We start from the raw sequence: 123,270 nt of genomic DNA, 5'->3' as shown, positions 1-123,270 counted from the left end.
TACATTCTTAGTTCATATGAAAGCTACTCTGATGCCTCTTTATACCCAAATCCAATCGTAATGAATCATCATGACTCTAGTAGGAAACTTTCATTAAATAAGCATTTTTGGCAATTTCTTATTTACAATATTTCAACTGTTAGAACCGATAGAAACATAGTACACATGTATACATTAGAGTATAATGATGGTAATAATTAAAACAATCTCAAATATGTATAAACCCTCATAGTTTATTCGGACTGATATTCGTATAAGCTAAGTGTGGGATTTTTTCGTTTACATGATATGATGAATGAATCATAAATAAAGGGTTGTTAAATTAACATGGAGACATACTAACTATAACATCAGTAATGAAAATAAAGGTACACATAAGGACAATATAGTTCCCATTGTCATCTTTGTTCTTGCTCTCATCAAGACTATATATTTATTTGCCCCAATGTGAAAAGGACAGAATATGACCCGGTAGTAAATGAAAGTCATCGTAAGGCCAAAAAATAATTCTTGCATATATGTGTTTGGTGGAGAAATTCTAATCATTATTCCTTTATTACGCTGTGTTGTACAAAATCTTGAATATGTCAGTAGATCCCTATTTATGTTGGTGAGTGTCGATCTCGTACTGTGTCTGTTAAATGATAATACTAAATTTATTGGTTCCAATCTTTACATTATCTGATTAATACTCTAGAAAAAGATGATTGGTTTGATAAACCAAAATAAATGTAAATTTTGTTTCCCAATTATCTATAAGGGAGAGTCAGTCAGTCACAACGCAGAACTTCGTACGTACGTATATCAGTTTGAGTTGCCATACCACATTAGCACAGAGATACAGTTGTCGATTCAAATCCCATGGTGGTAGAGGTAGTAAGAGTATAAGTATTATGTGAAAGATTAGGGTTTGAAGATGTTATTCAAGGAGTATAATCCAGTGAAATAAATTTGGAAAAAGATAGAGACATGAAGAATTCAGATTAGAATTTGGTAGAACACAAAGAGTGGATGCACCTTCGCCATTGCAAACGATTTTGAGCCATGTCATTCAAGGTCTCTAACCATCGATTGCTATCATCTCGTGAATAAAAACCAGGTAGTCTACACCTACCAACATGGCTCAGTTCACTTGTCAGTGACCTCATGGATTTGTGCAACGTTTTGTTCTGACCGCCTCTAGCTTTCTCCCAACCTACTCCTCTATCATAAAACATCGCACATCAGGACAGTCGGTGGTTGATTGGGCATACGCAACACGTGTCCCAGCCATCTCATCTGATGAAGTTTCACTACTTCATCAATCGATTTGCCATCCTTACCTAGTACTCGTTTCCTAACAACTGCATTACTTACTCGGTGGTCCCAGGATATACGAGCAATGCTTCGAAGACACCTTTGATCGAATACCAACAGCCTACGAATATCCTCTACTCTTATCGGCCATGTTCCACTGCCATAAAGTAGGACGGAACGACCCGCTGCACAGTAAACCCGCCCTTTAGTTGTTAGATGGATATCTCGCCTACTCCATAAATGACGCAAGTTGGCGAAAGCTAGACGAGCCTTCTATATCCGTGCTGAGATTTCGTCACACACCAGACCACAAGGGCTGATGAGACTCCCAAGATAAGTGAAGCGGTCAACACGCTCAACTGCTTCACTCTCTATAATTAGTTCAGGTGTCGATGCAACCCAATCCTGAAGTAACATTTTGCACTTCGAGGGGGAGAATCGCATGGTTGCAGAGACTCGTTTTGCTGTTTTAATAACTTTTTAACTAATTATTTCTCTTTACATACTTAACACTGTCCTGATTAGTCCTCTCATTGATAAAGCATATTATCACGAATGAGTTTCAAACAGTAGTAGTTTTCCTATGATTCTCTACAGTGACTACCGGAAAGAATAATATCAATTTGATTGTATTGTTACCTGAATGTGAGCATCGTCGAAATTACCACTGCTGGGGAATAATTCACTGTCAGGGTTAAATTTTAAGTCTATTATTGTCCTCTAGTATGTGAATCAAAAGATAGACTATACTTAATTGTTTCGAAATAATAAAGCTAAAGAATGATTATTAACTAAAAACTTCTGTATTGCGGCGCAATATTACTGTGATACATCAAATACTAACTGATTCAAAGTCATCTCTAGACTTTATCTGAAGGGGTTTTGCGGAGATTTCAGTATTTTCATAGTTGAAATCATTAGTCAATTGAAGCTAGACCACCATGGAAAACCTGGAAGCACTGGACGACCGTTTCATTCTATTATGGGACTCATCAGTAGTGAGCATCCACGATCCCGCACTCGTGAGATTCGAACCCAGACATTAATACCGTTGGATGCCAGCCAGCTCAGTGGTCTATTGGTTAAGGGCTCTGCCTCGAGACTGGTAGGTCCTGGGTTCGAATCTCGCGAGTGCGGGATCGTGGATGCGCACTGCTGAGGAGTACCATAATAGGACGAAACAGCCGTCCAGTGCTTCCAGGTTTTCCCTGGTGATCTATCTTCAATTGACTCATGATTACAACTTTATCTGTCAAACTAAAAAATAAATAAAGGTGCGGAATGTACACATCATTCTTACAACAATATTGATCTAACTTTTATTGATGAGCGTTTTATAATAGATTTTTGTGCGGCCACATATTGATATTTGATATTTGCTTACCTTAAACTCCTCTTATAATCAGCATATTCTATATTGGTATTGTGTAAACAATATAATCACCGATATTATCTATAGTTGTTTCTTAGTTGTTGTTGTCCAAGCACTATTACAAGGTCAAGGACGTACATATGTATATTTATATAAAGTACGCAACATCTAAATGATGATTAGTTTGTTCGGTTTATATAACTATAAAGAACATTTCATTCTTATTGATGAATAAATCTGATTGACTCATGATTTCAACTATGAAACTACTGAAATATCCACAAAACCACTTCTGATCTATAATCATATGCTCACTAGTGACTGGCTGTAAGGAATGTTTCCTTGAGTTCTAGTAGGAAGCAGTGACCAATGGAGTTCAACCAGGTCTGTTGTAGAAATATCAACTCACTGAAGACAATTGGTAAACGGTTGCTCAACTTCGTGGATCAATTGAAGTTAGACATTAACACCGTTGGATGCCAGCCAGCTCAGTGGTCTGTCGGTTAAGGGCTCTGCCTCGAGACTGGTAGGTCCTGGGTTCGAATCTCGCGAGTGCGGGATCGTGGATGCGCACTGCTGAGGAGTACCATAATAGGACGAAACGGCCGTCCAGTGCTTCCAGGTTTTCCATGGTGGTCTAGCTTCAATTGACTCATGATTTCAACTATGAAACTATTGAAATATCCACAAAACCTCTTCAAATCTGATTGAAGTTCTCTGTTAGTGGAGCACATGTATATCTAGAGTGAAGCAATCATCATGCAGTATCTCAAATTGATTGAATTTGGAAATGTGTACCTACCCAGTGACTATAATGGTAATGTTCTTACTGTATAATTATCCCTTCTCTTCAGTAGTACTCCAACTCAGATTAATCCGGGCTAAATAGCTTCTATAGAATACCAATATAAAGACCCATTTTTTCACAAATCGTTTGCTCATATGAATTCATTCAATAACAATGCTAATAGTGTACCATAAATAAATTCGATGGATCATTATAATATCCACAAAACCTCTCTCTGTTTAACAAGTTTCAATATAATTTTCCCTTCTGTTCAATCCAAAATACGTCACTGAATAGAAACTGCATTTATAAAGAATGATATCCTCCCACAAAACATATATATATATATATATATATATATATATATATATATATATATATATATATATATATTTGTTCTTCGTAACCATAAACTAAATTTGTCTTTCTTGGACTTCCTAATAGTTAGAATCTGGATCAAGAGTATTAATGTGGGTATCATATAGCGACTTGAAGCAATCCTCATAGTATGCAAATATACCAACAAGAGACTAATCAATTGCGGTCCTAACACATCGATGGGAAGATTCAAACAAACAATACTGAATGAATTTAAACTTCACCCCATCGCACAAGCAAGTGGTTATCAGGACTCAGTGGCCGAGTGGATAACACGATGGCGTTTGAAGCGAGGGTACTGGGTTCTAGTCTCAGAGTGAACATTAACTCTGAGATGCAGGCACATCCAGCTGACGAGTGCCAAATAGGACGAAACGCGCGTCCTGGATTCCACTGCTAGCCACTATCCATCTCTGCTTACCATGCTTGTGGGTTAGGGAAATGTTTATAGGAAGTTTGTGTACCAGTATCGGTCTTGGAAATCGAGCGCCATAACAGTAACTAACATTATAGTGAATACTTATCTTTATTTAGGTGTTTTAACTGATCAAACAAATATGTTTTATAAGTTCCTCTTTTATTAACATGATCTATTTCAGCAGATAAATAGTAAACTTTTCTAAATATAAATTATTATGGTTTGTAATTTCAATGTTCACATTTATTAACTATTTCCAGTGAGATTACAAGCATACTAGCTTACTTACTTACTAACTTACGTCTGTCACCCCGCGTCAAGGAGCATAGGTCGCCCACCAGCATTTTCCATCCAACCCTATCCTGGGCAAACCTTTCCAGTTCTTTCCAGTTAACATTCATCCCTTTCACATCTGCTTCTATTTCCCGACGTAATGTGTTATTTGGCCTAATTCTCTTCCGCTTCCCTTCACTATTCCAAGTTAGGGTTTGCCTCATGATGCACATTGGTGATTTTCTCAATGTATGTCCGATTCACTTCCATTGCCTCTTCCTAATTTCCTCTTCAGCTGGAAGCTGGTTTGTCCTCTCTCACAGAAGGCTGTTGCTGGTAGTATCCGCCCAGTGAATGTTGAGTATTTTTCGTGGACAACCGTTTATAAATACTTGTACCTTCTTGATGACGGATTAAGTAGTTCTTCAGGTTTCAGCTCCGTACAGTAGGACTGTCTTGATGTTCTTATTGAAGTTTCTCACTTTGAAGTTATTTGACAGTTGTTTTGAGTTCCATATGTTGTTCAATTGTAGAAATGCTCCCCTTACTTTGCCAATTCTTGCCTTCACATCTGCATCCGATCCTCCTTGTTCATCAACGATGCTTCCCAGGTACGTGAAGTGTCTACATCTTCCAGAGTTCCGCCATCAGGTGTGACTGGTTTGATGTTCTTCGTGTTGTATTTGAGAATCTTATTTCGAAGAATGACCTAATATATTTCCTGTTAAATAAAGTTAGTTCTACAATTGACTCTTTCATTAAATAAATAAATATCCATAGACCAATGACAAGGTTAATTTCTAAAAACTTTTCACATTTGAAATGATAATAACAAACGTAATAGTTTGATTTCACATTGTGGTCATCCGTTGATCACTTGTTGGTCTTGTACCATAGTTATACTGAATTTTAATTTCAGATGTTAAGACGTAATTATAAAACTGTAGGATATATCTTCTTTGATGTATAGCCAAAATTTTAAATAACGATCTTTTTAGAATATGAGCTTGTTTGCAGACCTATCAATTATTAGTCTGCTTTACTTGCTTCGACTCATTGACTTCTCGTGGCGGGGGTGTTGTTTGCGAAATTGACAGGATAAAAAGCGAATGTCCGGAGCTTTAACCGGGTTGATGAACACGAAAAGTTCATTTAGGGGATTTGGAAAACCCTGATTCCAAACAAATGGTGCACATGAGCTCCAGTATCCTGAGGGAACAAATGACGTTTGAACCAATCGTTGGTTATCGGCTACCATGGGACTGCATCTCCTTACGATGCTCCACTGTCTTGTGGATCAGAACTTTGGGTCGAAGGCTCCGGGTGTGGCTCCCTAAGAAAACCACCTGCTTCAGTTTGGGCACCTGAGCAGTATCACAGCCCTCGCATAAATCAAGTGAGATTTGTGTGGCGCATATATATCCGGTGCCTCTTTGTACCAATATTTATGTGTTTAAATAATAAATAATAATTACTTGCTTCGGAATTTGCATACAACTCAAATCATAATTTCTTCATTTTCGTTTTAGCTTCATAAAATACACTATTCTTGACTACAAATCTTCCTTTAAAATAAGTATAGATACTTATTCAAAGCTTTTTATTTGAAAATTCTACTTTCTAAAGTTAAACAAGTATGTTAAATACCTTGTGTGCACTTATCTTTAAATATATTGAGTTAATCCTTAAATACGACATTAGCCGTGGCGACAAAGCGATTGACCAAAAGTATGGATTCCTAAAAATCGAAGACTGATATATGGTGTAATCAGAAATTGTATTTCAGTGCTTGTAAGTGAAAGATTAATTTTAAGACCATACACAACCAAGCCGATAGTTAAATGGATGAGTAAAAATGTCCTCAATCGTTCACAGTGTATATAAACAATAAAAATGCACAATTATTAAAATTTCAATACAACACAGATTACGGAGCTACCACAAATACTTGTATTACGAGGATTTTCAATAAAGATTAATTCCGAAATTTGGTTTGTTAGATGTAAAGTCCCAATACAATCTATTTATTTATTTGAACACAAATATTGGTACAAGGGGACACCAGATATATATGCGCCACATAAAACCATGAGAATGGAAAGAGAGTAAAAATGTGATGTGCTTATGAGAAAAAAAAGGAGGACAATAATAACCACAAACTAGAGTATGTTGGTGTAATAATAAGGATAATAATGAGGGAAAAGGGAAGGTACAACTAGAAGAATTCTTTCAGTTAAGGAAGTTACAACCATTTTTATGAAGAAAGTAAAAGAAGGTTACAGCAGGCTCGCCACTGGCTTCTATTCTGGGCCATATCCGATAACGTCTCTACCCACCGTGTTCCACCATCTCTCGGACCCCAATCAGGGAGTCGGGAATGACCGATGGAAGCAAGCCCTTTGCAGCTTTCTTTCACACCACGACACCATGTCATACACTGACCTCCTCTCCGCTTTTTCCATCCAGTCCCAGTGTCGGCAAGTAATGCACGACGTAATGGACGACATTCCTAGAACATGTCCAAGCCACCGAAGTCGGTGTTTCAAGATGGTGACACCAATTGGATTATCGTCTCTGCGCCCGAACACACGATGCCGAACCTCTGCATTACTAACATGGTGTTGCCACTGGATGTCAGCAATCCTTCGGAGACAACGATGATCGAACACAGAGAGTCGTCTAACATCCTCAACTCGGAGAGGCCAGGTTTCACAAGCATAGAGCAAAACCACTCTCACCGACGCGTTGTAGATCCGACCTTTTACAGCCAGACTAACATTACGAAGGCGCCAAAGATGGCCCAGATTGGCATAAGCCGCTCTGACTTTCATTATACGTTAATCGATTTCATCACTCACGTCACCACCAGCACTTATATAGCTACCTAGATACACAAACTTCTCGACTACTTCAATCTTCTCACCACCCAGGGTGAGTACAGGATTAGAATCCTTCCAATCTTATAGATCCGTAATAAAAAATAAAGTTGAAGACTAGATAGCTACTAGTTCAGTCAATATTCATCATTTAGTAATAATCGTATCTATTTTAACGAACAAATTCAACTGAAAATATGTGCACAAGTACCAATGAGAAGCATACATTCCTACCTACTGTACAGCTCGTTTACGTACCACATAAATGCTTTCTCACGATGTTATTTTTTGCAAAAGTACGGCAAAAGTTATGTTTTCCAACATCATGAATACTATTATTTGAGAAGTAGTCATTCCATTTGTTTAGAATCCAAGAAGGAACTCACTATAAAATAGACAATTCTGGCATGCTTTGAAAACGTTTCATTCGAAGTAATACTACGTGTCGAGCAATTACTTTCAAAATGTACGTTCGTTTATTTACATCAAGACTGATTATAAACTAAACATCCCCAAACTTTGAAGTGAGTGTTCATATTCAATGGAATTTACACACATCTTTGCTTTCGATTCTTGAAATCACAATATTCAATTAAAGGTGAATCAAAAATGTTTGGACCGTTGGATATTCCTAAGATAATTAAATAACATATGATAAAGAAATAAACCAATGTCTGTAGTTAATAATAGCTTTGAGAATGTTGAACACATAACCACAGTTTATACGTCAAACGGAAGTTCACAAAATGTAGAATATGAGACAATAACAACCCTGTTGAAAACCTTTCCTGATACCGGTACTAGTGTGATGCTTGTGTAGTTCTCACACACTTGCTCAGATCTCCTTTCTTTGGTACCTTGATGAGGTATCCTTCTTTCCAGTCTGTGGACACTTGTTCTTCCTCCCAAATCTTCCTGAATAGAACGTGGAGCAAACTTGCACTGATATGTTTGACTTCAGCGCTTCAGATGGTATATTGTCTGAACCTTCCGCTTTGCCTATATCGGTTGTCTCTACCAAAGGATAGCCGAGGATGTTGACATTCCGCTGAATCTGCCAAGGGTTCCGTAGACGATGCTGTAGATGAGGTGGTCTGATTCTGAAAGATAACGTTCAGTGGAGTATTTTGGCGGGTCAACGTTCTCCGTAGCAGGTGCTCCCTACTGAGAGTCTCGGTCGGACGTCAGTACTAGTTTTCAAACACTTGATACTAAATGAACCAGTTGTCCACTCAGGACTGTTTTTATTGTTTTAAAGGGAAAAAGCATGAGCGTAAATCTAAGTTTATCTGTATTCATCATTTTTGCTCGATCAACTTGTGAGAATTCGAGTGGACCGTCGCGAGCACCGAAATGGACTAAAGACCCTGTGCAATCCAGTATGGTATATGCCATAGAGAAAATGAAGTAGATCTCTTCATATATACCTGCTACTGCAGAAATATATTATTATTATATGTTTTTTCTCATGACTGGCCCCTTGCGTTCTTGTAGTATGAACTGTTTGTTTTGCAGTTTTCTGTATTTTTACATATTTGTTCTCATTAGGATTGACCGCAATTACTTTTAATTCGGTCTTAACAAACTCTGAATCCCGAATTATTCCTTGATTTTGTTAGATCTTTCGATGTTTATTTGATGATTGTTTTGCTCAAGATTCTTTGTGGCGGTCACCATATCGGGTTCCCATACTTTTGCTGATATTTTGTTAACTGATTGAGACTTCGAAGTGTGTATTTCAATAGTTTCATGAGCGTGTGTTACCAACCATGAATAATCAATTGTATCCCTTATATAATAATTATTCTGTTGTTAAATACTCGTTTTTGAAGTTAATTGAATCGGCCTACATTTTTTCTTTGGTAGTATATTGCTCCCCGACTGATAAGAATATCTTCCTCATTGTGATATTTGGGTCTTATAAATTGTCTGTACCAAGTGGAAAAACAATATTCTAGATACCATATAACTTGTTTTTACCAATACATTTTCTCATAGTCTCCCTTCAGTATATCATTTCTGGGATTAGTAACGTCTATTAAGTTGTTATAAAGAAATTGTTTGCCGATATCGTATTTTATACTGTTGAACTCAAAAGAGTGTACCTGCCAATGTCACTGACACGCTAGATCAGTCTGAATTCCGCATCTAACAGGCTCCTTAGAATGGAAATCCATATATAGTAAAACTGAGTCATTGTTTTCCAGGGCCTGCATATCTGTTGGATCGCCAAGCCGTGAATATCGAACTCTAATAAAATAGAACCTCATAGGAAAATGAGTAAACCTAGGTGAATCTCTACTCTAATCAGCTTATCTAAAATTGCAATGCTATGGAAGACATGGATTAAACTACCTATAAAATCTATGGTGATTCAAACAAGTAATAATAAATCTCATGTACATAATTAGACAACCATGGAATCTTTACTTTTCTTATCAAGAAAGAAAAACTCAAAGTGCTCATAGGCTCAAATGTAAATGAAGGGATGAGTTTGTGATTGTTATGATCATGTAAGGTCTGAGTAGCTCATGCCATCGGTCAACGTTGTACGATGAGATTAAGCGACTACCTCTGAAGTCTCCAAACATCTGCGAAATATTGCCTAAGCAGTCAAATTATGATGTTAATGCTAAGGTATTTCTGTTCCTCTGTTGGTCATCCAAAAGGCTTGTTAATCCCTTCGAATCATTATGCTACATATTACAGACATGCTAAGTGGACATTATTGTACATTCTTTTTAGATTATGATACCTAACCGAGCACGTGACTATCTAACGCATCGATTCAATCCATCTGGTTAACTTGTTATCAGTTTTGTGATGTACTCAAATGACTTATCCGTGAGTCTTTCTCTGTCTAGTTGCAGATCTATCTATCTACTCGTTAGCCATATTCCATTATTATAAGCAAGGATAAATAGTGGATCGCTGTGGAATCCAGGACGCGCGTTTCGTTCTATTTGGTACTCGTGAACTGGGTGTACCTGCACCTCAAATTTGATGTTCACTCTGAGATTCGAACTCAGTACCGTTTGCTTCAAACGGTATCGCGTTATCCACTCAGCTACTGAGTCCTAATAGCCACTTGCTTGTGGAATGGGGTGAAGTTTAAGTTCACTTGATATTGTTTGGTTGAATCTTCCCAATGATGTTTAGGACTGTGATTGATCAGTATCTTATGGGCATACGTGCATACTAAGCGTATTGCCTCGAAGATTCAAACAAACTATACCAAGTGAACTTAAACTTCACTCCATTGCACAGGCAACTGACTATTAGGACTCAGTAGCTGAGTGGATAACGCGATGGCACCTGAAGTAAACGGAGTGAACATCAACTTTAAGATGCAGATATATCCAGTTCACGAGTAACAAATAAAAACGCACGTCGAAGATTCCACTGCTAACCACTATCCATCTTTCCTTATAATGCTTGTGAATTAAGGCTATATCGAGGTAATACGCACAGTATGTACATATGACAATAAGAGACTGATCAATTGCATTCCTGAACATCAATGGGAAGATCCAAATATACAATACCAAGTGAATATTTCACTATTATTTAGATCTATTAACACTTGAGACGTCCTGACTAATTGAACTACAGACATTGTATTCATATTGAAGTAGTCTAATGCAGTCTTGAATTTATTTCTCTACAGCACAACTGCTGTCATTAAAAATCTAATTTAATAGCCAAGAGATATAATTCTGATGTTAATTCAACATCAGTAGTATAACGGAATAGTACTCATCTCAAGAAGCCTAGAACTTTGTAAAGATAAAACTAAGACCTCAGACCTGAAGTACGCAGCATAAAATTGTATCGTATTATCACGATAGACTTAAACAAAACGTAAGAAATTTAACTGTACAGTAAATGTTTTGTTTGTTAACCACATACAATTATTTAAAATCAGCTGTCTCCATTCACCGAATTGTATTTTGACTGTTTATTACCACTGTATGTGCTAACGAATTACTGAACCATATGTTCAGGGACACTTGTATTCTGAACCTACATAATTCATTTGTCTTCGTCCATTGAGTATGGAGATAAGGAAGACAATAGTCATCTCCAATATACAGACCATTGCTTTTTACCATTCCAAATAATTCGTAAACAACCACATGCTGTACCACTAACCTTTCCTTAAGAATAGCTCTTGTCTCGAAGAGTTTTTAAAGACTATGAGAAGTCAAATGCAGCTCTAACACAAAACTATACATTCATGTTGCTTGATAGACCGAAATATTATCGAACATGAAAACTATGACCAGTATCTCAGACAACTAATGATTTTTTCCAGACATTGGCCCTAAGCCAGAATACCCAAAGGCGCATAGTTCCAGTCTTCGACTTAGAAAAATGGGGCCGAATTAACAACTGACTTGAAACTTGTCAATAACGAGCCAGTAAGAAGTCTGTGACTGTCCGAAACGGTCATGATCGTGATCCTTACAGCAAAGATCTCAAATAGAAACACTTTCCCTGGACTTTCTCACGCAAAGACAGCAACCGAACGAACAACCAGGTATTGTTGAAATCTGATAACAGCAACTATAATCTCTATTGTCGTACAATTTAATGATTTTTCGCATTTCGTGATCTGTATGCATTTTATAATGAATAGCCTAAATTAAACAACTTGTTGTGAACAACAATCCATATTTGGACATCTTCTGTTACTGTCTATATATTCAGATACTGTTATCTCAAGTACACTGATTTTCAAGGACTTGGACATATTGGACTTTATGTAAGGTAAATTTTGGTGGTGGATACAGTCCGCGACTATCAAAAGTAGTTTTGTGAGTCATTTTACGGTGAGCGTAGAGTATGTATAAGTTACTGGTATCTTCAAGGCAAACGAACACTTAATCAAAAGTCAAATATAGGTCAGCTTTTTGTAGTGTTCTACCCTGGTAACTTTATTTTACTGATTTCCACTGGTGAATGAATGACCTTTTTCGAGGTTTTGTATTGAATACTCAATACAAACCCCGTTTTACAGTTATATCTTGCCATTAAAATGTTGAAATACGACTCAGTGTTTAGTTATCTGACAATAATCTGGAAAAACAAACATCGCTCAAAGAATTTAAGACAAAAAGGGAACTTATGGATTTTCGACCGTTTGAAAATAGTGTTAATAAACTGTTTAATAGACCTTTTTGCCAAATTTATTCTGTCCTGACAACGTAATAAGCTCATATAACTAGAAATACCAATGTTGCATTCACTAGCATCAGCATCCAGACAAAATGAAATATATTTTCAAAGCATGGGTAAATGCTAATTGTTCTTTTCAATAGATATACCGTTGTAGTAAATATTCATTTTTATATAATATTGACAATCATGAACCGATATTATTCAAATGTATTTCGTGCAACACCGACATTCCTTGTTTTAGTATTTCTTTGTCCAACTGTACTTTATTGTAGCTTAATTCTTTTCACTACAGAAGTATGTATCATTTCTTGCCACAAATCACTGTATCTAGTTCTTATTCATCAATCTACCTTTAGATGTTTCTTTTAAAATCCTTATTCATTATTATTATTGTGTTCTGTATGTTTACAATTTTATTTCCAGGTGATATGGAACAGTCTTTACGGGAGCTCAGAATCGAAAATGGCAGTCGTGAAAGTCATTACGGATACGTTTACGCTGTGTCAGGTCCTGGTGCGTATACTAGTTTTCATAATTCGTTAACATCACTTATCCTTTCGGTTCCCACTGCATTTCTTTCTCCATAAACTGTAGACTCTGCAACTGAGGGAAGTCTGACAGCTCATGGACTTGCAATTAATGACCTCTAGGTAACCAAAAGATATCTTCGTCAATGGACGTGCCTCAAAATTTAACCATTCTAAGTCACCATGTAGCACTAATTATAAGGTTTAAATAAGTATAGAATTCTTTTTTTTCACTAAAATACTTGAAGTCATTAAAATCTAAAATTATTCCATCTAATCTTAATTTTGTCCGTTCGAATTTCATACCTTTGAGTACTGATACGGCCTAGAGTGGGGAGGGCCCACCCTCTCTCTAAATGCTCTCACACGACCACACGTATACAGCCTCTACCAGGGAAGTCCTGCTCACTGCCTTCTCGCACCACGGGTGTTTTTTACGAAATTTAGAGGACGGAAAGAGAATGTCCAGCTCTCTAACCGAGTGGACACGGTGAGTCCACCTAGGTGAGTTGGAAAACACTGATTCCAAACCAATGGTGCACACGGGCTCCAGTATCCTGAAGGAACAAATGGCGTATGAACCAATCGCTGGTCACCGACTACCATCGGACGATGCTCCACTGCCTTGTGGATCAGACCTTTAGGTCAAAGGCTGGGGGTGTGGTCCCCTAAGGAAACTCCCTGTTTCGGTTTGGGCACCCGGGCAGTGTCATAGCCCTCACACAATTAAATGAAATGACAATTTTGTGTGTGGCGCCTCCTTGTAAAATTCTTGTGTTCAAATAAATAAATAAATGATTTTACTGAACATATATTTGGGCTCTTCACTGAGTCCATGTGAAGGCTATCTCTCTGAATGTTATCGGAAACTTGATGAAATGGTCATACTGTTGCTTACAAGTTTTAAAGTAATAGTTGGTTGCCTCTGTGTAGTCATCACAAGCTTTTGTCTAAACATGTTTCTTTTAACACGGAAGTACAATTAAGTAGACATATTGACAGCAAAATATGACATAAAAACATATCTCGTTAGTTTTGAACACTTCTAAAGCACAGAAATAAAGGTTATTATAATAGAAATTGATTTAAGAAGGCAAAAATAAGGATAAAGGTAAATAAACAATAACTAAATATTGTAAATAATGTTTTCAGTATATAAAGATAGATCACATATGCATTTGTATATTCCACTTTGACTGATTTTAAAACTTTCCGTCCATTAGTGTCAGACAGTCTCATTCTAACTGCATAACATACCAGGCAAAGCGTCAAAGTTATGTTAACTATATTTTAAGATGTTTCTGTCATGTTTTTTTTATCGTTTGATACCTTTATACTCATCATGTGTGTTTTCTTTTTCACAGTTGTCACCGCATCATCCATGGCTGGTTCTGCCATGTACGAGTTAGTTCGTGTTGGACATGATGAATTGGTTGGAGAAATTATTCGTTTGGAAGGTGATCTGGCCACTATTCAGGTGTATGAAGAAACATGTATCCTTTTAAAGCCAAGTTTCGTATTACAGCTTCTTTTCTTTTAGTGAATCTTTTAAATAAGTGTATACTCTGATGATACCTAATCACTCGTACATTGTACAAAGCTTAAACGGCGCATTCCAAAGAAATGTTTTCGTAATAAATCATTTCATGAAAACCAACCAGGTCTAATAAGTTGATGTCATTTTAAAAGACGAAAATTTAAGGAGTATGGAACATCTGTTTTATTTCTTGTTCGAACACTTTAAATAAACAAACGGGATAGTTTTTAAGGTCTTGATTAATAATTTCAAGTTGTTTGATAAAATCCATCTTTTTGAATCAATAGATCAAGAAAGTTTGACCATTAGTTCATTTGTACGTATTAAAAAAGATATGACTGTATTCTTTATACTTTTTTAAAATGCAACATTTGATAGAACATATTTCAAAATCCCAACACATGTTACACCCATTTTGAGGTTATTGATGTTCGTAAATTGTGTTAAACAGTCTATTTGTTATCCTCTTTCCCTTAACAATTTCTCCTCTTATAGCTGGTGTAACTGTAGGTGATCCTGTTCTTAGAACTGGTAAACCCTTATCAGTTGAACTTGGACCTGGGATTGTCAACAATATTTTCGACGGTATGTTTATCTGCATTGTTTTTCAAATTTATGTTTTCTTTAATGATAAATTACCAACTTGCTCATGGTTGATTGTGTAATCCAACTAACGGTTACTATTGTTTGTCTTCCACACTTTATTTCTCTGAGCACCATTTTGTTCCAAGAACAAGTTAAAGACAGGATGACTTTGTGACACTGTATTTATCACATGCCAAACATGATACATAGCCTACGTGTAGACAACTTATTGATTGCTATTATTCAAGATTTCATAAACTATTGCTAATTTATTAATAATTTCCTTCCACACTTTATCATTTTATCGTCTTACCCACATGAGGCGAAATAGAAAATTACCGTTTACCACTGTTAAATAGAATAAGTACTGATGAAATAGTCTCAAACTATCGAATTTCAACCATTTAATCACAGTCCCCAAAACCCTCAACCCAGTTGCATTTGGTTTAAATAACCGGTCAGTACTTCTAGTTCTTACATGTGAACCTTGTACAGATGATTTTTTGCTTTAAATGAGTAGATAAAGAGAAACTTACATTGTCTTTGCAAAGGGAATAATGAGTGTTTAGCTTTAACACCTGGTCGTATGCAGCTGGATATGTTTTGTGTGCTTTTCCTAAGCTGGCTAAACAGCAGAGTTACACTTTTCCATCGGTCATATATGGCTGTTAACATACATATTACAGTTTTCTGCATAGTTTCATCCATCTCGTATTCCATTATAAAATAACTCAGTTATAAGGATAAAGTTTGTGCACTACATCATGAATATTATGCTTGCCATGTGATCTCTGCGAGATCGGTTAGATCATGCTGGGTAAAGTTCTATCTTAGCTCTTGATCGAATGATCAATTCAATGAATTACACCTTTATGAACTAAAAACTAAGTTTATTTGGGCTTATTTGTGTATAAGGTTGTTCAGTCACTTTGTTTACGTAATCATAACAAAGATAATAATGCTAAGATAATATTTTGAGATATGTTAGGAGGCATGTTTATTCATAATTTATCCTCAGCTGTTGTATACATTCTCAATCTAGTATAATCAGATCACTCAAGATATCTCATACTAGTGTCATTAATTTGTAAACCACTTTGCTTATTGCCATGTTACGCATATTAAGGTTAGTGTTAAATCGGTCGTAAAAACAGATGTAATATTATACATCTTTATCATAAGATATTTGTCAAATGTTTTTTTATATTCACAAAATAGCACTCATATCTGCATACAAAAGTCTTTTTTCATGACATTTCTGACATGTCTTTCAAGATTAAGTTATTTACTGTCGTTTCTTTTAAAAAAGATAGTTGACTTATTGATTTCACTTGTTTTAGGTATTCAACGCCCTTTAAAAGGCATTTGTGACTTAACTAGTTCGATCTATATTCCAAGGGGTGTAAATGTTCCTGCATTAGATCGTAAAGTTGAATGGGAATTTATTCCGACATCAGGTTTAAAGCCTGGAATGCATATAACTGGTGGAGATATTTATGGTATTGTGCCTGAAAATACTTTAGTTCAACATCGAATCATGCTTTCACCTAAAGCCCAAGGTACAGTAAAATGGATTGCTCCGACTGGGCACTACACATTATCGGCAAGTTGTAAAATTTTTGTGAATATCAGTTATTTTTGCTTGATTAACCTACGTTTTGTTAAAAACGAACGAGTCACCTTAATCTACGAGGATGTCAAAGAATGAAGTTTACTAAAATTTACTACTTCGAAGCTGGTCAAACGTTTGATAGACATTCTAATAAACCACATTATCACTTTCATCTACCCATAGCTTATAGGAGCATATATATATATATATATATATATATATATATATATATATATATATATATATACTTCACGTTATATTCCCTCCTTGTAATTGGAATCTCAATAGAGGTCACGCCTGATTTATCTCTAAACACCTACACATTCCTTATTATGTGATCATCAGTAGTAGCACCACATATTAAATTTCTCAACTGTTAAAGGGTCAAAGCTACAGAATAATCACAAGATTGCGCGGATCTGGTTGTTGGTCGTTGCCATGGGATCGTTCAGTTGAATAATATAACAGTCATCAAGTACATAAATAATGTATTACTCTCGTGCCCTTTTGTCTCCACATGCTCGAAACTTAGATTTAAGGCAAAACTTATTGTCTATTACCTTCAATTACTCAATGTTTATTTACGTTTTACGACTTCTCTTCTATAGTCTGACGTTGATTTCATGTATTTTATCTTTTCGTACATACACAGGATAAAATATTGGAAATAGAATTCGACGGACAAATCAGCCACCATACTATGTTACAAGTATGGCCTGTACGTCAACCTCGTCCAGTAGCTGAAAAATTACCTGGCAATCATCCACTTCTAACTGGCCAACGAATTTTGGATGCTTTATTTCCGTAAGTATAAACGTTAATATTTTCTGAATTTAGAGTTGTTAATACAGATTTATGGATAAAATGAAATCGGCTCAATTGAGTTTGAATTTACGACTGTATGACCTGTGACCTGAGCTCACTGTTCTAAAGCATTTGGAACTTTTTAATCGGATTATACGGTTGTGCTTTGTTAGATTTTTTGGTAAGACTAATTTCTTCCGTTTCAAGTCAAAGTCACACGATATTGAGTGAGTAAAAATATATTTCATGCATTTAGGTGACTACTTTCTATTATTCGATTTTACTTCTAAGCATCTCTACTCCTATTTTCAGTCCTTTTCACTTACTACATGGCACAGATTGCCCATCAGTTCTAGTTGTCATACTTAATACTAGCAAAGCTGTTATGTATTAAGATCTCTGACCAATGTCACGTACAAGTCACCTGTGCGAATCCTTATTCTGATTTGGTATATTCGCGTCTACGATTCCCTCAATGACATAGTGTCCTCAAATTGATCAATTACACTCTCGATCATCACTATGGACCTTAAACCGAAACAACTAATTCCCTACTGGTCCGTTATTCTCAAGCTCCTCTCTATGCACTAACTTCATTACAAAAGTCAGCGACCAGATTCCACTGTATTTGTGCTTCAGGCAGACATGGTTTATGTACAGACATATTGAACTACATCACAACATAAAACCAAAAAATCACAATTTGGATGAACAAGCCAAAAATGGCTGCGAATAAGGAGATTTTAAATAATAGGATGAGAACAAATTAAGAATAGTAAGTCTTATACATTAGTTAATATATGAACCGAAAGCCTATAATAAATGGAATATATGTACGTAGTAGTCTTGTCATTCGGTAATTATACAGCAAAAGTGTGATCAATAATAATTCAAAGAACCAGTTCTACTTTTACAATATTCGTTCCGTTTAGATAGAAAATGTCAAGAAGTCAAGTGAAAAGATACTAATAAATAATTACATTGATCGCACTGCTACTGGTTTCAGATGATAGAGCTCGAAATCCTATGTTTGAAGCTGTTAATTGATTATATGCTGTCATTATACAGGCTTTTTGAAATGTTTTATACAAAGGAATTACGCTTACTATCGTATTACTGACTCAATTGGATAAACCGGATAACATTTGAGATAAATTCCAAAGGGTACATTTTATTATGGATTCAATATATAATACATTTATATCGAACTTCTACACTTGCAGACAGGCTAAAACTTACCAATACCATACTTCAAATTGCAAACCGCCGATGAAGTAGGAATTTTCAAATTTGTATCATTGCTAGTATCCTTCAGAAAAAAAAGTTTGGTTCAGTTTAGTAGATAATTCACTCAGTACATGATGAAGAGATTTTATTTTCTATTTTCAAATTTTAGATGTGTTCAAGGAGGAACTACTGCAATTCCTGGAGCATTTGGTTGTGGTAAAACTGTTATTTCTCAGTCATTATCAAAATACTCTAATTCGGATATTATTGTTTATGTTGGTTGTGGTGAACGTGGTAATGAAATGTCCGAAGTGTTACGCGATTTTCCAGAGGTGATTGATTGTTATTTTTTACTGTTATTGATGTCAGTAGTGTAACCTAATGTGAATTATTATTATTACTATTTTTACTATCATCAGTGTAGGATTGTGGAGATCTTTGATTTTTTATGGAGATCATGGACCGATCAGTGTTAGGTAATCATTGAAAACCTGGAAGTGTGTGGTGTCGTAGATGCCCACTCTTAAGGATTCCCATACTACGATGAAATGCCCATCCAATGTTTCCGGATTTTCACTGGTGATCTAACATTGATCGGTTCATGATCTCAATAAAACCTCAACAATATCCTCAACTCTATACTGATAATTACCATGTGCTCGTTAGTGACTGGCTTGGAGGGGTAATTCCCGGAGTTCCAGTGAGAAGCTGTGACCAGTGGAGTTCAACAGTGTCGGACGTGAAACAGTCAACCACTCAAGACAATGGAATGTGGTCGCGCTATATCGTGGATTGGTTGCAGTCAGACATTAATATCGTTGAACGCCAGCTCAGTGATCTAGAGGTTGAGTGATCGCACTGGAAACCGAGGTTCCTGGGTACGATTTCTGCGTCCCGGATCTTGGATGCGCACTGCTCAGGATTCCCATACTAGGACGAGACGATCGTTCAGCCCCTCCATGGTTCAGTTGTGGTCTAACTGACATCACCTCATGACTCCAATGAAATTATTATTATTATTGTCAATTGAACAATAAGTTTTTCCACAAGAATTTTTTCAATCACTCCGTCTCGTGTTCGAAGTAAATACCTTAGATCATTTCTAACCAACCTTGGTTGAAGAATGACGTGGAGAAATTAGACCAAGCTACGGCATTAATTCCTTGAGTGTTAGTGTGAGTCATGTTGAGAAGTCCAAACCTCTTTGTTAGGACTTGCCCTAGTAATTGTAATCTGTAGTTTAAGGCGTTAATTGGTAAATCACAATTGTACTCACATTCGTTATAATCTTCCATAGCCTAAATTTAGTATTATTCTTAACCTTGTACTCTTCAGTTTCATTTGTTCTTTCTCCAATTATAGCTATCATCTTAAGATTTCCGTCATTATTTATTCTTCTTTGATTCTCGTTTCACCGATTACTTTTCTGTCTCTCTCCCTTTATTCATATGAGTTGTAGGAACTTTCACCGGTATACATCCCTCCCCCGGGTGTTGCGTTGATCATAACTGTCTAACTTATGAATGACTTTATTTTTCATTACTATTGCTAATAGTTTCGCTAGATAACATCTACAATCTATTATTATTACTATTACCCAACTAGTCTAAACTTGTTATTAATAATGTTTACATGATAACAAAATAAAACTGTTCCTTAAATAAATTGTTATATTGAGTAAGGACACATGTCCTCACATCTACGTAGATACGCACACACACACACACACATCTCATCAAAGTTTAAACTGAGAAGTGTGTATAGGTACATAGTTATTATAATGGAAAGCATGAATTTAACTTTGTTATCCATTACACTATGCACCATTGATTTCCTTTTCTTTTTAGATCATTCTAGTCGTATGTGTGCATTTCCATTGACTTTTCATTACTTTGTTGATTAGAGAATTTTAGGGAGAAAAAAGGATATATGTAGATGTATAGACGTTTTAGCTGGTTGTCATGAGTTGTTCTCTTTGGATTTAGTTTGAAAGTACAGAGAGTAATGAAATGTACACATAAGCGTCTTATGTTAATCTTCTGACATTTTTTTCTATATAAGATTGGTTGTGTATTTATGTTTAACTGGAAAACTTACCATTTTATTGGACAATTTTTTTTCTGAGAACTTATATTGGTTTGTAATGTCAAGAACCAAATAGCTTAACTTTAAGAAATATATTATGTCCAACAGAGATATGATTACTACGTTAGAAACTGTTGAAAGGATACTATCTTTCTGTCAATACTCTTTTTGTATAGAAAAAATAGGAGTGGAACTATTTGGAAGTTTTGATCGCAATTTATTTGAAAATGTTCACTCCACTTATTTAATCGTTTACATAGAAGACTAATATCTTTCTTGAAAAGCGAATGTTCAAAGTCCAAGTCAGCTAATCCGATGTTATCTCATTATTGACTTAGTATTGCTTGTTTGAATCTTCCCATTAATGTTTAAGGACTGCAACTGGTCAGTCTCTAATTGGCGTATGTGCATACTGTGTGTATTGCTTCGATATAGCCTTATTTCACAAGCATTGTAAGCAAAGATGGATAGTGGCTAGCTACTGAGTTCTGGTCAGGTCTCAGTAGCTGAGTGGATAACGCGATGGCGTTTGAAGCGAAAGGCACTGAGTTCGAGTCCCAGAGTGAACATCAACTCCGAGATGCAGGTACATCCAGCTGACGAGTGCCAAATAGGACGAAACGCGCGTCGAGGATTCCACTGCTAGCCACTATCCATCTTTGCTTATCTCATTATTGTTTTTATCATACTAGAAATAATTAAATCATTTTAAGGCAATCAGTCCCTTTGATAAATTTCGATAGTGTAATAATACGAAGATTATCAGAACAATGTGATGTATTAGCGTAATACATTTCGAACAGTCTGACCACACATGTACTTGTTAAAAACATTTATATATAAAAGTAAAAGGTCAACTAGACTTATCTGCTCTTGCCCCCCCAATCTACGAGGATGATGGGATGCCAATCACTAACATCTCCCGACGTCTTGGACGATGGGCGGAATTTTTCGAAGGGCAGTTCAACTGGCCTGCTGCTCCGGCAACATCAACCAGCTTGTCCTGCCCCCCATGGCCGGTGACGACTGTTCCACCAAACGAGGCGGAAGTCCGCAAGGAACTCCAACTCTTGAAACGTTACAAATCACCTGGCCCAGACGACTTACCTCCGGCTCTTTTTAAAGATGGTGGCGACTTTCTGACTAAGGAATTGACTGTGTTGTTTGGAAAGGTTTGGGAGCAAGAAAGTGTTCCAACATCATGGAATGAGTCAATAGTCGTCCCTATCTTTAAAAAGGGTTCACGTTGTTCCTGCAATAACTATCGGGGGATAAGTCTACTTTCGATTGCGTCCAAACTATTGGCTTCTATCATTCTTCGTAGGTTGTTTAAAACCCGAGAACGATTGACTCGCGAGGAGCAGGCTGGTTTTCGTTCTGGTCGAGGATGCATTGATCACATCTTCACCCTCCGCCAAATGTTAGAACACCGTCATACTTATCGCAGGCCAACAATCGTGGTGTTTCTTGATATCAGGGCGGCCTTCGATTCGTTGGACAGGACTGTTCTCTGGGATTGTCTATTGAAGAAGGGTGTGCCTGAGAAGTTCATTAACATTTTAAAGGCCCTGTATACGAACACCTCAGGCAGAGTGAGGGCATACAACCACCTTTCTCCCTTGTTCCATTCGAGCAGTGGGGTTAGGCAGGGTTGCCCGATCTCACCATTCCTCTTCAACTTTGCTATCGACGACATCCTGGAAACAGCTCTGGTGGATGTAAGTAATGGCGGTGTGGATGTGTTGCCTGGAGAACGACTTCTCGACCTTGAGTATGCGGATGATATTGTCTTACTGTGCGATAATGCCCAAGGCATGCAATCCGCACTTAATCAGTTGGCAATCAGTGTCCGCAGGTACGGCATGTGCTTTGCACCCTCCAAGTGCAAAGTACTCCTACAAGACTGGCAGGATTCTAATCCTGTACTCACCCTGGATGGTGAGGAGATCGAAGTAGTTGAGAAGTTCGTGTATCTAGGTAGCTATATAAGTGCTGGTGGTGGCGTGAGTGATGAGATTGGTGCACGTATAATGAAAACCAGAGCGGCTTATGCCAATCTGGGCCATCTTTAGCGCCTTCGTGATGTTAGTCTGGCTGTAAAAGGTCGGATCTACAACGCGTCGGTGAGAGCAGTTTTGCTCTATGCTTGTGAAACCTGGCCTCTCCGAGTTGAGGATGTTAGACGTCTCTCTGTGTTCGATCATCGTTGTCTCCGAAGGATTGCTGACATCCAGTGGCAACACCATGTTAGTAATGCAGAGGTTCGGCATCGTGTGTTCGGGCGCAGAGACGATAATTCAATTGGTGTCACCATCTTGAAACACCGACTTCGGTGGCTTGGACATGTTTTACGAATGTCGTCCCAGAGACTTCCACGTCGTGCATTATTTGCCGACTCTGGGACTGGTTGGAAAAAGCGGAGAGGAGGTCAGTGTATGACATGGTGTCGTGGCATGAAAGAGAGCTGCAAAGGGCTAGCTTCTGTTGGTCCTTCACGACTCCTTGGTTGGGGTCCGAGAGATGGTGCAACACAGTGGCTAGAGACGTTATCAGATATGGCTCAGAATAGAAGCCAGTGGCGATCCTGCTGCAACCTTCTTTTACTTTCTACATAAAGAATGGTTCTAACTTTCCTAACTGAAAGAGTCTTCTGGTTGTACATTTCAGTCCGCCTTATCTTTTCATCCCTTCTCTTCCTACTTTCATTATTTTGTGTGGCGCATATGTACCTGGTGCCCTTTTGTACCAATATATATGTGTTTAAATAAATAAATAAATAAACCCCCCCATTTCCAGTCTAGTTGACCTTTTATGTTTATATATAAATATTCTTAACAAGTATATGTGTGGTCAGATTGTTCGAAATGCGCTAGTACATCACATAGTTCTGATAATCTTCGTAATATTACACTATCGAAATTAAATCATTGTATATATTGATAGTTTGATGATTATCTCAAACTACTAGGCTTCATTTCCAAACTTGTCTCCTCCAAACTTCATATTTGTCAACCGATTAGTAATGCTTATCCATACGCTAGGCATTAAATCCGTAGCATAATACACAATCATAAACTTGGCTACCAAGTCATATTACTCAATTGATTGTTTAGTCTCTTACATCTCTAGTCCTACTTTCTTAATTTCCTGCATACTACGTCCCCTCTTATTAGTCAACCATTAGGCTTGGTATAAAAATGAGTATGTGCTTGTGTTTGTACGAGATTACATTTGTCAACACTTCATTAATTGTATTGTAATGACCTAAGTTTTGGGTAGTGAACCAACTTATTGTTTACATAAAAAAGTACACACTGTATTTGTACAATATGAAAACAATAAATGAAATATACTACTTACTGATTTTCCTTGAGTTGTACCTTACAAACTCAATCTTTCTTTCATTCCTGTTGTTATTTCGATTGCTTCTTGTTTTTCTTTCCCTTCTCTTCATTTTCCTCTTCTCTCCGTAAAACTTCTACTTTCGATTCCTGACACATATTACTTATATATGTCCATACAAGTAATTCCTTGTTTATGTATATAAATTCTATTTAGTTAACAGTTGAAGTTAATGGAAAACAAGAATCAATTATGCAACGTACAGCTCTCGTAGCAAATACATCTAATATGCCTGTAGCTGCTCGTGAAGCGTCAATTTATACAGGGATAACATTATCAGAATATTTTCGTGATATGGGTTATAATGTTAGTATGATGGCTGATTCAACTAGTCGTTGGGCTGAAGCATTACGTGAAATCTCTGGTCGATTAGCTGAAATGCCTGCAGATTCCGGTTATCCAGCTTATTTAGGTGCACGACTTGCAAGGTTTGTGGAATTTTTTTTCTCTCATTTCATTCCTTGATTATTCATACAATTCTTTACTTATGATAATTTTTTTTTCCAGAATTTTTTATAATTCATGTTATACTTGTATATAAATAATAAGGTTGTCTCGTTTTGTCAAACATTCAAGTCATTTACTTTCAGCCATCTGAGTATTATAATTAACCTTCTTTTGTTAGATTTTGTTTGAACTGAGTGTTTATGAATGCTGACTTTCGGTTAGTCCGTCAACCGCGACGTAGAAACTGGAGTGCTTGCACATTGGTTCGAATTGCTTTACTCCATTAGGACAGCAAGGTGAAATTGTCAAGCTGAATCCTAGAATAGTAGAGGTAGTAACAGTATTACGGTAATTGAAAAGATTAGGCATCCAAAAATACAATACGAAAAAATATAAATCATTAAAATAATAAAAAAGAATTTATGAGAAATCTAAAAGCTTAACGGAGAGACAAATAGTGAATAAACCTGCGCCATTGTAAACTGTTTTGAGCCATGCCGTTCGAAATCTTTAACCACTGGTTACAATAATCACACGGACCTCAATCAAGAAGTCTGTACCTATGAACGTGACTCAGTCCAGTTCTCAGTGACTACATGAACTGGCACCATATCTTATTTTGGCCACCCCTAGCTTTCTTTCAGCTTAATCCTATACCAGATAATATCGCTCGTCGAGGTAAGCGGTAGCTCGGCAACATAACAATGTCCCAGGTTTTGCTTACTCGGTGGACCCAAAGTACACTAGCGATGCTTCAAAGACACCTATGATCGAATACGAGTAACGTATGAACTTCCTCTATTCTTAATGCATATGTTTCACATTCACAAAGTAGGATGAGACGAACTGTTGAATAGTAAACTCGTCCTATGTTTGACAGACGAATATCTTGTCTACTCCACAAGTGATGCAAGTTAGCGAAAACTAAACAGGCTTTTTGAATACGAATGGTGAATTTTTGTTTTATATATCCATATCCAGGTCTGAGAACAGCCTTGGCTTCTCAGATATATTCTTCACAAACTCTATTGAGACGTCGAAGTATTATTGAGGTTGATGTTTTAGACACTATTAATCAAACTGATTCTTCTGTGATTATCATGAGAAAACTTTTGTCCTTATTTAGAGACTGCGACAATCAGTGATCAAGACCACTCAGATGGGGTTTCGTCCAGGTTTTAGCTAAGTTTTCAGTTAATCTAACGGTATGCTAATTGTATATACTCATGCATCTTGTGTATGATGTATAGAAATAATCTCTGTGACATCTGAACTGGTAGAGAACTTTCTTAATTAATGATAGATAACTGATGTGCATTGTTAAAATGTTGTTGTTTTTTCTTTTGTATCGTCACATTTTAATTGAATGTTAAATTAAAACTTAACGATATTCCATTATTAGTACTTGAAATCCTTCCCTGTAAGATATCTTTGACTTATTGATTAAAGCATTCGATTTGCAACTATCTAGTCTCCGTTTTGAACCTCGTTTTACCTACTTTGGTCTGAATAATCCGGTAGTTTTATGTTTTACTGTGAACTGTAAAGATTAAAAAGATATAAATATAGGTACTTAATTATTTTGTCATTAGTTTTATCGAATTATCACCCAACTTATGACAGATACTAAAGTGAAATCCATCTGACTTTAGGTATTGTGTATTTTCACATCTTAGTTCGGTGTTTGTTTGTATTATCAAATAAGGCATTCCACCCGACTAGAAGTTCAATTCCATTGATGCTCCATTATACAAAAACACATTTTAGCTACTAACAACGTCACGACTGAAATCTTTGAAGTTAGATGCCTTTATATGTAAAATAACATTAGTCAACTAGGCAATTTTGATCTATTCAAATCATCATCTTTAAAAGAAAATTTATTTATTTGATATTTAGCTTTTATGAACGTGCTGGTCGTGTACATTGTCTTGGTGGTCCAGATTTACGTTATGGATCAGTCGGTATTGTCGGTGCTGTATCTCCACCTGGTGGTGATTTTGCCGATCCTGTTACATCAGCTACATTAAGTATTGTACAGGTTTGTAAAAATATCTGTATGCTTTGTCTTATGAATGATTGATTCTACGTGTATGCTTAACTAGAATAAGAATAGGTTGTAAGAAAGCTAATGATAGCCAAACGAAGATATTGGTCTGTGACTTTACTAATTGTTCGTTTGAACTGTTTCAAAAGGTAAAATGTTCGTGTTTACGGTTCGTTAGTTAGTCATCATCTATATATCTGAAGACCTTAAGTGTATTGTGACTGGAAATTGATTACAAGAAACAAATACACCCATTCTTTACTTTGGTTTGTTTTCCTCATCTATTCCCTTCATTATTCGTTTTATCGAGTTACAAAGTGTATTACTTTGATCTAATAAAGATTTTTAATGGTTAAATTCATGAGTCAATTTAAGCTAGACCGCGATTGAAAACCTGGAACCACTAGATGGTCGTTTCGTTTTAGTATGGGACTCCCCAACAGTGCGCATCCACGACCCTGCACACAGGACTCCAACCCAGGTCCTTCTGGCTCGCGTATTGGATCGTGGATACGCACTGTTGATGAGTCCCACACTAGGGCGAAACAGTGATCTGATGATTCAAGGTTTTCAATGGTGGTCTAGCTTAAATCAACTCCTGAATTCAACTATTAAAATTACTACAATCTCCACAAACCCCACATTCTGTTGATAATAAAGATTTGTTTCTTATTTAATAATTAACTCAATTAAGAATAAATGAATTATCAATTAGAAATTGTCACATCTATTCATTTTAAACACTTAATTAACAACCAATGCACCACCTATTGAAAAGAAAGAAAAATGTTGTTAACCACGTTCACTATTAAATAAATATCACATTCAATAGAACGTAATTCGCACAATTAAACTGTGTATACTCTGTACATTGTAATTGACCTTTAAACTTTACTATTGATGTGATCAATTTATGTTTATTACTGTTTACTTATAATAATAATAATAATAATAATAATAATAATAATGATAATGGTAATCATAGTATATTGGATGCATTGTATAGTAAACATAATCATTTTGATAATATGAATGATACTTTGTTTTCATGAACAACCTTTGTTCAATCTTCTTTTTTTCAAATTTTCATAGTTAACAATGAATAATTAGTTTGATATCGTTTTTTTAGCTGAATTATTTATTTATATTTATTTAAACACATAAATATTGGTAAAAAGGGGAACCAGATATATATGCGCCACACAAATCTCATTTGATTCGTGTGAGGGCTGTGATACTGCCCAAGTGCCCAGACCGAAGCAGGTGGTTTTCTTGAGGGGCCAAACCCGAAGCATTCGACCTAAAGGTCTGACCCACAAGGCAGTGGAGCATCGTGAGGAGATGCAGTCCCATGGTAGCCGATGACCAATGATTGGTTCATACAGCATTTGTTCCCTCATGATCCTGGAGCCCATGTGCACCATTGGTTTGGAATCAGGGTTCTCCAACTCCCCTGTGTGAATTCTCCGTGTCCACCAACCCGGTTCGAGCGCCGGACATTCGCTTTTCGTCCTCTCAATTTTTTAAACAACACCCCAGCCACTAGTAATATTAACCGGATGTAGATGAGGCGGATTTTAAATTTTCGATCTACTCGCTGTACACTGAATGTTTTAGCGAGTAAATTGCCGCTTTTTATGGTTTCCAATTATTTGTTACTGTTGTGCATAAATACGACTGAATAAATCATATACACTGTATCAGCAAGCTTTCATTTTCATATGTCTCGGTGCAAAAGGAGGAGAGAGACACTATATTCTTTTGAAGTCATCAAATTTTTGGGCAAATTTTTTAATCTGCAATCTCCGAACATGGTTTACTTACAATATATAGTATTAGTGCTGATTTCGAATTAAATTTGGAAAATGTCTCAAGATTACAATCAAGACATACAATCACGTTTTTCTATCCACAGTACGTTCAAGGGTTATCCTCTTCTGAAAAGTTCCACACTAACAAAACAACTGTTCAGTGCTTCCTGATTTTGAACAGCTGACTAACTGTAACCAATAGAAAAAAGGCCTAAATATTCATCCAACATGGACTGTTTATCCCAACAATCACATTTGACCCTATTTATTTCCCACACAATCTACGGACACACACACACACTCAATTTCAATCTCACTAATTCATATTACAAATGCATACATTATTCATTTCCACCTTCTGACTCACAAGTTAGTACAGTGATATTTCATACAAGTTCACCCTGGCCAAAAAATAACTTGACAATGACATTCAGACTTATTATGATATTGATTGTACTAAAGATATTCTTCATTGTTTCCTTTGTACTAATTAAACTTGTGTTAATTTTATTTCGGTTATTTATTTACTCTGAAGAAGTAGCTCACATTAAGTCATGAAATATCAGAAATACAATTTTCTACTTACTGGGATATCATAAATAATACATTCATTACTAATTGTGACCAGTTCATGATATAATCTATGAAATTCAACAATCTCCATAACCTTCTTACACTAACAACATGTTACTTTTGTCAATTATTTCTTCTTCTTCTTAGGTATTTTGGGGATTAGATAAGAAACTAGCTCAACGTAAACACTTTCCTAGTGTTAATTGGCTTATATCCTATTCAAAATACTTACGTGTACTTGATGATTATTTTGATCGTAATTTCCCAGAATTCGTTGCATTAAGAACTAAAATGCAAGAAATTTTACAAGAAGAAGAAGAATTATCTGAAATTGTACAATTAGTTGGCAAAGTAAGTTAATAAGGATCGAGTAAAAATAACATGTTGAATGATTTTTCTTATCGTTTATTCTGGTTAGCGTTTTTTCTTAATAAGGTTGTTTTCTACAGGATGAAGTTGTTGACTCCATGCTCAATCCTCCTCTTTTACTCGGGCTTGGGACCGAAAGTAACTCTAGAAGAGCTACAGGGGGAGTTTTGGTATTAGGATCAATTATATTTATAGTTATATAGATTAGTGGTAAAATTATGTTTGATTTTCAACCAAGTAGGTCTTGCTCCACTATAATTTTTTCCACATGTACCAACTGGATTATATCAGTAGGTATCATACAAAATTTGTTGTTTTTTTTGCGTCGAACTTGACTGCATAAACGTGTACTTTATACATGGATTGTATCATCTGTTTAGTTAATAATTAATATTTTTCTTAACTAAAATTATATACGTTAAATTTCCATTCTTTATTCAGAGATTTATCTATTTTCAGAAGGGGGTTTTGTGGAGATTTTAGTAACTTTATACAGTTGAAATCATGAGTCAATTAAAGCTAGACAATCATGGAAAACCTGAAAGCATTGGACGGCCGTTTCGTCCTATTGTGGGACTCATCAGCGGTGCGCATCCACGATTCTGCCTCATGAGATTCGAAGCTAGAACCTATCAGGCTCGCGCGCGAGCACTTAACTGATAGCCTGAATCGACTCATGATTCCAACTACATAAAATTTATCTATGTATTCATTTATAGAAGATAAGCTGATATTATCAAATCACATCAGATTAATTGGTTCATATTATATAATAGCTTTAAATATGATTTCATGTGATCTGTTGAAGTGAGCTAGAAATAAACTTTTGGCTCCATTGTAGACAAGCTACTCAAAAAGTGGTTAAATACAAAGTACTTATGTACAATGAAATTTTCAATAATCCAGAAATGGAGAAAAATTCTCTATAGGTTGTTCAAAAGTAGTTTGTGTAATCTTCAGGCTTAACAGATTCTTTAGTAATGAATTAGCCACACTTCATATTTTAATGTATATATATTTATCCATAATCAAAACTAATCACTAACTTACTATTAAAGATTTGGCCACTTTATATCTACGTTCCTTTACAAGATCACATCAGATACGGTATCATTAAGAGCCATGACGTATTGGAAAGCTAGAACTATCTTGACCCAGTTTGAAGGCTATCAGGCAGTCACAGTCAACCGTAATCTATACGTTCATTAAAAATGAATTCAAGGTATAGATTGCATCGCTTTTAAATGTAACTTATCGGTAGTCTTACTTGTATTAGTTTTTAGGCGGTCAATCATCAGTTCAAATCCTGCTTCATCTACTGGATTTTGGTATTCAGATAGAAATCACTATTCTTCACACTTATAATCTACCTCGAAAGAAGTACACTAGCTTGTACTTAACAGATGAGTTACTTCACTTCCTCCCATACTTAGATATCAAGCTCTATATTCAAAAAGAATATTTAATGTTCTAGGTTTTCTTTTTTCAGTTGTTTATTTATCAAATTATTATCAAGTACACATTTCATTGATCACATTTTTATAGGCATCTCTAGCAGAGGCAGATAAAATCACACTGGAAGTTGCACGTATCATTAAAGATGATTTCCTTCAACAGAATGGTTATTCATCGTATGATAGGTAAATCAGTAGTAACTATTTTCTTCTTTTTGTGATGTATAATTTATACGCAATATACAAGCATAGTGTATTATCGTATTATTTGTATAACTGCTTTTCACTTTATATCATAAATACTTGAATTAGCACTGGAGTTCTGTGGGGGATTGTTGGATTTCCGTAGATTACATCATCCGTTAACTCTAGTTAGCCAACCGGGAAGCAATATACAGCCGTTTCGTTATAGTACAGGAATGTTCAGTAACACTCACTCACTATTGCACTGGGGATCGGACCTAGGATCTTCTGTCTTATGGTGAGTGCTTAACCTCTAGACCATGTAGCTGGCATTCAATGGTGGACATGTTCCGCTTCAGTCAATTCCTATTGTATGACTTTCTCTTATTACCTGAGGTAGATAACCAAACGTCTGAATTGTTCTGTGTTATAGTGCTAGTGCGCATATTTTTACTGACAAAACTAGGGAAGCGTTTGCGTGCGAGGCCGAAGGTCCTGGGTTCAATTCCTTCACACAGGGTCGCGGATTTGCACTAGCGAGGAGTCCCGTTCTGGGACAAAATGACCGTACACTGCTTACAGGTTTTTAATGGTAGTCTAACATCGGTCGGTTCATGATCTCGACGAAACTCAATAATCTGCACAACTCTATACTGATAAGCATTCAAAAGTATTGAAATGGAATTCTTTAAATTGTGTTATATTCAAATCCCAATGTGTTTCAATTATTTATGTTAATCCTGGTCATTGAAAACCAGTTCTGATGAAATACATAACTACAGATCACAGACTTTTCGCTTAGGTATTTTAATCAGGATGTACATTTGACAGCAACTATTAGCCGATTACAGTTCTGATTATCAATAACGGGAAATTACAAACTACCTTTACTATTCTGGGATTGGCCCTGAAATTTTAATCTCTCTGTGCTACTGAAGTATGGTAGCTTTAACCGATGTGCACACACACCCGGTTTCTACGTTATATTTGACTGATGGGTTGACTTACTGATAACCTGCTTTTTGCTACTTCGTCAGTAATCTTACTGTTGATTGTTTATTGCCAATACTTTGTCAGTTTATAAAATATTACTTTTCAACGATAAAAGTTTTCTGGTTTTGTCTACATGATCAGTGCAATAACTGTGATTGGTTCTTCTTGACTTCAAGTGACATGTTACAGATAATATTTACTCTGTTTTACTCTAGATCTTGAGTTCCAGTACTACATAATACATGTCTTTTCATCCTGTTTTTATTTTTCCGAACTGTATTCTCAATGTTCAGTTTTTCTCATTATTGCTGGTAAATCATATTGGTTCCTTTGCTATTCATACTGTTGAGCTAATTCGGTATAGTGACATGGATGAATACACATATATGCCAAGCTCTACATTAACTATGACTAGTTGGTATCCTATATCAATCATCACTATTTTTTCAGTTAAAAATCTATTAACTTAGGACGTATGTCAATATGAAGCTCGCAATTTTTGTTAATAGTCTTTAAAAATTTGTACATCAAGCTGTACTCATAAAGTCATCGTTCATCACATACTCATTACATAAGTGGATAGATTTTGCTTAGTACATGTAAAATTCTAATATTTCATGACAGTAAATGATGTCGGTCGACATCCTGCGGAATACATCTCCCTCAACATTCTTTATGTACATTTTACTAACTCACGCCTATTACCCTTCGTGGAGGAGCATAGGCCGCACACCAGCATTCTCCATTTAACCCTGTCCTGGGCAATCCTTTCCAGTTGTTATTCATCCTTTTCATATCTGCTTCTATTTCCCGGAGTGATTTGTTCTTTGACCTTCCTCTTTTCCGCTTCCCTTCCGGATTCCATGTTAGGGATTGCCTCGTGATGCACATTGGTGATTTTCTTAATGTATATCCGATCTTATGTACATTTTGGTGAAAAGTAATTAAATTACTGAGGATTGAAGACCAGAAACTTCTACCGACTGTTTTTTACTATCCAACACCAAATAATAAAATTCACTTTTATATTACACTACTTTTGCTACTTATACGGACAGATATAAGTAGTATTCATGAAGAATTGGAAGTAAGATTCTTACTGACAGAAGTGGAACATGAGGAGAAGAGTAAAAATAAAAAGTAGTCCGAGTGGCAACGCGAACAGAAGAATGATGGAGTTTGTAAGAGACAGTTCAAGGAATTTGTGCAAGTGGTCTGTTCAACATATTGTTTTTATATTTTACAAACACACTGTATGACTCTGCATAAAAATAATAAGTTGGTTTACCCTATCGAAGTCTACCCTCGTTACACTTTGAATATTTTACATACGACATTTCATCGTCAAAACAAATCCATAAATACCAATAATAATAATATTATTATTTTCATAGTTGTAATCATGAGTCAATTGAAGCTAGACCACCTTGAAAGGCCCGAAAGCACGGCCGTTTCGTCCTATTATGGGACTCCTCAGCATTGCGCATCCACGATCCCGCACTCAAGAGATTCGGACCCAGGACCTACCAGTCTCGTGCCAGAGCACTTAACCGATAGATCATTATTATCATTATTATTATTCGATACAAACCTTACTGTTCTCTCGCAGAAACAGTAAAAAAGAAAGGGATAAAACACTTATCATCCTACTTTTCTTTTCATTTAGATTTTGTCCATTTTATAAAACTGTTGGCATGATGAAAAATATTATTGCATTCTATGATCAAGCTAGACATGCTGTTGAAGTAACTGCTCAATCTGATCGTCGTGTTACATGGGCATTGATACGTGAAGCTATGGGTCAAACAATTTATAAAATTTCTAGTATGAAATTTAAAGATCCTACAGCTGATGGAAAGGTAAACAATTTCAAATGGAAAGATTTTTTTCTTTTTTTGTTGTTGAAATAAATCTCACTTTCATGAATGACCGAAACGGTATGATTACTAAATGTTTTGTCCATAAATAACATCTAGTTATGGGACTATTCAACAGTCCCCATGCACCACCAGCCCATCAGAAATGAAACCCGGGAATTTTAAGCCACGCGGTGACCGCTTCACTTCTGGACGACTAACCCGGCATTCTGGTTTTTAATAGTAATCTAACTAAGATCAATGGATGATGTTATCTGTGAAAATTTGACAATCTCAACAAACCTGCCATAGCAACAATTGGCAGTTGAGTTAGACAAACTCGTTAAGTAATAATCATTAGATATAATTGATATATAATTCAATAAACTAGAATGTAACATTCTTTTTCCTGGATCTCTGTCAATCAAGCATCTAGATATAATTAGACTACTCTTTTTTGCTGGTGTGAACAGGGAAGGAGTAAAGATATATATATATTCGTCAATTTGATGTTTCAGAGTACATACTTACACCCTCGCGGAACATAGGCCACCGACCAGCAATCTCTGACCTAGTCTTTGCTGTCCTTTCCAGTTGTTTTCAAATGCGATTCATTCTTTTTGTGTCTTCTTCGAATTCTCAATGCAATGTGTTTTTTAGTCTGCATCTAAAGAATTCCTTGTCATAGCTTACTTCGTTATATAGTTTCATGATTTTCTCAATATGTATCTGTCACAATATACGGTCGCTTACTAATATCATCCGACAAAGCCACCAACCAAAATATCAGGTCCTATGACGTTATCCCTGAGCTAACTAGGGACATGCCAATTAGCACCATTAGCCTTGAGTCACTGCCTAGTCCTTATTGGTCCTCGATTCAGTAGCTTCCCTCCCTGCCTTGCCCATTGAGTTCAGAACACAGTAACCAGTCTTTACCATATGAATATTTTATTTCAAGAATATGTAATTTACATACAAACATACCTGACCACATCAAACCATAAAATGCAAAAAAAACAATTATATATGATCAAGCTGAAAAGTGGCTGCCAGTCGAGGAGACTTTAATTAATAAACTCACAACAAATTACGAATAGGAAACAGTATAACAGTAGTTACTGGGTCAGTCTAGTTAATTAATTATCATACAGTGAAAATACATGTATAATAATAATCCATAAATTAGTCTTTGGCGCTACCATTCTTTAAGTCTTAATTTAGATATCCTATCCAGAGTAAATCTCTCATATTTATTATTAACAAAACACACTACTTATATTCGATTTATTTATTTAAACATATAAATATTGGTACAAAGGGGCACCAGACATATATGCGCCACACAAATCTCATTTGATTTGTGTGAGGGCTGTGATACTGCCCAGGTGCCCAAACTGGAGCTGGTGGTTATCTTAAGGGGCCACACTCGGAGCCTTTGATCTAAAGATTTGATCCACAAGGCAGTGGAATATCGTGAGGAGATGCAGCCAGTGACCAAGGATTAGTTCATACACCATTTGTTCCCTCAGGATACTGGAATCCATGTGTACCATTGGTTTGGAATCAGGAGTTTCCGACTCCCCTAGGTAGACTTTTCGTGTCCACCAACCTGGTTAATGCTCTGGACATTCGTTTATATTCCATACTATTGATGAAGTACATTTATTATTTTGCATTCTTATTGTTACTTTATTTAATCGTTGTTTGGTTTTTTTTTCATAGGAGAAAATTCTACGAGACTATGATGAATTATATGAAGAAATATCATCTGGTTTTAGAAATCTAGAAGATTTATAGATGAAAATATCTAATTACTTTTTCATTTATATATCAACGTTTATTTATTTATTTACTCTTGAAATTATCTAATTATCGACATATTCTCATCTTCTCTTTCCTTCTTTCTATTCATGTTCCTTGTTTCTAAGTTACAAAAGTTCCCCACTTACTGTCGCTGTTCTTCTCCACTATCATGGTCGTTTACTCCTTGATCTTATAGTCGTTTTTTTTTCTTTTTGCTTGTCTTTCTTTTACAATATCTCGTTATTTTATTATTTATTCACGGAAATTTTCTTGCCATTATAGTTACTTACTTATGCCTGATACCTCTCGTCGAGGAGCATAGGCCGCTCATCATCATTCTTCATCCAACTCTGTCCTGAGCCTTCCTTTCCAGTTCTTTTCAGTTGTTATTCATTCTTTTCATATCTGCTTCTATTTCCTGTCATTCCAGTTGCCTTCTTCTTTTATACCTGTTGTGGGAGTGAAGAATAGGTGTGATGGCGGTAATGATCATAATATGAGGGAGTAAAATGGATACGGTTAATATGTCAAACAGTACACAATATCACTTATATTAGTAGTAATAACAATTATATATTGTAATAATAATAATAATAGTAGTAGTAGTAGTAGTAGTAGTAATGTCAAGTTGACCAAATTTTATAATTCTTCCGTCTATCTCCCATTAAGAAAAACACACATGTAAACACTATGTGATGATTCCAATGCATAATAATATTTGTTATTCATCTACACATATATATATACAACAAATGCCCAATTGTTTTCATTCCTAAGTATCATAATTATTCTTATAATGAATATTCTTTATTCATACCATCCTGAATGTATTCCTATCCGGCTCTATCGGTTAAATAAGTATATATTCACATTTCCTTTCAAACTTGTTATCATTTCATGTTTTGTCCCTTTTTTTTCTTTATTACCACTATTGTTATACTACTTATTTACTTACTTACTTATTGTTGACAACTTTCAAATCATATCTATCTTCATGTTTCTTCTTTATCACTATTGTCTTCACACACTCACATTTCCTTTCAAACTTGTTATCATCCCATGTTTTGTCCCCTTTTTTTTCTTTATTACCACCATTGTTATACTACTTACTTACTTACTGTTGACAACTTTTTTGTCGATATTGTCTTCATCGTTGACTTTCTTTTTTTTATCATTTTTTTCTCGTTAATGTTGTTGATTTTCTGTTTGTTGTTGTTGTTGTTGCTGTGGTTGTTGTTGTTGTTGTTAGTATTATTTAAACATAATTAATTTGAAAATCACCAATCAACTTTACTATTATTACCAGTGATTACATCAATTTTATTGTTTAATCACCAATACAATAACAAAATAATTATGGTTTTTTGGTGTATAGTAGAACAATAACATATTCAATATATTTATACAATCATTTTCTTATTAAAAAGGGAAAAATAATTATATTGTTGGGTATTTTAAAGAATTTTGTATACTATCATTTTAACCTAGTAACTGTTTTGGTTAAAGCTTAAGACAAGTATCACTTTATTTATGTAGTTTAAGGTAATTTACGATTATGAATGATCTTCAATGGTTTTTGTTTAAGATATGAAACATTACTTACTTACGTACGCCTGTTACTCCCAATGGAGCATAGGACGCCGACTAGCATTCTCCAACACACTATGTCCTGGGCCTTCTTTTCTAGTTCTATCCAATTTTTGTTCATTCTTTTCATGTCTCCCTTCATTTCTCGACGCAATGTGTTCTTTGGTCTTTCTCTTCTCCTTTGGCCCTCAGGATTCCATGTGAGGGCTTGTCTTGTGACGTAATCGGGTGACTTCCTCAATGTGTGTTCTATCCACTTCCAGCGCTTCTTCTTGATTTCTTTCTCCGCTGAAATCTGGTGTGTTCTCTCCCACATTAGAATGTTGCTGATAGTGTGTAGCCATCTGATCTGAAGTATACTGTGTAGACAACTGTTGATAAACACCTGTATCTCCTGGATGATGGCTTTCGTAGTCTTCCAGGTTTCCGCTCTATACAGTAGAACTATCTTGACATTTGTATTGAGAATTCTGACTTTGGTGTTGGTTGACAATTGTTTATAAACAAAACATGACCTACACGAATTCAATTGATCGAAGGACTAATACACTACACTTTAATATTCATAATTCATGTATGAATAAATGAGAAAAATGATAGGATTTTTCGGTGATCTGTAATATTCTTAACAGAAGTCAAAATTATGATAGGACAACTCGGTTGACATATATGATCTTGAGGCAATGAAAGTATTTAGATGACAAAATTGCCAAGAATGACCAATGAAATAAGAAGCTTCAGTTATGAATATAAAAAGAAGGTTACCATTATCTTTTTACTTACTTAAGCCTGTTACTCCTAATGGAGCATAGGCCGCTGACCAGCATTCTCCAACCCAAAAATTAATGTAGATAATTTATAGTCTTCATAATATATTTAATATAATACTGGTAAATTATACTTTCATTACAGAATTGGAAAGTTTTACTGTTATGGTAGATATACGGTAGTGAATTTTATTTAGATGTTTACATTTATTAATATTCTCTAAGATAACTCTCATTAGATCTCCATTTGAAGTTCGTTAGTGATGGAATTACTCAAGATTACACATATACAAAACACTCCAGTGAATGAATACGTGTTTTTTGTAGGATTTCAGCATTTATAATACGTACATATTACCTTGAGGAAGTGAACTTTTCATTCGAAATGTTATCATTCATCTTTCTCTACTGTGCTTTGAGATATCTATCTTAACGTCTTTCTTTTATTCCTTCATACACATATGAAAAATTCTGTATCACAAGGGGGTTTTTGTGGAGGCTTTAGTAGTTTTATATAGTTAAGGTCATGAGTCAATTGAAGCTAGACCACTGTGGAAAACCTGGAAGCACTGGACGGTCGTTTCGTCCTATTATGGGACTCCTCAGCAATGCGCATCCACGATCCCGCCTCGCGGCCGTCAAGTGCTTCCAGGTTTTCCACGGTTGTCCAGCTTCAATTGACTCATGATCTTAACTATATGAAAAATTCTGATTTGTTTTCACATAAACAGGTTCAGCAAACTCTAATTATGACTTCATTCTGTAGTTGTGGAGTTCAACTAGGTCTGTTTTGAGATATCAACTCACTGAAGACAATAGTGGACGGTTGCTCAAACATCGTGGATTGGTTGAAGTTAGACATTAACACCGTTGGACGCCGGCTCTATAGGTTAAGCGCTCGTGCGCGAGACTGATAGGTCATGGCTTCGAATCTTACGAGGAGGGATCGTGATTGCGCACTGCTGATGAGTCGCACAATAGGACGAAACGGCTGTCCGATGCTTCCAGGTTTTCCATGTTGGTCCATCTTCAATTGACACATGATTTCAACTATTCTTATAGTTGTTTATCATAAATGATGAAAAATACTTAAAAAGTATCAAACTGAAGTCATTATCAATTAATAAGTTCAATGTCTAAACTATGTAAATGATGAATACATTAATATTATTACTACTACTATTAAGTATGATAATGAAAAAGTATAGTCACTTTATCCCTCTCTCTTCTCAGTCATGCATAAATAATGATTTATATATGTGTAAGTGATTCATTACTTACACAGCGATGTAAAACTGACTCCAAAGGGTTTAATTGAAATTTAAATTGTTATATGAATTTTTAATAAGTGTCACTTTGGTAGTATATTAAGTGTGTATAAGATGTAAATGAGAACGGCTTGGATGACCTTTCTTTTTTTTTATACAAAATAGGTTTCTTCAAAAAATACATTATATATAAATGTAAGGATTTGTAACCTAGGTAGGTAGTTGACACTAAAAATTCTAATCGATCAATCTGTTTTGTCATTCATGGTGTTATATCCTATTAAAGACATAAATACGGATAACTTCCAGGACCTAATAATGGACTATTATTCGGTGTATATATTCTTATTCTTTAACTATTGAGTAATTAGATTGTGTATATCTATATTCATTTTATTATAAGCTTCATTTTGATCTATGAATTATCACTGTATAGATCGGTGTCCCTAAATTACATTCAATTTATTGATTATTGTCTCCCACGTTCACAGTCACATTTTGGCTTGATCTTGTGCAAGCATTATTTTTCTACTTTATGGTGTGATGCCTTCTGTCTGTCTGGTAATATAAACAGAGTATGCTTGAACTAAATGATTTGCATAGCTGAAGCTGTAATTGGTGTTCTGGACTCAATTGGAAGGGGTAGGCGGACAAGGAACCAATAAGGATGCTAGACTGCTCATACCAGTTGAACGTTATTGATTTGGCACAGTATTGAGATCAGGAAAGTCGTATTCCGATTAGTAGATAAATCATGTGATAAAGAGCGAACCTTAAATAATAACGAATTAGCATGTGTCCTATATTTTTTTTAAAATTCATAACACATGGATCCTGTGAAAATTGTCTCGATGTTACTATTTTAGTCAAAAGTCTTTATAAAAGTTTAATAGAGGCCAGCAGTGGAATACAAGACACTCTTTTCATCCCATTTGAGACTGACCAGCTGAATGTATCCATACTTTAGTGTTAATTTTCGTACTAGGACTTAAATCCAGAATCCAACGTGTTATTCAATTAGCTATCGAGTACAGATAACCCACAGCATTATACCTGCATATGAGTCTGTTTACGCTTAATTTTGCTAAGTCCTTCGATTAACTTATTTAACAGACAGTGCCATTCGGTCAGTAACAATTTTTCTATATCTTTATTATTATTATTACTAAGTTTGTATGAGCATATATGCTTGATCTTATGTAACAGCCTATAGACATATTTCACTTAATAGCTTAAATATTAGCTGCTTAAATCGATCAATGATTCAATCGCTTGTCTGTTTATATGTAATTCCTAAATCGTTTTTTTATTTCATTTGCTCACATTCATCCGTATTTCTGTTTGTATTCGCTTTGTGTGCTTGTGGATTTTTTGATCTGCACTTTGTAATTATAAACTTTAGCCAACGTTTTTATATTGTCTTCTGAGATTCATGCACCATTTGGAGTTATCTAATGATTATTAGGTCGATCGATATACGAAGCTATCTCGAAGTAACTCTACTACAAGTTGGTAGGATATGTAATAGGTGATGGTTTTATTTGTAAGATTCGTTTTTCTCGTTGTTGATGTTAAGGACTAAATGTTTATAAATATCCTCTTATACTGAGATAAGATGGTGTTTGGAGGTGGTCAACAGGAAACCCTGGACCCGGGTGTCGTGCTACTTGGCACTCGTCAGCAAGGTGTACCTGTAATCTTGAGGGAACTGGTGCACCCTGACGGATTCGATCCCGTGTCACTCAGTTTCACAGTCAGAGACGGTACCACTGAGCTATTCGGGCCGCGACCGACCTCCTGTGGAACTGAGAAGTAATCACAATTGATTGATCACTGGGTGGTGATCAATGTCATGCATGACAAGTCCTTCTTAGTGCTGATCGGATGCTATCGATCAAGTTGCAATGTGGTCACTAGTCTAGGTGGCTCGACACTACGTGCACTATGTTGAGATAAGATGGTGGTTCGATGAGCACTAAGAAGGATTTGACACGCATGACATTGATCACCACCCAGTGATCAATCGATTGTGATCCTCCTATAATCGATGTCATGTGATAATGTGTAAGTTACGGAGCTATTACAAAGTTGGGGAGACTAGATAATTGTTCATCCGGAAACATTGTCCGATGAGCACATTATATGACAAGTAGACTGGAGTTTTAAAATATAATTCCACACATCCAATATTAATAGAAGTAAGTATTTTCGATTTAAAAGTCAAACTGAAGGTTTGTGTATATCATGGAAAATATCTTTGCCGTTTAACTCTTAAAAGTAGTTTCAATGCAATCTAGTGTCAACTAGAGAAGTAGAGAAGGCAAAGAATAACTGAATTTCTATTCAGATATTAAGTAGTTTGCAGGTAATCCTAGACCTAGGTTTCACACCATTTGACAATTTTCAGAAATAGAACCGACGTGTCTATTTTCAGTCCAAACCAACATTAACTAGTTTCTGATTATAAAATTTAACCATCGAGCTATTCGTGCAGTGGATATCTGTTTATCTAATAACAACACACTTCGTTGTATTCAAAGTCATTTGTCGGAAAGTATGGTGTTTGTTATAGAACATGAGACCTAAAATGACGAGTTGAACACAGTGTTCAGATTATTAGCGTACACTTAGAGAATTTGAAATTAATAGAAAACATCAATCTATTGTGGATGTGTGCTACCTATGTTCACATACATAAGTAGTATGTAACACCGGTCGGAATTTGAATGTCTGCGAGCAAAAGGTTGAGAAGATTGAAACGAAGAGAAGAGGGAAGGAAACTGTTCCCAATCAAAATAACAACAGGAATGAAAGAACAACGAGGCTTGTAATTAAGAATTCGAAGATGTGCAAGTGATGTATGATCTTTACATTTTACAAAACCATTGTATAACAGAGTATATATTTCGTAGAACTAAATCATTTAGGAATCCGTAAAGCTTTAAGACAATGATCAGTAACTTGGTTCAAAGGTACCATTATACAACATCTGCCTAATAGTAAACTAAATGTTGATATTTTCAAATTTCTCAAAATAATCAATACGTGAACAACTTCTAATTTACTACGTTACACTAAGACCTGATAGAAACCAAAGCGATATAGTTCATTCTAGTTGAACAATCACTTCTGATCATGTTTAAATATATATATAATCGAATAGAATGTAAGCTAATCTTCTGGCGAACTGACCTCTATCAAACATTGTTCAATCCGTGTTTTTTTCTTTTTAATGTTATTCAACTAAATACACAGAACACCAATCTAGTTTACAGTTATTCTTAAGTTGACATTAATGCGTACCTAACTATATTCAATGTATTGAGTACACAAAGAATAATTTAATTATTTAGCGGTCTATGAACTGATTTCAAGTATCCTGGTTTACTAATATGAGAGTGAACTTTCCTATCAACTTTGATTGACGCTTCAAATGACTGTAGTAATTCACTTCATTGGAAGATAAGCATATATATAAGTTATTTTCAGAATTTATCGTCAGCGGGATGATTAGACTACTATTTTCATATGATTTATGCAAATTTACAATGACAGTAACGAGTTTCTTAACCATATGGTCAAATCATTATTTAATATCAGAAGGGGTTTTTGTGGAGATTTTAGTAATTTTATAGTTGAAATCATGAGTCAGTTGATGATAGACCACCCTGGAAAACCTGGAAGCATTAGACGACCGTTCCGTCCTATCGTAGGACTCCTCAGTAGTGCGCATCCACGATCCTTAATCGCGAGATTCGGACCAAGGACCCATCAGTCTCGCGCGCGAGCGCTTAACCTCTAGACTACTGAACCGGCATCCAACAGTTAAGCGCTCGTGCGCGAGACTCATAGGACCTGGATTCTAATCTCGCAAGGAGGGATCGTGGATGCGCACTGCTGGTGAATCCCATGATAGGACGAAACGGCCGTCCAATGCTTCTAGGTTTTCCATAGTGGTCCAGTTTCAATTGACTCACTATCTCAACTATTAAAATCATTATTTGTTGAGAAACTCATTCGTACAAATCTATATCAATCTTCTTTTGATCCTGTTTAATTTAGTGGATAGTTTTCATCAATGAAGTTATCTAAGCTCAAAGATCATATGTGTTAATAAAACCATCAAAAGATATAGCAGTTTAAAAACTAGATATACAAATATCGTTATCTATTTGTCCCTTTGTAATCTAAGTATCTTTTAAAAAAAACTGTTTGCTAGGAAGATGATTTCTATGAGTGTTTAAGTGAAAGATACTAAGAAGAAAGTAGTATTCAATAAGTTTCATATTCTGCATTAGAACGGTAAAGTATTTCGCTGATCATACATGGCCGTCAAATGCCCTGGTACAGCCGAGAGTGGGTAGGGCTCGCCCTCTCTCTCGAAATGCTCTCACATGGACACGCTTATATAGCCTCTGTCAGGGAAGTCCTACTCACTGCCTTCTCGTGGCATTACTGTTGTTTACAAAATTGAGAGGACGAAAAGCGAGTGTCCGGTGCTTTAAACGGGTTAGTGGACACGGAAAGTCCATCTAGGGGAGTTGGAAAACACTGATTCAAAACCAATGGTGCACATGGGCTCCAGTATCCTGAAGGAGCAAATGGTGTATGAACCAGTCATAGGTTACCGCCTACCATGGAACTGCATCTCCTTACGTTGCTCCACTTGTCTTGTGGATCAGACCTTTAGATCACAGGCTCCGAGTGCGGCCCCTCAAGAAAGCCACCTACTTCGGTCTGGGCACCCAAGAAATATCATAGCTCTGACAAAAATAAATGAAATGACAATTTCTTTGTGTGGCACATATATATCTGGTGCCTCCTTGTACCAATATTTATGTGTTCGAATAAATAAAGATTATACATATGAATCATATCTCAATCTAATTTCAAACTTCGTATTCACTGTGTAGTAAAATTTATCGCTCAGGAATTTCATCACAAAATGTCTGATCATTGACATTAATGTTTAAACCTAGTCCTTATCCCTTAAAGTCACTAGCTATCATTAACAATATCTCACAATTTAACAAACGATTAAAATTTAAGCACAGTATCTCTTAACTATGAAAAGTAACGAATATGGATTATGTAACAATTTGATGTACTTTTAATAAATTCTGTGTACACAATGGATTTACGTATTTTACAATGTAAACATATGTATCTTCTTTTATATAGAGAGAAATTAGGTCATGTTCTAAATATATCTAATATTATCATAGTTGAAATCATGAGTCAATTGAAGCTAGACTACCATGGAAAACCTGGAAGCACTGGAAGGCCGTTTCATCCTATTGTGGGACTCCTCAGCAGTGAGCTTACAGGTTTTCGATGGTGGTCTAGCTTCAATTGACTCATGATTTCAACTATGAAAATACTAAATTCTCCACAAAACCCCCTCTGACATCTAATATTAGTTTCGAAACATTTAATCGTTCATAAACCAGATATCCCTCTAAGACCGATAGTAGACTCTACCAACACACCAACATATGCTTTGTCTAAACATCTAAGCAGCATATTAAAGCCACTACAACTTAAATTACATAATATGATTAAAGATACATATGACTTTAAATCAAAATATCGGAATTAATTATCGAGAAGAATGAAGTCATGGTAAGCTTTGATGTTGTCTCTTTATACACTAGTATTCCTATTGATAAATGCTTAGAATTCATTAGTGGTTTACTAGAGAATGACAATAGTCTTCCTGACAGATGTCCTTTAAGCATCAGTTTAATCATGAGATCGTTAAAACTCTGCTTAAATTCAACTCTATTCACCTTCAACGGAACGTTATACAGACGAACAAATGGTGTAGCAATGGGTTCTCCCGTGTCCTCGATCGTGGCCAATCTTTTTATGACACACATAGAAGCAAAGATTTTCTCCAACGAAATTAAACCACGAATTTGGCTCAGATATGTAGATGACACATTTGTAGTAATAATAAAGACGCATCTAAGATCGTTTTCAAAACGGATAAATACACTTTCATCTCACATCAAATTCACGAATGAGATTGAAAATGAACATGGTGAGCTACCTTTCTTAGATTGCTTAGTGAAAAGAGATGTAAATGAAGTTCTAAATCTTTCCATCTACTGAAAGCCCACACACTCGAATCGTTATATTAACTTCCATTCCACACATCCTTCTTAGTGCCAAGATCTCGTTAGCCTTAAATCGTTTTAGAAGAGCCAACAAGATCATCACTTCAGAAGAGGACAAACTAATAGAACAAAAGAATGTAATTAGCATCTTACAATTTAATAATTTTCCTATGAAGATTATTAGAAGTATATTAAAACAAGACAGTTTAGTACGTAATAATAATAATAACTCAAATGAAATGCCATGGATTGGTACTGCAGTTTTATCTTACCGTCATGGCACAACTGAAGAACTCCAAAGGATCTTGAAACAACACAGAATTAAAGTATATTACAAAACAACAAACACACTTCGAAATACATTAGTTTGATTAAAAGAAAAAATCCCATTCGCGTGTCTACACAGAACTGCGTCTACAAATTAGGCTGTGTCGATTGTGATGCCTTCTATATTGGAGAGTCATCTCGCGAAATCTTGACTCGAGCCAAAGAACATATTAGGTACATAAAGAAACCTTTTAATAATCCTTTAGAAGTGGATAGACTTCAAATTAAATCGGCACTAGCAGTTCATGCCATTTTCAACAATCATCAAATTTTATAGAGTTGAGATCATGAGTCAATTGAAGCTAGACCATCATGGAAAACCTGGAAGCACTGGTCGACCGTTTCATCCTATTATGAGACTCTTCAGCAGTGCGCATCTACGATCTCAACTATTAAAATTACTATAATATCAATAAAAACCCCTCTGATACATACTCTTTGTTTAATATATTAGAAAATCATTACTATTGTCCCATAGTTATAAACTTATAATTGATAAGAGAGTTTTAATCATAGTTATTTAAAATCGATAATATATACAATTCAATATGATTTATGGATTACACCAAATAATCGAAAATCAATAATATACTGTAATCGGAAGTGATGACGAAAGCAGAATAGGAACAATCTAAGGGTAGATCACCCTTAAAACATAAATTGAAAACATTTAAAAATATCCGAGTCTGGAATTCGATCATATACTTGAAAGCTTACATACTCGACATAACGATTTTTAGAGCGTTTTTAGTTGTCTAGGCGTTAAGACATTTATAACACTAGTTGTATTGTTCGTGATTGTCCATAAATAGAGTACTGTATATGAACAGCTAGCTCATGTTACATTAAAAGTTGTGATACAGTATGGAAAGGTCAATGAAACACGATAAATGAACTGATCTCAGGCGTCACGATGTTACGACATCAGATCAACTGAAGTAAATTAGTTGACGATATACAGAAAGACCTAAGGTGTCTTGATTCTGGATTTTCAATTTTTTCAGAAATATTTATGAATCTGACATGCCTTCTAGAAATTTAAGTTTATAAGGATATGAAATATGTTTATCAACCCATTAAACTCACAACCTCGCCAATGAGTCATCAACGAGTAAGATAATAACCCTCAATATGTTGTAACTAGTCCTGCCTCAAATATATTCAAAAAGATGGGTTAACTAGTAAATACCAAATCCTATGGCTAATGTACCTACTTACTTAATTACGCCTGTTACTCCCAATGGAGCATAGGCCACCGACCACAATTCTCCAACACACTCTATGGCTAGGCATTCCTTTCTAATTCTATCCAATTTTTGTTCATTCTTCTCATATCTGTCTCCGTTTCTCGGTGTAATGTGTTCGTTGGTTTTTCTCTTTACCTTTGGTCTTGAGGATTCCATGTGAGTGCTTGCCTTGTAACGCAGTTGGCTGCTTTCCTCAATGTGCATACTATCCACTTTCAGCGCTTCTTCCTGATTTCTTCCTCCGCTGAAATCTAATTTGTTCTCTCCCACAGTAGAATGTTGCTGATAGTGTCTGGTCAACGGATCCAACATTATTTTGCGTCAATAAACTGTTAATAAACACTTGTATCTTTCGGATAATGGCTTTCGTACTTCTCCACATCTCCGCCCCATACAGTAGAACAGTCTAGATATTTATATTAGAAATTCTGATCTTAGTGCTGGTTGACAATTGTTTCGACTTCCAGATGTTCTTTAGTTGTAAATATACTGCTCTTGCTTTGCCGATCCGTGTCTTCACATCTGCATCATAATCACCGTATTCATCAACGATGCTGCCCAGATATGTAAAGGTTTCCACATCCTCCAAAGCTTCTCCGCCAAGTGTAATTTGATTAGTGCATATTGTATTGTATCGGAGAGTCTTGCTTTTCCCTTTATTTATATTGAGACCTACTGCTGCTGAGGCTACTGTTACACTAGTCATCTTCTCCTGCATTTGTTGTTGCGTGTGTGCTAGAAGAGCCAGATCATCTGCGTGTATTACCTTTTCTTAAAAAACACTAACCAGCAAAGTGGCTAATACAGGCATTTTGATATTCAGTTTTTAAAACTGAACCATGGATAAGTAGTATAGGCAATGTCCAAACAAATATCCCGATGAAGCCAATGATGTTCCAACCTAAACTTGGGAACCAGAAACCTGATCATCTTAAGACAAACCCATCTACCCATCATTGTTATATATGATTGATTACTGTTTATTTCGTACAACCTAATAAAAGTCTATGATTCTTCATAATTATTTAGCTGATCCATCCAGCGATCAAAATCTTCAAACAATCTTAAACCCCATTGTTCAAGCACAGTTACATATCACGAATAGTATAAGACAAATGTAAATTATTAAGTAAATAACAAACAAATTAAAGATACTCCAAACATGAAACTGAAAAAGGTCTAACAATAAAGATGTGATCATCATCATCATCATCATTTTTGGAACAGTTCACTTCTATGCAAGAAGTTTCTCAGCTACATGACGTTCAATAAATGTTGGCGGTTTATCAATAAGTTTTTTGTCTTCAAATTTATGTGATTCCATTTCATTTGGATTGAAGTCATTTTCAGGTTGTTTACGATCCATACGTTGATGACGTAAGCTTAAACAATCATTCTCTATTTGTAGACTTTCTTCTTTTAATGTAATATCATCATTAATACGATTTAATTGTTTATGTAAAGCATTTAGTGCATGTCTAAAATAACAATTATAAATAAAAAAAGAAGTTTACTAAACGAAAACGATTTATTATTGTTTGTAAAAATGGAATCAAACACTCGTGCTTCATTCTATTTGGGATTCATCTGGTCAACGAACCTACATCTCATTAAGCAAAGATGAATAGTGGCTAGCAGTGAAATTCAGGATGCGCGTTTCGTCCTATTTGGGACTCGTCAGCTGGATGTACCTAAATCACACAGTTGGTGTTCGTTCTAAGACACGAACCCAGTAACGTTTGCTTCAAACGCCATCGCCTTATGTTCTTAGCTACTGAATCCAACAAGAGACTGATCATTTACAGTCCTAAAGAACTATGAGAAGACACAAGTAAACAACACTACCTCTCATTGTTCATATTCGCTATGGAACTTGAAGTCAGTACTTATCGTTTCAAGCATTACTGAGTTCAGTAAAAATTATATTATCACAACAGGTAATGACTTATTGAGCAACTATTATATTTATTATTATTATTATTCTTAAGGACTTTGGTTTCTCAATTTTTCGTATTTAGAAACTATAAGGATTCAGTTACAATGATAAGACAGGTATTATGCAATCAAATACAGATATCGAATATTTTTGATTGAAAAAATTTTGAGATAGTGGAGATTTGTAGCTCATGTGGGTGATTTTGATGGAGTTTTGTTCTTGAGCTGGATGGTTTGGTCCTGGAGCTTTCATCGTTCTTCTGAACGACATCATAAGCACAAACTTTGGGTAGAAGTGAAGTGTTTGAATTTCTCCACATGTGATTTAAACACTTTACTTCTACCCGAATTTTGTACTGATGATGTCGTTCAGAAGAACGATAAAGCTCCACGACCAAACCATCCAGCTCAGAGAACAAAACTCCATCAAAATTTTAAAAAATTGAATAACCATAATTTCAAAACATAAATTCGGATTATTATATTTAAAAATAAAAGTGACCAGTATTATATCTTAATGGGTAAATAAATGTAATTTATCTACCACAAATTCAACTGGCAAGTTAATGATTAAGGATACTCATGTGATATCGAATCGTTCCATCAATTTGATAAGTGTAAATGATATATTTCACGGTATGGACGTAGGTGCTTCTAGTAGTTTGTTATTTCCCCGGTTTGATGGTTTAATTCCAAACCTGTTTATAGTAATTATCAGTACAGTTGTGTGGGCTACTGATATCCACATAAGTAGTATATGGTGATGGTCGGGCATTGAATGTATTTCAGTAGAAGATCGATAAGGAGAAAACAGGGATAGCACGCAATTGGTACGAAAATGCATGAACAATTATAATGGGAGGACTATGGCCGGATATTTGCAGAAGAAACAGTCAAATTGAGACTGTTGATTGTTATTTTGCAAATTAACTGTTCACTATATGGTTCTCATATTTTCATGAGATATTCTGTAATGTTGCGCTAAAATTCATGCGATTGTCCCCACTAGTGTTCTTGTTCATTACAGTACTAAATCCCGATAGAAGACTGCCAAACACAGTGAATATGAATTAAAACTAGAAGTTGAATCCTACGACTTAGTTAACACAGAATCGATAAAGTAATTTACATATTAATGAGTTAAATTTAGCTAACCTTCTCTCTCAAACACATTTTTTATGAATAAAGAAGAATACAGTCTACCTATATAAATCGTTCTACAAAGTCAAATTACTGAGATCTGGAAACGAGCTTAAAACTAATAAATCATAGAAACATTAAGCTGAGTTCATAAAGTATAAGTGAATATTTAACACCCTTTTTTATTACCTTGCTTGACGTTGTTTCTCTAATAAAGCTTCATTTGTCACTTCAATTTGTCTTACTTCATCAGTTAAACCATATTGAACAGAATCACGACATAATTCAACACCTGGACGATAGGTTCGTCTTTCAAGTCTTGTTTGTGCAAGTTTTCTCATTGGTATTAGACCTTGAATAGCTTTTTCAAGTTGATCTAAATCGTTTTCCATTTCAGACATTTCATCTTCAATCTATAAATGATATAAATAGGATTATGACTAAAAGAGAGCTAATTTTATGCTTAACATATATTCATAGCACTAAGGACAATCAACCTACCAGCCATGTGTTTACTTATTTAATCAGTCAAATTCAATGTGTACATGTGTACATTGATCCAATTTACCATACTTCATTAAAACATTAAGGTCGAATTATCAGAGCAAATCCCGGATAGTAGAGGTAATAACAGTATTAGTGGTAATTGAAAAGACTAGGTTTCGAATATATGACCTAAGGAAATGGAAATTAGGAACTGAAATGACCAGAAAGAGAATAACTATCTTATGTCCAACAAGTAAAAAACTGATGATGAGCGGTGTCCAAGATCCAATATTAGTACATGACGTGCTACATGCTAACCCCTCCCCACCTAATTACTTGAGCGAGAACATAAGAGTGAAAAAGAAAGTATTTAAGGTTCAACATATGGAGAACGTATGAAAACTATTCTTTATACCTTTTTCTTAAAAACGGTTAAAATGCAGCAAAAAACAAGTTAACAGGAAAGTCTCTCAGCAAATAAGGAGTTGCAGTTGCTGGAGGTATAAGGCTTGAAAAGTCTGTGTATTCTAAAATAGTTCAAGCTAATTCTAAAACTACATGACCTTTTAAATCAAAACACTGAAAATGACAAGTGTGAATTAAAATTGAAACTCTACATTTACAAGAAGATAAAGAATGAATACGTCTGTGTCTCAGTGACTAATTATCAACAACCACTTAGACCCTCCAAACGAAGCTTACGATTATCACTCAAACTTCAACTATGAAGCTTATTACTGATGAACGGATTCGCTTTAACAGTCAAGTGCTTTATGAACTCATGTTATATTTCCAGCTTGTCATTCATACATTTATCATAATATACTGATATTCTAGATAGTATAATTCATCTTGGATGAATGACAACCGATTCAGTATATTTATCAATGAAATGCGACCTCAGAGACCGTTGAGAGAAATGTAACAATGTAAAGGATCTACTTAAATGTGTTTTGTGTGCTAGGGAATCTGCATTTACCAAGTTTCATAGAGAGTGATAATTCTTTTATCGCTCAATCATCATTCTATAATAGTTTAGACATCCAATAGAACGTTTATAAAAGTTAAATTTCTGTTAATATAAGAAATGATCTATTATGTAGTTAAGGTTAAATGAATTTCTATAGTTTGGCAACAAACTATAGTTTCATTTACTGAACTCTATATGGATCATCTTAAAATGCAAAGGCTAATGATACCGTCTTAAAATGCGATCAAGCTGTTAATTGTTGACTGTTTAAAACGTAGTGGTTCTCGAACAATGTTTTGGTGATCCAATAAAAATATCAGTTTTTACCTGTTTTTTTTGCCATTTTAATTCATCGAGCGCTTGTTCAAAATCATGTTTTCGTTGTCTTAGTGCAAATTCTGTTGCTTGCGCTTGAGCCTCTAAGTCATTCGATACTTGGCATAATGTTAGGTAGATCGCTTCACGTAATCGTTGTCCTGAGCGAATTTCCGTCTGAGCTCTCTGCCAGTTGTATCTTGTGAATTCTTCCCATTGTTGTGGTGTAGTTGTCCTTTATGTGAAATGTATATTAAAAATAACGTCACACGGTAATATAACTTTTAAGTATTATTCGACGCTTATGTTAAACAAGGTTCATCTAAAGAAAGATTTAAATTTAAATGACTAATATTAAAACACAGAGCTTTAACAATAGGGATTTCTCTAATCTCTTCACTTTATATACTGACCAAATAGAAAAGCGACTCGAGCACCTTAATCAAGAGGCAAGAAGTAAAGATGTAAAACATTAAATTATAAATTTTAAAGAAAAGGAACTAGTCATTTTGTAATGAGTGGGTGTGAGTTATCAAATTATGTCGGGTAGGATGCTCTACGGATTCGTTTAAGTGTTTGTCAGGTTTTCATTTTCGTGTTTGTGCTAATATCGTGTGATGATCTGAACTAATGCACACCAGTCCCAGCCCCTAAGCTGATAATGACTGGCTGATATTTGTGCCTACAAATGACCGTAACAAGTCATTTGTGCATTAAGATATGCAATAAAATATCCCAAAAAATAGTGAGCAAGACCTGAAAATTAAGCAAGGACGTTACAATATGTGTAATCGGTACACAAATTTGGATACAAAATAGATTCACATTGCACACAGTTACAAGTTAAACCGAGGTTTTCTAATACGCGGCATGTTTTAGGTTGTAGACATACTTGTCTAACAATGCTTAATGATTTTTGAGTCATTATCGCGCCAGGAATGTCTCTATATATCTGCCATACTATTTGCTTCTGTTCAGATACTTTTCGTAAGGAGTGCATGAAATAATAGGTGCAGTACACAAAATGAGGTTTAGGGCACTTTTGAGACAAATATAACATACCTTAGAATAGAATCGCAAAACATGCACTCGCATCACAGAAACTGCCTCAAATTATCCCCGTGAGATTGCTTATTACCTAGTACAGTTAGTATATATAAAGCATGTTACCGTTATATATTGCAAAAATTTAGATAAACTTCATTAAACTATTCCCATAAAATCCCAAATACTATAACTCTGTTGGGGTACACTTAGGTTTTTCGACATGAACTTTATAAAATGGACGCCTCATCAATAAATGACTCATTTTTGGCAATTTATTTTAACTATAAATTTGTTTATGAATATATAATCTCTTGATTATCTACTTTATTCTGCATGTTCCATGCTTATTTAGAAAGAAAGAATCCAGATATAATGTTTGTGTAAAATAACTATTGCTTTTTAACTTGCAACACTCTTTGCCTTAAGCAAACTATAATGCATATGCCTTTGTCTTTCACTTTACAGTCTTTGTGTGCTGGCCTACTTGTTAATATTACAGCGCATTTTAAACTGAGATAGGTACTACTAGTTTGTATAAAACATTCAATCCTACTACATCTATTCATCATATCAAGCACCTTAATTAGTGTTTGGACAATTGACAAGTCACAATGAAATAAACCGATGTGTTTTAAAAGCTTACTAACGGAAATATGAGCCTACAGTTACCCTTTTGGAATTCGCGTTGGGTTGGGCTTGAAAGAAACTCCTGGACAATTAGGTCTCAGTTTGTACTGTTCAATGTCGATGTCCATGGCAGCATGCTTATCCTGTAGATCAAGTAATACTTGCTGCCTAGCCTCTTTAAGAAGAATCATTCGTTCAAATGCCTCATCCACTTTCTGCTGAAGTTTTTTATTGGATTTATCAATCACCTCTTTTTCCTATAACTAATATGAGCACAAAACATCGAACTAACTTTCTTTAACTGAACTTCTGGTGCGTCCTCAATGTTGTCTATTCTTTTGCGTTTGTCCCTGAGTGTGAGACACTCTGTAACGCATTCTTTGGGTGTTATTATACTTCTCATTTGTTCTTCAACTGCTTCTTTCCCTAGATTGACCATCAATATTTCCGCATCCAATTGTGAGTGAGCTAATTCCAAAATATCTTTCAAGTCTTTTATGGCATCGATTCTGTCTGCAAGTCTTGTTGTGTTGTTAAATTCATCCCATTTAGTCTTAAGAGCAGCTGCTAGGCGTAAAGAACGTGTTTCTTGTCTGATTTGCTCTGACGCCTCTCGCTGACGTTGAGAATTGGCACTTAATGCGAAAGAGTTTGTAAACCAGTCAGGAGGTTGATATTTTATTCCCGGTTTAGCTAATGTCGACATTTAAGACAAATCAAATATTCGGGACTCTTTACTATAACAACACTGGCTAAAACAAACTATATACTTATGAAACCATAATTAGTAAATAAAAGTATGGGTTCAAAACTGTTCATAATGGTATGTGCAGATTTCTAAATTTTCATAATGTCAATAATTATTATACGGTTTAACACGTATTGTTATTCCATGTTACAGTAGTAACAATATTGTCATAGTCAGGAGTTCAATTTTTTTGGATTTCCAGGCTGATCTACGTATACTAAAGATAATACTAGGACCTGTATTTACTGCGTTTCAGCAATAAATCAAAGCGAGCTTGTTCAGTTCGAAGACGTTACTGATAAAAAGCGTTTGATAACGCTGTTGCCCATGATGTCTTTTAATAGTTAAGCCAAAAACATTTGGAAGGTAGCCAATGTGTCTAGAAGTTGACTGATTGTCATGATGGATTGGCAGTATGGTGTATCAAGAGAAGATGCATGACTGAGAAAATTCATCATAAATCTAATTAGGTCAGAATTAATGATTAGTTTTGTCCGTCTTTTGGATTTGTTTGCAGCCACAATTTAAAGACAGCCTATTATCGGTAACTTTTAATTCTTTCTAAGTGGACATCCAACTGATGGATTCAGTAACAAAAATGGGTATAATTTTAAAGTTTCTATGATCCCACTTGTGGAATAAGATGTAATTACTGGGGTAAGAATATTTAATATATTTTCAACCGAGAGGTAAGTATTGATGCTGCAAACAAAGGATGGGAGTGATTGCATCTAACGGACAGATTGTGGCAGATTATTCCAGAGTCTGAGAAATTTACTGATAGAGTAATTTATATATAGAGATGACTTAAAGTGTGTTTGTTACACTTAAGACAAGGAGTTATGGATGCTGTCTCTAGGAGTTTCTCCATGTTGAGTTACTTCACTGGATGCAAAGGATAGCTTATTAAATATTTTGAAGAAGATTAGATTTAGTTTGGGTCTCCTCTTCTATAAATAGTCCAGTCCAGGTTTATTACATCCCTGGTCATAATTCAAAGTATAGTCTGTCCCGAGAATGCAAAGTTTAGATCGTCTCTAGACGGATTCCAATATTAGTTTGTCTTTTAGAGGTTTATAGAGGTTAAAGAGGTTTCGAATCATGCAGCCCATAAGACTTTGGGACTTAGAGGTCTGTTTCGAGACCTGTCCTCTGAAGGACAATTTGTAGGAGTACTTGAGTCCACTACTGCATGTAACTTAGACAACTCCTCACCATGTATGGCAAGTTCTAGGTTGAGTGATGTGTTACGGAAGCACATCATTCTATATTTAGCTGTGCGAAGATCCAACTTCACTTTCAGAAATACTGGGTTACCTTGTCAAGACTCATACTGATACAATTCTGAATGGTGTTCAGTTCATGAGGAGAAAATGACTACACTACTTTAAGGTCATCTTCATGCAGAAGAAGTTTACACGTATAAAAGCAATAGCGACTTTCATTGATATAAACTTGAAGGAACTAAGGAACGTAGACAAATAGACACCTTAGAGTGGGGCAGCATCCGTCAAGAAGAAATCGGTTTTTACTAGTTGGTGTTAGTGACTGGGAAAAGAATTAAACCAAGCAAACAGAGAATTTTTGGCTTCGTGAGATGTCAGTTCACCCATGAAAAGCCAGTGGTTAACTATGTTGAAAGCTTTAAAAATACCAAAGTGTAGTGCTAGGACAACATATCCTCGTTTAGGTTGAGTAAAAACTAGACTGTGGAATCCAAAGTAGCAAGTCATACGTAATCGATTTTTAAAGAAGCCTCTTTGAGAATCATTGACAAGTCTTTTAGTGAGCAAATAATTTTTCATAATCAGAGAGATTACTGGAGTGAGATTTATGGGCTGATGGTTGTGATATATGTTGTTTTCTAACAGTCGTGGTAAGTGCCTGTCTCCAAGGTGAGAGCGGAAACAACTTCAGAAGGAATGACGGGATACCAAATCCAGCATAGTTGTAGAGAACGGATGATTTCCTCTGTAGTCTATGACCGCTTGAAACCGTAAAGTAGTTAATATATTTACAATTTTTCGTAAGTGGAAGAAATAGATTCGATTATATCGCTAGTCACACTAGACTTTTAAAACGATGCTATTTACATGCTAATTATTATTCGCAAAAGGCCACTGAAAAGGTTTGCAATTGTTTTGAAGTCGCTTATAAATGTGCCATATTACAGGATGCATGGTATCTCTGCATTTTAAGTTACTATAATAAGTAAAGGAGGATTATTTTACTACTTGTCAACTATTCTTAAGTGCCAGCAAATCCTCATTGATGGGTTTTTATCTATGGTTTTGTCTGATTTCGCTAAAAGTTATGTTTGTTTCTGCAAATGCCGCGAAATTGTTCGTCTTAAATTGATATTTCTGCAGTTGTCTTACTTCATTACCACACTTAGCTGGTGTAAATAATTCGTAAGATTCACTTGGGAAAGTTTTTAATTTGAGAAACTTAACAGTAAACACAGAGAATCGCAGTCAGCACGTTATTAGCCTTCATGTTAACTTCTTTTGTATGGAATTGTTATAATAGGGACAAATAAGGATAATACCAACTACTATCTTATTGTCACTACTTCCAAATTTACTACACGCCTATTTAGACATTGAGGTGGTATTTTTACAGAATATTAGATCGCGTATATTATCATACTCTGTTAGGGTACGAACTAACCGTTATCAGCAGTGCGTGTTAATTGTCTCTGTGAATTCGTCTTTATACGACTGAGAGCTATCGGTATTCTAGTTTATTCTGGAGTAAGTGAAATCTTCTATAATAGCCTTAGCATTGAAGTTTACAGCAGATGCATGTATAAATGCATTAACAATAAAATCATTCACATTATTCGAAAAACCGGGAGCTCTGTTTATGCATCCCAAGAGAAGACTATAATTCATGGTGTTGATTGATATCTAGATCAAGTAAACTACTCAAGACACTGTCTTTAACTTTATTAGTTGTTAGGGCATCCAAAGCATATATAAGACAACTACCACCTCTCCTAGTTTCTCTATTCCGGAGATAGATCCGGCAGTTCCGGATATCTAATTCTGAATCGGACACTGTGAGCGAGCAATACGTGTATATGACAAGTATGAAAGTAACCTTGTCTTGTAATGGTGTAGTTCTTCAGGCCGAATGTTTATTTGGAAACGAACGTGTATTGATAGGTGGTAAGTTTGAGACGAAGTATGGAGTGTCAAAGAACGGAGAACATCATTATCGATGTTATTTATTTTAGAGATGGCAGTTTTAATAACTTCCATCCGAGTGACTTAGTTAATTGCTCAGTGAATTCATCCAAATCCAGCATAGTTGTAGAGAACGGATGATTTCCTCTGTAGTCTATGACCGCTTGAAACCGTAAAGTAGTTAATATATTTACAATTTTTCGTAAGTGGAAGAAATAGATTCGATTATATCGCTAGTCACACCAGACTTTTGAAACATCCGTCCGTCGTCCATCCCAAAATGTTTCAGTAGTATTCAGTGACTTATGACTCTCAAAATGCTCTAATGTAAACTGTTCCATACTATTGATATCTTTCCTATTCGTTTGGTTAACTTCGTTAAACCACGACTTTGTTAATGGACCCTAAATGCGTCGAAGAAAGTTGAAAGTAATGTTTCTTGGCATGTGATGGCCCATTTTTATAGCGACTGATATAGCAATGCGTTGTATATGACTCTGTCTAAATAGTGTAAAGGCGGCGAACCTTAAACCTCAACGCATGTTAATTTGGAAATTTAAAAATATCTCCTGAATGATTTGTCTAAACGTAAAAACAGTTAAAAATTGTTAGGTTTAATATTTATGTTCATAAAAACATGATTGTTTGGGATCAGCAGAATACGAAGTAATTGATCCTTTCTCCAAGGAAAGCGTGAACACTAGCCATTATATTATTATCCAGGATATACGCATGACAGTTTGAAGTACCTGAATTATAGTACAAATTAGGAATCCCAGAAATAACGCAATGTAATCAAGAAGTAATAGGTGAGCACGGACGAATGTATTGTACTCAGAATTCGAAATCAAGCAGCCATCAGGTACAAAGGAATTATTAGCCCATACAAACATCACAATACGTCACTTCCGTGCATTTCATACAACAGGCAGCACATTCACATATCTATGTATGCACATTCGATCAAGATAAAGGGTCTGAAAGATAAGTGGATGTGCAAGTATTTATCTCCTGGAGTTAGACGTAAATGGTGTGACCGAATGTACATAAACTTACGCTGAATTCAAACCTTACTTTGTATAGAGATTTCGACTCAATCTTATTTGAGTAACGAGCCACCCTGTCTATGTGACACAATTAGCGAGCAAATAAATGTATGCCAGAATTACATCGTTAATTAAATGAAACAGATCACAGAAGTACAAAATATTGGCACACTACTGTTTGAGTCCATTCACGTTGATGATTTCAATAATGCGTGTCAGTAATTTATGACATGGGAAATATTTCACAAACAGTCCCACATAGAAAGATCAGTCCTCAAACATAGAAAAAACCTGGCTTGATTAATTGTTCTACCAAATCTCAATGATATTTCAATGGCCAGGACTGGAAGCATATACAGAAGAACAGCTACGACATAGTGCTTATGGGGTAGTAAGATGTAATCGGAAGCTCTTCCCTAAACTATATTTACATAAAGCAGACTTTGACAAATATCTCTATTAGCGATTGTGGAGTAGTTTTACGATTTGGTGTAATGTGAATTCTGAGTTTCGAGCAAGCGAGTGATGGGTAGAATGTATTGATAATGCTTAGAGAACTCTAAGTAATGCATGTCCTAACCGGTTTCTCTAAAGACGAAAATTCTAGAAACTTAAGATGCGACGAGGTTGATTTTTTCATCAGTTTGAACCTCCAGCATTTCTGTTAATTTGTTTTAGTCCTAGTAGTTATGAGATTAATAAAGTAGTCCACTGGTTTTCACTTTTAGTCACTATGTAGTATCAGGTAACAACAAAAGACTAAATAACACCATCTATGACATCCCGACAGGAATTACATAAGTCGAAAGAAAATGACCATAATTCAATCTTTTATGTCAACATAAGGAAGACTCAAAAAATTATAAACAAATATAATCTATATAAGCTCAATTTTGTCACGAACGAAAATTATTTGATCGACTTTGTACTTAATAGTTCTAGAAAAGCTCACTAAATATTTTTCGAAAATTCTTCGCTTCAACCACAATAAAACTAAGCAACATGAATAACTGTGGCCTAATAGGTGGTATGCGTGAAACTGAAAGAAGTTAGATTTTATACTCGAATCCATTGTTATCGTTTACTCATCGATTCATAGGAGCTAAGATGTACTGTTACCATGAGCATTTCATGTTACCAGTGCCATAAATAGGACCTTGAATTGCATTCAAATAACCATTTCATGATGCGTAATGAACGACACAGCGCTGGTATGGTGTTTACAATTTTAAAATATCTCTGACCTGCTCAATCACATTTTACGTTTAAATTCAGTCTATTCAATTCCAGATTTAGTAATAATCTAAACTAAACACTGGAGTGTTCAACACTCGAGGTCTGGATGTATTAAGATCTCGCCATCTTAAATGCTTCTACGATACCAAAATACGTGTTGACAACGTTTTGCAAATTTATAACTTACTATTTCTTGTTATAATACATTAATATATTCGAAACTGACATTTTTGTTGAGAATAAAGACTGGAATATTTTAATACATGAAGTTTATTCACAAAACAAAAAGATGATGAAAGTTTTCCGGTATTTTATTTCTTAAAAGGAAGAGATTCCTTCAGTTTGTCAGAGAATTTCTTATGTCATAAAAAATCATTATGTCTACCGTCTAGCGAATTGTTATACCCCGAGACGATTTACGAATGGTAACTTTTAAGAACTATTTATAGACCAATATGATACGTATATTTCCTATTGTATAGTTGTTAAGCAACTAAACTATTCATATTCATGTCCCTCTTATTATAAGCTTTATTTTGACCTATTAACTATTATTATACCATTTACCATTCTTGAATTATGCTGTGTCCATTAATTACTGTTCCCCCTATTCACATCCACAATTAGCTGAATCTTGTACCAATGTTATTTTCTATTTTATTGCAGGATGTGGTCAGTTAGATTGGTATATAAACCCAGTAAATTTGAGAATAATGATTCATATTGCAGAGGCTGTTATTGGTGTTCTGGACTTAACTGGCTGGGCTAGGCAGATGGCAGGACTAATAGGTACTCAAGACTGCTCATACGGTTTTCGTGTATTATTGCTCTGATCGATAATTCACTGCTCTCCAATTGATGGTTATATCACTCATATATCAAGCAGGGAACTTACGCACTCAATGGATATAACAACTGGGCATGCATATACGCAGGCAATCTATATAACACAAATGAAAGCTATTTCTTACAGACCAACTTCATAGGTATCAATAAAAAGTTTGAACTTGATAGTTTCAATTAATGGAATATTGAATAGAGAGTTAATAATAAATATATTTTTATTATAACTCAATGAGTAGAAAACTTGTATTTTTCACATTTTGCTGTGAAGAAGCGGCTTACATTAAGTCACGAAACGTCGAAAATACAGCTTTCTTTACATTTTTGACATGTAACAGAAAGTACATTTATTATTAGGTCATTCTAGTTCACTAAAGAAATACAGACTACATTGTAAGCAAAGATAGATAGTGGCTAGAAGTGGAATCCAGTTTGACACGCGTTTCGTCCTATTTGGGACTCGTCAGCTGGATGTACCTGCATCTCAAAACTGATGTTCACTCTGGGAATCGAACCCAGTACCAGTCCTAAACACCAATGAGAAGATTGAAACAAACAATACTAAATGAGTTTACAGATTACATTGTTATGATCCACATGAAATTGATAATCGGTAGCTGATGATTTTGCATAACATCACTCAGAATTGTTCTCAATGAAACATACTTTCATTCTTCATCCTCTCTTAGATTTGAAACTCTTGAAATCTTCACATACTTTTTTCCCCCTTTTTATTGCTAATATTTTTTTCTACTACTGATATAGTTACTGTCTTCCCTTAAGATTCATTCAGATGCTTTTTTTCGCTCTTTTAATAGAGTATGAATACTTGAACCAATATACTAATGTAACACTCTATACATTGTATATGACTGACTGATTAAAATAAGTAATTATTATGGTGTTCAATATTCCTACATCAAAAAATTGTACACATTTCGAATAGTGTAATAAATTTTTTATTAACTGAATTCCTTTCTTATTATTTTATCCAAGTTTTGAGTAGAAGAAGAAGAATGAGACAAACATAAGAAGAATAAATAACAAATGGATAAAATTAGAAAAGAAGCCTTAAGTTAAAGTGGGTTGGAGACTTCTGGTAGGTGACCTATGCTCCACTGATTGAGAGGGGGAGGGAACAGGCGTCAGTAAGTAAGTAAGTAAGTAAGGTAATTTTGTAGTGAGAATCTTGTTTATGATACAGAAATAAAAATTAAATAAATACACATGAAGATACATAGATGATTCTAGAAAATTAAATATAAAATATTCTCAAATTATATTATGTGTATATATATATATAGGATCATTTATTCACTTGAGTTAAATACTACTATTATTGAAGGAGTAGTATAAATATGATATATTACGCCGAGAAATAGAGACAGACATAAGAAGAATAAAGAAAAATTGGATAGAAGTAGAAATGAGTGCGCAAGACAGAGTGGGTTGGAGAATGCTGGTTGGTGGCCTATGCTCCATTGGGAGTAACAGGCGTAATTAAGTAATAACCATGATATTGACACAACGATTATTACTACTACTATTACTAATAATGTTAATAGTAATAATAATAGTAATAGTTATAATAATAGTAATAATAATAATAATAACAGTAATAGTAATAATAATCGTAATTGACAAGCAGAAAATAATAAATAAAAACTGATTTGAGAAAAAAAATATATAAAAAAATTTTTTATTGATTTCTATTTGATTCTCATTGTTTAATAAATGAACATGGAAAGAAATAAGGGAGTAAAAGATAACCCAATAAAATGGATATAATTCACTTACTTTGTTTATTATCTTTGTATATATATGTAAAGATTGTACTGGAATTTATTGATTTATTTTATTCTTACTAATATTATGATAATAAAATGGTACACAAAAAAGAAAAAAATAATAATTTACTATTTATAATGAGAAAAAAATAAACAAAAAAAGAAAAAAATAAATAAATAAATTGAATAATCATTATTTGTATCTGAACTCTTTTATACACTGGATACATCAAATGATATTCAATAAAAGAGATAAATAGTTGAAGTCATGAGTCAATTGAAGCTAAACCACCATGGAAAACCTGGAAGAATTGGACGGCCGTTTCGTCCTATGGTGGGACTCCTCAGCGGTGCGCATCCAAGATACCTCCTTGTTAGATTAAAAGCTAGAACCTATCAGTCTCGATTGCGAGCGAACTCTTAACCTTTAGGCCACTGAGCTGGCCGGTATCCAATGATGTTAATGTCTAACTTCAACCAATCCACAAAATTGAGTGACATATCCACCATTGTGTTCAGTGGGTTACTATCTCACAATAGACCTGGTTGAACACCATTGATCACTACTTCTCATTAGAACTCCAGAAAATACCTCATGGAGGCAGTCACTAGTGAGCATATGATCATTATCAGAAGGGAGTTGATAGAAAAAAAATATACTGAATTATTATTATGATACCTAATTTATTACTTTTTTAAATTCAGATAGAGAATTTTGTTTACTTACATGAAATTTATATTTATTTATCGTTAAAGAGTAAATTAATTTAAGACAAAATTTTGTCACAACAAAAAAGATGGATATTAGTTAATAGTGAAATCCAGGAAGCACGTAGCGTACTATTTAGGACTCGTTAGCTGTATGTACATTCATTATATAGTTGATGTTAATTTATAAGTAGTATATCAGTAATAAATGATATTTGAATGTCTAATTTTTGTGCTAAGGATGTATGGTAGTGAACTCCAACAAATAAATGAATAAACTAAATTCTGTTAGATAATTTTAATCATCAATCCTTTTACATATTCTCTTTTGAGAAAATATTTATGGTAAAATGTTACTACAAAAGATGACACTTTTCTACCGGTTTCTCGTTAGTACAAGAGTGTGAGAAAGAGGTATACATTATCTATGGTTAAATTCTAATGACCAAATACATGAAAGTTAAAATTTAATCCATTCTTTATAAATAAATCTAAATGATAGTTGGTGGTATTGTGGTGTGATATACTTATATCCATATAAGTAGTGTATGGTGATGGTCAGACATAGAATGTATTTTGGCAAAAGATCGATAAGGAAAGGACAGGAATGAAGCACAATCGCTATGAAAATGCATGAACAATAATAATCAGAGAAGACAGACTGATATTTACAGAAGGAACAGTCAAGATTGAGACAATTGATTGTTATTTTGCAAATTAACTGTTTACTGTAAGGTTATCAGAAATTAGTGAGATAGTCTGTAATTTGTGCTTTAATCCATTCGATTGTCTCCACTCGTGTTCTTGGTCACAACAGTATCACCTCCTCAAGTCTGAATCTATACACAAGTTCGTTAATACAGCGATCGATTATAGACTATATCATTTTAATTTTATATACATGGTACCAAGAGGTTTCGTTATATTATGCAATAAATTTGTAAAAGTTATACACTACAATTGTTAATTTAAACATGATTTCATCATAATTTTTCATTATCTAACTAAAGTAACCGTTTAAAACTAGTAGAAATCATTGAACAACTTTTTCATTTTACTTAGAAATATATTTTAAGTATTACAACTCTACCTGGTAGTAAAATGTACTGCCACTTTTTGGATTTCATAGGTATTAAAACATGGTTAGATCACTTGGTAATTATTTTAGTAGTTTACATTCTTCCACTCAATCTACATTTGATACACTGCAACCCTACTGAAGTAGAACTAAAGATGACTAGCTATCTTTCAATAAGCAAAGGTCACTTTAATCTTCACAATATTCTGTCCAACAATTCGTAAATTCTGAAGGGGGGTTTTGCGGAGATTTTAATAATTCTATATAGTTGAGATCATGAATCAATTGAAGTCGTCCAGTGCTTCCAGGTTTTTCATGGTGGTCTAACTTCAACTGATTCATGGTCTCAACTATATAAAATTAATAAATTCATTGATAATCTATTTTTGTTGTTTCAGAGTTTCTTTTATAGGGTAAACTGTTTCGTCAATATGTATTTTCACCTTACTAGACAGATAAAATAACATTTGGATTGTACCGATACTACTAGTCTAGTGAACATAGACACCGGTTGGGGACAAACGAATGTATTGAAGCACAACATTACAGGCTATCTCACTAATTTCTGATAACCTCACAGTAAACAGTTAATTTGCAAAATAACAATCAATTATCTCAATCTTGACTGTTCCTTCTGTAAATATCAGTCCGTCTTCTTTGATTATTATTGTTCATGCATTTTCGTACCGATTGCACTTCATTCCTGTTCTTTCCTTATCGGTCTTCTTCCAAAATACATTCTATGTGTGACCATCACCATACACTACTTATATGGATATAACTAAACCACACTACACTAGCCCTACCTTAATATGAGTAGTTTACAACTTGGAAAATTTATTTACAGTATTATGCAATAACATATAATAGAAAACCAAATAAGCATAACAAAACGTCTCATTCCTTTAAAAACAAGGTGAATATAATCAAGCATCTTCAGAAATAAGGGAAATGGATAATAGATATATAACAACAAAGGATTAACTTAGCGAACGAAGCACTATGCATGCAAAAAGAACCAATGCTAATAGTGAATTAAAATTATTTTTTTTATTTTTTTCATTTATCTATTTTTCATATTCATAAATAACTATTCACATAAAGGGCATACATAAGTATAAAGTAGTATTACATTAATTGACTAAATATAGATTGCCTACTACACAAGTAAATTGTTTATTGGAACAAAACACGATTTTAGTAATCTGTTCACCTGCAGAGGACTTTCTAACGGTATGATCGAGATGTTTGTAAATCACTGAGTTATAAAATGGATACGTCTTCTAATTGAACGGTAGATTCGGTTTCTTAGTTCTTCTAGTAACCCACCAGGCTAGATCTACACAGCGACTTGAACATGAGAGAAAAGGCGCGAAATATGAAAGACACGCTTTACTCTAAATGTTCGTTTATGTACAGAAAATCTAGGATTTTTAAAGTATTTTAGATGACCTTCAATTTTGGGAAAATTCTGGAACGTTACTAAACATTGTAGCAGTATAAGTAATCATTCAATCAGAAACTCGGCATGTGACTTTTCACTTCCCAGATATTTCTGGGAAAACCTCTAGTATTTGCTGATTGGATAAGATGTTTCTCAGTGTTTTCAGAGCCTTTATTGGCTTTTTTCGAGGATTTGTCTGGATTTCCTCAATAAAACTTAAATGTTCGTGAACTCATTTGACTTTTATAGTTCATTTGTATCGTAAGTTTTACGTTATACATTAGGATTTGAAACTGGAAGTGATGATTTTGAAACACAAGTTCCCTTACAATTTCAGATACACATTATTTACGTAAACTAAGAAATAGGAAATCAGGGTTCAGGATTTCCTATTCTAAACTTTCAACTATGTAACATCAATACATAGTACACACAATGTCTAGTCACTCAAACCAATTGCTACATTTTATATGGTTGAGATCATGAGTCAATTGAAGCTAAACCACCATGGAAAACCTAGTGTAGTTAGGTCTACTTATATCCATATAAGTAGTATATGGTGTTGATCAGACATAGATTGTATTTTGGGAGAAGACCGATAAGGAAAGAACTGAAATTATGTGCAATTGGTGGTAAAATGCATGAACAATGGAATTAGAGAAGATGGATCGATATTTACAGAAGGAACAGTGAAGATTGTGACAATTGCTTGTTAATTTGCAAATTAACTGTTTACTGTATGGTTATCAGAATTTAGTGTTTTGTTCACTACACTGGAAGCACTGGACGGCCATTTCGACCCCCTTCTGACAATTGCAACATTGTTAATTGGTTGTTAAAATTGAATCAATACTAAAAGACTAGACAGATATGGTATTTGTCACTACTTAGAGATCACTCAACCATAAGATGATATTCTGAAGTATATGACTTTGAAAAGTTTGCAAACTTCATAATACTCAATATAATATGGATACTTATAGATATTTTGCCTAACTTGGCCTAACACTTTGATATCATATATAAATCACAGATTTTTTTTCTAAACATTACTCCTGTATTAAAATGAATATACACTTTATTTCATAGATATTTAACATAGATGATATCAGTATTCAGTAGAAAGAATCAACATACAGAAGTCAAATTAGTTATTCCACTTTTAACTAGTCATAAGCTAATCATTCTATATTAAAGATTCTCCTATTTACAAACAATAAGTCTGTTCTCATTAAAAATTAATGACTTCCAAATGTCAGTTTTAGTGAGAAGTAGTGATCAGTGGTGTTCAACCAGGTCTATTGTGAGATAGTAACCCACTGAACACAATGGTGGATATGTCACTCAATTTTGTGGATTGGTTGAAGTTAGACATTAACATCATTGGATGCCGGCCAGCTCAGTGGCCCAAAGGTTAAGAGTTCGCTCGCAATCGAGACTGATAGGTTCTAGCTTTTAATCTAACAAGGAGGTATCTTGGATGCGCACCGCTGAGGAGTCCCACCATAGGACGAAACGGCCGTCCAATTCTTCCAGGTTTTCCACGGTGGTGTAGCTTCAATTGACTCATGATTTCAACTATGAAAACTTTCAAATATATCTTTCTTTTTCTAAAAAACAAACAAGCAAACAAACAATTACCATTCCAAAGAAAACAAGTATCATGCAATCATATCATTTATTAAGTATAACTACCACCAGAACAAAATAAGAATACGATTTTTCCATGCTAGACTACTGAAAGCATCTGCTTGTATTAGTTAATGGGGAAGTATTCAGATAATCACTACCTGGATTTTCCTGTTACATCCTCTTAACTTTGTTTATACAACATCATATTCATCATATTGTGTAATTTATTCTTTATCTAATTAAAAAAATAGATTGAATAGTCACTAAGATTAGTTTTTTTATACGAACTTTCGTCTAAATTAGAACGAATTACTTACTTACTTACTTACTTACTTACTTACTTACTTACTTACTTACTTACTTACTTACTTACTTACAATGGAGCATAGGCCACAGACCAGCATTCTCCAACCCACTCTGTCCTGGGCCTTCCTTTCTGGTTCTATCCAACATTTGTTGGTTCTTCTCATGTCTGTCTCTATTTCTCAGTGTAATATGTTTTTTGGTCTTCCCCTTCTCATTTGGTCTTCAGGATTCCATGTGAGGGCTTGTCCTGTGAAGCAGTTGGGTGATTTCCTCAACGTGTGTCCTATCCACTTCCAGCGTTTCTTCTTGATTTCTTCCTCCATTGCAATCTGGTTTGTTCTCTCTCACAGTATTTTGTTGCTGATAGTGTCTGGCCAACGGATCCGAAGTATATCGTGTAGATAACTGTTAATAAACACCTTTATCTTCTGGATGATGGCTTTCGTGATTCTCCAAGTTTCCGTCCCTTACAGTAGAACTATCTTGACATTCGTATTGAAAATTCAGATCTTGTTGTTGGTTGACAATTGTTTTGATTTCCAGATGTTCTTCAGTTGTAAATATGCTGCTTTTGCTTTGCCGATCCGCACCTCCACATCTGCATCAGATCCACCGTGTTCATAGATGATGGTGACAAGATATGTAAGGGTTTTTACATCCGTCAAAGCTTCTTCGTCAAGTATAATTCGATCGGTTCATGTTGTGTTGTGTCGGAGAATATTGCTATTCTCTTTGTGTATGTTCAGACCTACTACTGGTGAGGCTAATGCTACACTGGTTGTCTTGTCCTGCATTTGTTGTTGCGTGTTTGATAGAAGAGCCAGATCATCCGCGAAGTCTGAATCGTCCAGCTGCATCCTAGCTGCCCACTGTATCCCGTGCTTCCCTCCAGATGTTGACGTCTTCATGATCCAGTCGATCACCAGGAGAAAGAGGAATGGTGAGAGTTAGCAACCTTGCCTAACACCGGTCTTTGTCTCGAAGGACTCGGTGAGTTGTCCTTCATGAACGATTCGGCAGTTTAATCCATCATAGGAATTCCGTATGAGATTGACTATCTTCTCAGGCACGCCGTAGTGTCGAATAAGCTTCCATAGTATTGTCCTGTCCACGCTATCAAAACTTAGAACGAATAGTTTCATAGTATTTGGGCGCTTTTCTTGGAAAAACTTTGACCAGATTGTCCAGGTGGAACGTTGGACTTACTTCAAATTCATTCGCTAAGATTTTACAAATATATTATTCCTATTTAATGTCTTATATCAACTCGGCGCTCAAATACTATGAAACTATTAATTCTAATTTAGACGAAAGTTCTTATATATCATTCTGCAATCATATCAAATTATCGAAGATAATGTACAACTGGTATAACCACTGAATTTTTAATCTACACTGTTTAAATCATCATGTTCATCCAAGAACGTTACGAGTCCAGACTCCAGATAATTCACTACGTTCACTAAAAGCAGCTGTTACAGCTACAAGAGTATTTCTTAGGAAACGTATTCATAAACGTTTTAAGATATTTCCCTGAAAAAGCTTATACCAGATTACCAAGCCAAAAGTTGGCTTTACTCCAAATATTACATTATCTTACCTTTCTAAATATTCAATAATTTTTTCATGACCGAATTGTTTAGCATCTGATAATGGTGTATGTCCCCAACGATCAATTGGATTCAATTTGACACCACCAACTTCAATGAAAAATTTTACAGCATCTAATGAACCAGTACTAGCAGCTACATGAAGACCAGTACGTCCATCATAATCAATTGCATTGAAATCTACTCCATGAATAAAACATCTGGAAAAAAGGTTTTTAAAAAAAGGAAATATAACGGGTAGTAATTTGTTATTCCAAGAAAATTTATTAACGTTCTATTATTTTGAGGTTCGACTAATAATCTTAACATGAATAGAGTGGTTGAACTGTTTGAAGGTGTTTGATATTTTTACTTTTTGAATTTGGAAATATGGATTTAGGAGGTTTCAATTAAACGGCCTAAAGGCTATGGACTTGTCTGGAAACCTAAGGATTTTTGGTCCGGTCTTTACTATTATTATTAGCTCTCTTCAATATTATATTTTTGATACGATATAGAATTCTCAGAGCAAAGTATTTCAACAAGTTTCCGTTTCTTATTTTTTGGTCGACACTGACAGTAAATAGTGAGTGGTTCACAGTTAGACGTTAGTAGTTGAGTAATCGACATCTGAATAATGTACTTTCTTTTTCATGCATATTGCCAACAACCACGATGTCATTGATTGGACTCTTTTATAACTTTTACTGCGAAAGGTCGTGAACTTTTCACAAACGCACCTGAATAGGTTGTGTAGTGAGATTAACATAATGATACGTTGAAACAAACAAAAACAAACAACTTGTTGAAATATCCAGATGTCATGGACAGGTAACCCGAATGTTCAAGGAGGCCGACAAAATACGGTCTCGTGACTAAATACTAGAAAATCAAGCAATACCTTCGATTTGTAATATTATGATATTATAATAATAACATCTTGATTATTAAACTATTCATACTACAATATTCCAAATTCTTCATATCGTGATTAGTGTTAAGAATGTTAACACTAAATACGGATCAGGCGTTACCCAATGTACAAAATTCAATTTTCCTCTGAAATGAGTGTGTTTCTGTGCAAACACTAAAAGACAAGCTTTTAAAATTAGTAAAATAGTATGTTTATTCAAATTGATTGAGGCTAACTAATTCGATGTTAAGTATAATATCTTGCATAGTTGTTTGAATCACATAAATGTTCTTCTGAGTAATATGTAATTGCAAAGCTACAAAAAAGAGAAATAGTTTGCTGGAAAGTTTGGTGAATAAGAGATAAACAAACTGATATATTTTTCGGAGTATTTTTGATCATTAATTGTTAAATATCCAATTTTGAGATTTTGATTCAAAAATAATAATTTTAATAGGTGAGATCATGAATCAATTGAAGCTAGATCACCATGGAAAACCTGGAAGCACTGGACGGCCGTTTCGTCCTATTGTGGGACTCCTCAGTAATGCGCATCCAAGATACCGCCTTGTTAGATTTAAGCCAGAACCTATCAGTCTCGCTTGCGAGCGAACTCTTAACCTCTAGACCACTGAGCTGGCCGGTATCCAATGGTGTTAATGTCTAACTTCAACCGATCCACGAAATCGAGCGACACATCTACCATTGCCTTCAGTGAGTTACTTTCTCACAACAGACCTGGTTGAACTCCACTTGTCACTACTTCTCGCTAGAACTTCTGGAAATACATCTTGAGACCAGTCACTAGTGAGCATATGTTGATTAATGTCAGAAGCGGTTTTGTGGATATTATAGTAATTTTATTAGTTGATATCATGAATCAATTGGAGTTAAGCACTCGCGTGCGAAACTGATAGGTCCTGGGTTTGAATTTCGCAAGGCGATATCGTGGATGCGCACTACTGAGGAGTCTCACAATAGGATGAAACGGCCGTTCAGTGCCTCCAGGTTTCCCATGGTGGTCTAGCTTGAATTGATTCATGATCTCAACTTTTAAAGTCACAAAACCCCTTCCGACATTAATCAAATATATTCGGTTAACAGTTGCAAAAATATTATTCCATTATACCTACTCACTTTTACTTCAATGTTCAATACAAAAAGTAACATTCACTTTGTGGCGAATACGTTTACACATCACTTAATCTTAGTTAAAGCTGATTTCAAAGTAGTATACCTCTTCATCTTAAACGAATTTTGTCAATCAAATTGTATGTAGTATGATCAGCTTTTTATCAATAGTATAACCTATTTGGCACATAAGATACTTTCAACTGACTGCCAAGAAATCTTAGATTTTATTGAAAAGAAAAACATACTAATAAAACCAATCAAATTTACTCCCCAGAATATCTTGAACTTTGTATGGAATTTAAAATGTCAGCATGGATAACTTAAAACATATTTAAGGCTAAATAAACATTCAATAAAACCTAAATGTTTTAAAGTTTCTATGACCCTTTTCGTTGATGAACATGTTAGGACTAGAATAGTGAATACGCATTTGAGTAGTTCTTAAAATGACGAAGTAAACATAAAGAAATTAAAATGTAAATAACAGTTTTGTATGGCTTATAAGATTTTATTGAAAATTTAAAAGTTCTTAAGATTTGTGGACCACCGTGGAAAACCTGGAATGCCGTTTTGCCATATTGTGGTGTGGGCTACTGACATCCACATAAGTAGTATATGTTGAAGGTCAGACATAGAATGTATTTTGGGAGAAGATCGATGAAGAAGGAATAGGAATGAAGAGCGATCGGTACGAAAATGCATGAACAATGAAATCAGAGAAGATGCACTGTTATCTGCAGAAGAACAATTAAGATTGAGACAATTGATTGTTATTTTGCAAGTTCAGAAGGGGTTTTGTGGAGAATTTAGTATTTTCATAGTTGAAATCATGAGTCAATTGAAGATAGACCACCATCAAAAACCTGCAAGCACTGGAAGGCCGTTTCGTCCTATTATTGGACTCCTCAGCAGTCCGCATCCACGATACCGCCTTGCGAGATTCGGACCCAGGACCCACCAGTCTCGCACTAGAGCACTTAGCCGATAGACCACTAAGCCGGCATCCAACGGTGTTAATGTATAACTTCAACCAATCCACGGTTTTGAGCAACCGTTCACCACTTGTCTTCAGTGTGTTGATATCTCCACAACAGACTTGGTAGAACACCACTGGTCACTGCTTCCCACTGAATGTTAACTGTTTACTGTATGGTTATCAGAATTTAGTGAGATAGATCGTAATTTTATGCTTAAATACATTCGATTGTCCCCGACTAGTGTTCTTGTTCACTACAATACTATAGGACCCTAAACAGTACTCATCCACTGTCGTGCATGCGAGATTTGAACTCAGGACCTTCGGTCTCGCGCGCAAGCGCTTAACTTCTAGAACTATCTACATAAGGATTAATTATTTAAGTTACAAAGTAGTCTCAAAACCTATCTCTAACTCTCTAACTATAACGTTTTTCTTTTTGTTTAGTATAAATAAAAAATAATTCATTCATCATGTCAAAATTGTTAATCCAATTTTAATAGAAATACAAATACTGTATTCTGATTTGTTAAAAATGAGTTCAAGGTTGGCGGTGAAATTAAATTTTCCGGTAAATAAGTCTTGGCTCATTAATTTCACCTCAATAAATATAGATACATAATCATATATATTTTTGGCTTCAATAAGTATCATATCCAGCTGTTATTTACCATAACTATAGTAAACAAAGAAAAAAAATGACAGAATTTATTGAATATGCTGAATTCGTTCATTACATTGCTATTGCTTTATCTTCGGCAACATACAGACTAGAAAATATTTAATTACTTCCAATTACTGAATTAATGTTGAAAAATAAATCGTCAATCAATAACGAATATTCACTTGGTAGTGTTTGATTGTATATTCCCATTGTTGTTTAAGACTGCAGTTGATCAATCTCTTATTGGTATATGTGCATCTTGTACAGATTGCCTCGATATTCCTATAAGTTACAAGCTTTATGAGCAACGATGAATGGTGGATAGCAGTGGAATTTAAGAAGAACGTTTCGTACTATTTGGGACTCGTCAGCTGGATTTACATGCATCACACAGTTGATGTTTACTCCTACGCTCCAACCCATTACCGTTTACTCTAAACGCCATCGCGTTATTCACCCAGCTATTGAGTCCTGATAGCCATTTGCTTGTGCAATGGGGTGAAGTTTAAATTCACCTGGCATTGTTTGCTTGTATCTTTCCATTGTTGTTTAGGTCTACAATTGATTAATCTCTTATTGTCATATGTCCATCATGTGAGGATTATCTTGATATTATCTTAAGTATTAGTAATATTGAAAGTTTACATAAAAATGCTTCCTGTTTCCTTGATTTTAATTTACTTCAAATGTGAACTTTTAAAAAAATTAACTTCAATATTCTATTGTCAATTATCTACTGACCTTATATCCGTTTGATGCTTTGAAAAAAATTTGTTTAAATAACATAGGAATTATTCGTGTATTAATTTTTAAATTATCTACAAGGTCACTTGGAAAATATAAATAAATCCTTTTTGGCAAGTTGACTGATTTTTTTTTCTACTCATGAAATAATAAATACATAATGACTGTAAAGCGATCTGCTTGAATATATCTGGGCTACCTATTCCTGACATCCACAAGAAGTTATCTGTTTTTTTGTTTGTTTTTAACATATCATTATGTTAATTTCATTGCACAACCTATTCAGGTGCGTTTTGGAAAAGTTCACGACCTTTCGCTGTACACGTTACAAAAAAGCCCAATCAAAGACATCGTGGTTGTTGACAATATGCATGGAAAAGAATGTACATTATTCAGATGTCGATTCCTGAACTGCCAATTTCCAACTGATGATCACTCAATACTAATCTTTACGATTGACCAAGAAATAAGAAATAGAAATGTATTGGAATACTTTGTTCTGAGAATTCTATATTCTACCAAGACTATAATTTTTTAATAAAACTAATAGCAGTAATAGTAGAAGTAGTAGTAATATTTTTTTATAGAAAGACACACCTAATAAAACAGAAATAACGTTTAACGGTCAAGAAACCTTGAACAAATATTTCAAAAGACCCTTTCTGAGATTCGAACTCATGATACTGAATATCAAAATCGAAAATAGTTCTACTAAGTCTTATGGATAGATTTATTTTTTCGACAAAAACCAGGTACAATGAAATATAGATTCATGAGGTATGATCAATCAGCTTGTAAAGGATTAATTCCTCTACATTTGACTCGAGTAAATGAATAATGTCCCGTTAACTGAATATTTAACGCAGGTCGAGATGATTCAAAAGCCCGAATACCAGTTATAGAGATAGCAATAATTCGGAAGACTCTGTCCCCCACATTGTACTAGCATTCCATGCACCTAGATAAATGGTTGCTCTGTTTGTCAGAAGAGGCATCGACCTCGTGACTTCCGAAGGAACTCGGCTTTCACCATGAGGCGTCATAACTCTCCTAAATGAAGACCTTCTGAATCCCATGACAGAATTTAGATGGTTTTATAGTTTTTTTAGCGATTTAGTTTTCTACGGGATAGGGTCACTAACCCCGTGCCCGACCCTCCCCCTTTATTAGGGCTTGGGACCGGCAGTAGCCCTCGGAGGGGCTAATGGATTGTGGATAAATTATTGTTGTTAATCTTATTTATTTAATAAATGATGGATCATGTTTGATTTCACTGTATTCGCCATTTTAATTCTCATGTTAAACATAAAATACAGGCTCTTTACTACTGGACTTCTTCTTTAATGGTCAGAAAGATTTCAGTGATATTGTCGTGTGGGTTACTTATATCCACATAAGTAGTATATGACGATGGTCAAGCAGAGAATGTATTTCACTAGAAGATCAATAAGGAAAGAAGGAAAACGGAACGCAATTAGTATGAAAACGCATGAACAATAATAATCGGAGACTATGGACTGATATTTGCAGAAGGAACAGTCATGATTGAGACAATTCATTAAGAGTTTGCAAATTAACTGTTTACTGTATGGTTGTCAGATTTTACTGAGATATTCTGTAATTTTGTGCCTAGATACATTAGATTGTCCCCACCCGTGTTCTTATTCACTATAATAGTATTTATTTTTGTACATTTTATAAAAACGTTCATAGGTAAAAGTTCTCTATCAATGATAAATAATTTGGATAAAAATAAAGCCAGAAATTATTGATTAACTTACCTTCTTAGGGTTGATAAATCATTGTTACCAGCAGCAAATAATAATGTACTAACTGCATCTGTTCGATAAGAATCACGTGGTTTCCGTGGATCAATTTTTTTATCATAATGTAAATGACTTTCATAATGATGTAGTATGAATCTATGAACAAGTTCCTAGTTATATGAAAAAAGTTTTCAAAGAAAATCATAAATAGGTAAAGACAGAAAGGGAGAGAGAGGGGGGGATAGAAAGACAATGAATTACCATTATATTGCTACATCAGACTTCTGATATAATTTGTATACTATATAAGAACTTTCGTCTAAATTAGAATTAATAGTTTCACAGTACTTGGGCGCCGAGTTGATGTAAGACATTAAATAGGAATAATATATTTGTAAAATCTCAGCGAATGAATTTGAAGTAAATCCAACGTTTCGTCTGGCAATCTGGTCCAAGCTTTCTTTGAAAAAGCTTGGATCAGATATATATTATTATTCCTATTCAATTTTTATACTGTTTTGTAAATCCTCTGCGTAGTGGATTTGCACCCTACATGTGACATAACGTAGGACCGTAATTTAGACATATAAAAATTAAATCATTCATTTATTTATTCATATAATCATGTTCAAGCTATACTTTTCATATGAGTTGATGATACGACACAACTAATGAAACTGGAATATGTAGGGAACAGCCTTGGAACTTGTGTCTGAAGAGTATCGGTTACTATGTTAAACCCGAATAACTTATTCTAGCTTCTGAACAAACTAATCTATTTATACTTCTTGAGTTATATTTTGACCTTGTTAATTATCCGCTCTTTAACTGTAATTGTTTTATGTAAGCTTATGTGTGTTCATTACTTATCTTACTCATCACATGCCTTTAACTTATTTTTGCTCTGCTATAAATATCGATTCACGCTTGATTAAATGGAGTTAGTTCATACGCCTTGTACACTGCATGTCATTTCGTTTCGCTTCTCCAATCTGCTTTCTCTCTTCCTTCTTTGTTTCGTCTTCCTGAGTGCTTTGAGTGCTTGTTCAAATCAATGGGTGAATGAAATATACATATTAAAAATGCATTCTCGTTCCGCTATTCACCAACGTGAGTTAAGTCATCGGTAGATAACATACGAGGGTAGCCGATATGTTTATTTCAGTAACATTCATACGATCCAATTAGAGTCAGATATCGGGTCACTAAAAATGATCCTTCACAATTCAATTAAATAAAATAATTTATTAATAAACTTAATATCAAAAATAAATAATTAAATTTGTCCAATAAAGTTAATAAAGTGAGAAACTAAATAGATCTTAATAAAAATATATCAGATCAGAATAATAAAGTAAGTAGTAAATAAGTAGTATATTAACTAGAAATCCACTTTCATTGGTTACTAATCAATCATCTTACGAGAGATCAATCGCTAATCGAATAGCTCAATGGTAAATTCATAAACTGTGAAGCATATATTTATAATCTGAAGGGGTTTTGTGGAAGCAGGATCGTGGATACTCACTACTGAGGAGTCCTACAATAGGACGAAACGGCCGTCCAGTGCTTCCAGGTTTTCCATGGTGGTCTAGCTTCAACTGACTCATAATTTCGACTATTAAAATATTGAAATCTCCACAAAACCCCTTCTGATCACAATACTTTAGTATTAAACTTTGTTCTAACTGAACTAATAAACCCATACTCTAAGATTATAACTAGTATATAGACAATTTACTTGTTAAAAATGGGAAAAATAAGTAATTGTTCTATTTTTTTCTTATATTCCATTCTGTATCAGTCAATATTAATTTGCTTTTGAACATAGAAACTGTCCAAGAATACTAACCAACTTGAACATTCAACTCAACTATACAAACAAACGGTGAAAAATCAATTTTACCGGTAACACAATAAAAGAATCAATAATTTATGGAATATCAAAAACAAGGTTTAATTGATGATCACAGGAAGTAGAAAATGTAGTAAAATCACATTTAATTAACTCTTAATGTTCTTGAAATTCTGAATTCGGTTCATAGATATACAAACCATTCCATTCATAAATAATCAATATTTCCAGAATACTAATGGGGTTAAAAAAGTAATCAGAAGATAGTCTTTAAACTAGAACATATATAGTACGCTCATCATTGAAGCATATCTAAGGTCTTTTTTTAAAAAAAGATAATATTACCCATGAGGTTCTCGATCTATCAGAGACGACACTACTGAGATTATAGGTACAATCCTATCTGATGTACACTCACGAGTGTACTATGAAGAGAACTTACAAACTAATATGGAACAGTTATTACAGTTTTTATAGCAGTTCTCTAACACATGTCAGTTCGTGTTGAAAGGATGTGTTTCATAGAACTTGAAATACAATGAGAAAAGGATCTCCTATTATGGGACTCCTCAGCAGTGCACATCCACGACCTCGCCTCACGAGATTAGAACCCAGGACCTACCAGTTTCGCGCCAGAGCACTTAACCGATCAGTGGTCTATCAGTTAAGTGCTCTGGCCCGAGACTGGTTGGTCCTGGGTTCAAATCTCGTGAGGCGAGGTCGTGGATGCGCACTACTGAGGAGTCCCACAATAGGACGAAACGATCGTCCAGTGCTCCCAGGTTTTCCCTGGTGGTCTAGCTTCAATTGATTCACACTTTCAACTATGAAAAATACTAAATCTCCACAAAACCCCTTCTGATAATAATAAAATGACCTAACAATCCATTTCTACATATGACTTTAGTTTTAGACTGTGGGTAGCTAATCATTTTATAGCTTAACATAGGTCAAGGGTGATGAGCCCACCGAATGATTAACTCTACTTTGTAAATGATCTTGAAAAAGTATGAATATAGGGTGAAATATAATATGGATTGCTTCATGAACAAAGTAATCGATTCTTATTGTCTCCTCTTAAGTCATACTTTAAGAGACTCTTACATGTTATAATAAAGCATCATCCTTTATAATGTTTTCAACTAAAATCATCTTTCAAAGGTATATGTAGAAACTCCTAGGATTGATTTTCGGTTTTTTCCTAATTTTACTATTTAGTCAGTTGCTCAAATGGCCGGAATTTAAAAAACAAACATGAAAACTCAACTAAAATATCTTAATGAAATCGACATTGAATGGGTGAATAGTACTGACTTGACAGAATTGTATACCTCTGGCCGAATTCCCATGTCTATCAATTGGCGGTGACCAAACAGCTAAACCAAGTAAATTAGGCACGACTACCATGATTATACCGGATACACCAGATTTACACGGCAAACCAACCTTTTTAAGTAAATATGAAATGTTTATACATGTATTTGTGTAAAAGAAAGCAATGAATGATTAGAAAAAATATGGTTATCGTAAAATGATACTGTAATGTTATGTATTTAGTTATATTGTACAAATGCATCAATATAAACTCGTCAATATACAGATTGTTGACCTTCGGTTGAATAACTACTAAAGATCAAGAAGTATCGTCCAGCCATGGTATGGAAATGACGTTCTCATAACCTCTTCGGTGGCTGAACTAATGTCTTTCAAGTTTCGTGATAGTTTTATAAACATCAGATCCCTTACATTACTAACCTTAGTTAACTGTAGCTACGGTCAACCAGTAACTTCAAATTACAAAATAAGTTTTCAGTGAGACTATAACTTACGGACAACCTTTGAGCAATGCCAAAGTGATCTTGAGAAAATACATCAACCTGCTATGGTCTAAAGAAGGTTATAAATTAGTGTGAGATATCAGAATCAAAATTTAGAGTTAGAAGTTGAGGTTAGGAATTATAATTTCAGTTTTTATCACAAACTGACGTCAGCTATAATGCTAAAATGCTATTTAACCATTTAGATGAATCATTTCGCGCCAAAATCCAAGACTTGTTACCTTAAATCTGATTGGTTTGTCTATAAATTGTAGTCTCGCCAAATTTTCTTTTTAAAAAGATCACTGAAGTAATACTGAAGAAGAATTTTGTTCCAAGTACATCTTTTTATAGATTGCATGATTGATGAATGTTCCTGAGTTCTTCAAATAACAGTCAATGGTAATAATTACTGTTACTCTTGTCTAAGACAGCTTATTTATATTACTTACTTACTTACGCCTAATACTACCAATAAAGCATAGGCTGCCGACCAACATTCTCCAACCCACTCTGTCCTGGGCCTTCCTTATTTATATTATAGAGATAAAATGTTTCCTTTTAGTTGGAGATTTTTGTACAGACAATTGATTAGTTTCTATATATTTTTCTTTATAAACTGACAACAGTTAAAGAATCACTAAAGGTTAATAAATGTGATCCAATATCATTTTCTATCATAAGTTGATTAAGGTTTAAACTTGTAAGCCATTTGAATGTGACTTATCAATTTTAGAGGAATCATGCTTCAAGAGGAACCTGAAAGTCATGAGTTCAAGAATCATATGTAAAGTGTACATTGTTAAAGAGTTAAACAAAGTACAGGACAATATACGTTCGATCCTTCAGTTGGTGTTATTCCATTACAATAAACCAGTTTATTTATAATACAATTAAGTTAATAACAAAAATAGTTATTTAAATGGAAAATCTAATTTGCTTCCACTTTCTCTAATTACTATAGCAATTACTCTAGTAAATTCAAACCAAAAAAAGAGAGAACAATTTACCTTGAATGCAAATTGTCCTGAATAATCATACATTCCACATGAATGCATAACAGATAAAGTATCTCGTGCTGCAGCTGCACTTACTACAGTTTCATTTGTCAATGGATTAATACCACCATTTGCTAATGTTCCAGCCATAATTCCCGCGGATTCACAAGTTACTTCAATTGAACATATTTGAAAATAGAAATCCATTAATTCACGTAATTCAAAAGTTGGTGGGAAACATTTATTTTCACGCATATAATAGGCAATAGCAAAATTACGATCAGCTGTTTCACGTTCTGATAAAAATCTGAAAAATAATTAATAAATAAAATAATCAAAAGGGGTTTTGTGATTTCAGTATTTTCATAGATGAGAAGCATGAGTCAATTGAAGCTAGACCACCAAAGAAAACCTGGAAGCACTGAACGGCCGTGGATACGCACTGCTGAGGAGTCCCAAAATAGGACGAAACGGCCGTCCAGTGTTTCCAGTTTTTCCATGGTGGTCTAGCTTCAATTGACTCATGCTTTTAACTATGAAAATAAAATGATGAAAATAAAAATATTCCTTTTGATAAATTCGACTCAGATCCATAAATTAGTGATCCCAAAATATGAAGATGGTTCAAACAAATGGAATGATGTTTTTTGGCAATGCTACCATATGAGAATTCAAGGTGGTTTATAGAACAGCAACTCTCCAATAATCGATTTCGATTAAGGTTAAATTCTAGTCAAGCCCCTACTGAAAAGACAATGTTATTTGAACAGTAACAATTCGCATATCTCTTTGTACTATTATGATCATTATCATGTCTGTGTAAAAGTGTACGCTTGATCACATGATTGCCTAAGCACATATCTCTCTCTAGCTAAAATGTTAATATCTTGAATATCGCTCGATATATCATTCTCTTTCCTATCTATATATGTGATTGAATCCCTATTATTAGCCTTTACCTTGCCTAGCTGCGCATTAATTCGATTTGACTATAAATTCGTCTCTATATTCGCTTGCACACACACACACACATTAGCTTCTCTGCTTCGAATTCGCTCAATTTGCTTATAACTTTGTTGTCTCTGCTATCCGGCAATAAACTATTGTCTCCGCTTCTTATTGCCTTCTGATTTCAAACAGTGTTGAGATTTATACAAAAATGGTTATCAAGGTGATTGATTAACGATGGGTTTCACATACATGATATTGGTCGTTACTGAGTGACCAATTGATTTGACAGTGAAAATAAACAGATTTTCTCGTTCAGTTTTTTAGGGAGCGGTGGGATCGGCTCGTAAAACAGGTAAGGTGTTGTACTGAATAGCTTGTTTAGACTGTCTGATATCTATAACCTTCGGCTAATCAATGACACGTTAAATGTGAGATAACAGCCGAGAGAAATAATAAATGATAATTGGTCAAGAATGTACTATCCCACACTTCATCACCCAGTAGGCAGAATAAAGAACAACTCAGTAAGCAGATAGCTTATAATTATACAGCTCAAAGTTATGAATATTGAGTAAAATGCTGACCTTACATCAATGGAATTAAGAAAATACAATCTGGACATAACTGTATCGTAAGTGAAACAGAACTGAATAATAAGCCTGTAATAAGTTAACAATAACTTCAAAAAGGCGAAAGATACAACACTAGTTTATGCGTCAAACAAAACCTAGCAGGTAGAAGATTACACGAAAATAATGGTTTGAATATTTATTAATTATCCAATAAGAATATAAGTAAGAATATAAGTAATAACATCAGATAGGACTGTTTGAAAGACCACTTTCTCCCCATATTTATCCTGACATATCATCAATTTTGATGGAGTTTTGTTCTCTGAGATGGATGGTTTGGTCGTGGAACTTACATCGTCCTTCTGAACCACATCATCAGCACAAACTTGTGGTAGAAGTGCTGATGATGTCGTTCAGAAGGACGATAAAAGCTCCACGACCAAACGATTCAGCTCAGAGAAAAAAACTTCATCAAAATCACCCACCTGAGCTACAAATCTTCTCCACCATCTCACTATCATCAAGTGATTGTGAAGGAATAATCAAATTAAATAACCTCCACTCAATAACGTTAAAAGAATATTCAGAACTTGGTAACTCTGTGGATAATTAAGTAAATCTCACAAACTAAGAGCATATGAAAGTTTTGTTCATGTTCTAAATCCTTTTTCAGTGTAGAAAACAACAACCATCGATTCTCCTCAGTAACATGAATAAACTATTCGGCTGTAAAGTCGAAATTTCACTACTCTGATTATTTACTTTAATCCATATGAAATAGCCCATACTATTCATCTGTTCTCATTAATGAATTACCGACTGATTTATCTTCAAATTACTTGACTTTCTATTGGTCAACATATCCTGAAGGCATCCATTTATTTATTTATTTAAACACATAAATATTGGTATAAAGGGGCACCAGATATATATGTGAAACACAAATCTCATTTCATTTGTGTGGGGGCTGTGATACTGCCCACAGGCCCACACTGAAGCAGGTGGTTTTCTTAAGGGACCACACCCGGAGCCTTTGACAGACAGTTGAGCATCGTGAGAAGATGCAGTCCCATGGTAGCCGGTGACCAACTACTGATTCATACACTATATGTTCCCTTAGGATACTGGAGCCCATGTGCACCATTGATGAAGGCATCCATAGAAACATCTTTCAAAGCTGATCAATCACTAGTATACAGACAATTATTACTATACGTTCCATTATAAAAATAAAAATTAATACAAAAATATCAACTTACACAGCATTATTAAATCCCATTGGTAATCCAGCAGCCATTTGACTAAATTTATTTTCAACATATTTAAAACGTTCTGAAGGATTTAAATTTGGTTGTAGGATACTACAAATAGCTAATGCTCCAGAATTTATTAAGGGATTATGTGGTTTATCTATTTAATAAATAAATAAAAAATTAAATAAAGATTCGGACGAGAACCGGTGCTTTCAACTTGGTATGGTGGCTGGCAAATCAATATTCACTAGACGATAATTTTCAACAATGCATTAAATAAATTCAACTTAGTATTGTTTGTTCGAATCTTCCCATTGATGTTTTTAGGACTGCAACTGGTCAGTCTCTAATTGGCATATGTGCATACTGTGCGTATTGCCTCGATATAGCCTTATTTCACAAGCATTGTAAGCAGAGATGAATAGTGGCTAGCATTAAATATGTACCGATATACTAACAATCAAGATTACTTATGTGAAATTGGTTAGTAGAGAATGCTAAATAAAATATCTATCAAAGACTATTATGGCTATTCACAAAGTCAAATGTTTTCAGAGGATTGACATCAAACAGTCCGTCTCATCATAAACTGACGTTCTCTGTAAGAATTAAGAGCACAAAATAATTGTTTCATTATAAACTAGGACTGACTCGTTAATAATGCTCACCCACTGACGAACCTACACGGAATTAAACAAGAAGGAACTTGAAGTTTGATGATGGACATCATGGGCGAGACTATAATTTATGGTCGAACCAATCATGTATAAAATAACAGGTCCCGCATTTTCGCGCAGAATTTACTCATTCATTTGGATAAATGGAGCTTTGGCATTATAGCTGATGTCAGTTCGTGATGAAAACCCCTAAATATAATTTCTAACCTTAATCATTAACCATAAATCATAATTCTAGTTCTTCACACAGATTTATAACCCTCATTTTGTTCTTAGTTATTAGGTGGACACTCTCAAGGTCACTAGCGTCGCTCAAAAGTCGTCCATAAGTTATAGACTCGGAACATGATTTTTTTTACAGTATCAAGAGAAAAATAATTGTTTATTTAAAGAACAGATAGAATATGGCTAGCAATGATATGTAAAGCTAGCATTTTGTCATATTTGGAAATTATTAGCTTAATATACCTACTTCATAGTGTTGATAACGACATCATGACTCAAACCTAGTACCTTTTTACCTCAAACAACGTAAACGTTATCTACCATACCTACTGATGTAGTGAACAAGAACACGAGTGGAGACAATCGAATTTAATTAGGCACAACAATACAGAATATCTCATTAAAATATGAGAACCATATAGTGAACAGTTAATTCACAAAATAACAATCAGTTGTCTTCTGCAAGTATCCGTCCATAGTCTCCGATTATAATTGTTCATGCTATTCCGTACCGATTGTGTTCCGTTCCCAGTCTCTCTTTATCGATATTCTACTGAAATACATTCAATGCCCGACCATCACCATGCACTACTTATTATGTGTATATCAGTAACCTACACCACACTGAGTCTAAAAACCAATTAACTTGAACAAAGACCGTGAATTACTCTTCTTCTTTTCTTTTTCAATATAGTCATAAACTGATTTTTCTTCCTGATTTTAATATTTTTTCTTTTTTTTATAAATTAAGAATTCTATATTTTATCATATCAATGTCTATCATTTATTGATAAACTTCTCAAATGTAAATAATAGCCTATCCATGGAAACTAAATATGATTGGTTCATTTAAAAATATTATAAATCAAAATAGGATTATTGGTTAATTACATTAATAACTTTATAGTGTTTCTCATAAAGTAACCATTGCAAAAAAAATAAAATAAAGTAGGAAAGATTTTTATTGATTTTCATCCAGGTAGAAAAATTCTCTGAAAACAAAATCATTATTTTTTTAAAAAGGAAAAGAAACGGTACTTTTCATAGGTTATTATCAAGAATTGATATTAATTAAATAATTATTGAAAGTTAGAAAGTACCGGAGAGTCATAAGGCCCACAAATGCTCTGGTACGGCCGAGGGTGGGCAGAGTCCGCTCTCCCTCTCCAAATGCTCTCACATGGCCACGTACATACAACCGCTGACAGGGAAGTCCTACTCACTGCCTTCTCGTGGCATTACTGTTGTTTACGTAAAGCGAATGTCCGGCTCTTTAACGGGAACGGTTGACACGGAAAGTCCACCTAGAAGAGTTGGAAAACCCTGATTCCAAACCAATGGTGCACATGGGATCCAGTATCCTGAGGGAACAAATGATGTATGAATCAATTGTTGGTCACCGGCTACCATGGGACTGCATCTCCTTACGATGCTCCACTGCCTTGTGGATCAGACCTTTAGGTCAAAGGCTCCGGGTGTGGCTTCCTAAGAAAATCACCTGCTTCAGTTTAGGAACCTAGGTAGTATCACAGCCCTCACACAAATCAAATGAGATTTGTGTGGCGAATATATATCTGGTGCCCCTTTGTACCAATATTTGTGTGTTTAAATAAATAATAAATAAATTGGTAATAATATTAAACCTTTTATATGTACGATTTCGACATAGATACAGTTTGAAGCCTTTAGATATCATAATGAGAGCTTAATATTTAAACTGATTAATCAATATTCTCATAGTTGAAATCATGGGTCAATTGAAGATAGACCACCATGGAAAACCTGGAAGCACTGGACGGCCGTTTCGTCCTATTATGAGACTCCTCAGTAATGTACATCCACGATCACGCACCCGCAAGATTCGAACCCAGGATCTACCAGCCTCGCACCAGAGCACTTAACCGATAGACCACTGAGCCGGCATCCAACGGTGTTAATGTCTAACTCCAACCAATCCACGATTTTGAACAACCGTTCACCAATTGTCTTCAGTGAGTTGATATCTCACAACAGACGTGGTCGAACTCTACTGGTCAATCGACTGATGATTTCAACTATGAAAATATTGAAATCTCCACAAAACCCCCCTTCTGATTCATTTATTCTTAGTTTAGACAATTCAGTAACATTAAAAGTACAATATTAAATTGTTTAACAAATGTTTATATTAACTCAACTTAAATTATGAACTTACTTTTATGGTTTAAAGAAATTTGATTAAATGGTAATCCTGATGGTTCATAACCAACATATTGATGAACATACTGTGGACCTAAATCGGTCAAAGCTAAAGCATATGTAATTGGTTTGCTACTAGATTGTATTGTAAATGGAATAGTGCTGTCACCCATAGATAAACTATGGAAATTTAAAACAAAAAAGAAGAAATAAACACGAACAAGTATTAGAATTGAAACAATAAAATTAAAAAATATATACAACAATTCAGAATAATCCGAAGGGGGTTTTGTGATTTTATATAGTTGGGAGATATCAACTCACTGAAGACAATTGGTGAATGGTTGTTCAATTTCGTGGATTGGTTGGAGCTAGACATTAACACCATTGGATACCGGTTCAATGGTCTAGTGGTTAGGCGCTCTGGCGCAAGACTGGTAGGTCCTTGGTTTGAATCTAGCGAGGCGGGATTGTGGGCGCGCACTACTGAGGAGTCCCATAATATGACGAAACGGCCGTCCAGTGCTTCCAGGTTTTCTATGGTTGTCTATCTTCAATCGACTCATGATTTCAACTATCTAAAATTCTGAATAGATTGATTTTATAGATGGGAGTGTTTTTTAAGTGATTCCATTTGAATTCAAAGAAATCATTGTTTTAGTGAGCAAATAAACATGAACAAAAGAGAATAGGTCAAAACTAATGAAAATTTGTTTCATCAAGTTAAGAGATTCCCTAACAGTGATCGTTTACAATCACCTGAACATTGATTCATTTGACATTATGCAACTGTTAACTTTTGACGACCTCAGTTGTTTCGCGATTTAGTATGTGTGATCCCTATTCATTTCTATGAAAGCGTTAGTGTGATTTTTCTGATTTGGTTCACTTTATCGATAAAATGGTTTCCTAGTGAAAATGTTTCAGAATTCTGTCTAGAAGATAGTCGCAAAAAAACACATAATTAATGCTTATGTCAGTGACTGTGGAAAATTTGGTGTTTTACAAATTCGAATTGGCTACAGTTAAAGAACGTATGGAATTCAAAACAACTGTCGAACAACATCAATGTCATAATATTTAATACGAACGTCAGAACAGGTCTGGTGTGCGGAGCTGGAGAACTACCACAACCATCATCAAAAAAGTACCTTGAACAATTTACTTCACATCATCAATTCAAAATTTCTCAATGGAAACATGATCACCAATGAGGGGTAGACAATTTGGCATTAGTTTATTTTATATAATGTCCTTCAAATCCATCATCAAAACAGTACAAGTAATTATAAACAATTGTCTACGCAAAATACTCAATTTCCGTTGACCAGATACTATCAGCAACAGCCTACTGTGGTAAAGGACGAATCAACTTCCGACTGAAGAGGAAATTAGGAAAAGATGTTGGAAGTGGATAAGACATACATTGAGCAAATCACCAAACTGCATCACAAAGCAAATGCTAACTTGGAAACCTGTAGGGAAACAGAAAAGAGGAAAGCCAAAGTACACACTGTGTCGGGAATGAGAAGCAGACATGAAAAGTTTGAGTAGCAATTGGAAACAACTGAAAACAACTTCCCAGGATAGAGTTCGATGGAGAATGCTGGTGTGCGGTCTATTTCCTTCCACGAGGGTTAACAGGCGTGAGTAAGTAATTGGCTAATTAAAGAAAGATGTTGAGATAAGATGGTGGTTGGAAGTGGTCAACAGGAAACCCTGGATCCGGGTTTCGTGCTAGTTTGCACTCGCCAGCAAGGTGTATCTGTAATCGTCAGGGAACTGGTGCTTCATGACGGATTCAATCCCGTGTCACTCAGCTTCACAGTCAGAGACGTTACCACTGAGCTATTTGGGCCGCGACCGATCTCCTGTAGGACTGAGATGTAATCACAATTGATTGATCACTGGGTGGTGATCAATGTCATGCATGTCAAGTCCTTTTTAGTGCTGATCGCATGCTATCGATCAAGTTGCAATGTGGCTACTATTCTAGGTGGCTCGACACTGTGTGCACTATGTTGAGATAAGATGGCGGTCGGAGGTGGTCAACAGGAAACCCTGGACCCGGGTTCTCATATTTTAATGAGATATTCTGTAATCTTGTGCCTAAAATACATCCAATTGTCCCCACTCGTGTTTTTATTCACTACAGTAGTAGTAATAGCATTTGTAGTAGTAAATAATTACTATACCGCTAAACATTGTAAATCATCTGTTCAAACTTAAATGAGTTCACCATACTTACCGTTGTCCATCTACAGTACACAATGATAAACCCCAATAGTTTGGATTCATTTCTTTCAATTCTGGAATATAACTAGCTACTTGACCACTTTTATTTTCTTTGCATAAATTAAAAACTGTTTGAATTTCTTTTGTGAATGATTCAAAATCTGGTATACAAAAATCATTTGTCATAATACGTAATAACATATGAAGATTTTCTTTTGCTACACTAAAATAAGAAACATGGTGTAGATTAAGGGAAGTACTGAGAAGACATTATGTTCCCAACCTTATATCATCAAGAACATGTACTTACCGACTCATACAGGATATAATCCAGGACTACCGGATAATTGATAGTGAGAAAAATACTTTCAAACGATTGAGTAGGAATTCGGTGGCTCACATTTTCAAATCTAGCTACTATGATACAGTGTGATGATCAATAAATATTATCGTCAGGTTACTATATCAACCCTGACTTTTCTAACTTCGTATGTTATTTTATATCTGCTTAATTTGTTACAACTTCGAAAATATCTAATCTTATTTACAAATCTATTATACCCCGATAACAATAGTGAATGGTAACTTTGGGATCCATTTATGAACCAATATTATGCATATATTTATTATCGTATATTTGCTAAATAATTAAACTACTGATATTCATGTTCCTTTCATTGTGAGCTTTATTTTGACCCTTGGACTATTATTGTACGATTTACCATTCCTGAGTTATACCCAGTCTATTAATTACTGATCCCCACATTCACAGACACATTTGGATAACTCTTGTATAAATGTTATATTCTATTTTATTGGTACGATATGGTCAGTCTGTTTGGTATATAAACTCAGTATGTTTAAAATACAAGGATTCATACCGCAGAGGCTGTTATTGGTGTTCTGGACTTAACTGGCTGGGCTAGGCAGGTAGCGGGACCGATAAGCACTCTAGACTGCTCGTACGGTTTTGGTGTGCCACTGTTCCGAGTGATAATTTGCTGCTCTCTGATTGGCGGTTTTATCACGTCATACATTAACTGGGCATCCATTCGGCCACAAGATATAACAAAATCTATGCATATTGAAACGATTCAATTTATTTTCGGTTTATTTCTACTTCATGTTCAATCATAGAAACTTTTGTTGAATTAGGCTAGGTGAAACAAATAAGTTTTAGCATACTTTGAAATCAACAAATACACATTTCAATGAACTAAATGACCAATTAATGGTAATTAATATATCAGTATGGGGTTGTGGATATTAGTGATCTCAATAAAAAAAATGTATTACCTATCTAATCGTTAGTTCTGATAGAATTCGGAGGACTATGTTACCAATTAGTCACCAATCCAAGTGGATAAATACTGCAATGTTTAGTAGTAATGAGCAAAAATCTCTAAATCTTGATTTAAGATGGATAACACATGTCATAAATGCAACCCGGTGCACTTTGAAAAGAACTAAGAAGTAAATGACATAACATTGATAGCTACACAGTGATTAATTAATGCACATATTTCAATACTACATAAAGTCTTTCACATAACAGTCTTCTATCGTGTGAATGGGACCCACGGGTTTGATCACCATCCAAAGTATGAGTCGCAGCAAAAATTTTGAATATACCGAGGAGTATTACTTAGCAAAATGTCCTCCACTTACCTATTACGATTAATATTATATCCTGAGGACAATGAACTATGAATTACGCCATACATATTCAGTTTATCACTCTCTGTATTCTTGATCAATATATTATCAAGGCTAAATACAAGGAACACATACACAATTAGATGTTTTGAAATTCCTCGAGAAATAAACTGTATTAGCATAATTCGTGTATGAGGGATATGCTAACGTAATATGTTTATCGTCAGAATTGGATAGTATGCGTCCAATACTTGTTGTCTAGATAAAATTAGTTCGTTACATAAAATATACTCAAACTAAACAAACTTCACATCAATGGGAAGATTCAAACAAACAATACTAAGTGAATTCAAAATTCACCCCAAAGCACAAGCAAGTGGCTATCAGGACTCAGTGGCCGAGTGGATAACGCGATGGCGTTTGAAGTGAAAGGTACTGGGTTCGAGTCTCAGAGTGAACATCAACTCTGAGATGCAGGTACATCCAGCTGACGAGTCCCAAATAGGATGAGAAAACAAAACAAAAATGTATCTGACAGGAAACAAAATTAGGAAAAACCAGCCAATCATTGCAACGTACATTCGAAATGTTTCTCTATCCAATGTTAATGATTTACTTTGTATAACATTTCGATTGATTTGATTACCTTGTAATTCATTTAATGATTTTGCAAATTTTGCTAATCTTGGATCATTTAATGATATACCAGCTTTATTCATTAACTATAAATGAAATGGAGAAAAGAATCAACGGTTAGAATGTTAATATAAAGTTTTATATAATTTTTTTTAAATAAAATGTGAAAGAACACATTTTTGTTCACAGGAGTAATGTAGTGTAGGCTACTTATGTTGATATAAGTAGTATATAATACCAATCAGAAGTAAAATGCCTGATAGCAGAAAGATGGGAAGATCGAATTAAAAAGAACGAGAAGAGAGAGTAATTGTTATTTCAGTGAAGAAAAGATGAAGTTTGAGAGGAATTGCAAATGTAGTATTCAACGTACAATTTTGACATTTTACAAAAGAACTCTGTAATTTTATATTAAGATTCATTCGTTTTTCCTCACGTGTGTATTATTATTTTTATTTAAGAACATAAATATTGATACAAAGGGGAACCAGATATATATGCGCCGCACAAATCTCATTTCATTTATGTGAGGGCTGTGATACTACCCAGGTGCCCAAACTGAAACAGGTGGTTTCCTCAGGGGGCCACACCCGGAGTCTTTGACCTAAAGACCTAATCCACCAGGCAGTGGAGCATCGTAAGGAGATGCAGTCTCATGGTGGCCGGTGACCAACGATTGATTTATACGTCGTTTGTTCCCTCAGGATACTGGAGACCATGTGTACCACCGGTTTGGGATCAGGGTTTTCCAACTCCCCTAAGTGGATTCTCCGTATCCAGCGACCCGGTTAAAGCGCCAGACATTCGCTTTTCGTCCTCTCAACCTTATAAACAACATACACGCCGCGAAAAGGCAGTGAGTAGGACTTCCTGTCAGCGGTTGTATGTACGTGGTCATGTGAGAGCATTTCGAGAGGGAGAGCGAACTCTCCCCACTCTCGGCCGTACCAGAGCATTTGAGGTCAGTTTATCAGTCAATGTTAAATATCATATAATTTCAATAGGTATTTAATTGACCAATGTAATAAGTCTAATTTTAAAGCGGAAATGTGCATGAATTTGTTGTTCATTTTATGGCTGTTAAAATAAATATAATGCATAACGAAGGTGAAAGAACTAATAAAGACTATTCAATATGAAATTAGTTTAAATTAATAATTACCATCATCTTTAGAACTATAGAGAACTAGTAACCATTAAACAGCTAATTTACTTTGCTAATTATACATATTCTGAATATTTTTCTAGTTTTACACTCTTCGGTAATGCATATCCGAAAATTCACTGGATTAAGGATCTAGTAGTATGGTGTGTGCTATTCCATGTCGACAGATATAAGTAGTATGTGACACCAATCGAAAGTAAAATGCCCAGAAGCAAAAGGTTGAGAAGATCAAGTAGAAGAAAGCGGGAACAGAGAGTGATTGGTATGTAAATAAAGGAACAATAAAGTCTGAGACAATTGATGGACGTATGGTATTCAAATTTTACCAAATAACTCTGTAATTTTATATTCGGATGCAATTGGTTGTCCCCACTTATGTTGTCGTTCACCATAATATTTCTATTTCTTACATCACATATTACTTCTAAACACTGGAGCCATTAATTCACTGAGGATTTGTTATGCCCGGAAAAGAATAATGAATGATAATTTTTCGGATCCGTTTATGGACCAATATGATATGTATATTTCCTATTGTATAATTTTTAAGTAACTAAACTATTCATATTCATATTTCTCTTATCATAAGCTTTATTTTGACCTATGAACTATTATTATACGATTTACCGTTCTTGAGTTATACCCAGTCTATTAATTACTGTTCGCCACATTCACAGCCACCTTTGGCTGAATCTTGTACAAATGTTATTTTCTTATTTTATGGTACGATATGGTCAGTCTGTTTGGTACATAAACCCAGTATGTTTAAAATATAATGATTCGTACCACAGAGACTGAGATTGGTGTTCTGAACTTAATTGGTTGAGCTAGGCAGAAAGCAGAACCGATAAGTACTGTACACTGTTCATAAGGGTTTCGTGTGTCATTGGTCCAATCGATAATTCACAACTCTCTAATTTGCGATATTATCACATTATACATTAACAGGGCATCCAGGCGGTCACAAGTTATAACAAAAATAAAAAAAACTAAACAAATTGAAGGATACGAATAAAATAAAGCTATAAAATTGCTAATCTTAAATAATATTTTTTTAAAAGGTAATTATGTTATATCTTGTCGCCTGCGTGCCCTGTTAATGTATAACGTGATAATACCGCAAATTAGAGAGTATTGAATTATCGATTGGACTAATGACACACGAAACCCTTATGAACAGTGTACAGTACTTATCGGTTCTGCTTTCTGCCTAGCTCAACCAGTTAAGATCAGAACATCAATCTCAGTCTCTGTGGTATGAATCATTATATTTTAAACATACTGGGTTTATATACCAAACAGGCAGACCACATCGTACCATAAAATAAGAAACAAAATTTGTACAAGATTCAGCCAAATGTGGCTGTGAATAAGGGAGATAGTAAATGATAGACAGGGCATAATTCAAGAATGGCTAATCGTATGATAATAATTTATAGATCAAAACAAAGCTCATAATAAGGAGTACATGAAGATGAATAATTTAGTTATTTAACAATTATACGATAAAAATATACGCATAGTATTGGTCCATAAATGGATCCCAAAGTTACCATTCACTATTCTTATCGGGACACAACAAATTACAAATCACTTTAATTATGAAATGATTCAATGGAATGTTGTATACTTTTTGAAAACAGTTAACTCAAACCAGTAACTTAATTAATAATACTTAAATGTTTATTCTATCGGTTTAGATATGTACCATTATTGTTGTGAATAGTTACCGACTTCCAGGTGAAATAGTCCAGAATCATTCACAATGTTATAGATACATTCACTGTTTATCTTCTGTTAGATTGTAAACTCCAAAAAGTTCTTATCTATTACTGTCTTGTTTCTTTACCTAATCTTTTCGAGTACTACTGATTCCGTTACTATTTCTATGGTCCTGAAATGTGTCTTGATGAATTTACCTCACTAATTCAATGTCCTGAAGTGAATTGAACCTAACCACATTTGTATTAAGTTATACTTTGCGTATTACTAACTGGCTATTAAAAATGATCTGAATGAGTTGACTATTTAAGACAAGAAATGTTGTCAATTGTTTTAGAAAGCAACTTCTTTAAATGATGCTGATGTCGGTAATGACAATTATGTTATTTTTAAATTCAACCCTTCAAACAACCGATTGTAATCATCATCTGATATGAATCAACTTCATTATTAAAAAGTCCTCTGTACCACATATCTTAATCAAACAATAAAAAAACAGTTTACATTGATTAGTGATCATTGTCATGTCTATCTAGTCCTTAAAGCTGAACAATTTTATTTTATCAAGTTGCCAAGTGGTCATTAGTTTAAGTAAGTTCACATCGTATACACCATGTTATTGAAGTATGAATTCTTATTTGTTACACCGTCTATTTCCTAGAGATGTATACTTTCGTAATGAGGGCTATGGACTAATCCTAACCTCCAGTAGGATACTTCAGATGACATTGTTTAAAATCAATAGTAGTATGACCTAACCTATCCCCCTCGAATATTCTATTGCTTATCATTTGTTTGTATATTGTTCAATATTTTTTATTACTAGTTTTTTTACAGAGCTCTTTAACGATATTCCATGTCTTCTATCGATACTGTCATTCATTTTATTCGTTCATTTTTTTTCATCTGGTTCATTCATTTCTTTTTTATACTACCGTTAGGTGTAATAAATTTAGTCTGTTCTCATTTGTATCATAGCTTAATTTGTTTATAGTTGATTACTAGACTTTCGTTTGATTCAAATTTTACAGTTATCTTCATACAATTGATAGAAAAGTTAAACTGTCAATTCAAAGTTATACAATTGTGGTGTGGATTACTTATATCCACATAAGTAGTATATGAGGATGGTCAGGCAGGGAATGTACTTCACTAGAAGATCGATAAGGAAAGAACGGAACCGGAGCGCAATTAGTATGAGAATGCATGAACAATAATGATCGGAGACTATGGGCTGATATTTGCAGAAGGAACAGTCAAGATTAAGATAATTCATTAATAGTTGAAATCATGAGTCAATTGAAGCTAGACCACCATGGAAAACTTGGAAGCACTGGACGGCCGTTTCGTCCTATTATGGGACTCCTCAGCAGTTCATTAATAGTTGGCAAATTAACTGTTTACTGTATGGTTGTTAGATTTTAGTGAGATATTCTGTAATTTTGTGCCCAATTACATTCCATTGTCCCAACTCCTGTTCTTGTTCATTATACAATAATGAGATTAGACTTACTTAACTTCATTAATAGACATTTGAACAGAGAATAATTATATGAATACATTATACAGTACAATATGCATTGATAATAATGCAACTTACTTCAATTAAATCATAAATATCAATCATTTCACTATCATCCTTTTTAACTAAATCGAATACGTAATCATAAACGCCCATTTGATAAGAATTTCTGTTAAAAGAAAACAAAAATGATTTAAATACTCAATGGAATAAAGTAATTAAATTTTTGTTATTTTAGTAATAAGAAGATGCATTTCAGAGTTGTTATTCACCCTGGGACTCGAACCCAGTACCGTTCGCTTCAAACGCCACCGCGTTATCCACTCGGCCACTGAGTCCTGATAGCCACCTGCTTGTGCAATGGGATGAAGTTTTAATTCACTTATTATTGTTTGTTTGAATCTTCTCATTGATGATGCAGGTACATCCAGCTGACGAGTCCCAAATAGGACGAAACGCGCGTCAAACTGGATTCCACTGCTAGCCACTATCCATCTTTACTTATAATGCTTGCGAATTAAGGCTTTATCGAGGCAAAACGCACAGTATGCACATATGGCAATAAGAGACTGACCATTTGCAGTCCTAAACATCAATGGGAAGATTCGAACAAACAATACTAAGTGAATTCAAAGTAAAATAATGTTATCATAAAGAGACTACTGCTTTTTCTGACCTAAAGAGCCCACAAATTTACATATTCAGTGTTATAAATAATCAAACACTATGTTTATTCCCGTATTTTGTAAAGTTGAATTCACAAAGGCTTTCTATATAGTGTCAGCCTGATGTAAAGACTGTTGAAAACAATTTTTTATCTTAATGATTTATGTCACTGTATACATGAGTATTTAAACTTGTACCATTGAAATCAATTTGCTGTTTTTGACATATAATAAATACATTGACAGTTGTACATTATACTATTCGTATTCTGCGCAATAATCATGATTCATCGATAGAAGTATGGAACTTAACTATTCCTGTTCTGCTCTGAAATATTGACTTTTGGTATTTTGTTGGTGAAAATGCACCAAAGATTCCTACCAGATTCTCATCAAAAAGCGGAAATACATGAAGAAGTTTTATTTTAACGAACATTGTCATGTTGATATGGTGATTAACTTTGAACACAATATTGTAGCATCCAATATAGCAGTTTTGCCATCTCAATCAAATATTCTTAGGAAAAACTTGGATAGTGAATATTTTTTATGTTATAGTTTATCCTATTTAATTTAGAAAAAAACTAGATTACTTGTCTTCCGCAATAGACACTATGGGTTCAAACCACTTAAATTGTATATTTTTTTAACTCGAGGTCCGTGAAATTGTGTATTTATGTACATTTGTTGACAGAAAGAAATCCAGTACTCTATAGCACTTATTATTTATCCTTTAACATAAGAAAAAATAACAATAATCAATTTTCACGCCTAGCTCATGTAAACTTTTGAAACTAATGGGATTATCCGTTAAAACCAAGTACGAATTAAATTCATTTAGTATTGTTTGTTTGAATCTTCCCATTGATGTGTTAGGACTGCGACTGGTCAGTCTCTCATTGGCATATGTGCATACTGTGCGTATTGCCTCGATATAGCCTTAATTCACAAGCATTATAAGTAAAGATGGATAGTGGCTAGCAGTGGAATCCAGTTTGACGCGCGTTTCGTCCTATTTGGGACTCGTCAGCTGGATGTACCTGTATCTCAGACTTGTTGATGTTCACTGTGGGACTCGAACCCAGAACTTTTCGATTCAAACGCCATCGCGTTATCCACTCGGCCACTGAGACCTGATAGCCAAGTACGAATTATTACATAAGCTACAGTGGTCTAATTAGCACAAGTGTGTGTCGGGACACCTACAACCATTATAGCGTTTATTATTCATAGATAAATAAATACAAATATAATTACAAATTTTAGTCTTCGGAGGACAAAAACTACTACTAATATGTGTCACATGAAAAAAGATATAATAGTTTCAACAACCTGACTGCAATTGTAAAATTTAAACGTTAGACATTGATTAGTGAACTACAATATGATATACAAATAAAATGAGTAAAAGAAATGTATTAAAGAAAACATGGACAACACAGTTTATTGAATAGTATTTTGTGCCCTTGTTTTACTCAAGACTCTTGACTTCGACTTGAATGATTTTAATACCTCAGTAATCGGGTCTCATTACATCAGGTAGCTGAACAATATATGTTTTTTTATTCGTAGTCTTATACAATATATGGCATTGATTTAATATTCACGTTTTTATAAACTGACGACTTTAGCTAGTATATGTTTCGTTCTACGGTACTCTATCAACGTGAATTACGAGCTGTTGATATGTGACATTACAAAAAGTGTTTGGTTATGACTAGTTTGATCTTCATTAATAAACAACACTCACCGTGTGAAATAATTGAGTTCAAACTATTATGTCTGGGAAAATGTCCGTTTCGTCCTTATTTGATTCAGTTTTATAAGTTGGTGGGCGATTCAAAGTGAATCACGATTGCCGAGATGCTGTCACATCCCGTCAGATTCTTTGACTACGTATTTATTTACTCGTGTTCTTTTCCCTCATCTAACCAACCTTTAGCATTTCTTGATTTCCTTTTAAAGTAGAATGAAAACGGATGGTAAGCTTAGTCTGATATAGCTTAACCTTCTCTAGGTTTATACATTTTTTAGAGCCAAAATATCATTGTTTTTTTCTATTTCGTAGGCTTTCCTAGGATGTTTACAATCTTAATTATGATATAGTATAATACTGATTACCACAAATTAGTGCAAAGCTAAATTTTTGACACTTAAGATAAGAATTCCAGGCTTGACACGAAAAGTTCCTTGAACAAAGTCAAAATGGACGAACCAGTCGACTATCGGTCCACACATCCACAATGAATAAATTATCTAAGAGTATAGGTTCTGTTTATATCTTTCCATATAACTATATCGACACTTTTTATAGCTCTGGTATTTTGATGCTTTTTTCGCAGCTACAAATTACAAAGATATGATTTACGCCTTATGGTGAAAACGAGACAATTATTGAAAATTAACTAACTGTATTTTATTTTTTCCGGTCGCTCCACATTCGATGTTTTTGTATTTAGAGGCTGCGGCATTCAAAATGTGTAAACTTCTTGTAGTTTTACATAAATGTATGGCCCGTTTTTCATTTATCCATGATTTTATATTTTCACAGTTTTTGCTCTGAAAAGATCAAATATCAGCTAGACAATAAAAAAATAGTTCATCTAGATTCTAGACAATTCTTCGGACATAAAAGGAGTTTAAAAATACAGAACAACCAAAAAATATATAAATACTGGCTCTTTAGCAGATGTTTCAGATGAACATGTTCACTACTTTACTCTAGAATTTAGTTATCCTAATTTGGTAGACTAATAACCAAATAAAATCTTGCTATTTGTCATCTTCGTAGGTAACTAATTATTATACCTGACTTGCTACTATAGTGTATGTTTTGGTTTTTCGCTACCTATAATATCTGTAGTGCTCAAAAACACTTGAAAGTAGAAAACACTATACAAACGTAGAAAAGTTCTTTTTATGTAACTGTAAGTACTGTCATGGGTTCCTCTGTATTTATGGGACTTTCTGGTTTAAAATGACTGAGTCCAAAGCTTATATACAGATTAGACCAAAGCTGATCAAGTAGGGTATTTAAGACTATTATATCATTTGGATTAAACACTTCATGGAGATCCTGCTTTCCACCATTTGATTAATTGGATTTATGACTCCACTGACAAATAAAAAGCCAAAAATGAGTGATATTTTCGTTACTCAGTATCTACCTTGTAAATATTTACCTGCTTAGTTCACATTTGCCACGATTCACTCACTTGAAATCACAACCATTTAAACGCCAGATGATATGAACTTGAACTAACACTTAGAACTACAGAGGTTTGAACAAACATGATATTCAGTCAAGTTCAACAGACTTAAGCTATGTTTAGTAATTAAGGCATGCTGATAAGCGAACCTTAATATAACCAAAGACTAACCTCAAATGTTAGTCTAAAACATAGCAAAGGTTAACTGATCTTAGGAAGCTCAATACAATAATTTGGATATTGAATGCATTAAGTATTGGAGATTACAAGGAGACGAAGACTGAATAATTACACCAGTTCCACCAATCATCTTGTACTAAAATTATGTAATATGTCATTAGAGATACTGTTCAACATGTTTCTTACGCAAAAGTAGGTCAGCCTGGAACCACGGAAAATCATTGAAATGGTTATATTTTCGCTTTACGCGCTCTATTTTGACTCACAAGGTCATTCAAAATAACTATGTATACAACAACGGTTATATCATCATGTTTCTCGAAGAAGTGTATGTGTATTACTGCACATCCATCAAACGTTGCAAAACTTAGCACCTGTTATGTTCGGGCTTGAGAAAATACAGAATTACTCAGTACTGCAATACTTGTAACTAAGTGCAATGTCCAAGATCTTAGTAACAACTTAGTAGACCAATAGATTTATCGCATTCGTCTATCGTTGTCTTAGTACGATTCTGGGTCCTTTGTGGCTTCAGATGAAAGGTAATTTGACCACTAGGCTGACTTAGTTCTGAAGTTTCGGTAATCAGCTTTGAATTTGTATTTCTTGTAACCTGGATGGATGGGTTTGTCTCAGGACAGTAGAGTTTCTTGGAGCAGAAGTTATAACATTAAAGGTCAAAAAGTCAGTTGGTTGAAATGAGGAGCGTGTCGGAATAAGTGGCATCTAGAAGAACGAAGACTATACAATTATTAGACAAAACTGGTCAGTTGAGTATTTCCGCTAGCAAAAGAAACGAATATAAATGTCAGATTGACGGGTAAATGGAAAGTAAGAGTAACGAAATGGGAGTGGGTCACTGGTATAAGACGATAGTAGTGATAGGTTGAGAGATAGCTAGTTCAGGAGGGACGTTTTAATCCACCGATGAGTAAGTAGTTGTCAAGCCTCTATGCTATTCACTGGCAGGACAGTGGTTACTTTGGCCAGGAGAGAATGTTAGATGAAACCAACACTTTCCCAGAGGAACTGCGACTGTACACGATGTATGCTGTATTTAGTGACAGGAGTGAAACCTATGATTCATTCTAAAAGTGAATGTGGTGACTTCCAGAAAAAACATAGCTTTTCAAGTGACCAACAGTTAACCATCATTAATCTAAATCCTACTAATATTATGCAACTGTAATGAAGGCTGTTGATCACTTCCAGTTTACTTCGCTTTAATTGTTTGTACAGAGACAATCAATCAAATTGTAGTTAATCTGAGATATTTGAGCAAACGTGCACTTATACTCATATGGACTCCTCATATGCCAGCTTAACGGTCTGACATGATCCTTTTGCCTTGAAGATTTCAAGCTAGGGCTCAAGTTGAGGTTTAGTATGATTTCCGCGGTGTGGCATTCATAATTTCCTCTTTATCTGAGGGATGGCTTTTTTCCTAATCACAGTAGTTTGTTATAAATTGTAAGAATATGTCTCTAGCTTTTCCAGTCTTTGCTTTCCCATCTGCATCAAATCTCCTCTGTTTATCGATGATGTTGTCTGGGTACGTGGGCACATCAGCCTCTTCTAGAGTTCGAACTGAATTTGAGACTGATAAGTTTACAGTTATTTTCCTAAACTTCATGTTCTCCAAGTAGTTAGCCTTGTACTTAATACACTGATCACACGATATATTTGTATATCACCTTGAAATTGTGAGGTTGGTCCCCCATCTAGCCATCACCACTCATTCCCTAGAATATAGGCACAAATCCTTCGGACCATAATGTTTTCTGTAAAATCCTTCATGGATGTTTTGTGTATGAAAATCTCATCACATACACACTTTTGTGAGTTACTATTCTTGATTCCTTAAGATGAACATTTTGTTGATATTTTGATTCCGAATGAGGTGGAACTTTTCGTATCTTCGTTGTCTTTTTTCTTTTGTTTTCATTGAATTTTCATGTTTTCCGTTAACTACGACTATGTTGTTTTAGTCAATATTTATTTATAGTGGATGCCGTATTGATTCACTCTCCTTTATGATTGTGTTGCTTGGACTGACTGGAATCGTGAAATTATGTTTGCGAATTGAAACACTCTTCTAGTATTGGAAACATTGCGTGTTATAACAAAATCAAATATCACCTTTCGAACAATCTGTACGTGATCTATCCAGAAAAAAAGAGTAACATTCATGTGTTGATAGGAACATTTGTTTGTTGCGCTTGATAATTCTCTTATATTCGTTATCAACTTATTGTAGTTCAGATTTGACTATTGATCGAACAATTATTGCTGAACAACTGGATTGTACTGTTTGTTAAGGAAATGACGTATGTTTCAGTCTATAACAAAATTTAGGACAGTCATTTACCCAATCACTTTGTTTTAGTTCCTACTACACGAAAGTATGTATCTAAACTAACCTGAGCAGTCACTCATCTCCGTCTATTCCCGCACAAAATATTGAGGAACAGTGAACTGCAAGCTTAAAATTGGTACACATATGGTATCGGTCCCTTAACACTCGATCTTTGAAGCTGAATATAAGATAACTAGGAAAATCAACATTCAACAAGTAGAGAAGGCCAGAGATGGTGAACGCGGAAACTGGTCGGTATCGCACGGCTAAGCTTTACAGACATGGTCATTATGTGAAAACCATACCTTTTCACATTAAATATGTTATCCCAATCGGAAATGTGTCCTTCAGAAGTACTCGTGTGGACAGTGAAATGTGACTTCTATATTAGCTGGTTGTTCACATCACTCCCAGCTAACCCGAGTAGGCCCCAATCATTCGGTAAAGTATATCTACGCTGAAGATCTAAATACTATACATCATACTGGTAATTGTCAAGTGGGACGAGTTAGTGTAGAGAGTGATGTGACTTTCACGTACAATCATATAGATTAGGTAGTCATCATGACAAATCTACAATTTTAGGATTAGGTTTATTATTGTAGTAACAAAGATAAATGTGCTGATGCTGAACTAGACCATAAATCTACACACTTAGATTCTGGCATATCAAGCACTAACCACATACAATCCACGCATTCTGATATTCGATGTTCATTTTCCATGTGGACAGCCAACTAGATCCTTGCTCAGCTCTGTCATACATTGAAGTCGTCAGTAAGGTCAGTATTGCTGCAAAGTTATATTGATACATGAAACGATAATCCTACTGCAGCTTTCATGGAAACCTCCTTTCCATCATGCAAATAATTACCTCCATTATCTTTTCTAAATACAAACCTTGATGTTAGTTCAATTCGGTGTTACTCACATTTTCCCTCAGATGATTGATGGGACTTTTCATGAATATACTCACATATAAATAAATTCCTGGTCATAACTTATCAACCTGTCAAAAGTGCCATTATTTTGGTAAGCAGCTTATAATCCTCGCCTTGTCCTTTAGCGCAAACGGTGTTATTACAGAGATTTATTGATAAGAATAGGCGCAAAAACAAAGTGTAACCATTACCTCATGTTCCTGTCTATGACATGTAGTTGATTAATGCAAGTTCACTGTCCCCCGCCTTGACGAGGATCGCTAAACTGTTACATGCTTCGTGAACTGACCGCTGGATGTCTAGGTTCGTGAAATGTCACCGGTCCCGTAAATGGATACCAGAGAAATACTCGCTGGAGAATTTAATTTAATTACGATTAGACCAAACTATCTATAACGTCCGCAACGACCAAAACATCGATATCCAGTTTGAAGGCAGAACTGATGGACCAATGTTTATTCGATTAGACCAAGCTACGTTCTTCTGTATAGCGTACGGAGAGCTTTTGAATGCGTCACATTAAATTATACCAAATCACAAGATGTGTTTACTTTAAGTGGTTCTAAGTTGGAGAGTGAGGGAATTACATCAAAAGTACAAAATACCCCAAATGGTACAGCCTGTGCTATACAGCTAAGGGTTTGCCTAACAAAAACTGACGTGCCAAGCAACAAACGGAATAATTAATAAACAAGACTTCGATACCTGTGAACCAATGAGAATATTATAAACGAGATGGGATCAAATATCTATCTTCAAGGATTCCAAGCACAGTCAAAGGTTAACAGTCATACACTAAGCCACGCTGTGACATTGAGGTGGGCAAACACGACCTTATGGCCAATGGTCTGGATGTATGGAACAGTAAATTTGAGTAAAATAAAGAGGTGGGTCTTCAATCAACATCACATAATAAAAGCTCAGATGAAGAAGACTGAAGAACATAAAGTGTGGCTAGCAAGAGACCTTTATAGTTTAAATACAGGATAGGGAGGAGCAAATAAATATGACGTAGGTGTTTAGTTGTGCGTCATCAGTTAATGGAACATAAGCAGTCAATGGTTTCTGAACATAAGCAGCTTTGAGGTTATTCGATATTCGTGCCTAGGCGTTTATTTAAAATGGACATTGCTGACTACAGAAGTTTTATCAACCATCTTAAATATTTCTCGACACAGCCTATCGGACGGTTTTTATCCTGTAGGCTCTCAGCTTAGTAATCTCATGATCATCATCATTTGTCTCCGAACATACATATTGTTGCTCATGACGACTATCACCTTCCCTGGATATCTTCTGGGTGGAATACTTGAAAAAGCTTAAAAGTGTCGTGGACATACAGGGCTTTCCGGCGCCGTCATCCAGAATACTATTCTGTCAAGGATCTCAAAGTCAATCGTGCTAGAAGTCAAATATAAATAGGTTAGAAGTAGCATGGAATTGTAGCAGACTTGTTGCAAGAGATCCGCAGAGTGGTGTGACTAAGTGTAATCATATATGGATTATTGAATGGGCACCGGGCACCTTCAGCTAGTGATGTACACAGCAAAACTAGTGAGGTCAACAACAATCTTGAAGACCCGCAAAACTATTCATATTCGGGACCTATTCACTGCTCCAAACTTGATACCAGAATTGTTTAATTCTGCCGTATCAAGAATATTTCAAAAGTACTAAAAGCATTGGGTTTAATGTGAAGGGTTGTGTCCCTATAGAATTTTTTCGCATTACTATATGCTAAAAAATATTGACCATAAACTCACATTTAAAGTCACTGAAACAAATAACAAGCAAAGACCCTTAGTAAGAAAAAATCAAAAGATTGTACAAACAAAGAGGACCCATAACGTGAAATTCCGTAGAGAATTTGCTGATATGCACCAATGTACTTATTTACCTTGAGGATACCACGGATATTCTAGTTTTGCAACTAGCAACCAGTAGTATCTTCTATAATCGTTCGTTCCCAGTTGAATAGAAACCAGAAGTCAGACGAGGAGAGATAGGAAAGATATATTTGATACGTTACCAATATATCGAGGAACCTTTACTATAAGCTGGCTAATGAAACGTAGGAGCTGTGTCCCACGCTGTGTTGCAACGTGATCTGGTGCGGATGCATGACCGAAAGCCTTCAGCTAAACAAGTCCACTTAAACAACGTGGTCAGCATCCAATGTCGAATACTTAATGAGCTATTGATTTTGGGGATTTATTTACAGCTACAGATCACTCCCCCCCCTAGTGAGGTAGTGATGCCCCTAAGACGTGACCAGCCAGAAGTTTAAATCCAACGAGTTTGTCGTTGGTAAACACTCTTCTGATAGCTTGCTTCGTTTAGCAGCGTCTGGTCATCTTTCCTTAAACTATGGGACCAAAATGTACAACATAGCAATAAAGAAATATAGTACAATGAAAATTTCGGTTCCTTGCGAAACTTCGTCGTTCTTTTCCAGCCGTCCTGGAAAAGAGGAAAAATAAAACGTGTGAGTGCATGTCGAAAATACACTCGTACTTGCGTAAGGACACAAGATGAGCGGAAAAAAATAAACTAATACACTTACAAACAGCGTAAAAGCGATCGGAAAAGAAAAGGTTTTTCTTTTGGTTTTTTTTATATATATAAAAAAAATGTATATATACTCTCAAGAAAAATAGAAATGTTTTTTTTTGTTTTGTTTTTTATATAAATAAACAAAATGAGCATATTAAAAAAATTTTTATAATAAACTATGAAAGGGTAATTCAAGATAAAGCTTATGTTCTGCGTGCAATATTCATTAAGATGTTCTGGAAATCTTACTCGTCTTCCAGAACGCGTTGTTTTACGTTTATCTATCGACGTTGACGAAGTATCAAGTTGTGTGTCGGCTGTCGTGTAGGGTAGTACGAGTGTAGTAGCTGTGTCGTTTGCTTGTACCGAAGGAAAATCGACGTAGCTAGGGTTTCCTTCTAAGTACGCTGCTTTGAGTCGATCGATACTGATGCTATCGTTCGTGCCGTTCTTATCGACTACACAGTACTTAGGTTCGCTTCGAAGAACTTTGAAGGGTCCTTCGTATGCTGATTCGAGGGGTCATCGATGTGAGTCTCGACGAATGAAGACGTATGTGCTATGCCGAAAGTCAGGTTGAACGAAAACATCAGTTGATTGAGGTCGAGTGTGAGCAGGTTTAACTGAACGCATAGCGTTTGAAAGCCTACTTGTGTAAGAGTTTAGATCCATGTTCAATGAAGAAGCTGAAGGATCCACGAATTCTCCTGGGAGTCGGTGTGTCGTTCCGTAAACGAGTTGAGATGCAGTGTATCCAATGTCAGCTTTCACTGCATTGCGGATACCTAGCAAGACGAGTGGAAGAGCGTCTGTCCACTGTGAAACGTTTGAAGCTGATAATGAAGCTTTTAGTTGTCGATGAAAACGTTCTACCAACCCGTTTGCTTGTGGGTGGTAGGCGGTCGTTCGGAAGCGCGTGATTCCTAATAGTGTGGTCAGACAACGGAAAAGTCCAGATTCGAACTGGCGTCCGCGGTCTGTAGTGATCGTGGAAGGGCAGCCGAAATTTGCTACCCATCGTTCGACGAAAGCGCGAGCCACTGTTTCAGCAGTAATGTCCTTAATCGGTACTGCTTCTGGCCATCGAGTAAAACGGTCTACGCATGTTAGGAGATATGAGTATCCATGCGAGTCGGGTAATGGTCCTACCATATCTAGATGGACGTGGTCGAAACGAGCGTCAGGGGTTTTGAAAGAGCCTAAGGGACATTTGTTGTGTCTTATGACCTTAGATTTCTGACAGTTTACACAGAAGCGTGCCCACTCCCTCACGTCTTTATTCATGCCAGGCCAGCAAAAGCGTTTGGCTATAAGTTTGACTGTTGCACGAGCACCTGGATGAGAAAGATTGTGCAACGTATTGAGGACGTTGCGTCGATAATGTTTTGGTACTATTGGACGATCCCTACTTGTAGATGTGTCACAGAGTAAGGTTTCCTTACCTGTTCCCATCTGCCTAACACTTAGTTTAAGAGTTGTCGAGGATAACTCATGCTGAAGATCAATGTCTTCTTTTTGAAGCTGAGAGAGTTTAAGAAGGTCGATTCCTTGGAAACTGTTCAAGGAACTTATTCGAGACAAGGCGTCTGCGACTACATTGTTAGCTCCAGAAATATGTTGTATATCTGAAGTAAACTGTGAAATGTAGTCGAGTTGTCGAGACTCTCGCGATGAGTACTTGTCTGAAGATGAACTTAAGGAGAAGGTAAGAGGTTTGTGATCGGTAAAAAGCGTGAATTCTCTTCCTTCGATGGAATGTTGGAAATGCCGTACAGCACAATACATAGCTAGGAGTTCCCTACCGAACGTGCTGTACCTAGATTCCGCGTCTAGCAACCGTCTCGAGAAAAATCCTAAAGGTTGCCACGAGTTGTTAACCCATTGTTGCAAGACTCCTCCGATTGCTGAGTCGGATGCGTCTTCAGCGATACTAATGGGTGCTTGAGTGTCCTGATGAGCAAGCAGGGTTGCTTTAGCGATGTGTTCCTTAACTGTGGAGAATGCTTTACGGGCTGTGTCGTCTAAACTAATTGATTTTGCATTCCCACGAAGCTGATCGGTTAACGGTTTCATAAGGGATGCGCATTTGGGTATGAACCGTCTATAGAAACTTACAAGTCCGTTCAAAGTTCGTAACTGCTTGATCGTGGTCGGTTCTGGGTAATCCAGAATGACCGCCACTTTGCTCCTAAGGGGTCGGATGCCTTGGGCATCAATTGTGTGTCCTAAGAAGTCTAAGGAGTTTGTTCCGATTTGGCATTTCTGTATGTTGACAGTAATGCCATGCCTTTGGAGTCGATCAAAAACAATGTCCAGATGCTTGAGATGCGATTCTCTGTCCGGACTTGCTATTAGACAGTCATCAACACACGCATGTACGAAGTTGAGACCTCGGAAGACGTCGTCTATAAACCTTTGGAAGGTTTGAGCCGCATTTCTTAAACCAAAAGGCATTCGCAAGAATTCATAAAGACCGAAAGGAGTGATGATGGCGGTTTTAGGAACGTCGTCAGGTGCCATCGGCATTTGGTTATAAGCCTTAACCAAGTCGATTTTCGAAAAGACAGTTGTACCTTTCAAGGTAGCTGTCAAATCGTGAATATGAGGCAATGGGTAACGATCGGGAATGGTTTTTGCATTCAGACGCCGATAATCACCAGTTGGCCGCCAATCATTGCTGTCCGTTTTAGGGACCATGTGCAATGGGGATGACCATGGACTATTCGATGGTCGGATTATACCTAAGTCTATCATATGGTCGAATTCGTTTTTGGCTAACCTAAGTTCTTCGGGAGCGAGTCTTTGGGCTTTCGAAAATACAGATGGTCCTGTAGTCGAGATGTGATGTGTAACATTGCTGGTTACACAAGGCAATTTTGATTGCGATTGGTATATCCCGGGGTATTTGTCGAGTACTGATTGGTACAAGGGGTCTATGGTGTGTTTGATCGTGACTGGGGATAACCTGCAACCGGAACAAGGAGTTACGCAAACAGATAACTTAGTGTTTCCGTCTATTAACCTTCGTGAGCGTGTGTCGATGAGTAGATTGTGGTATTGTAACAGATCTGTACCATTGATTGGCATAGAGACATCTGCGACAACGAAAATCCAGTGTATGGGTTTGCGTAAACCCACGTTAAGGTAGACGTACCTTTTGCCGTAAGTAGCGATCGGCTTTCCGTTTGCCGCCTGTAAACTTAAAACAGACTCGCGAAGTCTGTCGTCGGGATTTGCTGGAAGAACGCTGACTTCTGCGCCGGCGTCGACGAGGTAGCGAACTTTCGTAGTCACATCCGTGACATATAAGAGGCGGCTGTGTTCGCCGGCTACGGTTGCCGTTAACGCGTGCCGGCTGGGAAGTTTCCCGAAATCTTATTCGTGTCAGACGCTTTAGACTTCGGGTAATTGCAGGGCTTCGTGGTCGAGAAGGAGATCGCTTACGTGAAACGCTTCTACGCGGGGTTTTTGACCGACTACGATCATTACGAACTCCAAGATATCGTGTAAGCGTGTGACATAGTTCGGTTATGTCAGACGGGGTCGATTGAGGTTTTTCCTTGACGGAAAAAACCTCGGCCTTAGAAAATTTGGTGATTTCCAAGATTCGATCGGCAGATGCAGCCAGCTCATCTATGGCGTTGTTTTGAAATGAGACGAGCACTGCCTGCACCTGATGAGGGAGTTTAGACAAGAAAAGTTGTCTGAATAGGCCATCATCGAAAGTTCGTTGGCCGATAACCTCTCTCATTCTTAACAACATGTCTGTCGCAGAACCCTGTTGCAAGTCGATGTTATGGAAGAGTTGGTCTAACCGTTGTCGGTCGGTTAGGTCTCCACGTTCTAGAATCGAACATTTGAGAGTTTCGTAAGGTTCGGGAACATCACTAGTAAACATACTAGGTATTACGTATCTGTTAAACTCGCGCGGTAACGCCTTAACCACCGCGAGGAAACGTGTGCGCGAGTCCGTGATTCCGTGCATGCAAAAATCAGCTTCTGCGTAGCAGAACCAGGACTCGATATTGTCAGGCCAAAATGGCGTTAACTGAATCGAAATAGGGGGAATAGACTTTAACTTAAAAACCTTGGGTGAGTGTTCCGTCATAGTAATATAGATAACGAAAAATGTCTAATTAAAATATATCCGGGAAAAAAAATTCGCGAAAAAAAAGTATATCACAATATATAAAATTCAAATAAACAATAACAATGAATAATAATATTCCAAAATGGAACAAACTCGCAGTATATTGGCTCGGTGTACCAGATCACGTCGGTCTCACCACTGAGGATACCACGGATATTCTAGTTTTGCAACTAGCAACCAGTAGTATCTTCTATAATCGTTCGTTCCCAGTTGAATAGAAACCAGAAGTCAGACGAGGAGAGATAGGAAAGATATATTTGATACGTTACCAATATATCGAGGAACCTTTACTATAAGCTGGCTAATGAAACGTAGGAGCTGTGTCCCACGCTGTGTTGCAACGTGATCTGGTGCGGATGCATGACCGAAAGCCTTCAGCTAAACAAGTCCACTTAAACAACGTGGTCAGCATCCAATGTCGAATACTTAATGAGCTATTGATTTTGGGGATTTATTTACAGCTACAACCTAACACATATGAGATAGACCACAACACAATTATTGAAAAAACCTCTTCCTGTTTGGAGATAATTGTTTTAAAACGGCATACATCAAGTGACTTACTTCTTCTGAATCACTTTGAAATCTAAAGTTAGGACATGAAGCATATGGAATTCCCCACAGTAAACCAATAGCTAAAATCCTTCAGTACAATACCCAGAGATTTAGAACACATTATCTAGATAAACTGGATAAAAACCAGATGCGAAAATATGTCACAGGTATTTTTTATGAGTAAAAGTTGCTTCCCATATTTCAGTTGTTATTGACAATTGAAAATAGCCGCCTTTCAAAGGGAAGTTGTATGATAAGGATTATGTTTCTCGTATGGAACATAATCTCAGGACGTATTATGTATATCTTCGCTACATTGAGGCATAAAAGCGTAGTTCAGTAATAAGGTAAGCCATATACTTTTGTTTCGTTTTTTACACTACTGTTGTATGTTATTTTGGTTGTGCTAATATTATATCTTGTCGATCTGCAACTAGTCACATTTACTGATTGGTGATTGGTCCTACTGAAAATTACCTGCGCATTTCTGTTTTCCACTATGTTCTCCACTGGAATAGTGAGATTTCTATGCTGCTTGAAGAAGACGATAATACTAAATCGTTGAGTGAACTTGTTGGTTTTGATCATTTTAACATATCAAACCCTACTGTCTTTTGCTTTGATTGAAATCTTTCTGGCAATGGTGTTAAATGCTAAAACGGGCCGTGGTATCTTTGCTTTCACTGCTCCGGTGAATAGTCACTTTTGAAGATGCTTAGTGCTCGAAAATGGCTTCTAAATGCTGGGCTTTTGTTAACCAGTAGCGAATAGTATCCATCATGATGAGTTCAGTTTCTGGTGCCACAAAGTACGCACAAGTCTTATGCCAACTCAATTTTAGAGTATGACTGTGGTTGTCTTTATATTACTCACAAATTGTGTCGGACGCCTACACTTTTAAATGTTTTAGAAAAACGTAACAGGTAGCCTGAGTAAATGCCATGATTCTGGTTCTGTTGATGCGCAGGCTGAATCTTATGTCATTGGTTTAATTTAAAAAAAACATTCGCTTTTTATCCTATTGATTTCTTAAACAACACCCCCGCCAGGAGAAGGCTGTGAGTAGAATCTCTCTGGCAGTGGTTGTATGCAAGTGGCCATATGAGAGCATTTCGAGAGGGAGAGCTGACTTTCCTCACTCTCGGCCATACTAAGGTATCTGGGGGTCTCTTGACAGAAACATCCAGTTGGCTGGTCACTTGAGGATCGCGTACAATAAGGAGAGGTTTTTATGAAGACCTTGGAAATCCAGGGTTTCTGGACATGCTTTGCTTTGGGAAGTTCGTACACTAATGTTCACTATCTAGGAAATAAGTGCCACGCATTAAGGGTGTAAGTAATCAGATTGTATTCACTTGTCATAGCTGTGACTGAAACTTGGTCAGTTTATGATTCTAACTAATCCCAAGCTATCGGGTTAGATAGACCTAAGTGATAGTAATGAATAAGGTCAAAGGTGGAGCTCTGTTATAAATTAAAAATCGTTTATATGATCATTCCCTAATATAAAAAGCTATCACGGCCTCATCTTTAAGGGCGTCATCTGTTTTACTCCAACTGCTGGTTCAAAAACGTTGGCCCCCGACATTAGTTTTGAGTGCATCTGAAGTAAGTTTGAAAGATTTGTCATCGATTGAGTCTAGTAATGCATTCATTATTTATGAGGCAACGTCAGTCAGCTAAAACGTAGGACCAGGCACATATATGCATCCGTCCAAGTTGCCATACCTCATTAGCACAATAAGATGAACATCGAATTCATAGAAGTAGTTACTTCGCTGTTAGTAATATATGAAAGAAAAATCTCATGTAAGAACATGATACAGGGAGAAACATATTAGTTCATAGAACAAAAAGGCACAAAGCAATTCTAATCTCATCGTTTAAGGTCAGACAAAGAGTATATACACCTACGCCACTGTGATCGATTCTGAGCCATGTCACCCCAACCAAGTAGTCTGCATCTACCAACATGGCTCAGACTAGAAGTTAGTGACTTCAATGACTGATGCCACGTTTTGGTTTGGCCGCCCCTAACTTTTTTCCAACTATCCCCAATACTAGTCAACATAGCGCGTCGTGGTAATCGATGTTCAGGCATACGTAACACGTGACCCAACCATCTCAGTTGATGAAGATTCATGACCTTATCAACTGATTCACCATCACTCCCTAATACCCTGTGTCTGACCTCACTACTACTTAGCCGGTAATCCCAGCAGATGTGAGCAATATTTCTAAGACATCTGTGATCAAATACTAGTAACTTACGAGTATCCTCTACTCTGAATGGCCACGTTTAGCATCCGTAGAGGAGAACAGAGCAAACTGCTGCTTAGTATACTCGTCCCTTAATTTATGGACAGATATCTTGTTTTTGCCATAGGTGACGTAAGTTGGCAAAAGCCAAAGGCGTTTTGTGAATCCGTGCAGAGATTTCGTCAGACACCAACCCATTATTACTGATCAGACTTCCAAGATAAGTGAAGCTGTCAACGCGTTCGACTACTTCACTCCTTATCCTTAGTTCAGGTGTTGACGCAGGCCAGTCTTGTGTGGCGCATATATATCTGGTGCCCTCTTGTACCAATATTTTCGTGTTCAAATAAATAATAAATAACTTTAATTCATTTTTTTCAAGTTTGACAGATTTGTAGAACAACCGAATAACTTGGTAAAATGAATATTTCCAACTTATTTTATCTCCGAGTTTATTGTTTACTTTAGTGCATTAGAAAAATTACTTCCCTTTCACTGACTTCGAAATGAACCAGTTCTAGATTACGAATCATCTGTAAAGTGATGGCTTAGCACTTGTAAAATTACACTACTTTCAATTATGGGATCTCATATTCAAATCTCGTATCACTTCGGTTTAGGGAGCCAAGTAGCATTAGTAACTGTAAAACAACAATATATAGTTTAAAGCCGAGTACGTTTATTTAAACCTGGTAGACAAATTACAAGATTGTTAATCATTCATCTTGGTAGAAAAAGTACCATAACTTTTCTGAGTGAATTTAATTTTTGCCAAACATATTGTTCTCGTTTCAAACATAATGTTCAAGTTGTTTGTGTATGTATATAGGAACCATGTAAACAGAGTTCATCTTACCTATTGCAACTAATAACCTTCGTCGTCGCCGTATGCAAATAAATTTAACAAACCGTGTAGAATGACCAAGTAGTACCAAAACCATGTTTAAAATATTCATTATGATCTTTTTTTCATAAATTCTTTCACTAACTATCATATAAATTATATTCTTTTTTGATTTCTTAGTGGTACTTATATGGTTATTGTTATTATTTTCCCAGTATGGAAACAGGATCCAATTGTTCTAATGATAATCATCCTCGTCAATTCAAAAAAAATTCATTAAAGTGTTTCTATTCACATTCAGTAACTGGTAAAAATGATTTACCAACAACACCATTAACAACAAATGCGATTCCAAATGTTAGCCATGAATGTTCTAAATTCATAATAACTACTGAACCTTTATCGCCACTCAATAATCAAAATAATTGTTCAAATGATTTAAAATTCATGGATGATAGTACTTCATCATCATCGTCATCAATATGCGGTTTGGATAGTTTAGCTTGTACTCCCAGCGGTGGTGGAGTATTATCATCAGAATCACCAAGTGATTCAACAGCAATTACATTGACATCGAATAATTCTAACAAATCACTATCATTATCTTCATCTTCATCACATACTCCCGCTACTGTTGCTACCGTTATACATGATCCTGATGATTATAGGAATGGTTGTTCACATAATGGATTACTTATTGGTGAATCATTACAAAATACTCATCAATTACCACGTTCTTGTATGTCTTTAAAAAAAACCACTTCATTTTTCATCCCTCCTAAATCAAATAAACCTGTCGGTGGTGGCGAACAGTTGAAATTGACTGAACCATCATCGTCATCTGATGCTATGTTAAGTGCTAATAACACTTTATCGAATTCGTCAAACCTTAAATCGCGTATCCCAGTACCAGTTTCATATAACAATAATAATTATCTTGAGAGTAGTCATCGTCCGACAATGAAGTCTAATCCAATAGCATCTCAGGTTAACCAAGCCTCAAAAAATGGTTCACTAGTATCCGACTTATCGTTGAATAAAAGATCTGCACATGGAGTAAGTGTATTTATGCATATAACCTGATTGTTTTGTACTGTCTAACGTATAACTAGACCAGTTAATTATATAACTGTAGCTGCTTTGACGAATGCTTAGATGTGTCTCTCTCGATACTATTATCTCTTTCATTGTTTTTTGAACTCCAGTGAACAATTCTTCATGCTTCCTTGGTCATTAAAAACTTTAACTAACCTATCGCTGTCTTTTAATGACAAAGTTAATTTGACTTGTTCAATGTTAAGAAAAGACCCATAATATATTTCTAATTTTCAACAAAATATTTCATCTTGGTAAGAATCAGGAAATCTTATGATGATGTGAATGTGAAAATCAGAGGAATTCCAAATTAATTAGTTTTGGTGATATAGATCTATTGCATATACTGTTCATTTCATATAGTGTAAAGCAGTGGTCCAGTGGTTAGGGCACTGAACTTCCAACAAATATGTTTTCTATCCGGATTCTGCCGCAACTATTTCAGTTTAACTAGACGGGTAGTGCTACTACTCCTCACTTAAAGCGCGACCCAAAGCTGAACATATACATAGCCTTCAACCGTCAACTTGCATCTTCCAGTGTGTTCTACAATCTGAACTGTCTTCTCTACTGGCTTCCAAGTGTTTCTGACAACGCCGTGCTTTTGATGCACTAAAACTCTTCACTCTATGCGTCTTCGACACCACGTCTCACTACACGTTACTTACAAACGCCCTTGTGGGTAGCATACACTACAGCGTCATTAAAGTAAAGAAAATACTAAAATAATTGAAAGGGTTCTGTGCAGTTTTACATATTGCAAATTTCAAAAAGTTCGATAATGACGATGAAGGCTAATTACAAATATTACTGAAACAAATTTAATAAAATTCACAAACAGTTCACTCGAGTAAAATTAAATTACGTTTCAAATATGGAAGCACTAACGACTACCTCAAAAATGTAAAAAATATCAGTAGAGTAAGGTTATATACGCTTTGGCTTTAGATTTCTCTTCAAGTCGTCTGATTGTACTAAGAAAGGTGGTTGGTCAAAAACAGGAAAAAATTGTGAACATTCTAATACCAATTCTTTAGGGGATTTAAAAGCTCTCAAGAAGTCTTTTTCCTCTTGTTTTACATCTTAAAAAGTGAAATTGTTGGAATCTATCCAAACCCTTTGTAATGTGAAAAATATATGCTCAGACTAAGTCGATCATTCATTTTTTGTTATGGGGATAAACATACAGTCGTTTTGTTGACTGACGTTAAGCTCTTTGACCACTTCACTTATCTGGAAAGTCTCATCAGCCCCAGTGGGTTGGTATCTGACGAAATCTTGCAACCTTTTAAAAAAAATATTAGTCTTGGGCAACTTCTGATTGATGGAGTAGGCAAGATTTGCTTCTAGTAAGCAAAGGATGAGTTTACTACGCAACAGTTCACTTCTACCTTATGAGCGTGAAATAACTATCAAAAAAGTAAATATTCGTAGGTTCCTAAAGTTTGTTCATAGATAACTTCAAAGCATTGTTCAGTTATATTGAGACCATTTAGAGAGCAATTCTGAGGTTAGCCATAAGGTACTAAATAAAATTTCATTGGACTAACTGACTCACTGACCAGTTGAAAATGGCAAATCTGTCAATGATGAGATCGTTGGGACGTGTAAAACTCATGTCCAACCACCACCTACTTCGACGGACGATATTGTCTGGTATAGGAGAAGGCTGGAGTAAAACTAAGAATAGATGAGCCGAATGATGGCACCAGTCTAGAAAGTTATTGATCTTTAAACTTGGTGATGTAAGAAGACATAGACTACCCAGTTGGGATTTAAGTAATTATTGTAACGCATGATTAGAGAATTTGGGCGACTTAACTCAGAATCGTGCACAATGGCCCAAGTACCATCGCTCTTTCCATGGTTCCTGAATCCAAAATATCTTTTTGTGCCTTTTTGCTTCTTATTTTCGATAGTTAGCATTACTACTATTGATATTGTTACTATTTTCCCATACCTTTGAGTTTTGTCTTAATAATTTTGGTCTTAATAATTTTGGCTCACTGTGTGAATGTGATATGGCAATTTGAACTGATGCATATATATATATATATATATATATATATATATATATATATATGACTAACGAAAGTTAATTTTCATTCCTCTCAGTACTCGATATGTCACCGATACTCAATGTTAATAATAACAATAATCCCTGCTATTTTATTTACCGGGATTGTTATTCTGGATCTTTTTTACGTAAAGTACATGTGCACTATCAGCTGTAGTGATCGATCGTAATGTAACTATAAAACTAAGTGCAAACAAATTTCGTTTATATATATAGTTGTTTGTCGCTTAAAAATCGATATCATCAACCATTCCGATTTGTCACTAAATAAATAGTTCATTTATCTTGTTGATTTGAATATAAGTGCACATTCTATTTATTTTTTATTTATTTTTATTTAAACACATAAATATTGGTACAAAGAGGCACCAGATACATATGCGCCACACAAATCTCTTTCGATTTGTGTGAAGACTGTGATACTGCCCAGGTGCCCAAACTGAAACAGGTGGTTTTCTTAAAGGGCCACACCCGGAGCCTTTGACCTACAGATCTGATCCACAAGGCAGTGGAGTATCGTGAGGAGATGCATTCCCATGGTAACCGGTGACCAACAATTGATTCATACGCCATTTGTTCCTTCAGGATACTGGATCCCATGTGCACCATTGGTTTGGAATCAGGGTTTTCCAACTCCCCTAATTGGATTTTCTGTGTCCACCAACCCGGTTGAAGCACCGGACATTCGCTTTTCGTCCCCTCAATTCCGTAAACAACAGTAATGCCACGAGAAGGCAGTGAGTAGGACTTCCCTGACAGGCTATTTACGCGTGGCCATGTGAGAGCATTTCGAGAAGGAGAGCGGACTCTCCCCCACTGTCGGCCATACCAGGGCATTTGGGGGAACTCTCCAGTCAACTTAGATTTTATGTGTTCAACCTAATTTTTTGAGTATTATACCGATGTTACTACACATTAATTACATGTGAAACAGGCAAATCCGAACAAGGTTAGTTAGGTTCTCGAATAATTACTTCAAAATTAACATTTTTCTTTATCTCCAAACTACTTCAATTAAATTAATCCATTTCACATAACTATTTCTATCATCTACTACCATTAATTTTCATTGGAACCATATTAGAATTGTATTGTTTTACTATTCTCTCACATTCTCCCTATTCCTTTTAACATCTCATCATTATTACTCTACATGAAATTGTCGATAATATTTTGTGTGTATGTGCATATGTCTGTTTATTTTTATGAAACTGATTTTATCCCGTCCAATTTTTTTTGTTGTTGCAAAGATAGAAAATTGGACGTATTTACGACCAAACAAAAATTTTTAAATCATACTGTGCAAAACAAATGAAAAAAATAATAATAAATTCACACTATCAGACAAATAACGATTTATTGGACGATCAATAATAACCAACTGTATATCTATCTATCCATATATTTATACTTGTGTGCGTTTTTTTGTTTGTGTGTAAATATTAGTAGTAGTAGTAGTAGTAGTTGTAGTAGTTGTAGTAGTTGTAGTAGTAGTTGTAGTAGTTGTAGTAGTAGTTGTAGTAGTAGTAGTAGTAGTTGTAGTAGTAGTAGTAGTAGTAGTTGTAGTTGTAGTAGTTGTAGTAGTAGTTGTAGTTGTAGTAGTTGTAGTAGTTGTAGTAGTAGTTGTAGTAGTTGTAGTAGTAGTTGTAGTAGTAGTTGTAGTGGTAGTTGTAGTAGTAGTAGTAGAAGTGAAATCGCAATTGCTAAGCGTCTGTATAAACAACATATTCAGTATTGGATGGTTACATTTTTGTACTTTCTCCATTGATTATCTGTTTGTATAAAACAAAATTTAATGAATCAAAGTAGTTAAATTATACATCAGGTACTTGGGTATGAGCTACATCCCAAGTGTGAAAGCTAATAAAATGCCCCCAAATGCCCTAGTACGCCCGAGAGTGTGGAAAGTCAGCTCTCCCTCTCCAAATGCTCTCACATGGCCACGCGTATATAGCCTCTGCCAAGGAAGTCCTACTCATTGCCTTCTCCTGGTGGGGGTGTTGTTTACAAAATTGAGAAGAGGACGGAAAGCGAATGACCGGCGCTTCAACCGGGTTGATGGACATGGAAAGTCCACCTAGGGGAGTTGGAAAACCCTGATTCCAAACCAATGGTGCACATGGGCTCTAGTATTCTGAGGGAACAAATGGCGTATGAATCAATTGTTGGTCACCGGCTACCATGAGACTGCATCTCCTTACGATGCTCCACTGTCTTGTGGATCAGATCTGTAGGTCAAAGGCTCCGGGTGTGGCCCTTTAAGAAAACCACCTGTTTCAGTTTGGGCACCTGGGCAGTATCACAGTCCTCACACAAATCGAAAGAGATTTGTGTGGCGCATATGTATCTGGTGCCTCTTTGTACCAATATTTATGTGTTTAAATAAATAAATAATTTGGTTGCTTGAACTAAAGTAGGATAGAGCGGAGTTCGAACTGAGAACTTAATAGCTGAAAGTTGAACGCTTTAATCACCAAGTAGTCATTGTTCTACATGTATATAGGATGATGGTTATTGGTGCTTATTTAATTAAGTGGAAAGTAGTAATGCATGTAATGCTTAAATTAGTTTCTTGTTAATAACCTGAAATTTCTTTTTTGTTATCTTACCTTGTCTTGTTTTCTCAATGATAATAACTTTTCATATGCAATCATATTCTCATTATCTTTGCTGCTATAGTATTGTTTTACCTTACTGGTATGGGTATGACAAGTCAGGCAAACGCATATTTATTTCAGTCTCCACATTGATTTTTACTAATTAGATAACTGCTTTATCCTGTCATCTCTTTTAACTCATTACTAAGTTAGTACTGGTTGCATATTTTTGTATAAGTTTTTATCCAACTAACCGTAAGGTTATGCTCGTTGTTTCTACAATTCGTGGTATACTTTTTGGGGTCGAGTAATTAGGAAGTTACTACAGAAAATGGTGGAACATTCCTTGTAACACCGACTGTAAATTAACATCCTAATATCTATAAGGTATGTTTGCTTTCTTTTAAAGCTCATCAACCTCACATTATTTTTTTAAAGATTCAGTTTTATGCACCAAGTTTATTTTATAGCTCGTAAACTATTGTATTTGTAATCATTGATTTAGTCAAAACAACAAATGAACACCGACCCACGTTGCCACATCACATCTCCATGACAAAATAAAATTAAAAGTTTAATCCCAAAAGTTAGTAGATGTAATAGTAGTGTCTATGACAGTAAGATTGATTAGACATTGCCAACTTGCGATACCACTGGCGTAAGTTACATGTCAGTCTGCCAACCAAAGAACAAATACCATACACAGTTGTTCTCTCTGTTTTACCTTGTGGCTATGAAACGTACCCTTTAAAAATGGAGAATAATCTTAGGTTACTAGTATTTAATCATAGATACCTTCGAAGCATTGGTCATTTATATTGGAACTATCGAGTAAGCAATGGTGAGGTTAGATATAGGGTAACAAGTTAATATGCCAAATTGGTTGATAAGGTTGTGAATTGTCATGGACCTAGGTGGATAGGACATGTTATACGCATATCTAACTATTGTTTACTTTGATGGGCAATGCTTGCTTGTGTAAAAGTATGTTTAAGGAAAGTTAGATGTGGTCAAACTAAGACATGATATCAGTGCATGAACTCATTAACGATGGAACTGAGCCGTGATGATAGTTTCAGACCACCTGATAAGGGTTCACACGATAGTCGTAACCAGTGGTTAAAAGACTTTGGGTGACATGAACCAGATGCATCGACTATTTTTCTTCCCTTAGGTTTTCAGTTCAAAAAATTACCTTGAATTTCCTATTCTTCAAACTCATCCTTGAATTCATATTTTGTATAACTAATGTTTTCTGCTACTGCTGATATTGCTAATACTTCGACACCTCATGAATGGTCTTGATAATTTCATCCCGCTTTGTATATGTAGTTAACTGATGGGCGAACGTACCATATATGCGCTTCATTCACCTCTATTTGGTATGGTGAAGTTTGGTAATCTGATCTACTACATTACACTATTATGTGGTACATTTTCGTTTATCGGCATGTGGTAAAAAGTTAGTTCGTAAGTTAAGATCATGTATGAAAAAGTTCGAAAATTCTCAATAATCAAATAGTATTTTCGTTTATTGGATCCATATGGTCCACTACATCATTTATTACCGCTGCGTTAATGTACATAATTCAATTTAGTAGTATAAAACCTAAAAATATAGTTCGCTTCTTCATTCTTAGCTCACGCTTGGGTTGTTTGAAAGTAGTAAAATCCCCAGTGACCAGAGATGTATTCATAACACTGCACATCTTAAGCTATGTCTCCAAATTAGTCCCAGTGATTTATATGCATTCATTTTTTTATCTTCTCATTGATTATGTTCCAATGTTGTTTCATACTTTCATCAAGTGAATTCATTCCTTCTCGGACTATATTCTCCGCATGTAATTTTACCTACTACCTTTCAAGCAATGATTATTTAAACTCCATTTTTCTTGTTAATTTATCTCGCTATGCTGGTGTAGCGTATCAGCTGAGAGGTTCCGCATCCAGATTCACTTCCAACTCTGAGTATCATATTGTCATGCCGATTTCCATGTATTGATTAATAATAACAGGTGTCAGTCAATAATACTTTACCGAGTCAATTTTCACGTATATTATCAGTTTTAAGGGAGTAAAATAGGTCACATTCACTCTCTATCCCTGTAAATATTGTGATAACCGTCATTCATAACTGCATTTTTCTATCTAATTTCTCTCTTTTGAATTGTATTTCCTGGTGGTAAGATTTGTACTACAGCTTAAACTGATTCTTTTTCATTTTTTATATTGTGATTCCTTTTTCTTGCTGTGCTTATATAATATGTGTTGTCACGTGCAACAATACATATTTTTATATCAAGTCTTACACTGATGATGATTGACTGATCTTTTTATGTCAGCCAGTTATCTAAGATACCTGAAAAGAAAACAGGATCTTGACGACCTGGAAGCATGATTGTAGTGTCCAGGAGACTATTTCTTGAAGCTGATCACATACTACTTTTTCCAAGTAGTCTTAGATGAGTTAATTCCACGCCTTTATGGAAAAGAAAGTCGATTATGCTAAGTGAGGTGCTAATTTTTAGACCGACCTTATCCTAAACCCTCCTGCCTTTATGAAAAGGTAGAATCTTGGAGGTTCTGGTTGTCTGAAGGCTGCGCAATTCTGTCGTCACATCCATACATACACTATCAGCAGTAAAACTTCGCCCTCAAACCATACGTTTTTCGCTCTAATCAACCTGCCTGGCATGTTTCTACCTAAGAATGGGATTTTTCTGCCCCAATATAGTTCAATTCAATCAGTTAGTCATTCATCTACAACGTAGGACCAGGCACATATATGCATCGGTCCAAGTTGCCATACCTCATTAGCACAATAAGATGAACATCGAATTCATAGAAGTAGTTACTTCATTGTTAGCAATATATGAAAGAAAGACCTCATATAAGGATATGATACGGGGAGAAAGAGTTAGTTCGTAGAACAAAAGCAATTTTAATCTCATCGTTTAAGGTCAGACAAACAGTATATGCACCTACGCCACTGATCGATTCTGAGCCATGTCACCCCAGCCAAGTATTCCGCATCTACCAATATGGCTCAAACTAGAAGTTAGTGACTTCAATGACTGATGTCACGTTTTTATTTTGTCGCCCCTAACTCTCTTCCAACCATTCTCAATACTAGTCAGCATTGAGTGTCCTAGTAATCGCTTTTCAGGCATACGTAACACGTGGCCTAACCATCTCAGTTGATGAAGATTCACAACCTCATCAACTGATTTGCCATCATTCCTTAATACCCTGTGTGTAACCTCACTATTACTTAGCCGGTGATCGTAGCAGATGTGAGAAATATTTCTAAGAAATCTGTGATCAAATACTGGTAACCTAAGAGTATCTTCTACTCTTAATGGCCACGTTTTGCATCCGTAAAGTAGAACATAACGAACAGCTGCACAGTATACTTATCCCTTAATTGACAGTCAGATATCTCACCTTCGCCATAGGTAAAGTTGGCAAAAGCCAAAGGCGTTTTGTGAATCTGTGCATAGATTTCGTCAGACACTAACCAATTATTACTAATCAGACTTCCAAGATAAGTGAAGCTGTCAACGCGTTCGACTATTTCACTCCTTATCCTTAGTTCAGGTGTTGACACAGGCCAGTCTTGATGCACGATATCCAAGCATGACCAACCGCATCAAGGTAGTAGCTATAATCCAGCATCTTGATATAAACTTAAATATGTATTATATCAATGAATTATACTCAACTCCACTTCATGGTTTTTTGTTTGTTTTTATTTTCTTCTCAAAGCAGCATAATCGATTATCTTCACCTGTCAAATCAACTGAAAATGGTCATATTAATGATGATGATGATAATAATAATAATAATAGCAACAATAATGATGATAACGTAGATCATTCAGACTATTCAATTAACAAAAGTCTATCTATAAAAGCAAAGTGTAAAACTACACATGCATATCCTCCACTACCACCTCTTTCATCGAATCGTGTTGATTCTCATAAATGCACAACCATGTCATCGAAATCAACTAATCATACCATGTCCGCAGTAGCACCACTAATCCCTTTATCAACAGTAACAACGGCGACAACAACAACACATTTAATGAATGGTTTAAGCGAAAATATCGCATCTTGTCCAGTTAAATCACATCCTAATGAAATATTACAGGATACTAATGGTAGTGTTAAGAATACAGAAAGTAATTTAAAAGATCTCTTACCACCTTTTTCATCAGACTCATCAGAATCAGAAGACAGTGAATCAACTACGGAATCAATATATCATCAACCACCAAAAGCTGCAGATCGTAGTGCAGCTTTTAGGTTGGCTAAAAGACTTTTCCATTTAGATGGTTTCCGTATAACAGATGTTGCCAAACATTTAAGTAAACGGTAAGTTGAAATCTCTTTGCTTTTTGTTGAATCATATAACTGAATACATTACTGTAATTTTTTATTGTCATTATGGTCAACTTGTTAAATGAAACGCTAGTTTATGCTATTTAATTGCGGTAACTTAGTAGTTAAGGTAAGTACACGACTTCCCCATAAGTCAGTCACACTTTCAAATCTCACCCACACTACTTCCGTTTGGTCAGCTATACAAACAATGTGACTGAAAGCCGAGTACGACTGATTGATTGAGTAAGAATGCATCATTCAAGCGACTCAGATTAGTTTGACAAAATTATGAACAAGGATAGGAAATTTGAAATATTTCAAGTCCATGAAATTAATCATTATGTACATTTCATCTATACACCTACGTCTTAAGTTTCTCGGCAAGCATAACATATTGGGAACG

At 35.3% G+C, this 123,270-nt stretch overlaps 5 protein-coding genes and 3 non-coding genes across 8 annotated transcripts in view; 4 read left to right on the top strand and 4 right to left on the bottom strand.

The window, feature by feature from the left end:
• Positions 1 to 12,690: 12,690 nt before the first annotated feature.
• Smp_147050 (putative atp synthase alpha subunit vacuolar) lies at positions 12,691 to 36,319 on the top strand (the record flags this gene model as incomplete). Its single annotated transcript, XM_018798385.1, has 13 exons — positions 12,691 to 12,694; positions 13,005 to 13,094; positions 14,473 to 14,601; positions 15,141 to 15,230; positions 16,571 to 16,851; positions 17,495 to 17,646; positions 19,043 to 19,205; positions 24,517 to 24,788; positions 26,707 to 26,848; positions 29,386 to 29,589; positions 31,153 to 31,247; positions 33,904 to 34,096; positions 35,819 to 36,319. The coding sequence occupies 13 exons, from the start codon at positions 12,691 to 12,693 to the stop codon at positions 35,891 to 35,893; spliced, it is 1,890 nt and encodes a 629-aa protein (XP_018653332.1). The 3' UTR covers positions 35,894 to 36,319.
• Smp_tRNA_02280_Pseudo_TTG.1.1 lies at positions 21,455 to 21,526 on the top strand. Its single transcript has one exon. It is a non-coding gene (tRNA).
• Positions 36,320 to 48,317: 11,998 nt separating the features above from the next.
• Positions 48,318 to 54,450, bottom strand: Smp_046410 (putative tektin). The gene is made up of 5 exons (XM_018798384.1): positions 54,027 to 54,450; positions 53,777 to 53,991; positions 52,073 to 52,295; positions 50,479 to 50,702; positions 48,318 to 48,692 (listed from the first exon to the last, which is right to left on the bottom strand). The coding sequence occupies exons 1-5, from the start codon at positions 54,438 to 54,440 to the stop codon at positions 48,449 to 48,451; spliced, it is 1,320 nt and encodes a 439-aa protein (XP_018653331.1). The 5' UTR covers positions 54,441 to 54,450; the 3' UTR covers positions 48,318 to 48,448.
• Positions 54,451 to 69,346: 14,896 nt separating this feature from the next.
• Positions 69,347 to 95,154, bottom strand: Smp_147040 (putative glutaminase; the record flags this gene model as incomplete). The annotated part of the gene is made up of 9 exons (XM_018798383.1): positions 69,347 to 69,560; positions 75,552 to 75,706; positions 78,706 to 78,837; positions 80,219 to 80,513; positions 82,989 to 83,139; positions 86,079 to 86,242; positions 88,311 to 88,520; positions 90,533 to 90,675; positions 95,077 to 95,154. 9 exons carry the CDS (start codon positions 95,152 to 95,154, stop codon positions 69,347 to 69,349), a joined length of 1,542 nt encoding a protein of 513 aa, XP_018653330.1.
• Positions 95,155 to 95,263: 109 nt separating this feature from the next.
• Smp_tRNA_01618_Pseudo_TTG.1.1 lies at positions 95,264 to 95,334 on the bottom strand. Its single transcript has one exon. It is a non-coding gene (tRNA).
• Positions 95,335 to 96,723: 1,389 nt separating this feature from the next.
• Smp_tRNA_01350_Pseudo_TTG.1.1 lies at positions 96,724 to 96,795 on the bottom strand. The gene has a single exon. It is a non-coding gene (tRNA).
• A 16,131-nt stretch (positions 96,796 to 112,926) lies between these two features.
• Positions 112,927 to 114,892, top strand: Smp_147030 (hypothetical protein; the record flags this gene model as incomplete). The annotated part of the gene is made up of 2 exons (XM_018798382.1): positions 112,927 to 113,766; positions 114,767 to 114,892. 2 exons carry the CDS (start codon positions 112,927 to 112,929, stop codon positions 114,890 to 114,892), a joined length of 966 nt encoding a protein of 321 aa, XP_018653329.1.
• A 7,676-nt stretch (positions 114,893 to 122,568) lies between these two features.
• Positions 122,569 to 123,270, top strand: part of Smp_147020 (putative arf6 guanine nucleotide exchange factor) — a gene marked incomplete at its 5' end in the record, with an annotated part of 37,963 nt that continues 37,261 nt past the window's right edge. The window contains one exon of the mRNA XM_018798381.1: positions 122,569 to 122,858. Within this exon, the coding sequence (XP_018653328.1) occupies positions 122,569 to 122,858 (290 nt within the window). The remainder of the gene's footprint in view (positions 122,859 to 123,270) is intronic.

Source organism: Schistosoma mansoni, chromosome 6, assembly GCF_000237925.1.
Source record: "Schistosoma mansoni strain Puerto Rico chromosome 6, complete genome".
Classification (NCBI taxonomy): Eukaryota; Metazoa; Platyhelminthes; class Trematoda; order Strigeidida; family Schistosomatidae; genus Schistosoma; species Schistosoma mansoni.
This window is presented reverse-complemented; position numbering and strand designations above follow the sequence as displayed.

Coding starts and splice junctions, on each gene's coding strand:
- Smp_046410 (XM_018798384.1), bottom strand. CDS start 54,440: ATGTCGACATTAGCTAAACCGGGAATAAAATATCAACCTCCTGACTGG. Junction 53,992..54,026: donor CAGAAGTTCAGTTAAAGAAA/GTTAGTTCGATG, acceptor TATTAGTTATAG/GAAAAAGAGGTGATTGATAA. Junction 52,296..53,776: donor CCAACGCGAATTCCAAAAGG/GTAACTGTAGGC, acceptor TTTCACATAAAG/GACAACTACACCACAACAAT.